General features: G+C 38.8%; 1 protein-coding gene and 1 non-coding gene across 2 annotated transcripts; both read left to right on the top strand.

Annotated features, from left to right (window-relative positions):
- Nucleotides 1–33,710: 33,710 nt before the first annotated feature.
- Nucleotides 33,711–96,825, top strand: RpS4 (ribosomal protein S4). The gene is made up of 6 exons (XM_067135202.2): nucleotides 33,711–33,818; nucleotides 34,135–34,393; nucleotides 45,622–45,719; nucleotides 59,006–59,177; nucleotides 78,645–78,774; nucleotides 96,637–96,825. Exons 1-6 carry the CDS (start codon nucleotides 33,816–33,818, stop codon nucleotides 96,761–96,763), a joined length of 789 nt encoding a protein of 262 aa, XP_066991303.1. The 5' UTR covers nucleotides 33,711–33,815; the 3' UTR covers nucleotides 96,764–96,825.
- Nucleotides 84,079–84,215, top strand: LOC136859344 (small nucleolar RNA SNORA16B/SNORA16A family). Its single transcript, XR_010858980.1, has one exon. It is a non-coding gene; the product is annotated as a small nucleolar RNA SNORA16B/SNORA16A family (small nucleolar RNA).
- Nucleotides 96,826–144,179: the final 47,354 nt, after the last annotated feature.

Here is a 144,179-nt window from a genome sequence, read left to right on the forward strand (position 1 = left end):
TGATACCTTATTCTTCTTCGCACAGTCTTTAGAGTGATGGCCTCGTCTAAGACAAAGGAAGCATCTGTTCGCTTTCTTCAGTTTTCAGTTCTCTCCTGGTTGTTCGTTATTGTTTGACAATCTTGACTCCAGTGACCTCGATTCTCACAAAAAACGCAATACGGTCCTGTGACTTGTTTGATATTCTTTCTCTTCGGCTTGTTAGGTCTGGTGTTAACATGGAGAGCCGCTGCCGTCGGAGTATAAGTAGTCGAAAATGGCCGGTCGCAACGTATCTTCTGCGTAGTCAAGGCACACTCCACCTCTTCGTTCAAAAACTGCATTAGACGCGAGATACTGCTTTCTGGTATTTCCAACCTCTTGGCGTTAAGTAGCCATCGGCGACAAAGATCGTCAGGAAATGCGCGAAGAATTTTAGGGGCTAACAGTTTTCCATAGACGTCTACATCTTCACCTAGTGCTGTCAGTGCTTGAATCCGTCGGTGGCACTCAATATACGTGGCATTGAGAATCTCAGTACTGTCGGAATGTGCAGGTTGCAGATCCTCCAAAAAATCCAGGTGGGATTGAATAATTCTGTTTTTATCCCCATAACGGGACTCCAGAATCTTCTTCACCTGTTCGTAAGTATCGTCCGTTACTGATATTCCATCCACCAGATGTTTGGGTTCACCGTCAAGATATCCTCGAAGGAATACATGTTTGTTTATCACCGATACTGCTGAGTTCTTGTCCACCGAAGCCTGAAATTGCTCCCAGAACCGTGGCAATGATCTATGTCTCCTGAAAAGGTCTCTATTCTAGAGTAGGAAGCTTACCTCCGGAAGTAGCTATGGATGACGTAGTAGCAGCTGAGCAAGCATGTGCGTCTTGTGAATTCCTTGCCTTTATAAGTTTATTAGCCTTCCGCATTGCACGTTTAGCACTGTCTATATAATTTTCACAGACTTGTATATCCTCGTCATAGTCGTCGTTCTCAATCATATCGTGTATAGCATCATCTAGAACGATTAAGCTCTCAAAAGTGTCTTTAAGGCATTCCAAGCAGTGTTCTACATCGTCCAGCGCCGCAGTATCGCTGAAATCATTTATCTGTTTAGTAAAACGTGTAACGTTGGAGCGCTGAGTAGTGCGTTTCCTTTTTAGCTTGTCAAGCGAGGACTGAGACATTCTTTCTTGTTAGTCGGTTGGTGTAATAATGTTTCGTGAATTTTCTCGTGACGTGTCTAACAATGTGTTTTCCTTTGTAGTTACAGAAATGCTCAGGATATAGCGCTAGTTGTCACCCTGTCGTTGTTAGAGTCTCCTAGAAATGATGACCTCTTTGCAGATTATATGACAACAACATGGCGGCTAAAATCGTTGCCTACGTTATAATACAAGGCCTTGAAATGCACTCGTGGAAACGGGTTACTTCCAAGTTCACCATTCAGCCGCTAGGATCGCGGTGTTGCTCCCTTGTATTCGCATGGCCGTATATGTCAATAAGTAAAGTATATCCTAAATAAAAAGAACTGAATGTTTTTGCGAGTATTGACAGTACTTTATTTATAGAGCGGTGCTGCATTGGCTTGGATATGTCATTGAAGTTTCAAAACTTTCCTTCTGAGGGGCTTCTTGTCAAGTTTCAAAACTTTCTCTCTTCTACTTGAGTGGCTCAAAGCAATGTTGTCTAACAGAGGTCTCAGAAATTTTCATAGTAGAAAAAGAGGTGGTTTGTCGCCTTTACACTTTCCACACTTAATTTCACTGTTGAACATGTCTTTCGAAAAAATAAACGTACACCTTTTAGTAACTCTCTTCGGGACAAGTACTGCGTAGCGGACGATGATTTTCGGTATCTGAGGGCTCCTCGATCTTGAAAACGAATAAGACACAATGTTGGACTTTGAGTAGCTGGAGAACAGATATGTTCTAAACAGCCTTTACAGTCTGTTTTTTTTCTTTTGCCACACGAACCATAATGTCATTGTATTCCGCTTGGCGTCTTAGGTAGCTTAAGAAGAGCTCGATGTCATAGCTCGTTAGGTTCCTCGTCAATGCATAATGCAAATGTATACTTATGAGGTATTTTACGCAGGTCACAGTGGACTGGGTAGTCAAGATCTATGCCTGATACATTTCTCTCATGATTCTTTTTTTACTTTTTCTGAATGCATTTTAAGTTTCTTAATATATGACAGGAAACCATTAATTAACCAACTGAGGAGTTCAACTTCAGTACTAAAAGATACTTTTTTTTTGCTAGTGACTTTACATCGCGCCGACACAGATAGGTATTATGGCGATGATGGGATAGGAAAGGCCTAGGAGTTGGAAGGAAGCGGCCGTGGCCTTAATTAAGGTACAGCCCCAGCATTTGCCTGGTGTCAAAATGGGAAACCACGGAAAACCATATTCAGGGCTGCCGACAGTGGGATTCGAACCCACTATCTCCTGGATGCAAGCTCACAGCCGCGCGCCCCTAACCGTACGACCAACTCGCCCGGTTAAAGGATGCTCGTTTGTTCTCGTTCCTGAATATGTCCCATGTGAGGTGTTGCAGACGTTATGCGCACTGAACAATTTAATAAAATGCTCCATAAAACAAATGGCTTATTTTAAACTGTACTTTATGCTCTCGGGACAAAACCACCTCCATACTTTACAAAACAGAGATTGTTTCAGGGAAAATACAATATTTTTAGCTCTTGCTACATTCATTTTCGTGAAATTTGTTTGGCAAATTATTTTCCTCATTGGTTTCCTAATTTAAGATTTCTGAGTTTGAAGATGCCTCTCAAATGATTGCCGGTCACGGTAGCAGAGTTTAAAAACAGTCCAGTGACAAATTTTGGGATCGCCCGATTCTTATGACGTAACTCGGATCAAAACTTAGGAACAGAGGCCTAATTCGATCAACTTGAAGTCGTATCTCATGCGTAATACTTCCTCTGTATAATGTTTCGAACATTGAACTTTCACTGGAAACTTGTGAAGCGAAATTCCACTACTTTTAATTTCTCGTGAATAAACCATGACTGGAACTGCGAATGCTTAACATCAGACAAATATATAATATATTCACAACCAACTCAGTTAATGAACACGTTTAAAGGCGCGAGCTTGGTAGACAGGGGGCAAGACAGCGATCCTAGCGGCCCGGCATTGAACTTCAGTGTAACCACTTCCATAGCGTTTTACGGGCTCTATTTCCAGGCCTTGTATTATAACGTAGGCAACGGCTAAAATATATTGCAAACAAATATAGTATTTTGAGATGATTGAAAATCAAGGAGAACTCAACCGTGTATAAAAGCAAGTTTTTAGTGCTCTACCAACATTCAAAATAGTATTAATGCCGTGTAAGTACTTATCTGTTCCCTTGTCGTGGTGAAACATAGGTTGACGAAGGGGCCGATAGGTACAGTTTCACAAGTTTTTCAATCAACGCCTTATTACGTATTATACAAGATTAAAGCTTGTTGTATATTATTTTCTCCTGTATTACGTGTTCCCGGGTTTCGGCAACATGATATATTTTACGGGTGTTAATTGAAAGCGTGTTTATTACAAAACTAGCTGATCGTGATTTTTTATTACGTCTCGTGAACATACAATATAATAATCTACTGTCAACTTTTTCGTCATTATCTATATCAACTGTCAACATACAAAAGTAAAATTCTCTAATTTGTATATGGTCATAATCTTCAACACCAACGAAGAGAAGGTAGTACAGTAAGAGAATTTGGATTGGGACAAAGGAAAGAAAGAGGAAGTCGGCTGGTTGAATTCTTCACTGATCATAATTTAGTCCTTGCCAATACTTGGTTCAAACACCACAAACGACGGCTGTATACGTGGACGAGACCTGGAGACACTGGAAGGTATCAAATAGACTTCATTATGATTAGGCAGAGATTCAGAAACCAGGTGTTGGATTGCAAAACCTTCCCAGGAGCAGACGTGGACTCTGACCACAACTTGTTGGTCATGAAATGCCATCTGAAGTTGAAGAAATTGAAGAAAGGAAAGAATACAAAAAGATGGGATCTAGACAAGTTGAAAGAAAAGAGTGTGAGGGATTGTTTCAAGGAACATGTTGCACAAGTGCTAAATGAAAAGGCTGAAGGATACGCAATAGAGGAAGAGTGGATAGTCATGAAAAATGAAGTCAGTAGGGCTGCTGAAGAAATGTTAGGAAGGAGTAAAAGATCAACTAAGAATCAGTGGATAACTCAGGAGATACTAGACGTGATTGATGAACGACGAAAATACAAGAATGCTAGAAATGAAGAGGGCAGAAACGAATACAGGCGATTAAAGAATCAAGTGGATAGAAAGTGCAAGGTAGCTAAGGAAGAATGGCTGAAGGAGAAGTGCAAGGATGTCGAAGGTTGTATGGTCCTGGGAAAGGTAGATGCTGCGTACAGGAAAATCAAGGAAACCTTTGGAGAAAGGAAATCTAGGTGTATGAATATTAAGAGCACAGATGGAAAGCCACTTCTAGGGAAAGAAGACAAAGCAGAAAGATAACAGGAGCATATCCAACAGTTGCATCAAGGTAAAGATGTAGATAATTTTGTTCTGGAACATGAGGAGGCTGTTGATGCTGATGAAAAGGGAAACTCAATTTTGAGGTCAGAGTTTGACAGAGCTGTGAGTGACCTCAATAGGAACAAGGCACCTGGAATTGATGACATTCCCTCTGAATTACAGACTGCCTTAGGAAAACCAGCATGGCAAATTTATTTCATTTAATGTGCAAGATGTATGAGACAGGAGAAGTCCCATCCGATATTCGGCAGAATGTTGTTATACCTATTCCCAAGAAAGCCGGTGCTGACAGGTGTGGAAACTACCGCACTATTAGTTTAGTATCTCATGCCTGCAAAATTTTAACACGTATTATTTACAGAAGAATGGAAAAACAAGTTGAAGGTGAGTTGGGAGAAGTTCAATTTGTCTTCAGAAGAAATGTAGGAACACGTGAAGCAATCCTGACTTTACGTATGATCTTAGAGGATCGAATCAAGAAGGACAAGCCCACGTACATGGCATTCGTAGATCTAGAAAAGGCATTCGATAATGTTGATTGGACCAAGCTATTTATGATTCCGAAGATTGATAGGGATCAGATACCGAGAACGAAGAATTATCTACAATCTGTATAAAAACAGTCTGCAGTGATAAGAATCGAGGGCTTTGAAAAAGAAGCAGCAATCCAGAAAGGAGTGAGGCAAGGCTGCAATTTGCCCCTCTCCTTTTCAATGTTTACATAGAACAGGCAGTAAAGGTATTCAAAGAGAAATTTGGAAAGGGAATCACAGTCCAAGGAGAGAAAATCAAAACCTTGAGATTTGCCGATGATATTGTTATTTTATCTGAGACTGCAGAAGATCTCGAGAAGTTGCTGAATGATAGGGATGAAGTCTTGGGTAAGGAGTACAAGATGAAAATAAATAAGTCCAAAACAAAAGTAATTGAGTGCAGTCGAAGGAAGGCGGGTGGTGTAGGAAATATTAGATTAGGAAATTAAGTCTTAAAGGAAGTAGATGAATATTGTTACTTGGGTAGTAAAATAACTAACGATGGCAGAAGTAAGGAGGACATAAAATGCAGACTAGCACAGGCAAGGAAGAGCTTTCTTAAGAAAAGAAATTTGTTCGCTTCAAACATTGATGTCGGAATTAGAAAGATGTTTTTGAAGACGTTCGTGTGGAGCGTTGTATGGACATGAAACATGGACGATAACTAGCTCAGAAAGAAAGAGAATACAAGCTTTTGAAATGTGGTGTTACAGAAGAATGCTGAAGGTGAGATGGATAGATCGAATCATGAGTGAAGAGATACTGAATCGAATTGGTGAGAGGAGATCGATTTGGCTAAATTTGACGGGAAGAAGAGATAGAATGATAGGACACATCTTGAGACACCCAGGACTTGTTGAGTTGGTTTTTGAAGGAAGTGTAGTTGGTAAGAACGGTAGAGGAAGACCAAGGTATGAATATGACAAGCAGATTAGAGGAGATGTAGGATGCAATAGTTACGTAGACATGACAAATTTTAGCACATGATAGGGTGGCATGGAGAGCTGCATCAAACCAGTCTATGGACTGATGACTCAAACGACACACACTTATCAGATTAATGTAATCCACGGAGTTTCCCCAAGGAAATCATATACCGCAAACATACGTCAGCGTACACCGAATTACACAGACTGCCATCAAGACAGCGAAATCAAATACCAAAAAGAAAGGAAAAATAAGATAAGGCAACTCAAACGCTCAGATAACCTGACCAAAATTCCACGAGAACCAGAAGTGTAGCCACAAATAGTACTATTCAAGTCCAATGCAACACGGTCAACAACTGAAAAATAGTGATCATCACCATCAACAACGAAAATCGTCATGGCAACGAACACAAACTAAGACGCAGGCAACGACCAATCCAAAACAAGCAGCAAAAATGGTCGTTGCCAGAGAACGCAAGTCATTAAAAATAAGTTAGAATAATAATAAAAATAAAAAGCAAGGGGTACAAAATTTGAATTCGAAAAGGGAATCGTAACGAATACCTGACCCCTTAGTGAAACTCACGTGGGCCTACGAACCTTCCATAGGAGAGATAACATCAACTTGCATTAAGGAAGATAACATTTTTTATTTTGAAAAATTAATAATCATCATCATATTTCATTTCGCATGAAGTGAAGGGAAATTTAACCAAATACAGTAGAGACAATACGGGACACTCAGCGAGATATCGAGGGACAGCTATTAGAGCTCTCTCTAGCGGATTGACCTGAGAACTACTGATTCTGTCATAAGAGCACGTGTACTTGTGTGTGAAGTTTTTTGTGTTATTTATGCGTTTTCAGTGAGTTGACATAATTACATAGTAGCGTGTGTCATTCCTTGATATCTCCTCTCAAGATGAGGGGAAAGGTACGTGCTGTGTTTGGCTGCAGTAACTATGAAGTAGAGAAGAATGGGTGGTCTTCCTTCCGTTTCCCTCGTGATAAGAAAATGTAAGTAATATTGTGTTTGCTTATACATTCTTCCAGTGATAAAAAGAATTTTATAGTACTTCATGATCTTCTGACCTGCTCGACCCATATTTTAAGTGGCTTAAAATATAATATTCATATTTTATTGTATAGTGCAGTAGTTAATCTTCAGTACCGATGGGTTGTAGGTGTGATCTGTGGGTTTGATTTAATTCAGGAAAATACATATGCATATGAGAGCCCCCGTGGCTCAGACGGCAGCGCGTCGGCCTCTCACCGCTGGGTACCGTGGTTCAAATCCCCGTCACTCCATGTGAGATTTGTGCTGGACAAAGTGGAGGCGGGACAGGTTTTTCTCCGGGTACTCCGGTTTTCCCTGTCATCTTTCATTCCAGCAACACTCTCCATTCTCATTTCATAGCATCTATCAGTCATTAATAAATCACTTTGGGAGTGGATACCCCATCGTACTAATAGCCTATATCTGCTTCATTCATTCCATCCATGACCCGGTCAATGACTGGAGAACAGGTTGTAGGTTTTCATTTTCACATATGCATATGAGTGTGGCTGGTTGTGTTCCAAGTTACCCCATTTGAAATGCCGTAATGCGTTATCAAGCATTGAAGAAAATATGGGTAATTTAGGAAATGTACACATTTTGTTGAAACAATATGATGATGCAAATTTGCTTTGCCCTAATGTAATGACATTATGGCAAGTATTGCTTATAAGCAAAGTTTGAATATTTCTGAGGCTAAATTTATAGATTTTCTTTCTGTTAGTAGGCTTCAAGTTAAAAGGAAAATTGTCCAGCTCTTAAATGTAAATTAATTGAATCATGTGTGTAAGGAATGCGCCGATATTTTTGTTGACAAGTGTTTTAATATGATGATACAATGCTTTTAAATGAGGAAAAAGAGGAATCTAGCCGTGAACGTTCAGGGAGGAAATCTAAAGCTAGAGAAGTAATTAATAAATTAAAGATCAAGCCCTTTCACAGCAGTCCATTTCACATCTTGCTTATATGTCTAATTTCAGTCTTTAAATAATAACATGTTAAACCCGCGAGGACTGGCGCATGGGTGTTTTTGACCCGAGGCTTAAATATTAGCCTATAATTCCGATTTGGTATTCCCTCGTTTCCTGTCGCCTTCAGTACCTTCCTTCATGACCTTGAAGTAAATCCTGAGAAAGTTGACATATCATAGCTTTGTCATCACCCGAGTTATTAGTGTGCTACTCTCCGGCGGGTCAGATTTACCCAAGGCGCCAGTCCTCACGTGACTGTTCTTTGTTGAGCAAGCATTCCTCGTTTCCGCCGCCTCTTGTCCTGTCAAGTCAGTGCTTATCTTAATAGCTGTGGCGACGGAATGGAATAAGGAACAAGAACGTTTAATACTACTAATTGACGAAGTATTTCAAGAAGAATTTGTTGTGAACTGTAAGACGAATTATTATGTTGGTGAATATGTAACAATAGATGAGAAACTTGAACCTTTCCGTGGTAAGTGCAAATTTAAGCAGTTCTTTCCATCAAAACCTGCCAAATACGGAATCAAGCTTTTCTCACTTGTTGATGCAAAAGCTTTTTACACGTCAAATATCGAAATTTATGCCGGAAAGCTACCAGAAGGCCCTTATCAAGTCGATAACTCCGCCATGGCTGTAGTGAAAATGTTAAGGGGGCACATACAGCTCAAACCTGTCTAAAATAGTTATCATTCAATTTCAATTTTTACAGCTTTCACAGGGCCTTCTTAGCTGAACTTTTGCATGCATGACTAAAATGTCCCTGTAAACCTATATATTTATCAATATTTAGAAAATTAAATTTTTTAAAGATTTTTTGGGCATTTCAAATTCTGCAGTTTTTTCACACAAGAGTAGCGTTTCCCTCGTATCATCCACAATTTTGGACTGATTCTAATATATTTTGATTTTATACACTCCCAAATAATTGAGGAACAAACTGAATTATGTTTTCTAAAACATTTTATTTGTAAGTTATATTTTTAAAACAATACTTTCTATCATTCATTTTTAGGTAATTTTATTTCAAAAAATGTTTTTAAAAAAGATCTGACTATGATGTTACTACGAAATTAATTCACTTTTTAGAACACCAGAAAGTGATGTAAAGTACAAATTTTCATGCTCATATCTTGCAAACTGTTCATGTTACAAGGGAAACCGTTTTGAAAAACTCAAGTTGCGGTAAATGAGCTTTAAAGTTACAACTGAAATGAATGAACCCTAGAACATCCCTGGTCCATACATGATTCCCTCTTGTGAGTTTCTCTGGGATGCTTTTTCCATCCTTAGTCTTCTCCTTACTTTCCTTGCCTCCTTTGTCGATTGTTTAGCTCTTTTAAGGCTGTAAGTGACTCGTTGAACATTGATATGGCTGAAAGCCATGAAGCAGTACTCCCCAGGAACAAGTTGTAGCTCTTCAAGAACATTCAATCTACTCATAATACCATCATTGAAAGTCATAGCAGCATCATTTACTGCTATACCTACCACTTTATGTCCTGCAAAGCCATTTTGGACAAATTCTCCAAATTTTGGAGTTTAGGGATTCATTATTGTTCTGGGTGTGGCCTCCTACACACATCTTCAGGAGATCCATTTTAACTAAATGCTTAAACACAGGTTTGACAACCTCCATTATAGGAAGGGATATGCTTTTTTTGTGTTTTAAGGCTGAAATTGCCCTTCCACTACGGCATTTTGGTAAGAGCACCAAGAATTAATTCCTTTGGGCAGAAATAATGGTATGGCTTGCCATCTGAGGATGCTTTGTGGTACCATACAGGCCAAATAGCCTTCCTAATCTCATTTACAGAATTACAGTTTACCCTGATAGCATTCCCATAATAAACAGGAAGATTTCCTCTTTCCCATGTTTCACTTTCAAACACAACTCGCTAGACAACAAATTTACGTGATAAAAACAGAAGTTACATAAGCTGATCTTTTGTAGGCATGGTAACAAACAATAATAAAAGGAAGTAGATGTCGCTACCAGTGCCATGGAAGTGTGAGAAAGTGAGCAAGTCATATGACAATCAGTCCCCGTGGCAAATATGAATTTGCCTGTAGTAATAACTCGGAAACAAGGCATGAACGCGTTCCGATTTATGTGACAGGAGAATGGAGCGTGGTGCCAGTAGGGATTTAATATACGTTTTAGGCCATAACTCAAGAACTATTGCAGATATTAATGTAATTCTTTCATGGAGTTACACAGAAGAGTATAATCTAAAATCATATAACAAAATAGAAAAATAATTTTTTTGACCAGTTAAGCTGTATGTGCTCCCTTAATCGTTCCAGTTAGTAGCATCGGTCGCAATATATCGTGCGACAATTGGTTAACGAGCGTGCCTTTAGCAAAAGATCTTCTGAACAATCATTGGCTTACTTTAGTCGAAACGATACGAAAGAATAAAAAAGAAATTCCGCCTAGTTTTGTACAACGCAAAACAGACCACAGTATTCAAGTAAATATGTAGTTGATAATCAAGTGACTCTGGTTTCACACGTTCCGATAAAAGGAAAGACCGTGCTGCTCCTATCAACAATGCACCATGACGCAGCCATTAATGGAGAAACCGGTGACAAACAGAAGCCGGAGATTAATACATTCTACAACTGCACAAAGTCTGGCGTCGATGTTGTTGACGAGCTTTGTGCAACATACAACGTTGGACGTGTGAGTAACCGCTGGCCACTAACTGTATTTTATGCCATGGTGAATGTAGCTGGCATAAATACTCTCATTTTCTATAAATCAAAGAGACCTGATAAGGTATTTAGACGAGCTTTCGACAAGCAATTGTCTCAGGAAATGGTCCACGAACACATGAAGAGCCGAGCCGTAATGGAGAACCTTCCTCGTTCGCTGAGGTCGAAGATAGCTGTATATGTAAGCATTGAAACTCCGATGACAGGACCTCCAGCTAAGAAAGGCCGAACAAGATGTGGGTATTGCCCTTCCAGTGCTGACAGGAAGAAGAAAACTGAGTGCAGCAATTGTGATATAATGATCTGTGGTCAACACATCGGTCCAATGTGTCTCCAGTGTGCGAGTATCGCTACCAGTCTGCGTGAATAAAAGGACACATTTTGGACAGCCATGAATTCTTGAGAAATACTAGTAACGATTTGTGAGTGATTGGAAACGCTTACTGAGACTTGTGGTATATATTAATGTGAATATCTCTTTAAATTGTTCATCCTAAGTGATTGAAATTTGAGATGAATACTTTCCCTGCCGTTATTAAGGTCTATTTTACCAATCATGAAATAATTGTATTTATTTTGCACGTTATATTGAATACATGTTTTAAAATAAGATTAAACGATTTAGAACAGTCTAGGCACAATTCATTTCATACCTAGTGAACAATGGCTAAAACAAATTAAAATTCCGGGTCAAATACACCCGTACGCCAGTCTTTGTGTTACATTTTTTCGCGCCAGTCCTCAAAGGTAAATAATTCTTCATTCATTTATTCAGAATTGCTTTAGCAACTTTGAAGTGAATATCTTAGTAACACTTTCTTTCTAGCCGTAATTTATTTATCCATTTCCATACATACATTTCTATTTATATTTGAATTTAGCGCGAATTTTCATGTCAAGCCACTAGGAGCGCCACTTGCGACTTGTCTCCCACTTTAACAAGGCTAAATCCGGAAGTGTCGCGTATTGTCTCTACTGTACTTGCTTTAACACCATTCGTACACATGCGTACAGGCTCAGTAAATATATGTATTGTGACCGTTCACAACGTCACCTATGGTATGTCATGATATCCAGGAGATGAAATATGCCGTTTTCCGCGTCATTCTACGATAAAAACTGCCCAAGTTAGAATTTTTCCACCTGCTCCGGGACACGATTTGCAGTCTCCAGAGTCGCGTGACCCAACTCTTAGTTGCTGGTAATTAGCAGCGAGGCAGTGCAAGAGCGCTTGTACGTGAAGTTTTCTCACTCCAACCGCGAGCGAGATGAGAAGAGACGCGTTATCACGTGACACAGAATCTAGGTCACTAGCCGAGCCCAACGTGAGAACAAACATTATACCCTATTTCCCTCATTCTTTCACCACTGCCAACTCATCGAATTCAGCTGTTTTTTTCTGTAAATTTTTATAAATCGCAAGATACTCAAAGGATAATTAAGTACAAACATTCATTTTAATCAGGGAATTTTACGCATAATTATGAGACCGAGATTTGCTCTACTTAACTGACACAGCGGTAACTACGCTGTAAACAAGGGCGCGTTTTAATGACTACCAGATGTCGGACCCTAACCGTGCCAGCGAACACAAGGAATCCCCTAGCGCTCGTCATCATTCACCGACAGAGACAAAAGGACGCTTTTAAGATTGCTTGAGAGTCTACGAAGCTATTTCAAAAACATACACTCAGTGAAAATGGGAATACGAGAGCTACATTTTGATACCCTGTTCGTCACTCTACGTTGCATATTACCGGAGCGAACTCTGAGAAGGGGTTGCATTTTTCCCCCACTCTCAGCATCCGAGCACCTCGCCTATATAGTTAGGAGCTGAGAGGCAGACTCCACCAGTTCATTTGCAGTGCAATGCCAGTTCGGTAGTAGTTCGTCGTGATTTGTGTGTGAGTCCTTTATGAAGAAATCATTTCTTTGTGAACAGTGTAATGCAGTAATTTATTAAAGTCTATGAATATATGTGGAAATAACCACAATCTAAGTAAGCTGTTTGCGAGTACAATGTGCCGCTAAGTAATATAGTAGGAACAGTACGAAACCGTAATGACCGCTGTCCGTGTGTCGAAGAGGTCGTGCGTCGAGCCTCATATATGCCTAAAGTAATGCGGCTTAATTAACATAAATAGGCACGTATTTAGCAAAGTGTGTGGAGTGAGCGTGCTCGATATAAATGTGAATTACCTAGAAAGTGAGTGAACGACTCATTGTCGGCACAATTAAGGGCAGTGTCACGTTAAATCAATTTCTAATGCAGTAGAGAGCTAGACTTACGACTGAGTGCAATAGAATATGCCTAAACTCTCGTCGTGAAATACGAGAATGCTAACGCATTATTGGCCTATCCAGTGACTTGTTCTAAGTGACCCAGTGGAACTTCAGGGCCTAGAGTAGCTGTCCATAAAAAGGATAGGTAGATGAGAAGGGAACAGTGTCCGGCTTCAAAGATATTACCGGCATTGGGTTGGAATGCTCGTGCTATTGAGCAGATCCAACCATGTATTTAAATTGTGATGTGTAATAAATTAACGCATTCACATGAGATAATTTTCCCCTCATTTACATAAGGAGTCTACAAAAGCGTCGGAGTGACGGGATATCCAGCTGTATGCCAGAATCTGCCTGTGTACCAGAGAGAACGAGACATCTAGCTGTTTGCCGAAATTTCGCCTGGTAGCAGAGAACGTCTGGAACGTCGCCATCATGTGCGTGACTTACCAGCTGGTCACCAATGAAGTTCAAGCCGCTGAATACGCCATGAATTCCGAGTAATTTATGGATGTGCCCTCCTGTAATGCTGTGAACGTGGCATGCTAAAGGCTGAGTACATTTCCCAGTATTTATATCTTTGAAGGTCGTTACCCATTGTAAATATGTAAATTTTGAATGTTGACATAACGAAGAGAGCCAGTATGCCATTTCAGAGGGATAATAACAATAATTTCATTTTTATTTTGGGTCTTTTATGGAATGCTTTTATCATGGTTTTGGGACGACCATATTTTACTTCCATTTTTTATATAAAGATTTGGTAATGCATGACGTAATTATAAGGACCTTAGATCAATTAAATGTGAAGTACTATCAAGTAAAGAGGGCTTAATATTCTGTAAAAACGACTCCAGTTATCACCTTTCTATAGCAAATATGAGTCATCAAAGGTATCTCAGTAATTGATTTTTTTGGTACTTCACAAGCTCTTAGGAAATCCTCCTTACTAGAATTTAAGATTGCTGGAACAACGGATGGAGACATGAGGTTGGGGTATATATCTCGTCGTATTATTTGCTCGTGAATGCGTAAGGTAATTTGGACCCGTGTGATAGGAGTTGATCATTATATATGCATCGTGGTCGATGTACCGAAAGGAGAAACGAGATGGTTGAACAGGCTGTAGCCATAATATATAGTGTGAAATGAAAATGTGAAGTTCCCTTGGAATCTGTCATTAAGATACGCGAAGTGCATATCGCGATGTGAATATGTTGATTACGGCCGAATATAGAGCCGAGATTTGTTGTGATGCCATTGTGGCCGGTATGGAAAGAAGTGAGATAGATTATTTGCCATGAAACCATTGTCCGAGAAGGCTTAGTGGACCGCTCTTTGGAAGTGTGTCACGGGCAGCTAACAGCTGGAGTTTTATGAGCCCCTTTAAACGGGGGAGTAGAAGCGTTTTCTTCAGTGAAAGGGAACAAATACAAGTGGCTGGGTTCTCTCCTTTCGGCACAGCGATTACGTGTGTTAATTTGAATAGAACCAACGTCGCAGATATTCCAAATGAGCATTAAAAGAAGGATCTCTCCAATTTCTTTTCTTAATTATTTACAGCGTGCAGGGAGTTCCAGGTTAGATATACCCCGTCTCAGAAGATCGTGGGTTCGTTCCAGGAGACAGTGAAAGTTTATGTTCACTGTTACCAACAGCGGGTGGCTTGTGCCATCTGTGATTCTAGTGAGTGTGTGAAATGTATATGTTCTTGTCCATTTCTTTCAGGTAGTGCTATGATACTATGTTTATGATGTCTGGTATTGAAGTTGCTTATGTTTGTCCCTAGGTAGCAACGTTGTGTAAATAGTGTCCTGTTATGTCTATTGATAAAAATACTAATGAAATGAGCGTGTTTATTACATGGCCCATTAAGCAATGATTCAGTTAGGGAAATGTTGTTGTACGACTTTCAAATGCTTGGGAATATACACTTAGGTTACCTTCGTACATTTCAGTTCATAATTGTTCGTAGGCCTATATCACAACCTGATATAGTTTGAATATTTTAATTCTCGGCAAATAAACAGGATTACAGCAGGGTATGTCTATACTGAATAGATTTGTGTGTAAAGTGATCAGTGTATGTGTAAAGTGTAAATGTGTATGTGTAAATTAGAGAGAAAACGCCTAAGTCTGAGATAGTGTAAATAGTTCAAGAGGGAACGCCTCTTAAGTTTGAATAATTGAACGTATGATGAAGTGTAGAGAGAGACTACCGAACATTAACGTCAAGATAACCTTCAATATCACATGTACAGTGTTGTATGGAATATCCATGTAAATAAGGTGTGTTTCACTAGTATATTAAAAATTGTTATACAAGATATAGTTTCTCTTCTCATTAGTAATGGAATAGTGTTCCTCTCATAATTAATATTCCCCTACTATAGAGAGTACTATTGAAGAAATAGCCTCCCCATCGGACGGTCTACTGACCCGAAATGCGATATCGACTTAGCTAGCGAATCATTCTAGTAGGGGAGGGTGAGGCTTCAACGACCGGACTGAGTTCGAGGCTCACCGATGGTCTCCATTCTAACGTCATATTTATGAACCACGGTAACTTGTTTATGTACTGAAGCCTTGGACAGGTACAGTATAATTAAAGTTTACATCCGAAACCCGAAAGTGGTACAGGATACAACCAATCGAGAGAAAATGCCGAGAGAGGACGACGGGAGAATTTAGATGCCGTAGAACACACGAAAATTCCTGAGAGGCAACTCATTCCAAAATGATAATGCAGTCACTGAAAACCAAGTTCAATTAAAAAGAAAGGAGACATATTTTTTCACTGGAAGCTAGCAGAACAACTTAGTGCAATTTACTCCATACTCACTTAGCAGGTTTTTTGGTATATACAGAATTCACTAAAATATATGACGCTCTCCAAAGGGTAACAACAAGAAGATGTGGGAGTCAGAGGAAACCCCAATAGTAAGATGAATTAGCCGCGGACCATTTTCTGGACAGAAATCAAGCCCCGCAACCCGTACCAAGCCCGTATCCATTCAATCACAGTCAAGAGGCAGATCCAGAAGGAAACAGACGATCAAAATTGCCATGGGATCTGACTGGTCGGAGGCAGAGCCTCGTAGACAGACCACCGGAAGAAGATAACAGCACACGACAGAAATGGAAAGAAAGAGGCGGCCTCGCCTCCTGCCTTAACACATACACTTTCCAAGATGGTGATCAATTGGCCAGGAAACGTGAAAAGCCGCAGTTTATAAACCCTCAGGGAAGGTTCGAGAGCATTCAAAACTAATCAGGACACATCCCCTTCATTTATATTGGCTAACACAAAATGAACAAGAAATGCAGGATTGGTTGAAAATTAATTACAAAATTACATGCTTGCCTAGATTCAAAGTTGGTGGAAAGAAAAGAAAGTATTGACAACCCAAAAATAAATGAACATAAATCAGTTACGGAAAACCTAGGAATACAAAACTTTTTAAGTTATAAGTTCTTTCACCTTGCACCAGGGTGCATGATCATAGTTTTAGTAGTGTCATCTGTAGAAAAATGTCCAAACTTCTTGATGAATGGCAAACAAAACAAGAAGAAATTCAATGTTTAGGAAACTTCACAATGACACAATTACTTAATATTTCCGTGGTGACATCTTCTGATTAAAGTTCCAAATTGTTGTATTATTAGTTTCACTTTTGATCGATAGAGGAGTTTATTAAGGCGCAGATTTTGAATGAGCGGAGTTGAGGTGCTCCTCCCGGTACATTAATAATAATAATAATAATAATAATAATAATAATAATAATAATAATAATAATAATAATAATAATTCCTGGTTTCTTCGTAGTTACATGTAATATTACATGTAATAAATATCATTTTTGGTCCGTATTGATGATATTTGATTGAAATAATAACATTAAGTTATTTATTAAACCACCTAATCAATACAAAATCGTCTTGGATGATTTACATAAATTTGTTAGCTAATAGTGGTACATGTTTCGCCTTCCCTGAAGGCATCATCAGCCATAGTCTTAACCTAAAATTAAAAATAAGCGTCTAAATAACATGTAGTAATGAAATGAATTTTAAAATCTTGAAGAGATTTGAAGTAAATTAACATTAAAAATAACAATGATGGTTTGAAAATACAATGTGATGAGATATAATAGTGGAAGTATTAACAAAATTAACATTAGAAGGCTGCTAAAATAAGTACAATGGATAAAACAACAGATTGTTATACAACAAGTAGTAAGATTGCATAAAATTAAAGTTGATAGTCTGGCGGTTATAATTAGACGATGGCGAAAAATCGTATATAATCAAAGTAAAGAAGAGAGAATAAAAGTCAAAGTTAGTCGAGAGATCCGAAGTTAATCATGATCTTGAAGATAAAAGACGAAAGTCAGATGCATATGGTGAAGTTGTAGAACACGTTGAGGATATGAAGTTGGTGAATAGAAGTTGAAGAACAGTTTCAAATAGGATCACTATGGACCATCTCAAAATTTGAAGTGATGTTCAAATGTTGTAAAATGTGAGTTTGTAGATATTCATATCGTTAAGATCATCCTACTATCAAAGATTGACATGTATGTTCAACCACATATGTCAACAGAGTACACAATCGAAAGAATAACAGAGGCCTTGTCACAAACGCAAACAGATGATAGAGTAATCTTCGCAGGTGACCTAATGCGAGAATAGACAAACCAACCATCTGAACAGAATTGATTAAAGAGGCACTAGAAGAAGCCGCCTATTTCCTTGTTAATAGCCCCAACATGAAGACGTACATAGCCTCGAATGGAACCAACGCCATAGACTTAGTCTTCTACAGAGGTACAGACATTAAAAAATTCAGTCAAAAAGCATTATGGACTTCAGCCATAGCCCCGATTAGGAAATATATACCAATCTCGACAGTCTTTGAAATCACTCATAAAGATCAATTGCCAATACAACCAAGAAAGAAAATATCCAGGAAATTAGATCCAGAGAAACTAAGACATGTCAGTAACGAAATAGATAAGGTTATTAGTTCAACGACATGAACTAATTGAAGCAGTGGAAATGTATACAAGAACCCTTCAGTCATGTCACACTCAAACTCAAAGTAAGGAGATCACAGCCATGGTCCAATAAAAACTGTTACAATGATCGGAAAAAGACCCTGCTGGCACTACATCGAGCGAAGAACACATCGAACCCGAGTCACCTGGCCCAATACGCCGAAAAAAGAAGGAAATATAAATCACTAATCAAGGAAACAAGAACGGGATACATAGAGGAAGTTGTCAGGAGACGTGCTGCAAACGCCCAAAATGACCCATTCCTAGTGCAAAGGAAACCGAAAATTTCAGCAACAAATAATATCTTAATGGAATGTTGGGAAAACCATTTCAAAAGCATTCTCAACCTTCAACACCGATCAACAGCTTTTGAATTAACTTCAGTAACAATGACGGAAAATCACATCCCCATAACGAGGCAGGAAATATATAATACAATAACAGGAGCAAAAATTGGAAAGGCCCCCGGCCCAGACAGCATCTGCACTGAACAGCTGAAAGACTCTCTACCTGCCATGCTAGACTACTGGGTAGAACTATTCAACACATGCATGCACACTGGGGAAATTCCAGAATAATGGAGATTGTTAACAATCAAAATAATGTTTAAGAAAGAAGAAACTGATTATCCTTTTTCATATCGAGGTATAGCCCTCGAAAATACATTCAAAATCTTCATGAAAATCTTAAAAACCAGGCTTGCAAAAGAAGTAGATTCCCAGATGCCAGAAAATCAATTCGGCTTCCGAAAGGGAAGAAGTACACTACATGCTGTAAAATACCTAATAGAACAAGTTCAAGATACATTGAGGCATCCAGAAAAGAAATATTGTGTAGTCTTCGTAGACTCTCGTAAGGCTTTTGCCTTGTTGATAGAGCAACACTCGTCCGGAAACTCAACTACGTAATAGGGGCTACACATCCTATAGTAATCTCGAATATCCTCAAATATAACTTTGTCCAAATATCAGATAACGTAACCCTGTCCAGAAACGTAACCCAAACAAACGGAGTCCTACAAGGTGACCCAATCAGCCCAATTTTATTCAACATCATGACAGCAGACATCACAGAAATAACCATAGATACCTCAACATTGCTTATACTTTACGCAGATGATATGGCAATAGGCTCAGAAAACATAGAAGAGCTCCAAGAGGACCTCAACAGACTCACATCATGGTCAGAAAGAAGCGGTTTGCAAATAAACCACAACAAAACTAAACAAATGACCTTTAGGAAAGGAAGAAAACATGCACCTAAAATACAATAACCATGCATACCAAACCTCTAGATAGTGTGCGGAAATTCAAGTACCTTGGAGTCACCCTCCAATCTACTCTAACATCCTACAATATCCACGTCTAAGAAAGAGCAGCCGCAGCAATAAAAGCCATTTACAACATTCAACAACCTCAACAAATATCATTGGGTACAGCAATGCTACTGTTCAGGACAGCCATATTACCAATAGCAACCTCCGAGATTAGCATCACCTGAAAAAAACTCACACTCAGCGACCTGATGACAATAGAAAAAGTCAAGGCACGATATTTCGAGATAATTCTAGGCATTGGAAAGTCATATAATTTACAAAGTTTATTTCGCCTACTCAATACTCTACAATAATTGCAATGTCTAAAAATACATACATTACAATATGTTATCAAGAGACTAGTTTCGACCCTGTATGGGAAATCATCAGTCAAACTAAGATGCACTTATGGATTTGCCGAAGTCCTAAGACAGAATTACATTGTGGATATAAAATTTAAAATAACGAACTGTGTATGTGATGCGATAATATACATATAAAATGGTGGATTAATGAACTGTTATAGATAAAATAATGTTATACTGATGAGTGACAAGTGACAAATAATTTTTTTAGGATTTACGTCAATTACAATTAGAATAGTTATCATACAATTTTTACAATGATGATTAAAATATGCCCTTGTTAGTAAATACTCTAAAGAAAAAGTGACATGTGACAGAGACGAGCGTAATTCTAGGTGGTACATTCGCAACTATTAAATAGTGTCTGAGGTTTCACATAAAATGTGTATAAACAATCAATCAATACTGATCTGCATTTAGGGCAGTCGCCCAGGTGGGAGATTCCCTATCTGTTGCTTTCCTAGCCTTTTCCTAAATGATTTCAAAGAAATTGGAAATTTATTGAACGTCTCCCTTGGTAAGTTATTCCAATCCCTAACTCCCCTTCCTATAAATGAATATTTGACCCAGTTTGTCCTCTTGAATTCCAACTTTATCTTCATATTGTGATCTTTATTACTTTTATAAACGCCATTCAAACTTATTCGTCTACTAATGTCATTCCACGCCAACTCTCCGCTGACAGCTCGGAACATACCATTTAGTCGAACAGCTCTTCTTCCTTCTCTCAATTCTTCCCAACCCAAACATTGCAACATTTTTATAACGCTACTCTTTTGTCGGAAATCACCCAGAACAAATCGAGCTGCTTTTCTTTGGAGTTTTTCCAGTTCTATAATCAGGTCATCCTGGTGAGGGTCCCATACACTGGAACCATACTCTAGTTGGGGTCTTACCAGAGACTTATATGCCCTCTCCTTTACATCCTTACTACAACCCCTAAACACCCTCATAACCATGTGCAGAGATCTGTACCCTTTATTTACAATCCCATTTATGTGATTACCCCAATGAAGATCTTTCCTTATATTAACACCTAGATACTTACAATGATCCCCAAAACGAACTTTCACACCATCAACGCAGTAATTAAAACTGAGAGGACTTTTCCTATTTGTGAAACTCACAACCTGACTTTTAACCCCGTTTATCATCATACCATTGCCTGCTGTCCATCTCACAACATTTTCGAGGTCACGCTGCAGTTGCTCACAATCTTGTAACTTATTTATCACTCTATAGAGAATAACATCATCCGCAAAAAGCCTTACCTCCGATTCCACTCCTTTACTCATATCATATATATATATATATAAGAAAACATAAAGGTCCGATAATACTGCCTTGAGGAATTACCCTCTTAATTATTACAGGGTCAGATAAAGCTTCACCTACCCTAATTCTCTGAGATCTATTTTCTAGAAATATAGCAATCCATTCAGTCACTCTTTTGTCTAGTCAAATTGCACTCATTTTTGCCAGTAGTCTCCCATGATCCACCCTATCAAATGCTTTAGACAGGTCAATCGCAATACAGTCCATTTGACCTCCAGAATCCAAGATATCTGCTATATCTTGCTGGAATCCTACAAGTTGAGCTTCAGTGGAATAACCTTTCCTAAAACCGAATTGCCTTCTATCGAACCAGTTATTAATTTCGCAAACATGTCTAATAAAATCAGAAAGAATGCCTTCCCAAAGCTTACATACAGTGCATGTCAAACTTACTGGCCTGTAATTTTCAGCTTTATGTCTATCACCCTTTCCTTTATACACAGGGGCTACTATAGCAACTCTCCATTCATCTGGTATAGCTCCTCCGACCAAACAATAATCAAATAAGTACTTCAGATATGATACTATATCCCAACCCATTGTCTTTAGTATATCCCCAGAAATCTGATCAATTCCAGCCGCCTTTCTAGTTTTCAACTTTTGTATCTTATTGTAAATGTCATTGTTATCATATGTAAATTTTATTACTTCTTTGGCCTTAGTCTCCTCCTTTATCTCGACATTTTCCTTGTAACCAGCAATCTTTACATACTGCTGACTGAATACTTCTGCCTTTTGAAGATCCTCACATACACACTCGCCTTGTTCATTAATTATTCCTGGAATGTCCTTCTTGGAACCTGTTTCTGCCTTAAAATACCTATACATACCCTTCCGTTTTTCACTAAAATTCGTATGACTGCCAATTATGCTTGCCATCATGTTATCCTTAGCTGCCTTCTTTGCTAGATTCAATTTTCTAGTAAGTTCCTTCAATTTCTCCTTACTTCCACAGCCATTTCTAACTCTATTTCTTTCCAGTCTGCACCTCCTTCTTAGTCTCTTTATTTCTCTATTATAATAAGGTGGGTCTTTACCATTCCTTACCACCCTTAATGGTACAAACCTGTTTTCGCATTCCTCAACAATTTCTTTAAACCCATCCCAGAGTCTGTTTACATTTTTATTTACCGTTTTCCACCGATCATAATTACTTTTTAGAAACTCCCTCATGCCTGCTTTATCAGCGATATGGTACTGCCTAACAGTCCTACTTTTAAGACCTTCCTTTATATCACATTTATTTTTAACTACCACAAAAACAGCTTCATGATCACTAATACCATCGATTACTTCAGTTTCCCTATAGAGCTCATCTGGTTTTATCAGCACGACATCCAGGACATTTTTCCCTCTGGTTGGTTCCATCACTTTCTGAATCAGCTGTCCTTCCCATATTAACTTATTTGCCATTTGTTGGTCATGCTTCCTGTCGTTCGCGTTTCCTTCCTAATTGACATCTGGCAAATTCAGATCTCCCGCTACAATCACATTTCTTTCCATGTCGTTTCCCACATAGCTGACTATCCTATCAAATAATTCCGAATCCGCGTCAGTGCTACCCTTTCCCGATCTGTACACTCCAAATATATCAAGTTGCCTATTATCTTTAGAAATGAGCCTTACACCTAGAATTTCATGTGTCTCATCTTTAACTTTTCGTAGCTTACAAATTCTTCTTTCACCAGAATGAACACTCCCCTTCCCACCCTTCCTATCCTATCTCTACGATACATACTCCAGTGCCGTGAGAAAATTTCTGCATCCATTATATCATTTCTCAACCATGATTCAACTCCTATTACAATATCTGGTAAATATATATCTATTAAATTACTTAATTCTATTCCTTCCCTTACACTACTTCTACAGTTCAACACTAACAATTTTATGTCATCCGTACTTGATTTTCAGTTCCCTGTTCCCTTATCACCGCTCCCTAGGCCATCCCGTTTCCCTGAATGTACCTCCCTATTACCCTTCCAAACAAATTTCCTAACTTATACGTACCACTGCGGTTTAAATGAAGGCCATCTGAGCGCAGATCCCTATCTCCTCCCCACCCATTAGGATCTAGAAATTTCACTCCCAGTTTCCCACATACCCACTCCATAGTCTCATTTAAATCCCCAATCACCCTCCAGTCAGTATCCCTTCTACACAGTATTCCACTAATAACAATCTCCGCTTTCTTAAACTTCACCCGTGCTGCATTTACCAGATCCCACACATCTCCAACTATGTTGGTACTTATATCAGCTTGCCTTACGTTGTTGGTACCAACGTGAAACACTACCACCTTCTCCTTCCCCTCCTCCCTCTCTTCTACTTTCCTCAACATCTGCCTCAACGTAATTCCTGGATAACACTCTACCCTGGTACCATTTCCTCCACACACTTTCCCCACGTGTCTAACGATGGAATCCCCCATGACCAGAGCCTCAACCCTATCCAACTCATTTGATCCCCTCCCCTCCTGGTCAGGCCTATCTTTCCTGATAGCTGCAGAAGCTACTTGCTCCTCCCTTTTCTCCTTCCCATGACCCTGTTCCACCTGTCTTTTCCTATCCTCTACTCTACGTTTTCCTTTCCTACCTTTTCCCTTCCTCCTACTTCCACACATCTCACCAACAGTTCCCTGTCCCTCATCTTCCCTCTGTTGTTCTACCTGGAGTGACTCGTACCGATTTCGCACAGACACCTGTCCTGAATTCTGATCCTGAATAGAGCCCTTAGCCTGCAATCTCCTTCCCCTTAGATCATTAGACCACCTGTCTTCTACAACTCCTCCCTTTCCTTCCCCTCCGTCTTGTACACCTACTGTAACCTGTACATTGTTTGAGGGAGTCCTATCTTCCTTCCTGTCTTCTGTGAGAATCCTAATTATCTCCCTCAAACTTTCCAACTCCTTCCTCATACCCCTCATTCCATACAGAGAATGATATAGATCTAAAAAGTGTCCCTTCTCACCAGATTGTGTTATCCATAGTGTATAGCAAGAAAGGAGTGAATTGTGAAGGAAATTTAATCATTACTTGCTCCTCTGGGATATGCTATTTTGGTCAGGGAAATTTTTTACTAGCGAATAAATGCTCAATTTTCTTCGAATGAATACTTATCTCATTGGCTCCTGCTGACGTATAGAAATTAAACAATACAGAATAACAGCTTAACTGGAATATACACATCGACTGATTCGGGTAGGATTGTGCATCTAACAGCCTAATAAAGAATAGTTCATTCATCTTTCTTATCTTTAAATTCCAAGCGTCATGCCAGCCAATTCGGACCTCGAACCAATCTCAACAACAACAACAACAACAACAACAACAACAACAACAAAAAAACGAATCAAATTTTGTTGCATGTAATAAGGTATTTGAATCTCAATGTAATGCTATTCAGTGTGAAGGCTCTTGTAACAAATGGTATCACAAAGATTGTGCGAAACTAACGAACGAAGAATTTGAAATTATGAAAAGAGCAAAGTGCAAACTCACTTGGCTTTGTGACATCTGGAAACCAGAACTTTTAGATTTTAAAGAGAAAAAATAATCCGATCAGTGAAATGAATGAGAAAATATATTGTCCTTTCTTTCTACAGACATCACTACAATAATTGAAAAGACTGTTGAAAAACTTCTAAATTAAAAACAAAAATCAACGGTTATAAGTGAAGGTCCTAAAAGGCCAGCACCTACAATTTCTACAATTCCTATCCAACAAATAACTAACGCCATACAAAATCATGTCCCTCAGAACTCTAAACAAGATACTACTGCATCTGCTCATCAAGATTTAAACAGAAAAACGGGAGAAGGAAGAAACAGAAGCATTGAGAAGAAATGTGATCCCGCGATACCCCAAGGCAACAATAGGCACAATGCAATCAACCGAAGGAGAACTTCAGGCTAGAGCTAAACATGCTTGGCTATATGTTGGCAAGGTACATCATGATACAACCAAAGAGAAAATAGAACGACATTTACGCAAACAAGGAATTGCCACTGTAGTTGAATGTGAAGAATTGCAAACTAAAGGTTACCATAAGGCATTCCACCAACTCCTCCTAGATATAAGGCCTCACAACCGTTCTGGGAATGTACTGTGACGTCAGAATCGGCAGACAAGCTTGAATCTTTTCAGTAATAACACAGCAATGAGTTTGGCCATGTAACGCTGAAATGAGAAGAGTTTTAATTCGTTTAATGGTGGCAATTGCTAATACCGTTGTACGTAATGTTACTGATGTGTTGGGTACTCAACTGTAAGGAGAAATGCGACAGTGATAACGAAGTGCATGCATTAAGTTTCCGAAAGGCGAGGTTATGCGGCAGATATGTTTACGTGCAATTCCAAGACAAAACTACAGATTTTCTAATAACTCAGTGGTGAGTAACTATTATTATTACATTCTCACACAATCATAATGAGCATAGGCCTATGACGTATTTAACTACACGCAACAGCTGGTGATATTTAGGCATATTTACTCTTCAATGATATAAGGTTATGTTAGCTCACAATCATGGAATACATTATTTCAACGGTATTATTATTATTATACGCATTAAAACATATCACCTACAAGAGCTGCTGGTGTAGGCCGATTCACTCTGTAAATGCATGAATTTCGCTCACGTTGATACATTATTTTACAGGTATGCCACAGACATATCAAAGTCGGTGATATTTTATGGGAAATAACTGGCACTGATCCTCAGGAAAAAACTTTTAACTACTTCTCTTCCAAGACCATGATTGTCAGAGAATGCAGTGCCTTATGTCTTTCCGAACTGCCCATCATATTTATCGTCACATTCTGGCAGGTGAAGAGAAGAACCAGGCAAAAAAGTAGAATAGAAAGAGGAGCAATAAACAGAGCCATTGAAGATAGTACATATCTCATACCGTACACAGAATTTCAATCCATACTCTTACACAGCTGAATAGTACAATAAACATGTTACCGTACCTGATGGTTGTTGTACTGTGATGAAGGGAACGTAAGTAATTTTTCTGTACGTCGATACATCAAGGCAACCATACTACACAGCATACCGGTATCTAATAAGACAGGGCCTTTATTCTCAAACGGGTTTTATTAAAGTATAAAATATTTCTAATGTATATGTGAACAAAATTACTAATACAAATGCGGTATATTCTTTAGTTACAAAACGTCATAGCTGCATTACAAGGAATGACTGTAACAATGTGTAGAAAGATTCAAGAAATAAGTTAATTCTAGTCCTAGTTGGTGAATTGAACACCGAGGATGATGTCCCCACAGTTAATTTAATAGTCGCAGTCAGAATATTTCTTAGTTCATAAAGTAGTATGTGCATGATTTTCTTGTTATTTGTTCAATCTTCTGCCTGATATCTCCTCATGTATACAAATTTACGGCCGACCCCGTGGGGAAGGGATATAATGCCTGCCTCTTACTCGGAAGCCCCGAGTTCTATTACCGGCCAAGTTAGGGATTTTATCTAGATCTGAGGGCTGGTTCGAGGTCCACTCAGCCTACGTGATTACATTTGCAAGTTATCGTACGGTGAGATAGGGGCCCTGGTCTAGAAAGCCAAGAATAACGGCCGAGAGAATTCGTCCTGCCGAACACAAGACACCTCGTAATCTGCAGGCCTTCGGGCTGAGCAGGGACAAGGCCAAGCACTTCAGGGCTGTTGCGTCGTACAATTTTTACAAATTTATGAGACATAGTATAATTTAATGGTGCCACATGTCAATACTTTTAAAAGGGTAGGCTCCAGTCTGAATGGCAGTCCAATATTAGGACACAAACTTACGTACTTTCTGGAATACTAAAACATAAAGTTCAAGGTTTCGAACAGAATGACAAATTGGTAACATCGATGGCAGTTGAAATTCTCATTAAACCATACATGAACTTCAAGGGAGGAAACACTGTAGGCTCGTGTGCAAATACTGCCAGTGATGCTACATCAGCTTAGATGTTAGCCCTATGCTAATATTATACGTGCTAGTTTTCTTTTAAGATCATGTAATGCCTATTTAAATTGAAATGTATTTGTAACATCCTGTTGAGCTGTTAACAATTCGGCCCAAGCAAGTTAACATTGCAAGATGCTGTCGTGTTTTACAACTGTTTGCTCTTTATATTTAATGACAGAGTCACTAACATACGGTAATAACGACAGTATAATTCAGTACGCTTTAAAATTGAAATGCTATTTGTTAGTAAATTAATTATTCCATTGGCAAAAAATATTAAAATCATGTCTGTGTTTAACCATGTTCCGCGTTTCTCTGCATTGTCATCGCCTCCGTAGCGTGACGTCACCACGCTGTTGTTAGGCCAACACCTCCTAGATATATAAGGCCTCACAACTGTTCTGGGAACATACTGTGACGTCAAAATCGGGAGGCAAGCTTGAACCTTTTCAGTAATAACACAGCAATGAGTTTGGCCATGTAACGCTGAAATTAGAAGAGTTTTAATTCGTTTAATGGTGCCAATTGTTAATACCGTTGTACGTAATGGTACTGATGTGTCGCGTACTCAACTTGAAGGAGAATTCCGGCAGTGATAACGAAGTGCATGCATTAAGTTTACGAAAGACGAGGTTATGCGGCAGATATGTTTACGTGCAATTCCAAGACAAGACCACAGATTTACTAATAACTCAATGGTGGGTAACTATTATTATTACATTCTCACACAATCATAATGAGTATAGGCCTTTGACGTATTTAACTACACGCAACAGCTGGTGATATGTAGGCATATTTACTCTTTAATGATATAAGGTTATGTTAGATCACAATCATGGGATGCATTATTTCAACGGTATTATTATTATTATTATTATTATTATTATTATTATTATTATTATTATTATTATTATTATTATTATTATTATTATTATTATTATTATTATTATTATTATACGCATTAAAACATACCACCTACAGGAGCTGCTGGTGTAGGCCGATTCACTCTGTAAATGCACGAATTTCGCTCACGGTGATACATTATTTTACAGGTATGCCACAGACATTTCAGTCTGTGATATTTTATGGGAAGTAACTGGTACTGATCCTGCCAGAATGTGACTATAAATATGATGGGCAGTTGGAAAAGATATAAGCCACTGCTGTCTCTGACAATCATGGTCTTGGAAGAGGAGTAGTTAAAAGAACCAGGCAAAAATGTAGAATAGAAAGGAGCAATAAACAGAGCCATTGAAGATAGTACATATCTCATACACAAAATTTCAACACAGCTGAAAAGTACAATAAACACGTTGTTACCTGATGGTTGTTGTACTGTGATGAAGGGAACGTAAGTAATTTTTCTGTACGTCGATACATCAAGGCAACCATACTGCATGGCATATGTAATCATCTTATAAGACATGGCCTTTATTCTAAACGGGTTTTATTAAAGTAAAAATATTTCTAATGTATATGTGGACAAAATTACTAATATAAATGCGGTATATTCTTTAGTTACAAAACATCATAGCTGCATCACAAGGAATGAGTGTAACAATGTGTAGAAAGATTCAATAAATAAGTTAATTCTAGTCCTAGTTGGTGAATTGGACACCGAGGATGATGTCCCCACAGTTAATTTAATAGCCATAGTTAAAACATTTCTTAGTTCATAAAGGAGTATGTGCATGGTTTTCTTGTTATTTGTTCAACCTTCTGTCTGATATCTCCTCATGTTTACAAATTTATGGCCGACCCCGTGGTGAGGGGATATAATACCTGCCTCTTACCCGGAGGCCCCGGTTCGATTCCAGGCCAAGTCAGGGATTTTTACCTAGATCTGAGGGCTGGTTTGAGGTCCACTCAGCCTGCGTGTTTACATTTGCGAGCTATCTGACGGTGAGATAGCGGCCCAGGTCTAGAAAGCCAAGAATAACGGCTGAAAGGATTCGTCATGCGGAACCCAAGACACCTCGTAATCTGCAGGCCTTCGGGCTGAGCAGGATCAAGGCCAAGCCCTTCAGGGCTGTTGCGCCGTGCGATTTTTACAAATTTATGAGACAGTAGCAATTTAATGTTGCCACAATATGTCAATACTTTTAAAAGGGTAGGCTCCAGTCCGAATGGTAGTCCAATATTAGGTTAGAAACTTACATACTTTCTGGAATACATAAAGGTTTCGAACAGAATTACAAATTAGTAACATCGATGGCAGGTGAAATTCTCATTAAACCATACATGAACTTCAAGAGAGGAAACATTGTAGGCTCATGTGCAAATACTGCCAGTGATGCTACATCAGCTTAGATGTTAGGCCTATGCTAATATTATACGTGCTAGTTTTCTTTTAAGATCACGTAATACCTATTTAAATTGAAATATGTTTGTAACATTCTGTTGTAATGTTAACAATTCGGCCTAAGTGAGTTAACATTGCAAAATGCTGTCGTGTTTTACAACTGTCTGCTGTTTACCTTTAATGGCAGAGTCACTAAAATACGGTAATAACGACAGTATAATTCAATATCCTTCAAATTTGAAACGCTATTTGTTAGTAAATAAATTATTCCATTGGCAAAAAATATTAAATTCATGTCTGTGTTTAACTATGTTCCGCGTTTCTCTGCATTGCCATCGCCTCCGTAGCGTGACGTCACTACGCTGTTGTTAGGCCTTATTATCTAGGAGGTGTTGGTTAGGCCTTATTATCTAGGCGGCGTTGATTCCACGTAGGAATATTATTTACAGATCTTGCAAAAGTGGAAAAGGCGGAATTCTGGCCCAGGGGTGTCCTTGTAAGGCAGTATCGTTTTCGACGCTCAACGGGGGCACGCTTTGATTTTTAATCTACTTTTGTGGAATGTCGAAGGTCTAAAAATCTCCTCAAATTGAGACCTGACGACTCATTAACAAGACAATATATACTAATTTTTACGTAAGCCTTTTTAACAGACGACATGGGTCTTCAAGGATTCTATGCATCTCATGCACTTGCAAAACAAAGAGAATTTGGCAGACCGTCAGGTTGTGTCTCCTGCTATTACAAACCACTTCTCAAAAATTCAAGATGTATTGAATGATGAAAATATTATAATAATACGTTCGGTTCTGATTACAATAGCAGGCCTATACCTGCCACCCGATACTCCCTTAGAAGACGTTATTGAAATTATAATGGAAATAACAACAAAAATGATACATCAATAAATATAATAATAGCTGGTGATTTCAACTGGAGAATAGATATTCATAATTAGAGAAAAGAGATTCTTTTGCAGACAATGGATGAAGAAGGTTTCAAGCTAATCAATAAGCCAGAAGATAACACCTATTTCGCATCAAACGGATGGAGTACAATAGACCTTATATTTTACAGAGGTCAACGGATGAAAATCTTAGATTACAACTTAAGCAACCTGAAATCAATTATCCCGTTCAGAAAACATTATCCAGTATCAATAAAAGTGGAAATCTTATCTTCTGCGAAAGAAACTACCCAGCCATATCACTCTGGCAGATGAAAAGTTGATGAAACGAAGCTCGCTGCAGCTTTGTATCAAGTAAGTACTATCGAACATCACTTGAGAAATATTGAACTAGACGCAGCGACTAAGACACTGGAAAATATAATTCTAGACGCAGTTATTCTATATAAAGGGAGGAAATCCAAAATATGGTTTGATTCAATATGCTTTCAAGAAAGACAACGAACGTTACATTTCTTAACGATCGCAAGATAAACTAATCGACAAGAAGATCTCTTAAACTACTCTTTGGCTAGGAGGAAATATAAAGACCTCACACAAAAGAAAATGTTAAACCATTTAGAAACTAAAAGTAGAGAACTTACAGAGGAAGCAAAAAGAGATCCATTTATAGCACTGAGAAAAAGAAAATCACAACATGTTAGTAAAATAGACATGCAGACTTGGGAATCCCACTTCTCCAAAATTCTAAACATTTCTGTTGTCCATCTGGCCTTCAATTTAGATTCTAATAATAGTGAAAACATTATTTCACAATTTTTTACCAGTGCTGAAGCGGAACAAGTTATTAAATCAGCCAAAAGCAAAAAATCTGCAGGTCCTGACCACGAGTTTAACGAACATATAAAACGGTAGATCTATTCTTGGACAATTGGACAAGATTATTAATAAATGCGTTGAACTTGGAAACATCCCCAATAGTTGGAGGTAATCGACAGTCAAAGTATTATATAAGGGCAAAGGTGATTCAGAAGATCCGAATTCAAACAGGGGTGTTGCACTGGAAAATAATATATTAAAAATACCAAGTTACTGACAAATAATTTAACTGAAGAACTAGACAACAATTTGCCAGAGGAGCAATTTGGTTTCCGTAAAGACAGAAGCACACTACACGCAATAAAAAACTTGATTGATGATATAGAAGAATCTTTTAGACATCTAAAACGGAAGCTCTACTGTTTATTTATTAATTATACAATAGCTTTTGATCTACTAGACAGACAACTACTAATTCAGAAACTCGAAAAAATTCTTGGGAAAGTTCACCCACTTGTTAAATTATTAAGAAATATTCTAGCATTCAACTATGTAATTATTAATGACTCCACATCAAGTTCGTCTGAGATTATTGAAACAAATGGAGTCTTACAGGGAGATCCCATCAGCCCACTGATGTTTAACATTGCAACCTCTGACCATGTCAAATCAATTAAGTACATATCAAATTTATCACTGTATATGTATGTAGATGACATGGTCCTGGCCTCAAACAACAAGGAAGATCTTCAAAAAGTATTGGACAGCATAGTTGCCTGGGAAGATGATAATAAATTCAAAATCAACGATATGAAAACAGTACAAATGATAAAAGGGGGAAATTTAGCAGCAAACGATAAAATACTTCATAAGAATAATCCATTAGAAATAGTCAACACATTTAAATACTTAGGCATTACTCTTCAATCAACAATCATATCTTTCAGAATCCATATAAAAGATAGATCAACAACAGCAATAAAAGGTATTCGTGATATACAAAACTTACAACAGCTCTCACTAGAAACTGCCATGAAGCTTTTTTATGTCAAAATTGTACCCAGTGTCTCATATGGCATCGAAATCATATGGCCCAAATTATCCTTCCATGATCTTGCTACAGTGGAAAAAGTGAAATCTCGGTTTTTGAAAGCTGTTTTAGGCCTATCAAAATATACAATTTCAAGACTCTCATACTAACTTACCAGAGAAACATTCTTCATAGAAGATTTAAGAATAAGTCACGGTTTGCCTTCTACCGTGAACTACGAAAAAATAATAATTAATAATAATTAATAAAGGTCTGAATTATGGAGTGAGTTTTATTCCACTGATGCTATGACAACCGATGATTGGAAGCAAGCTAACTTTAACCTCAGACATATTATAACAAAGTTTGCTACTCATTGTTTCCACTACAAGATATGTGCAAACAAACGATTTCTCGAACCCGGACAATCATATGTGTGTGAAAGATGTAACCTCCAATGCGACAGGTATCATGTTATGTACTTTGTTCTTAGAACGGAATCTTTGAAAAAATTACTTTCTTCCATGTACATTTTAGCACATTGTGCGCATTTCCTATCAATAATAAAACGTAATATGCCGGTTGAATGCAAAGTCCAGATGCTTCTGTTGAGTTCTAAAATTCCGAATGCATCTTCAGGTACAGAACTGAAAATTGAACATTGGCGCAGAGGGTGTCTGTCTTGCTTGAGGTACAATGTTTCTGATACAGAAATTAAATGTAGATATAACCATACGACATTCTTATAATATAATGGATTCTTGCTGTAATGTGAGGAAAATTTCCAATCCTAGTTGGAACCATCCAATTTTGTAAATTATATGTAATCTAATTCAATACGGAACCAATAATGAAATTTATAACCTTGAACTGGGAAGTCAGCCCCTTCAAGGTTAACATATGTTTTAACCAAAGAGGACTACTTCATTGACGTTATAAAAGCACAGTTTTTTCTACCAAACACCTAGCCCTACGGGAATGCACGCCGAACCGTAAATGAAAGACGAAATGCTATTTGGTCCGACTTCTGCTCCACGGACGTTATAATGACGGAAGAGTGAAAGCAAGCAAATTAAGAGCTACAGCACGTAATCACACGTAGCCACTCATATATTTCACCACAGATTCTGCCAAACCAAAAACTTCCAGCAGTCGAACGAAGACTGTAAATGTAACCTGTGCAACGATCATTGTGAAAGATACCATGCACAAAACTGCTAAATGAGGACAACCTCAATATTAAGAATAACATTAGCATAATTGACCATCTGTATAAAGATTGTTTTGCACACTGTGTGCTTTTCATTTAATAATAATATCCTTTGTGTTTTCTCTACAATTTATGCAATACGATGCCGCGCACATTTATTTGATATGATCTATTAAAAGTAGCGGACTCTAAGCAGAACAAACTAAATGTTTTGTGCTTAAAGTATGGTGTCGCTATTTCCCCTTGGTACCACCCATAGCGCTGTAGTTTTAATATGTGCCATTCTAATTTCTTCTCTCTACTTCGTTGCATATCATCCATGGAATAAAGAGTACTTTGCAATGGCATCGATCGATGCGATATATCTCGATATACATATTCCTTCCGATATTATATCGATAACCACAACATGCATTGTATTCGTAACTTCCTTTGATAGTCGCCATCTCTTTCCGCTGAACGATTCAACATGGTTAGTAGTTTAGGTTTAGTTATTTTGCTATCGGTTTCCATCCTGTGTGATAGTTAACTAACTGGTATGGTTTTTGCAGTCTTTCTGCGTGACTTTTGATAATTGTATTAATTTATTTTGTTGATGTTCTGTAATAGTGGTATATTGTTTATTTGACATGTTGGATGTGTATTGTACTGTTCTGTTTTATATTCTACGTTATATTTTTTGAAATAATTTCGTTTGTTTGGTTTATGGGGGATAATCATGATTGAATTCGGAAAGAGCGTTATATGTTTTTTATTCGTTTTAATTATATGTGTATGTCTCGTTTCAGGCTCGAGGGCCGAAAAAGCATTTGAAACGTTTAAACGCTCCGAAGGCATGGATGTTGGACAAGCTTGGAGGTGTCTTCGCTCCTCGCCCAAGCACAGGGCCTCACAAGCTACGAGAGTCTTTACCTCTTGTCATTTTCCTACGTAACAGGTTGAAATATGCTTTGACTAAGAGTGAAGTTACGAAGATTGTCATGCAGCGGCTTATTAAAGTAGATGGCAAAGTTCGCACCGACCCAAACTATCCTGCCGGATTTATGGGTACGTATCTTCATTATCATAGTATTTTTCTCCCATGATGTTCCTATTTACAGTTCGGAATATTCCGACTCCTGGGATTCCATTGTCATAAGTTATAACACTAATTCAGTTAACCATGCCTGTGGAATTGTCATGAATTTAAATTTAAATTAACCAATATTTGTAACTTTTTTTTTTTTTTTTTTTGAGTTAGTCAACTACATTTTTGGATTCAGTTCTTTGACATATTCCTTAACCTAACACCCCTCCCAAGCGTATATCTCCTAATTTGTGAATGGGCATCATATAAACATTAGCTTAGTTCGACTTCTACAATGTGATCATTACCATAGCTAGGGATTCTCAAACTCGCCTACAGAAATATATTTACCATATTTACTTTATAGATCGTGACATATTCCGTGTCTTTGGCACCTTTAGTTGCAGGAAATTGCCACCACCTTAGGATAGCATGAGTTTACTTTATCTTGGCGTAAGAACATGACGTGGATGGAGGCAAGAGATCTTCCTTATAAGGATTCGTTTAACTCAGACGGTTAAGGCGCTTCTAACCCTAACTTGGCAGGTTCGATCCTGGCTCAGTCCGGTGTTATTTGAAGGTGCTCAAATACAACACCCCCGTGTCGGTAGATTTACTAGCACGTAAAAGAACTCCTGCGGGACTAAATTCCGGCACCTCGGCGTCTCCGAAGACCTTAAAAAGTAGTTAGTGGGACGTAAAGCAAATAACATTATCAGAGATGCCAACTATTACGATTCAATCGTAATAATTACGAATTACCCATCACAATTACGCCTTTACGAATCACACACCTCAAATTACGATATTTCTTGATTTTCAAATCTAAGTGTATGAAGTGTTCAAAAGTATAGACAAGGAATGCCATTACAGCTTTAATTCTCTGAATATTATTTTCGGATTTCTCAGTAATCATTTATACCCCTTACCTGTCCGTCATTTGAGGATATTTAGATTTTTCTCGCGCCAAACTCAGTGTGTGCTTCCATTGCCAGAGAAATCGGCACCTGTGAAGTGGTATATTTTGCGGAGCTGTTGTCTTCGTCACATGACCAGACTTCCATTCAAATATGCGAGTTGTTTTGCCTTTTGTTTTGGCGGCGAAGTGGTGAGAAACTCCGTTTTATTGTGGATACTGCGTGCGTGACTGTTGAAGTATTTATTGCGATTTTAGTTGCCAAATTTACATATATTGCTCTTGTAGGATATATGCTAATCAAGTGTTACAAAATGCAAAAGGTTTGAAATAATGAAGCAACTTATTGTGCAGGACGTTACAGTGATTAATGACGCTAGTAATAAACCAAAAGTAGTTCAAAAATTTAGGGAGCAATACTCGAAAGAATGGCCCTGTTCATTGCGTTCCTCAAAATCTCATTCACGCGTTTTTTGTAGTGTGTGTAGCCGCGAATTTTCAGTTGCGTATGGTGACGAAGAACAAGACTGAGTTCTGTGCTAATATGAACACCGGGTTACGTAGCGCATACCTATCTACGAAATGTCACTGTAATATTTGTCCCAAATGGAACATAATTGCTTTTACATAAATACACTCGAAAATATGTGGTAAATTAAGAAATAGTACGAAATGTTTTACTTGAAGAGAATGATATGGATACATACTTTACAACCTTAAAACTATTTTTTTCTGCTACGTCGCAGCGCTTCCGTATGTGTTTTGTTTGTCTAACACTTTCGTGTGTGATGTCTTTGCTCACTGAAGTTGTTTACATTAATTAGGTGTCTTTTTCTTCATGTTGCTCATTCGTTTTGTGCCCTAACTCATTCATAAATGGTATATTTATTGGTCATGGGATCATGCTATTTTCCTTTCAACAAAAAAGTTATATATTTATTTTGCTGTTTGAACTGCCCGCGCTAGTCCCATGGACAAAGATAATGAGAATTCAGACATAGCACTCCCATTCGTCAGTGCTAGCCCTGGACCTCAAGAAAGAAACAAAAGACGGCACGGGAAGCGGAACACAACACAAGTCACGGGTGGCCCAGATTGGTTGCGCAGTAGATGTTAGTTTTCCCTCGTCCTGCGCATGACGTCATCACAGGAGCACCGTGACTGTAGCATACAACCGCACGTGTATCTCATTTCGTTGTTTATATAGGCCTATGTCTGTCTTATCAAGAAAGGATCTCCACGTAATAACTATACGTAATTTCTTTCCGCATATTGCTGTTGGTTTATATAGCGGCCTACTGTATTTTGCGTAGTGTGTGTGTCGTAGTTCGTTTCTGTGAGATCTCTTAAGTTGCTGTGTTTCGTGCAGTGAGATGCACTATTTTCTTTTCGTTAGTTGCGTGAACAGTGTAATAGTAGCTGGAGTGAAATTTGTGTTCATTGTACAGTATCATTGCGATAGAAAACTGTGCCGTTAATGATTCACCGACCAAGCTCGATAGCTGCAGTCACTTAAGTGCGGCCAGTATCCAGTATTCGGGAAATAGTGGGTTCGAACCCGACTGTCGGCAGCCCTGAAGATGGTTTTCCGTGGTTTCCCATTTTCACACCAGGCAAATGCTGGGGCTGTACCTTTATTAAGGCCACGGACGCTTCCTTCCCATTCCTAGCCCTTTCCTGTCCCATCGTCGCCATAAGACCTATCTGTGTCGGTGCGACGTAAAGCAAAAAAAAAAAGATTCACCGCAATCTACGGCGACACCTGATTGTTCAGCAAAGGGATTTCGGTACCTCGCCGGTACATCGCCGACCGTGAAAGAAAATGACAGGTCAATGCGAAGTCCCACTGGGGAAATGCCTTCCATTTCTTCTGGTACAGCCCCTGTGGGAAGGATAGGAATGTTATCTCGGGGAGGTCTACTTGTTCCATCGTTAGAATGGTAAACCAAATAAAGGAAATCGAGTTAATTTTCAGGGACACTCGCGGACGTGCTGAACTGTGACGCATACCTAATATTATAGGCCTACGCAAAGTGTGTCAAATAATTAGCAGTAAATTCCCTGCTGTACCACCAGAAATATTAAAAATGTATGTTAGAACGAGAATATTTATACGCATACGACAAATGAATATTCGGACAAGAACTGAAAAATCCTTGATCTTCAAAGGCAACCACTTCATTACATCTAATCTCACAGGTAAAACTGTGTTCTAATGAAGTGTTTTTCCTGTTCTTTCCTATTTAATTTTTAAAAAGTAGACTATCTATGCGGAGACTCCGTGGCTCAGACGGCAGCGCATCGGCTTCTCACTACTGGATACCGTGGTTCAAATGCCGGTCACTCCATGTGAGATTCGTGCTGGTCAAAGCGAAGGCGGGTCAGGTTTTTCTCCTTGTACTCCGGTTTTCCCTGTCATCTTTCATTCCAGCAACACTCCATTATCATTTCATAGCATTTATCAGTCATTAATAATTCACTTTGGGAGTGGTGACCCCGTTGTAATAATAGCCTATATATGGTTCATTCATTAAATCCCTGACCCGGTCAAAGACTGGAAAACAGGTTGCCTGTTTTCCAGCACTATCTATGCATGGTTTCGAATATGAACTTCTGCTGCTGTTATAATATGTGTTAAGCTTTAAACTCGATACCTGCGGAAGTGAGTCAGTATATCGTATGTTAACATACTGTAGTTCCATCATGGAATTTCTGCTGTAAAGATTTAATATGACAAAGATTTCATATCTCTAAATATTTATGTTTACAGATTTGAAAGCGCGTAACCTTCCTCAAACTAAATAGAGGAACTTGGAAATGTTAATAAATTTCAAGCGTTGGTCAGTGTGCCGTCATGTTACATTTAGGCCTACGCCTTATTCGTAATGGAAATAATGGAACGTTACTATGCTGTACTCTTTTTCAATCTTATAATAGCAGTAATCTTTATGTCTGGTCTGCAATTAGTTCTGAGAAACTAATGTTCGCTGATATTATGAGATTCCTACTGATTTGCGCGCTCTGGGCTCGGCTGCTTTGCTCCTACTGTGACGTCATTTAGTTAACCAATATCAGCTCGGCTCGCGTTGGGCCCAACCTTTAGTAGTGTTTAAGAACCTTGAACACAAGTGAGTCCTACTAAAGCCTGTTAGAACGTATACATATTTCTCTAGTAACGACGTTATTGCATAATTTACTGCAGATTTTTCCCTCCATTTGTGTAAAAGGAATTATTATGTTCCATCTGGGACAAATATTACAGTGGCATTTCGTAGATAGGTATAAGCTACATAACCTGAACACCGAATTGTTAAATGCTCTGTTAGTGCAGAGGAAGCACACGATATCAAACGGAATAGCATGTCACCAGTGTACATTTACCAAACAGCAACTACAGTGCTCAACAAAAGAAATGATCCTTCAACCTACCTCAGATATTTACTGCAGATCACCTGTTACTTTAGCGGGTAAGACTCATACACTCTTTATATGCCAGTCTTTGAATATCTGATTGAATTGTATGTTCATTAATTTTTCAATGATATGTACGTTAGTAAGATCTCGAAAAAAAGAAAATTCTACGGCCGCCACGCCCGTCACCCCCCCACCCCTGGTGCCCGAACGGCTACATTACAAATTGCCTTTCTTCAAAGTTGGCATCTCTGCATTATTATAATAATTATTATTAACTATGAACTACTCGGAGTGATATGTTTGCAAGAGATCGGCTTCCTTTTTTACGTATCAATTCCTATTTACAAAGACTTTTAACAATAAAAATCTTCCACCTTTTTGATACTTATATTTGCATTTTAGCAAATTAATTACACACAGTACATAATTTGGGTTACATCGCGTATTCCTATCTACAAAATGTCACTGTAAAATTTGTCACAAATGGAACATAATAATTGCTTTTACTTAAATGAAGTGAAAAATTTGCGGTAAATTAAGAAATACCGTCGTTATTAGAGAAATATGAATACATATTTAAGGCCTGTAACAGGACGCCTTTATGTCGTATTTCGCTGCTGGTGCAGTCTTCTGTTAATTTGAGGTCCAGGGCTAGCACCGAGAAATGGGAGTGCTATGTCTGTTGACTCTCATTATCTTTGTCCATATGACTAGAGCGGCCAGTTGAAACAGCTAAATGGAGGTCAATAGCATTCTCGATAAGAAAAATAGCATGATCCCTGGACCAATAAATCACTAGTCCACAGAATATGTACATTGGCCATAGCTTTTTGTCGCCTATTAAATCTTTCATATCGCGATACAATTCAGGAAATGTCATTGACACCTGAAGCAATAAAACGAAAGCGAAGAACTTCCGTGAACACACATCACACACGAAATTGTTGAAAGTGTAAGACAAACAAGACATACGTGGGTTACTGTGAGCGTAGCACCAAAAGTACTTGTAAAGTATGTATACATAATATGCACCAAAAATGAAATATTTCTTAATTTACTGCAGATTTTAGACTTCAACTGTGTAAAAGCAATTATGTTCCATTTGTGACAAATTTTACAGTGACATTTCATAGATCGGAATGTGTGACGTAACCTTTGTTACTCAGTCATCTTTTTAAGTACATTAGGCATTAGTACAGCCCGTAGACCAGCGTAATTTGTAATGTTACAAGTGAGTGGAATTAGTGAAATCTTACTTGGGGAGCGTCTTAGAGGAGAGATGTGTTCTTTGCAATGTCCAGGAACCCTCCATCCCGCCCCAAGAAGTACATTTACTTTTATAACCTAATAAAGATTATTACACGCCATGTTCATTTCTGAAGTAGGTACTTGTATTCTTATTGGCCAATGTAAAGTGGCACGTGATCACCTTCCCGTCAAGTATGTTGATGATAATCAGTTACCAACCGCAGCACAATAAAAGCGCAAGTCGTATACGAAACTAGCGGCCTAACGCCGCTTCTAACCGTCCAGACCAGTGGTCTTGTCCACGGCAAGAATCCTAACCGTCCAGACCAATGGTCTTGCCTAGATCCTATCCTAACCGTTTACGAAACTAGGGGCCTAACGCCGCTTCGCGGCTTCTAACCGTCCAGACCAATGGTTTTGTCCACGACAAGAATCCTAACCGTCCAGACCAATGGTCTTGTCCACGGCAAGAATCCTAACCGTCAGGACCAATGGTCTTGCCTAGATCCTATCCTAACCGTTTACGAAACTAGGGGCCTAACGCCGCTTCGCGGCTTCTAACCGCCCAGACCAAGGGTCTTGTCCACGGCAAGAATCCTAACCGTCCAGACCAAGGGTCTTGTCCACGGCAAGAATCCTAACCGTCCAGACCAATGGTCTTGCCTAGATCCTATTCTAACCGTATACGAAACTAAGGGCCTAACGCCGCTTCGCGGCTTCTAACCGCCCAGACCAATGGTTTTGTCCACGGCAAGAATCCTAACCGTCAAGACCAATGGTCTTGTCCACGGCAAGAATCCTAACCGTCCAGACCAATGGTCTTGCCTAGATCCGTATACGAAACTAGGGGCCTAAGTCCGCTTCGCGAATGGCAAGAACGGGGAACAATTCGAAGCATAGTTCCTAAGTATAGAGGTTGGCAGCACGAGCACTGCTACAGAACATCCTTTCCAAGAAGGCCGTGAGCGAGGAAACAAACGACAGTCGTTACGCGCCTGTGTGAATAGCGGTCCATGGGCTGGACTAATGATGTACATTATAATCAGGTACCTTGTTCTTAAATACTACGTAAATATAAATTGAATTAAAATGAATTAAAAACATTGTGGTGGTTAAATGGTTAGTGAAATGAGACGGAATGGATATACTTATAGTTAGCCTATTTTAAAAACTATTTCTATTTATTTGAACAGCTGTTGTGAAAAAGTTTCCAGCACTTTTTCACTAAAATATTTTGCTTGCCTCCTAGTAAAAAGTTTTTGAAAAAATGTGTAACTTACCTTTGACACTGTTCTGAATATTGTTAAGTGTTCACTTCATTCACTCCTTCCAAGGTGGCTGCTATTTGTTTTTGAACTTGCATAATATATCTTCAGTTGGGTTAGTTATGGAACCTTGAAGCTGATTGCCGTTTGATAATAAAGGAGTTTCCCCATATTCTTGCTGTTGTCAAAATCCATTCCTACTGTGACCTTGGAGTAGCCACGTTTGAAGCAGCCTTCAGTCTTGTGTAATGATGTGTCACATTACAAGTTTTAAATTACTAATTAACTTTATGTGGCTGTAACCCTGTCATTTTCTACCATTAGAAAAAAAAAATAGGCAACTAGAATAATAACTACTGAGTTAGGACTGTGAAATCAGAATGACATGATTCGAAGCATGAGGATTCCACTAGCAACAGTTTCATCAAAAGGGTTAATAAACACCCTGTACATGTTAGAATTATCAGTCTCGTCGGAAAAAATTGTTTCTAGTCTTTCCGTACCCCTGTATTTGTGTATTAATACTTTTCTCGCTATAACTTTACATCCCGCAGCCCAACGTTTATAACATTATAATTAAGTGAAAATAATGCAAATCTTACTTGGAATTCATTTTAGAGGAGAGATGTGTTCATTGCAAAGTCTAGGAACCCACCATCCCGCTCCAAGAAGTATATTTACTTTTATAACCTAATAAAGAATAGCAGTGGCCATCGTCTATGGCTAAGTAGCTTCTTGCATTCTCATTGGTCAACGGGAACGGAATGTGACGCCATTGCCATCAATGCTGATAAATACATTGCATTACCAACCCCGGCTGAATAAAAGCACAAACAAAAAACCCATGTAAAATAGCTATGCGGCTTTTCACACGAAGCTAGGGGCCTAGGGCCGCTTCGCGGCTACTGACCGTCCAGACCAATGGTCCTGTCCACGGCAAGAATCCTAACCGTCCAGACCAATCGTGTTTCCTCCTGAAACTAGAGGCCTAAGGCCGCTTCGCAGCTTCTAACCGTCCAGACCAGTGGTCTTGTCCACGGCAAGAATCCTAACCGTCCAGACGAATGGTCTTGTCCACGGCAAAAATCCTAACCGTCCAGACCAATCGTCTTCCTTGCAGACTAATCGTGTTTCCTCATGAAACTAAGAGGCCTAGGGCCGCTTCGGGGCTTCTAACCGTCCAGGCCAATGGTCTTGTCCAGATCCTATCCTAACCGTCCAGGCCAATGGTCTTGTCCAGATCCTATCCTAACCGTCCGCACGGCAAGAACCAGTCCAGGCCAATCTTGTAACAATCACCACCACCAGCTATCAAAGCACCCCACTCATTAGTTCCTAAGTACAGAGGTTGGCAGAACTGAGCACCGGTTTTGCGACTGTATAAACAAACGCAATCGCTCCGCGCGCGGCTAAATGTAACAAGTACTGGGCTGCGAGAAGTAAAGCATTGATTTTTTCTCGCTTAACAGGTTTTTTTCCTTGTCCCCTGCAGAAATATTTTTAACCAGTTTTCCCTGTATTCAAACTCGATCATCTACTGGCAAATCGAAATCTAGTTAAATGAAACGGCAAAAATTCAGAACAGGTTACACTTTCCAGCGCACGCATCTAGGGGCGATTGCACTGTCATTTGTTTGTCTCGCAAAGGGTTTGATCGTGCGGTGGACAGAGCTGTGCAGCGACGCCACATCTCGAGACAGTCATTGGTCTGGATCGAGCAAAGGGAGTCTGGGGGCATGAGCCCCCAGGTTAGAAGCCGCACAGCGGCCCTAGGCCTCTAGTATTTGATGGGCTGTCACTTCATGTGCACTAACTGATTCATTAAATGATTTATTGGTCCAGGGATCATGCTATTTTCCTTTCAACAAAATACTCGAAAAACGACGGCGCGAGCAGCGGAATGCAAGACATATGGACAAAGATGACAAGAATTAGACATAGCACTCCCATTCATTGGTGCCAGCCCTGGACCTCAAGAAACAAAAGACAGCGCAAGCAGTGGAATGCAACATAATGGATTCCTGTTTACAGCCAGTAAATACGTATACATATTTCTTGCTAGTTACGACAGTATTTCTTAATCAACCTCCGATTTTAGACTTTTTTCGAGTAAAATCAATGATTATCTTCCATTTGTGACGAATATTACAGTGGTATTCGTGGATCAGCATCATTCACATAACCCATTTACTTCATTGCTACGAGTGACGTCATATCCCATTGTGTCTCACCCAATGGAAATGCTGGAACATAGTTAGGCAATGGACTATGGCACTTGATAAATTGTATTAGGTTATAAAAGCGAAGTTACTTCTGGGGGACGGCTGGTGGGTTCTTAACTGTCGCAGTGAACACATCTCTCGCCTACAAGGTATTCCACTTAAGATTTCTAACATATTACTAGGAGATCCTGATAATTTTACTCCTGCTAACCCTCTAGTTACACCTGTTCATATTCAACCCGAATATTTCCTTTTTGCATACGCAATTTTACGATCTATCCCTAATAAGTTGGGTGGAGTAATTGCATTAGTATTGTATTGAATTATAATGAATTAGTACATGTTCTGCCATCAGTGATGTGTTGTTATACGTCACGATTCGCTGCTAAATTTCTCCTGATTTACTTGTGAAAGTTGGCATTCCTGCATAATATTGTTACGCATTCAAGTTACACATACAGTAGAACCCCTATTTAATGCTTTCATAGGGACCTGATTTATTTTAAACCTTAAATGGGGGTTTACCTTAAGTAGAGGTTTCCAGAGACTTCGCCTGTATTAACATAAATTGTACCATCATATGTTATTTAGTGACAGCAATAAAACAAGGAGATATTTACCCTACACACTGTACTGTAGTAACGGTTTGTGCTTCATTTTGACAAACTGTTGTCTGTGAATATAAAACTGCCTCTGTTGTTCTTATAACGTTACATGATTGTCCATAATTGCCGAGAAAGATATTAATCTCACGCAAAAACCACATTCAGATCAGTATGAAACAGCAGTCGGTTTGATTAAACATTTTTGCGGATGTTTTCCAAGCAGCAGCTTACTCCTTGGCAAATATTTTCTAATTCCAATAGTCTGAACACGTCTATTCAGTTTCATTCTTAAACTATTCTATTGTTTAAACTTGTGATAGCATCGCTCCAGAGGCTTTTGGCAAACATTTCCATTTTCTTACTTCAAACAGCGTCACCTAACCTAGGTTTACTGCTCACGTATTGTGAAAACATATTTCAAGCTCTGTAGAATAATATTTTCACTAAATTTACATGGCATCAGCCTTTCTGAAATTTAACAAGATGCTTCTCTGAAATTAGTTATGCGTACTGCTGTATCTTGAAAAGAAGTACACCATTCTTATTTTATTTCAGTACATAGTATTAAAATTAATTGTTTACTTCAGTCTTTACTTCTAAGGAGTTAACAACTGCTGTCTTGGCACTTATTGCAAAAACGTGTTATCCTGATGTTTGTTTACATCAGTTGGAGTTGAGAAGACGTCAGGCTTGCTCAAGATCGACTCACTCGCCTGTTGCATGGAATCTATATGGAAAATGATCGATTGTGTTCAATATAAACGCTGGAGTAGTGTGTATGAATATTGTTAATGCATAGAAACTAACACCCGAATTTGCCCGTGATAACGGATGAAAAGGGTTCTCGTAACCTAAGGATATTGCACAGATTAATATAGGAATTTTTGAAGGTTATAATAACGCTGTCATGAAAATGGAGGTTCTCTGGGTTCTCTTCTACTTCAGCGGCCACGGCCGGATGTGTATCAGTCAAGACATCTCACTTTAGCCCCAAGTGCCCGCGCTGTAAATTTCTCTTCTGCCTTGAATCATCCTTAGCAAGCTTATGATGTCTTTTTCATAGGTTCTTAAAATCCCATAACCAAAATGAATAGAAATAAATATTTGAGAATTTTAAAATTTCCTTAACTCTAAATACTGGGCTTGCTCTATTATGAATTACATTAAATCAAATATAAAATTGCATTGTTCTTATGGAATAATTTTTGGGACAGGAAATTTCTCCCATTATTGTGGATTCTCACAAAATTGGCGTTACATTGTAGATGGCTGAAAAAGTTGCCATTAATTAAAAACAGAATGACATTTCGATCTTGAAAAATAATTGCAGATTCTATCAAATCACGCCTTTCAAAAAGTAACGAATCTTTGAATGTTATTAGGAAGTGTAAATAACATTTGTTAAAATTTTGTGTACACGCTTCTAATAATTGATTTGTAAGAACTTAGTGAAGTACTCCTCTTTTGCTTCCTCTTTATTCAGTACTAAGTGCTCCCTACTGCTGGTATATTTCTTGAGTATCCTTTTTCTTTTTTCAGATGTCATCACAATTGAAAGAACTGGAGAGTTCTTCCGTTTAATTTACGACGTCAAGGGTCGCTTTACAATCCATAGAATAACTGCTGATGAAGCTAAGGTATGTTCTTGGCAATGTGGTATAGATTTTGTATTTTATAAATATAGGAAAGGAACAGGCATGTGTTGAATAAAGTCTAAGAGTGAGTTGGGGGGGATGTTTAGCTAGTTCTTGTCCATTTGTTTCCATGTTTGTCCTTATACCTCCCCTCTCTGACTAGATGTTTTTATTTTGTAGATGTATCTTAAATGGTATATATCTTGATCATTGATTGGATTCTCACAATATTGCTGTTAAGTTGGTTCTCTTGATTAATTTATTTGACTGTTGGGAGTGCAAATTTAATTCCATTCAAATAAGCAAGGTATAGCTGTTCGTTCAAATATGAAAAACACCTAGTTTACTACTGGGCTAGTTATGAATAAGCCTGTACTGGTATGTAACAAACATATGAATACTAGGAGAGATTGAAGTTAGATTACAGAACTTTTGAGTATTTGCTTGATAGAATTGGTAATAGAATGTCCCACTGCAAGCAATGAAGCATTAACCTCAAAATAGCAGCTTCAGATTGCACTCCACAGGTTGGTAGTTGTTTCAAAAGTGACATTCTGCTATGTTGTGACTGTAGTAGATGTTGCCCTTCTTCAGGATGTATGTTGGTCTGCTGATTATGGTGAAGTACAGGGTCTTCATCAAGGTGGCGCTGGTTGGCCTGCGCAGCGCAGCGGGTAGATGGGTGAGTTGGTCAGACGAGCACATGGCAACTCGCTGAGCTTGGGGCCAGGAGAGCGCCTGTATGAATCGCATGTAACAGCAGACAGGATAATGGAGCCTATAGTTTTAGAAATTGCAATCACTGGGCAGAGATATAGGAATGATATTGTACCATTTTTTAACAGCTGATGGACAATGAAAGCTAATCTGGATATTTCCAGCAAGACTCGGCAACCGTGTATACGGCTAATGGGTCAAGTTTCGTTACCTGCAAGAGTATAAACCTCCTTTTGCAAACTTAATGAATTCAAAGCATTTTCACTACAACTTTGCACTAATGTAACACCTACACACATCGATTGCACTTAACACTTCACTCAGTTCAGCAATAATCTCTTCATCCGGTAGTTCCCACATACATTATTATTTAAGTTTCATATTCCGTATTGATTGGATTCAATGTAATAGACAAGAAAAATGTTCCACTGATCAATACTATTTATTGTGAATGAATTATTGCACTAGTACCAGTTTTGGCCTTTCTTGGCCATCATCAGCTAGCACACAAATTTGCAGTCATTAGACAAAATTACAAAGATGTTACGTTAAAGCATCCGGATGTCTAATGAAAAATGGAAGTAAAATATATTGCAGTATGTTGCGTTAAAACCTATTGAGCATGGACATGAGTACATAAACACATTAAAATATATAGGCCACATCATAAGACACTAAAAAATATAGCACATTAAACACATTAAAACATGGTATATTTTAAATTCTATTAAAATTTGAGTTCATGTTGCGTTGCATTCATTCTTCAATCCTATTGTAGTTCTTGTCCTATTGTAGTTCTTGTGTGTATTAGGTGATCATCGAGAATGTTCTATGGCTGATATACTTTGTATTGGTATATTATAAGAACTCTTGTCATTAAAATTTGAAAATTGAGTACTGTGCAATTCAATTGTTGATGTAGTCCAGTAAGATTTATATATACGAGATAGGGTTTGATTTTAGAGCAGTTGGTGGTGACACCTCTCGTCTATGCACGTTATATGGTTATCTGTAGAGAAAAGCTGATATGGGTATAGCGTGTGTATGAAGGAATGCCTGGATGTATGTGTGAAATGAAAAGAGTACCTACTGTTGTTGCTGTGGAGGTTGTGTACCGATATGTTTCGAGATTTGTTGTGTTCTGCTACGAGGGGCTCATGTTAGCTGTGTGGAGGGATGTTGGTGGAGGGGATAGAGGAGTGGCTATTGTGGAGGTAGGGGTGGGGTTAGGTTTGTGATTCGTCGGTTTATTATGACGTGTGTTTACTAATTTGAGATAGTCATTTTTTATTGCAGGAATGGCTTTGTCAAAGATGATACTGGTTTTCTCTGTAATGTCGTTAATGTTATGATTGGGGTTAGCGTATTGATCCAAAGATGATTTCCGCTTTTGCTGGAACCATGTGAAAAGTGCTTTCTCCAAATCTATGTACCTTCCTTCTAGCTGACGGCTGCACTTTGATTTTCAACCTAGTTTTAAGAACTCTTCCGAAAAACGTTTTTTACTGATGACTGTACATAGTGTGGCATAAGCAATCCTTAAGTCTGAAGATTTTTAAGTTTTGGTTTTTTGTGGATTAGCATCCACTTCTCGTATAACTTTCCCTTTTTCTGTTCTCCATGGCTAATCAAAATCAACTGAATGACAAAACTACTGTTCGACAAACACCAGATAGCAGCACCATGGACATTTTACTTCTCCGTTGTTCCCACGAAAGAAATTCTCATATTCAAACAAATTTACTGTATTTTCTTTTGTTTCCGCACCGAAACCACCCACTTTGCTTGTAATGTATCTTTAACTTTAGCGGCATTGTGAAGGTCAAAAACTATGAATGCAGGGGAGTAGTGAGGTAGAGAGCGAAGGAGACTCGTTCGGTTGGCCTTTGTTAAGCTGCCACTAAGTAACGGTCAGCAATGTCACTCGGCAAAACTCTTTTGTTTTCCGTTTCAGCACCGAAACCCGACCTCTCTACTTCCTCCTACGCTGACAGAGAGAACTTCGTAAATACAGTAGTTTCTTTTAAAAAACTGCACATGCTCATTACAATTACGCAAAACTCAGTTGTATTTCACCGACACTTAATACGTATAACAGCGAATTAGTATAAACGGATTATGTATAAATAAGGTTTAACACGTATTTAAATTACACTTTGTTGGGAACTAAAGGAAATTACATACAAATACGAATTCCTCAGAACAGAGTTACGTATAAAGCAGGTTCAACTGTAATTGTGCAGCTGCAGGAAAATACAGTGTAACTAGAGCCAAAATTCGGCGTTGGCGTGAAGACGATTGTCTAAAAGTGTGTACTGTGCAAGAAAGGCATACGAGTAGCAAAGCACTTTTTAAGCCTGATTAAATTTTTTTGAAGGATAAAGTGGGGGTCGTCTTGGATTCAGAGAAACACTGTCTTTCTTAACTAAACTCGTGTCCTCATCCCAAGGCGGTGCAGCTCTTCTTAGCCAGGCCCCCAATGGAAGTGAGTTGCTTTTACCATTTTACTGTATATCAACCTTCCTGCCATTAAATCTCTGGCAGTACTGGGAATCGAACTCAGGGCACCTGAGAACGCCAGCTAATTGTGCTGTTACATTAGTGGACATTCTCAACTACAAAATACAGACGTACCGCATGTTTTTGATGCACGTTTTCATTGCATTAGGTCAGAGGGATGAAACAATTCACACACTTGTGTGATGTCATCTGAGCTGCAGTACGACCTGTACTCACTTTGAAGCAGAATTCTTTGATGAATTACATTATATGCAAGCTTTATTTACCTTTCCTTTTTTGTCTCATGCCGGGTTGGGGGTCTAATAAGCAAGGAAATGTGATAATTTATGTAACAATGCAGCACTAACGGTAAGAAAAGATCAAGAAATACCATGCCTTTTGTGAATGTGTTGCACTGAAGAAACATGCAAGCAAATTGAGACATCTCTCTGTCAGTTATGGACGACAGCTATGTGTGTTCAGGTAATGGTGGTGGTTACTGTTTCAAGGTGAAGTACAACTGGAAAACCATCCTCTATTAACACTAATCAGAGGGAAAAATTAGAAGGGGTCAGACTCTTAGGAAAATGAAGGTATTGGCCATAGAAAGATTAGGATTACGAAGGGCGTGACAATAAGACTCCCTAGTCCTCGGCACCTAATATCATCTGGTGTCAGAAAAGAAAGGCTGACTAAGGGAGGTCGGATAGGGTGGATGAAAGTAGGGAACCTGGCACAAGTGGAAGCAATGCAAGGACTCGTAAGGGCCCTGTGGTTGCCAACCCATGCTTGTAAGAGGCCTGGTGTCCCTTTTAGTTACCTCTTCCTACAGTCAGGGGATATACCATGGATGTTGTACTGCTGCCACTCAACAGGGGTACCCTCATGTTGGGTCTGCCATATTGTTGCTTTTTGTGTGCTGTACATACCTGCCAGCCCTTCAGATTTACCCGGAACCTTTCCTTTTCTTAACTCTTCTTCCGATGTTCAGATTTATTTTGACTTCTTCCTATTTTTGACCAACATAACATCCATTACGGTCAATACTCTTCCCCTAGGATAAAGGATAAATTCTTGCGTGCTAATGTAATTTACGCAACCTCTTTTTCAAGCGTTTGATATATTTCGAGAGTATATCGTCCGTTGCCTTCGTATATCGTATTTTCCGCTCGCCCCTGCAGTGTGTGTGCTTTACAGCTGGGGATTCGGGACAGCAATTGGGTGGTGTTATGCATCAAATGACAAAGCGCCAAAATGCATTTTTTTAGATTATTGCACCATCTGGTAGCCAAATGTGTAAACTTTACATAGGTTATTGTTAGAACTTTTATTCTCAATATGATTGCGCGGGAAATTAATTTTGACCAAACGCGAACCTCTCAATCATTAAATTGAAGTTTTGCATCAAGTGACCAACCACCATTTCTGAGTCCGAATTATGCATCAAATGACCACACGACAAGCTTGCAGTCGCTTGGTCGTGTGATGCTAAATGTAGATTCCCGCGTAGAAGATCCCCGCACAGATTTTCTTCCCTGCGGCATTCGCCCAGAACCTAAAATCCTCCGATATGGAAAAATCGAAGTTGGATGAAAAACTGGAAACGTTTTGTTTTGACCTTGAAAAAACACTGCCATTTTCCCGTATTCCCACAAATGTGTTTTTTTTACAAGCGCCAGTCGTGGTTATATAACTTAGGGTTTCATAGTGGGGAAAGTAATAGTTCATTGTTATGTCTGGTTGGAAGGAAAAGCAGGACGAGGGGCTCAGGAGGTTGGATCCTGCTTGTACAAGCATCTCATGGAAAACATGCACAACGCCAAAGAAATCGTACTGTGGTCAGATTCTTGCGGAGGCCAGAATCGTAATATAAAGATTGTTCTACTTCTGTAAACAGTTTTGGAACAACACCCTACCATTGAAAAGATTACACAAATGTTCTTATTTCCAGGCCATAGCTTCCTCCCTAACAACAGTGTCTTTGGAGATGTAGAACCTGCTTTCAAATTTCAGCAGCGCCTCTATACCACCGAAGACTACATAAATGTAATGAAGATGTGCCGAAAGAAGAACCTGCTTGTTGTGGACAGAATGACCGGACCATATTTTCATAGTACAGTTCATCTGGAAGAGCACATTGTAAACAGGAAGCAGGCGCAAATAGTGAGGAGGTAAACTGGCTGCATGCGAGAGAAATAGAGTTGAAGAAATATAAAATTTTTAGCATTTTCTTCAAAATGCATTTTGATGCAGAACGCACTGTTGAAGTGAACATTAAGAAATCTTCAGTTGGTCGCAGCTTCAGAACGAAAATGGATCCGCTCTACAGGGTCTGCCCACACTTATAGCCAAATGGAAAACAAGTTTCAGAAGCGAAACTGAACGACCTGCACTCTCTCATGGAGATAATTCCCAATGAAGAGCCTTTCTATACAGGCTTGTTTAGTGATCCTGGAATAGATGATATAAATGGATTTGATTGTGGAAATATGGATTTTGAACTCAAAAATGCTTAAAATCCTGCATTATATTACACTGGGAAGAAACTGTGTGTTTATGATGCCTTAATACTATGACCTAGCAGTGTAATATCTATACTACTGTAATTCTAAAATTCATGTTTTTCTATGTCATGTTGTATGCTGTTATGTATAATTAAATCCTGTACTTAAATAAGCAATAAAATTAGTTAACAAGTACCATATTTTACACTGCACTGAATTTTTAAAAGTTAAATCGATCACTAAATGACAATTTTATACGTTGGTCAAGTGTTGCAAAACAAAAACTAATGTAACCACAATAAAGCATCAAGTGACCAAGCACCATTATCTCAGATTACGACGATATTTTTCAAATATCCCTAAATTGAATACATTAAGAAGAAAATTTAATTTTTTATCTTCATTTTGGTATATAATACCTCACATTTAACAGGAAATATGAATTAATACAAAGGATTTTGCGTTTGTGTCAATATCTCAAAATCTACTTTTGGCGCTTGGTCAAGTGATGCATAACACCATCCAATTGTCCTGCAAACAAGAGAGGCTAGCGTGCGCTTGCGACTCAATCGGGACGAAAGAATGAGTTTGTGTGGTTTGCGTGCTGTTAAACATCGTTTCTGTGCATAGTTTCGTTGGCGTTGTAGGCACGTGTTTTTCCTTGCATTTCTGGGCTCCCCCCCTCCAATTGTCAAAGTTGTATGTTAATGTGTGAGGCATACTGAATTGTTTTGTATGTGGTAGTTTCATAATTTTAATGAGTTGAATGTATTGAATGAGTTGTGTCAGTGACAATTTCTGGTATTTTCTCTTCAGGGCGCAGTGTTTCCGCGTTCAGTAGTAGTTGCGCGCAACGAACACAGCTTTTCGTTTACTTTCAACTTTTAATTTTATTTCCTCTTATAAATTCCACAGTTCCTGCATCCCAACATGCCTACCTTAGACGAATTAGAGACTTAAGAGCACAGGGCTACAAGATCTACTTTACAGACGAGACCTGGTGCGGACAGAACCGTACTATGAAATATGGGTGGCAAGAAAACGTGGTTTAAGCTTTAGAAAACAACTTTGACAGCTATAATCTGTACAGAGGGTACATTCAGCAAATTTGTAGATGGCGTGGAGGGTTCAAAACACCGTTGGGAGCTGGGAAACTCATAATTTTACACATCGGAAGTGAAGTATTTCTTGACGGCGCAGAACTTTGTTTTATTGGCAAGAAAGGAAGTGGTGATTACAATGAGATGAACTAGACTCATTATGAAGAATGGTTTACGAAAGTCCTGAGTTTATTGCCTCAAAGGTCGGCGGTCGATGTAGATCAAGCTCCACATCATTCGATGGTCGATCCTTCATCTAAAAACCTGAGCATGTCCTGGCTGCAACCTGAAATTATATCTTGGATAACATCAAGGAATATTTCACTACCACCTGGAGTTGACTATTATAACAAATTAACTAAATCAGAGCTGATTGTACTTGGCAGGCCTTATTTTCAAACACTGGTAAAGAAGCTGGAACAACTGACAAAGCGACTTCAAGAAGGTGTACAGCTTGTTTGGTTACCAGTGGCCCATTGTGAGCTTAATCCAATCGAGTGCATTTGGGCTTACGTAAAAAGGGAAAATAGCAAAAACAAATATAGCTAAGGTAAGAGGCCTGGCATGAAGCAGTTAACGCTTTATGCCGAGAGAAGCCTTATGTACCGTGACCCCTGAACTCTGGAAATAATGTAGCGTATTAAACATGCTAAGAAAATTGAAGACCAATACTGGGAAAAAGATGGACTATCTGAAAATGTCCCTCGAGCCAGTCATAATCAACATGAATGACACGGAAAACAGTGATTTTTCAGACAAAGAAAATTGATAGAATTAAAAATTATAAATATATGTAGATAATAATGCAAATAACTCTTGTAAAAATTGTCAATGTGATATAGTCAACCATTTTTAAACGTGCCATTGAAGGTCCAAAGCCCTTATGAGAAAAGGAAGTGGAATTTATGAGAGGAAATAAAATTAAAATTAAAACAAAAGGCTGTTTTCGTTGCGCGCGTGATTATAGCACAGAATGCAACAACACTGCGCCAGATTTCACCACCCGGCCTGCTGTTAATCACATGGTCTGGCGTACACAAAACCTCCTTTCAATATTACTCTTCATAAATTCGGTACCATACTGTACGGTTACAGTTGTTGTAGTTTCTGATAACCCTGAGTGAGTGCTTCAAAACAAGACCAGGTTTGCTGCTGTACGTTTATCCTGAGCTGAGAATGTGTTGCTTTAGAAAAATAAGAATTTTTTTCAGGGTAGTTGAAATTTTTTTTAACTTGTGTTATACTACAAATACATGTGGTTATAACATAAAAATTTCATTACCATCAGACAAGTAAGTTTTCCTTGTATATATTCCTAAGTGAGTGCTTCCTAGAAAAGAAGCAAAAAATCCGGGCAATATTTATTACAACCACAGATAAATATTTAATGAACGTCGAAAACAATGTGTCTTATATACGCTAACCTAGAATTATTACATAAAATAAACTTCATTATAAAGCCCGTATTGTCGTGAGTATACGTTGAAGGTTAGGTCAAATGTTCCACCTTTACAATACTAACATTCTTTATTAACTAAATATTTACATGATTTTTAATTATATCGGGACATGTTTCGTCTACCTTGTAGACATCATCAGCCATAAAAACTTTTGAGAAAAAGCTACAAGGACAAGGACAAAGTAACACATTAAAATAATTCGGGTAACCGAATATGTCATTTAAAATGGTGAAGAATTCAGAACTGTTTTGAGCACAGCACTTAAGAATATCGTTGACATTAAAATTAAAATTGTCCACATGGGATGATACAGTAAAAACTTGCGTTAAAATTCTTCTTTTTTGTGTGATGTGTTAATATATAATATTCTGTTATGTCGTGAAGGCTTGATAATGAATTGCACAATGTTCATTCCAATAGGATAATAACGATGTATAAGAAATACAGCGAGCATATGTTAAAGCCGTCTTATTGGTGTAGTATTGGCATTTCCTGTTGAGAAGTTAGGTGGAAAATTTGAACGTGATGACGTAATGTGGAATGTGCAGTAGAGGGCCCTAGAATAAGAAAGATAGCTGTTGTTAGTGTTAAAATAGGCAAGTTTTTGTGTCTTGAGATGTAAAGTAATGAAAATGAGAAGTGCGGCACATCTGATTACTTACGTTCTCGCCTGTCTGACAGCGACTAGTTCAGTGTGGAAGCCTGTGGTTGACTGAGAGCGAACTATGGAGGTCGTGTGCGAAGGGAGCCGCCATGAGGGGAAATTAGGGGAAGGTTAGGATCAGTAGGCGGGAAGCCGTCACATGGAAGCTTGTTATTGGATTTGTTAAAGTAAGAACTATTGAGCAATGCCTCAAAAATTACGTTCGCAGTTTCGGAAATTTCATTTAAATTGTGAAAAGGATTGCATTTATGATCTATATTAATATAGATGTTTTCTAAAACATTGAGTAAAGTGCTTTTATTATGAAAATAAAGAATTTTTAAGTCCTGTTCTATGGAAGTGAAGGAATGATTGGATTCTGTCATGTGAGTATTCATGGCGGAGTACCTTCTATGTTTAGCGGCGTTGATATGTTCCTTATATCTAACTGAAAAGCCTCGTCCGGTTTGCCCAATGTAGCTCGCGGAACATTGGTTACACTTTAACTTATAAACGCCTGACCTATTATATTTATTCGTAGTGTTGTTAATTTTATGTTGGTTGTAAAAAAGATTAGTATTATTGTTGACTGTTTTAAAAGCAATGTTGATCTTATGTTTCTTGAGGGTGTTGGTGATATCATAAATCTTACTATTTGTATAAGTGAAAGTGGCATATTTGTCTGTTTTTCTTTTTGTTTCTCTAAGTAAAGTTGAACTGGATTTGTTAGTAACTTTATTGATTATCCTGTCAATGAAATGCCTGCTAAAACCATTTTTACTCGCTATTAAGCGGATAAATTCAAGTTCTTTTTTACGATTAGCATTTGATAAAGGGACGTGAAAAGCTCTGTGGAATAAACTATAAAATGTTGCTCTTTTTTGAGATTCCGGATGCGTTGAGTCTTGTCGAATAGTATTAATAGTTTGGGTGGGCTTCCTAAATATGGTGTAAGAGAATTTGTTGGAGCTATTGTTAATAGTGACATCTAAGAAGTTTAATGAATTATTGACTTCCGCTTCGGAAGTAAACTTGATCCATGGATCAACTGCATTCAACTGTTCAAGAACGATATCACCGTTGGAGACGTTGTGATCTATTAAAGTAAATGTATCATCAACAAAGCGTGTCCAGAATACGATACCTTTAATTTTGTTAAGAATTTTGGAATTTTCCAAGTGGTCTAAATAAATTTCTGCCATTATTCCTGAAGCCGGGGAGCCCATAGGAAGACTATCCTGCTTATAAATTTTCCCATTAAAAGTGAAATAGTTGTTGGAAGTTACAAATTCTAAAATATTTAAAAATTCTTCTATTTCTTGTATGCTTAATTTTCTGTGTTTTAGAAAATTATCCTTGATGATCTTTAAAGTTTTCTTGACTGGTATATTGGAATACATGTTTTTAATGTCAAATGAGTACATTTTTTGTTGCGGCTGTAATTCTAGGTTTTTTGTCAAATTACAAAATTCTATAGAATTCTTGATGGAGTTGGCATTTTCAAATTTGTAGTATTTCTTCAAGAAATTATGAATAAATTTGGAAGTTTTGTAAGTCGGGCTGTTCCTGTAGTTAACTATGGGTCTTATGGGAATATCTATTTTGTGGACTTTCCCATAAGACCCATAGTTAACTACAGGAACAGCCCGACTTACAAAACTTCCAAATTTATTCATAATTTCTTGAAGAAATACTACAAATTTGAAAATCCCAACTCCATCAAGAATTCTATAGAATTTTGTAATTTGACAAAAAACCTAGAATTACAGCCGCAACAAAAAAAAATACTCATTTGACATTAAAAACATGTATTCCAATATACCAGTCAAGAAAACTTTAAAGATCATCAAGGATAATTTTCTAAAACACAGAAAATTAAGCATACAAGAAATAGAAGAATTTTTAAATATTTTAGAATTTGTAACTTCCAACAACTATTTCACTTTTAATGGGAAAATTTATAAGCAGGATAGTCTTCCTATGGGCTCCCCGGCTTCAGGAATAATGGCAGAAATTTATTTAGACCACTTGGAAAATTCCAAAATTCTTAACAAAATTAAAGGTATCGTATTCTGGACACGCTTTGTTGATGATACATTTACTTTAATAGATCACAACGTCTCCAACGGTGATATCGTTCTTGAACAGTTGAATGCAGTTGATCCATGGATCAAGTTTACTTCCGAAGCGGAAGTCAATAATTCATTAAACTTCTTAGATGTCACTATTAACAATAGCTCCAACAAATTCTCTTATACGATATTTAGGAAGCCCACCCAAACTATTAATACTATTCGACAAGACTCAACGCATCCGGAATCTCAAAAAAGAGCAACATTTTATAGTTTAATCCACAGAGCTTTTCACTTCCCTTTATCAAATGCTAATCGTAAAAAAGAACTTGAATTTATCCGCTTAATAGCGAGTAAAAATGGTTTTAGCAGGCATTTCATTGACAGGATAATCAATAAAGTTACTAACAAATCCAGTTCAACTTTACTTAGAGAAACAAAAAGAAAAACAGACAAATATGCCACTTTCACTTATACAAATAGTAAGATTTATGATATCACCAACACCCTCAAGAAACATAAGATCAACATTGCTTTTAAAACAGTCAACAATAATACTAATCTTTTTTACAACCAACATAAAATTAACAACACTACGAATAAATATAATAGGTCAGGCGTTTATAAGTTAAAGTGTAACCAATGTTCCGCGAGCTACATTGGGCAAACCGGAAGAGGCCTTTCAGTTAGATATAAGGAACATATCAACGCCGCTAAACATAGAAGGTACTCCGCCATGAGTACTCACATGACAGAATCCAATCATTCCTTCACTTCCATAGAACAGGACTTAAAAATTCTTTATTTTCATAATAAAAGCACTTTACTCAATGTTTTAGAAAACATCTATATTAATATAGATCATAAATGCAATCCTTTTCACAATTTAAATGAAATTTCCGAAACTGCGAACGTAATTTTTGAGGCATTGCTCAATAGTTCTTACTTTAACAAATCCAATAACAAGCTTCCATGTGACGGCTTCCCGCCTACTGATCCTAACCTTCCCCTAATTTCCCCTCATGGCGGCTCCCTTCGCACACGACCTCCATAGTTCGCTCTCAGTCAACCACAGGCTTCCACACTGAACTAGTCGCTGTCAGACAGGCGAGAACGTAAGTAATCAGATGTGCCGCACTTCTCATTTTCATTACTTTACATCTCAAGACACAAAAACTTGCCTATTTTAACACTAACAACAGCTATCTTTCTTATTCTAGGGCCCTCTACTGCACATTCCACATTACGTCATCACGTTCAAATTTTCCACCTAACTTCTCAACAGGAAATGCCAATACTACACCAATAAGACGGCTTTAACATATGCTCGCTGTATTTCCTATACATCGTTATTATCCTATTGGAATGAACATTGTGCAATTCATTATCAAGCCTTCACGACATAACAGAATATTATATATTAACACATCACACAAAAAAGAAGAATTTTAACGCAAGTTTTTACTGTATCATCCCATGTGGACAATTTTAATTTTAACGTCAACGATATTCTTAAGTGCTGTGCTCAAAACAGTTCTGAATTCTTCACCATTTTAAATGACATATTCGGTTACCCGAATTTAATGTGTTACTTTGTCCTTGTCCTTGTAGCTTTTTCTCAAAAGTTTTTATGGCTGATGATGTCTACAAGGTAGACGAAACATGTCCCGATATAATTAAAAATCATGTAAATATTTAGTTAATAAAGAATGTTAGTATTGTAAAGGTGGAACATTTGACCTAACCTTCAACGTATAACCTAGAATTAAACAAGGAAAATATTGGTATAACTAGCATTACAATAGGCCTATTGCTTCGTTTGTAATTAAAGCCTAAACTCGAGTGTCCATAATAAAAAATCTGACAGTAGGTACATTTTTTGTAATCATTTTTGTTCTCTTCGTTCCATATTTTAAATTTAATGGTCAGTTCACATTGTAACTAGATATATATGCCTTTTATCCTGTCTGTTTTTCACCTACACTGTGGCACAATAAGTTATATGATGAAATACAAGAATTAAAAAATCTTCCTGATTTTGATTTAAAGTTGGCAGGTATGGCTGTATAACCTCTTTTGTTTCTCGTGTTTGAGACTGAAAGAACTGATCAAGAACTTAACTCTTTCTTGTTCCTTTTTCTTTGGAAGTTTATTCTGCTGATGATTGAGTTTATAGGCATTACTTTGATATCTCGTGATGCTATCCTTACTCATCTGAGGAATAATGTCCTTTTATTTTTGTTCCTCTTCAAGCTAAGGATTCTTAATTTTTTTGTTTGTATTTGTAATTCTAGTACAAGTTGTGCAAGGTGAAGAAAGTGCAGACAGGTCCACGAGGTATCCCATTTTTGGTGACTCATGATGGACGTACTCTTCGCTACCCTGATCCCGTTATCAAGGTTAATGACACTATTCAGTTGGATATCGCCTCTTCAAAGATAATGGACAGTATTCGCTTTGAGTCAGGTATGTGTGATTTTGATAGTTTTGAGTTTATATGATGGTAGTTGAATAACGTTCAAGAAATCTCAGCATTTTTTATTTTTGCATTAACTGTACCATTTTGAAACAATGAGGTCAAGGTTGGTAAAGCTAGGTTTTAAAAAATTACCAAAAGCCGTTTTTTAATTAACTCTTTTGCTTTTCGACTTTTATCGACTTACTTCCCTATAGCATTCGCTGCGGAAATCGACTTTTGTCGATTTGGTACTTTCCTGCTGTATTTTCCACGCGCTTCTTTAATAAAGGCGCATTTAATAATACAAACATCTATAGTCGTGTACTGATTATGTACTAAGCATTGTTTGAAAACGTTGCCGCGAATACTGGACCTATGTTTACTTGTTACCTTTCACCCGCCTGCCCGCCAACATTCCTGTCAGCTGTCTGGCCGAGAGCAGGCTTCACTCAGCAGCTATGAGCGAGCGGAAAAACATTAGTAATTACAGTGACGAAATCTTCAATCTTTTAGTTGCTGATTCTGATTCAGTCTGTTCAGTAAATTTGGACAATGAAACAAGTGATGTGCATGGTGACTGTTCGGAAGAAAGTGCCAACGTGGAAGATTTTCATTTTGATTCGGACTAGTGGGATATTAGTGATGGCATTGAAACTTCACTAATGAGAGGAAGAATATTGTACAGTAAGCTTCAAAAAAGGGCCATTAGTGCTCCTGACTTCAGAAATTCTGTCGTAATCGGACTTCTACGAGAGTATCAGCGCAGTCTGCCGGCGAAACGAGGAAGACCTTTTGATTACATACCTCAAGCGCGCCTGACGGAGACGCATTTTCTTGGGGAGCAGCAGGGCAAGAGTCCCAAACCTAATTGTGTTGTTTGTTCCATATTACCAGCAAAATGTTCAGAGAAAGGAAAGGGACTGTGCAAGAGAAAACAGACAGGTTTTTTTTTTTTTTTTTTTTTTTTTTTTTTTTTTTTTTTTTTTTTTTTTGTAGTAAGAATTACCCAGGGCAGCCTGCAATGTGTCCAGTTCCATGTTCGGAGATGTATCACAGTAATGTGCGTTTCAAGGTCAAATGTCGCTGCCAGTTTGCCAAAGTTGAGTTAAAAATGGTGGAATGGTGTTGAATGTCACTAACCTTTAACAAAAATTAAATTTCAGTTCATTTGGAAAATCAGCTCGTCTCCTTTCTGCTAAGTCTTCCCAGCCCAAACTTTGTAACAATTTTGTAAAGTTACTCTTTTGTCGGAAATCGCCCAGAACAAATCGAGCTGCTTTTCTTTGGCTTTTTTCCAGTTCCTGAATCAAGTAATCCTGGGTAAGGGTCCCATACACTGGAACCATACTCCAGTTGGGGTCTCACCAGAGAGAAATATGCTCTCTCCTTTACATCCTTACTACAACCCCTAAATACTCTTTATTTACAATTCCATTTATTTGGTTACCCCAATGAAGATCTTTCCTTATATTAATACCTAGGTATTTACAATGATCCCCAAAGGGAACTTTCACCCCATCAACGCAGTAATTAAAACTGAAAGGACTTTTCCAATTTGTGAAACTCACAACCTGACTTTTATCCCCGTTTATCATACTATTGCCTACTGTCCATCTCACAACATTATCGAGGTAATTTTGCAGTTGCTCGCAATCTTGTAACTTATTTATTACTCTGTACAGATTAACATCTGCGAAAAGCCTTATCTCTTATTCAACTTCTTTACACATCATTGATACTAGCTGATGTACCTGTGCTTCGCTACGGAATTCTAAATTTTATACATAATTCTAGGTTTCGTGGTGTAAATGTTGTGAGCAAGATTGTATTAAGTTGCATAGCTCTTAACGGTGCCCTAGAAACACAACGGGGAAGTCACCAATGCCTTTTCTCATATGAAGACTGGGTTAGGGAATTTTCATTGTAATGGTAGGCCAGCTTGCCTACTGTCAGTCACAATCAGGTTGGGGAGTTTTCATTATAATGGCAGACACTCACTCTCCGCCTGCCTTTATGGATTCTCAGAAAGACTCTCTTAGTGGTTTTCCCAACTGAAATGAACATGGGTCATTACAATAATGTCAGTAGGAATGGCGTGATTAAAAGCAATGCTTTCATATGAAATACTCGATCAAATGAGAAACAAGACATTTTCTCACTTTTAACGAACAGTACTATGCTGTCAAATGAGAAACAAGACATTTTCTCACTTTTAACGAACAGTACTATGCTGCCGAACTAACAGTCCAAAGCTACAGAGCTGGAATGACCAAGACGCAGACATCCGTGATCCGTGAACAATCTTCATCCTTTTTTCGGCGGGTGGGGGGTAGGGGGTCGAATAGTGGATAGTCCCAGGGCAGCAGGGGAAAGAACTATCTGACGTGTAGGCAATTTTTCCTCCAAACTGGAGAAGAAACTACATCTTCGCTGCTAATTTGGAATAAAATTAATGGAGATTTAATAAAAGTGAAGAGGAAGAAGTATTTCTTAAGAAACGGCTCTTTTCAGGGTTGAATTTTGAGTTATTTAGTGAATTGTGGTACGACAATTTGGAATGGGCCTAAATTGTAATTCTAGACCAGTTCATACTACTACTACTACTACTACTACTACTACTACTACTACTGAGCCTCTGACTTAAGTGCGCACACTGCTCATTCAAAACAGCGCGTCAGAGTAGGTATCGAATAGCTGGCATACTATAATGAACCAGTGTGTTGCGTACCAGCAGTATCAGAAAATGCATGAACCAGAGGAATGGCATGCTAAAGAAGAAAGTTATCTAACTCCTTAGCTATTTCCCGCCAATATTCAGTTAGGCTGTTATACTCGGTATGCAGCAGTAACCCCACCTATCGGAGTTGAATGTCAGCATAAGAGACAAAGAACATTACAACAAACAACGGTCAGTGTAATGTAATTGTTGATCAATGTTACGCGCTTTCGATATTGTAGGCCTTCACATTGTCTTCCGGTTCTGAAATACCTCTCTTATCATAGTCGGTACGGTAAAACTGAATAAAACATTAATGATCGGAAATTGTATTCTCTATAACTTTTGATATGTAGTACTTTTCCATAGGACCAAGAACATAGGTATTTAAAAATTAAATTTTAGGTGCCTTCCCGTAAACTACTATTTCACCCAGGATGAATAACATTGTTTATAGCTTAAACTGTCATTTCTTATTCCCCGACTCTATACCGATTTTCATTAAGTTCTGTTTTCCCATTTTGTCGGGGCTCGGCGTTGATATAGACTTAGCAACAAAAATCCAAATTCATGAATATCTGTGTTATTATAGCCGGTACGGTAAAAATGCATAAGACGTAAATGACCAGAAATTTAATTCTATATAACTTTAGTTATGTAGTATTTATCGATATGACCACTAATAATATAAATATTTGAGAATTGAATTTTAGGCCTTCCCCTAAACTACCATTTCACTCAGCATGAATAAAGTGCTTTATAGCCTAGATTTTAGCGGCTCACCCCCCGACTTCACATACCGATTTTTATTAAATTCTCTTCAGCCGTTTTCTTGTGATGCGTGTACATACATACAGACAGAAATTACGGAAAAGTAAAAACTGCATTATCTTGTACTATTCTTTTCAAATTCTGAGCGATGTACAGACAAAACTCTTATTTTATATATATATAGATATATAAGAAAACATAAAGGTCCAATAATACCGTCGTGAGGAATTCCCCTCTTCCTTTTTACAGGGACGGATAAAGCTTCACCTACTCTAATTCTCAGAGTTAGATTTTCTAGAAACGGTCACCCATTCAGTCACTCTTTTGTCAAGTCCAATTGCACTCATTTTTGCCAGTAGTTTCCCATGATCTACCCTGTCAAATGCCTTAGACAGGTCAATCGTGATACAGTCCAATTGACCTCCTGAATCCAGGATATCTATATCTTGCTGGAATCCTATTAGTTGGGCTTCAGTGGCCTTTCCTAAACCCAAACTGCATTCTATCAAACCAGTTAAAAATTTTGCAAACATCAGGAGAGCGGAGGAGTTCGATACCCAAAACCATGTTTTGTTGCTCTGGGAAGCATCTGCAGGAGTTTGTTAAAGCTGCTGTGCCCTATTGTCGAAGTCCTTCAACCGCACGAGCGTAATACGAGAAATTGCGACGTCTTCCCTTTCAGAATGTACAGTAAAACCTCGTTAATTCGAAGTCCTTGGGACTCAAAAATCAGACTTCGAATTACGTGATTTCGAATTAACCGCCAGTTCGCAATTCAGAAGTACCAACCCTTGCCGTGTTACAAAAGGCCCGTTACTGAATGCAATTAACCTTGATTCACAGTTTATACCTTTCAAATGCCATGAAAAAAGAACTATTTCAAAAATGTATCCAAGAAGGTGCATTTACGGTATTCAAATAATGCACTCGGATATCTCACTTGTAAACATAACCTCGTGCAACGAAAGAAAGAAAAAAAAGCACGATTCAAAGACGAGGAGAAATCTATGCTCGCTCTCATGTTCAAGTGCTTTATTAATTGGATTACTATACTGTATGCATTTTAGATGCCTTGTATTTACACAGAAAGTACCCGATGCCCATAAAATCGAACTTTCCTATGACTATCCTTGTACGATTTTCCCCCCATGGCACTTCTCTCGTACTTCAGAAATGTAAACACTTGCCACGTCATGAAGTATTGTAAGACCCATTAATACATGCAATCACCTCGATTCACAGTTTGAACCTTTCCAATGCCATGGAAAAACTATTTCCGAAATGTATCCAACAAGGTGCATTTACAATGTTCAAATAATGCATTTGGGTAAATCACTGACAAACATAACCTCACGCAACGAAAGAAAAAAATCGCACAATTCAAAGACGAGGATAAATTATGCCGGTTCCCCTGTGCAAATGCATTATTTTTTGGATTTCTGTACTGTTTGCATTTTTATTATAGATGCTTTGTACTGGCATGGAAAGTGCCAGACATTAAAACATCGTGGCTTATCGAAGTTTCCTATGACGAGGGGATAAAGTATCTCGCTTCCATGTGCATTGCAACGCACTACTATGACCCCCATCCCTTACACTGTACAATTTCCCGGCTGGCAGTTCTCCTTTAAAACCATTAGACCGTTTGGGCTCGCATTAAAATAAAGCAATGCAGTTTCACCGGCAATGACAATATTGTTCGGTCCCTACGAATTTATTATATTTGCCACGTTTTTTCGTCAACTGTGGGCATCGCCAGTGTTCGCGGATTCTGTTTTCCCGCACACTGCCTGTTGTATGATATTACAGCGTTCCTTAAAAGGTTGAACACAAAAGAATTCTGATTTCATTCAACTTAGCAATCGTGAAGCGCACTGTAGACCCACCGAAGTGAGTGTAAGAGCGGAAAGCTACCCCTCCACGTTCCGGAACGTGCGTTCTATTATGACGCGGAGCGGATAAATTTCGAGTTGAAATTACTCTAACATACTATTGTTTTAAAATGTAAAGGCAGTTTCGAATTAAAAGTTTGAATTTCGGTAATGGGGCCGACATTGTACTTCGAATTACGAATTATCCGTATTTCGAATTAAACAATTGAAATAACTGTATATCATGTTTCCGGGAACGAGAGCTTCTTCGAATTAGGCGGGATTTTGAATGAACCAATTTCGAATTATCGAGGTTCTGCTGTATTTTGTTACTGTGTGTGGTCAAAGAACATCAACAAACTGTTAGTGATATTATCCTATCCAAGTTCGTAATACTTTAATTTATGACATGAAGAGCCCAACTGCGACTTCATACAGGTAATACTGCCGATATTTAATGTTACTGATGTAGTTTATGAGCTTCGGGAACATACGACCCTACTGCATATTATTTTGTAGGCTGTCTTCATTAGAATAAGTTCAGAACAGTGCGTCTTCGCCTGCCATCTAGCGGAGAAATTTTGTCACAGCCTATTCGCCAAAAGCCTTGCATAGAACAGGCTGTATAGGAGGATCAAGATGGCGTTGCTCTGTTCTTATAAGGATATTTTGTCATGTTTCATTCCAGCAACTAACCCAATCATGTCTCCTTTGTGCAGCTTACATTTTGGCCGAATGGTTTTGCTATTAGAACTTCCGTATTATATCAAATGTTGCCATACTGGATGTTTTCTTCTGACAATTTGCTAAGAGGCTGGGAATTTATTCCTGCGTTTCTGAACATTAATCCATATGTTTCTGTTACGGGCTTGTTAGGAAATTGGCAAGCTCCCTCATGCTAGTTTCAGGAATAAGGTCCCCGATGTACACAGGTGTTAGTTTGAAGTGATTGATGGCTTGCTGTGAGCAATGTAAGGTAGTTCATTTTCTACTCACATTTTCTACACTCGCTCATTTTCTACACTACTCACTTCACAGATTGGGAATTTGTTTTAGCTTGTTTGACTTCTGATAAATTTATTTAAAGTTCTTTATGCCATTGGAAGTGTTCATGCTATATATGTTTCAAGTTGATGATTCCGGAGTATGGTAAACGTACTCGAGTATCACTCCAATGCCATTCCATACTAAATATAATGCGGAGGAAACAGGAATATCCCAGGAAAAATACAGGGAAAACAGACTTAACGTTACTAGTGGGCACTCGGGACAGTGTGATGTGTGGTGTAATGCTTAACCAGGCGGGTGGCCTTCATGGCAGGGTGAAGGACGAATCATAGACCCGGTACATACAAACCAGCTGATGCAGGAGCACAGCATGCACATTTCCTGAAATTTCTTATGCTCGTCTGAAAATTTAAAGTCAGATTTCCGGTGTAGAACGATAAATTTATGGTTGAAATACCTTGACCAGTTTTTCCAAAATAATGTACGTATGTAGTGTATTTGTAAAGCCATACGCTAACTAAATAAATTAGTTGAAGTTCATTGCACTCTCCTTTTGTCAGTTCTGCAAGTAAGCTTGTTAAAACACATCGTCCTTTGAGCATGCTCACCCAGCAAAGACTATATTGACATAACTTAATTGGACTCAACACACATAAGCTGGATATTTATAAAATTGCAATTGATAATTCCGCAGCAGATGTAAAAAACACCATCGATGTCTGCTCCCAGTCAGTCTTCATAAAATTCCATCACAGTGTTCAGTGAAGTTGTATTGAAATTACTTCTTATTTTACCTATGTTTTTATGCAACATTTACTATGCTTAATTTGACAGTGGATGTACCAGTCTCGGCATGTGTTCAGGCAAAAGCGAGTCATCCGCATGGGAATGTATAAATACGTCTCTGATAAGTTGAAATGGCTTGATAACTTTTTCATCATTTTAGTTGTACCTCCTGTTTTGGGACCTTAAAATTGGCAAAAGATGTGACCAAATAAGTTAAACAGTAGAACCTCGATAATTCAAAATCGGTTAAATCAAAATCTTCTAATTTGAAGCAGCTCCTGTTCCCGGAAACATGAGGTATGGTTTTGCATGTTATTTAAATTGTTTTAATTCGAAATACAGATAATTCGTAATTAGAAGTACAATGTCGGTCCCGTTACCGAAATCGACATGTAATTCGAAACTGCCTTTACATTTTTTAAAAATTAGTATTTTACAGAGTAATTTAAAATTGAAATTTCTCCGCGTCGTGAAGGAACACGTCTTTCGGAACGCTTTCCGCACTTTTACTCGCTTTGGCGTGTCTACAGTGCTTCATAACTGCTAAGTTCGAGTGGAATCATAATTATTTTGTATTCGGTGTTTTTAGGAACACCCCAATATCACATAGCCGGCATTGCTTGGAGATGTAGAATCCGCAAACACTGGCCATGCCGACAGTTGGCGAAAAAGCATGGCTTATATAATCAATTCATACGCACCAAACAATATTGGAAATTGCCGATGAAACTGCATTGTTTGTTTTTATTTTTTTAAATGCCGAGGCCAAACGGTCTTTTGGTTTTAAAGGAAAGAGTTGCCAGCCGGGAAATGTACTGTGTTGCTATGCAGTGCACACGTTCTTTGGCAGATGGAAGCGAGCGACTTCCTTCCCCCCCTCATAGGAAAGTTCGAAAAGCCACGATGTTTTAAGGACATCGGGCACTTTCTGTGAAAGTACAAGGCATCTAAAAATGCAAACATTACAGCAATCCAAAAGATTTGCACTGGGGAGCCAGCATGATTTGTCCTCTTCTTTGAATCGTGTTTCCTTTTCCTTTTGTTGCATGAGGTTATGTTTGCCATTGTTTTATCCAGGTGCATTATTTGAATAATGTAAATGCACCTTGTTGGATACATTTCTGAAATAATGTTTTCCATGGCATTTGAAAAGTTTAAACTGTGAATCATGGTGATTGCATGCATTAATGGATCTTAGAAGTACCATGGCGGAAAATTGTACAAGTATAGTCACTGTATATACATTGCTGTTGTAATGCTAACGGAAGTGAGATACTTTCTCGCTTCGTCATAGGAAAGCTTGATAAGTCGCGATCTTTTAAGGGGGTACTTTCCGTGCAAGTACAAGGCATGTAAAATGCATATGGTACAGTAATTCAGTGAATACAGCGCTTGCACAGGGAAGCCAGTATAGATTTCTCCTCGTCTTTGAATCATGTTTTCTTTCTTTTGATTCCATTGTGAGAGGGTATGTTTGCCAGTGAGTTATCAAAGTGCATTATTTGAATACTGTAAATGCACCTTGTTAAATACATTTTGGAAATAGTTTTTTGTATGGCATTTAAGAAGTTTAACCCTATGAGCAGTACTGCCGTACATTTACAGCAGTGCAGCGCGTGGCCCATGGGAGTACTGCTGTCTAATTACGTTCTCAAAGTCTGCGCCTGAACAGTACCGCCGTTTATTCAAGTTTCATGTTGAATGTTTGAAATTGTTTCGTGACGTCGTACTGGCAGGATTTTAGAACAAAGTTGGGGGATGTTTGATATGTTCTGTGATGTTCTGTCGAAACATCCGTAGTTATGTAACCTAAATTCATTCGCGATTGTGCCAAAAATTACAACACCCGGGAACTGTTTTCTATTCTTGTTTCTGTTGAGTGCTTTGCATGACTATTCCTTGACAATACACATTTTTCTTTTCAGCCTTCTCTGGTTTTCTGTAGAAACAATCACACTCTGATCGTACACAAATACACGTTGTAATGGCAGGATTGAATCGAGGATGCGAGCTTGCTCCGCAAGATATAAGTAATACAGCGCCAGTGATAACCGACGAATTTCAGACATAAATAACTCAGCAATGCAACAACCAATTCACAATTTAGTTGCGCAGTTTAAAAGAGCGGTGTATGCCATTTGTGTCACGTACAGTAGATTGGAGCGAACTAAAGTTCGTATTGGCCACAGCTTGCAAACAAGTGTTATTGTCGTCGTGGTCGCGGTCTTGGCGAACACGTGTATCGTCTCGTCTGGGCCAGCCAGCCGCTAGCGTGGCATGGAGTGGTGAACACCCAGGTTTCGTGATTGACTTATTTAAAAAATGCCGACTCTGTTACCACAACACAGCATTTGTTTTGCAGACACTTTGGCTTAGGTCGACATGAGAAAGATTCAAGCAGGAACACCATTCTGTTATGGGTGAACAGTTTCAGAAAAAGTTTGAGTTTGAAAACGAAGCCACCTGGTAGGCTTCGTAGCCATCCGTGAAGAAATCGAGGCAATGCCACAAGACCTGCTGAAGCGAGTCATGCTGAACTTCAGGAAGAGGCTTCAGAGGTGCATCGAACGGGACGGACGGCATTTGGATGACATTTTTAAAAACCTAGTCCGTACGTGTATGTGACACAAATGGCAAACACTACTCTTCCCAACTGTGCAATAAATCCTTAAATGGTTTTTTGCTTTGCCGAGTTATATACGTTTGAAATTCTTCAGGTATTTCTGCCGCACCCTGTATTTTGACTAACGAGGGGTCTGATGATGAGATTGATATTTATGATAGTGGTTGTATTGTGTCCGATGAGAGTGAAATTGGTTATTCCTCTGAAGACTACATAGAACTTGAAGACGAAGTGCGGCGCTCTGCTGTCGTAACGAAGGCTAAGCTGTCAGCTATTCACACCAAAGGAAGAAAGTGGAGTTCTGTAGGCAGATTTTTAACTACGCTTTCTGCTCATTTTGATTCATGAAATTTACGGGTTAGTGATAATCTTCATTTGATGACGATAGTTCAAGACTTGAAGTGTTGATTTTCAAAGAAGTTGTCGATCGTAACATTATGAACTTCATAGTGTCAGAAATGAACAAGTACAGTATAACCTCGTTAATTCGAAGTCGTTGGGACTAAAAAATCGGACTTCGAATTACGCAATTTCGAAATAACCGCCAATTTGCAATTCAGAAGTACCAACCCTCACTGCGTTACAAAATATTCTAAGGCCCGTTACTGCATGCAGTTAACCTTGATTCACAGTTTATACCTTTCCAAATGCCATGAAAAAGGAACCATTTCCATAATGTATCCAAGAAGGTGCATTTACAGTATTCAAATAATGCACTTGGATATCTCACTGACAACATTAACCTCACGCAACGAAAGAAAGAAGAAAAAGCATGATTCAAAGACGAGAAATCTTTGCTGGGTCCCATGTGCGAGTACTTTATTCATTGAAATACTATATTGTAAGCATTTTAGATGCCTTGTATTCACACAAAGTGCCCGATATCCTTAAAATCAAACTTCCCTATGACTATCCTTGTATGATTTCCCGCCATGGCACTTCTATTGTACTTCAGAAATGTAAACACTTGCTGCGTCACAAAGTATTCTAAGACTCGTTAATACATGCAATCACCTCGATTCACGGTTTAAACCTTTCAAATGCCATGGGGAAAAAACTACGGTAGAAGTCCGTTATAGCGAGAATTCATAACAGCGAAAAATTTACTCGCTATAACGGATTGTCGTTATATCCAATTTTTGCATAAAAGTCGGAAACCCCTTCATGCACTTTAAAATCGGTATGAAACGGCAATCAGTTTGTTCAAAACTTACGTTTCCGCAGATGATATCCACACTATGGCTTACTTGTTTGTTATTTTTCGTAATCCGATACTACGTAAAAGTGTACGTTTAATTTCATTCTGAAAAAAATATAGTTCCGTATTTCTCCGAATCCCAAGATGAACCCTACTTTTTCCTTCAAAAAATTTTATAATCAGGCTCAAAAAGAAGTTTGTAAATTCATACAGGCCTACGCATTTTTAGACTATTTTTAGACGCCGATAATTTACTTTTACTTTCGTCACGCCGTATTTAATTTTTTTATGCGGCTGCAAAATTATTCTTTATTTCCGCGGATTAAGGTACCATTAACTTAACATTGGCGTCATAATACCAAAGAGAACTCCTTGAAAATTTGCCGGCAATACCTATTCCATGCGTCTCTACAACGAACCATCAGGAAATTATTCTTGCTGTCTATAAAATTGTTATTTTAACGCAGCGTCAGATATAACCGGCTACCGCTACACGCACGTCTCGCTTGTCGGGTGCGACCAAATTCAACGGCTAGCGATGTATAGGCCTAATCGCGAACGTTGAAAGTCAACGAACGAGTTTATTGCGCCACGGTATGGCCAACCGCCCTTGCGTTTTTCGTGCACATACCTCACAATTTCATCATCGACTTCTTTAAAGCGTCCTTGTTGCGGACCACTGAATGCATTTTTTTTTGTAGAGTACGCATTTTTTTTTAGCTCTTTGTCTTCAAGCTAACGCCAAATATTGGCTTTAGTTAGGCCTATGCCGTATTTTCTTGCGGCCGCACAATTATTCTACATTTCCAAGTGTTTAATAAACATTTACTTAAAATTGGCATCAAAATATCGACTAGAACCCGTTGAAAATTTGCCAGCAATACCTTTTCCACGTATCTTTACAATATGACTATCCATCACGAAAATATTCCTGCTGAAACCTTAATTTTGCTAAGCGTCAAGTACAATAGACGCGTTATGACTCTGCCACTGAGTAGCCATGGCTTTTCTAAGAATTCGAAGGGTCGCATGTTTTGATGCCATTCTGCAGATTTGAGAAACACACAGGTACTGTACACTATACAACCGGTAGCGATGTGTAGTAAAGAGGCGGTCGTTTATTGTCAATGAGTTCTGTGCGCGTGTGAAAAGAAGCAGCGTGGTTACGCGGTAGTTACCAGTGATATCCATTAACTCACTGTTAGGCCGCGAATGCAACAACCCTTAAGTTTTCGCATGAGATTCTGAGGAAAAAATGTCTTGGATTCAGAGAAATACGGCATCACTCCAGAGATTTCTGTGGCAAACACCTCAGCTTTCTTCTTCAAACAGCGTCACCTAACCTAACCGCATATGTAGCTTATCATGAAAACATATTTGAAACGCATGTAGAGAAATGACCTCCTCGCGAAAAATTTACATGTAGATAGCCATAAGTAGACGCGAGAAGAAATGAAATATCCTCTGAAATCAGTGATGCACTCTGCCATATCTTGAGGTGTATCGCATTCTTACTTAATTTCCGTATATAACGTTAAAATTAAGATATCGTTTACTTCAGTCTTTATTTTTACCAACTGATGAGCCCACCCTAGCACACGAGGGCGAAACGCTGGCAACCAAGAATGAGCTAGCTGGAAAATTTATAATGTCCAATAACGGACCATTTATATTGGTATTAACAACTGCTATCGGCCGCGTTATTTACGCATTTATTATGAAAACGTGTTATTCTCTTTCATTTAAAAATTTTCTTTAGAGAACAGCAGTCAGTGGGTATTACTAATAAACTCCAACATCGCCTTTGAATGTCAACGAGAGAGTTCGCAAATGCACAAACTGAGAAAACTATATCATACCGAAGATGATCGATCGCATTTTGTTGCTGTTTCAGTTTTCTTATTCAAACAGCGTCACTTATCCTTACTTAACCGTACCATACGTATGATGAAAACACGCTTCAAGCGCCTGTAGGGAAATTATACCTTTCTCGCTATAAATTTTCATAATAGCCTTTCCGTAATTTAACCAGACGCGATAAAATACAAACTAACCTTTGAAATCAATTAAGCACTCTGCCATATCTCGAGGTGTATACCATTCGTACTTAATTGCAGTATTTAGCCTCAAAATTAAGCGGTCGTTTAGTCAGCCTTAATTTTTAACGAGTTAACAACCGTTATCGGACACGTTATTTACGCATTTATTACGAAAATATGCTGTCTTTCATTTCGAATTTTCTTTACGGAACAGCCGTCGACGGATATTATTAATCGACTCCATCGCCTTCGAATGTCGACGAGAGAAATCGCTAGTGCACATAGCGAGGAAACGATGACGAAGGTAATCGATCGCATGCAATATCATCGCTGGGGTGCATAAATATTGGTAACGGAAAAAATCACGCGCGCTTAATCGCTCGTAATAACGAATGCGCTAGTAATAGGGTTCTCGCTGTAACCGAAGGACGATACACAAGTTTAATGTAGGAATTTTGAAGGGACCGAAAAAAGTCGTCGCTATAATGGAGTTCTTGTTATATGCCGTACTCGCTATAGCGGACTTCTACTGTATTTCCAACATGTATCCAACAAGGTGCATTTACAATGTTCAAATAATGCACTTAAGTAAATCACTTACAAACATAACCTCACGCAACGAAAGAAAAATATCACACAATTCAAAGACGAGGATAAATTATGCTGGTTCCCCTGTGCAAATGAATTATTTTTTGGATTTCTGTACTGTTTGCATTTTTAGATGCTTTGTTCTGGCACGGAAAGTGCCAGACGCCCATAATATTGTGGCTAATCGATCTTTTCTATGACGAGGGGATAAAGTTTCTCCCTTCAATGTGCATTAGAGATGGGGAGATTCTGAACGAGTGATTCATAATGAACGAATCATTGAACTGATCGATTGAATCATGATTCAGTGAACGAAATGAATCGACTCGATTGTGAATCGAAAGGTGAATCAAGAGATGGCAGTCGCAACTCGTTCCTTGGTTCCTTGTTCATTCTGATTCATATCGCCAAATCGGGTATCCACCATTTTTTAATCAATGTTAACTTGTGAAGAACGGCTGTGTTATTTTTTATTTAACCTGAACTAAAAGCCCAGTTCACAAGTCAAATACTCCTAAACTAACATTACAGGAAAAAAATATTTTTTTTAAAATAAGAAATCACGTCGTTTTAAGTCGCACACTTCACGGAACTGTTATACACTAGATTTCCAGCTCGTTGCGAAATGTTAGGTTAAGTTTACTTAAAGGTTCCCGTTCTCGTGAACTACTCTGAACTAACGTTTGGAACATAGCCACAAAAATGTTCATATCTACTATAAATTTCAAATTTGATTGTCGTATAGTTTCGAACGGTAGCTACTTAAGTTTAAAAAGTATTAGTCGGACAGTTGTGTAGCATTTTTTGACTATAACCTCTAAAAAGGAATGGTTCATCTGAGTCTATTGTTTCGTTTTCGGCTCTCCGTCACGTGGTAATCGAATAAACGACTCAAATGTACGAATCATTTTAGTGAATCGTTTCAAATGAATCGGTTCTAAATGAATCAGATTCCCCATCTCTAATGTGCATTGCAACGCACTACAGAGTACAATGACCCCCATCCCTCACACTTCTACGATTCGCCAGCTGGCACTTTCTCCTTCAAAACCATATGATCGTTTGGGCTCGCGTTAAAATAAAGCAATGCAGTTTCACCTGCAATGACAATATTGTTCGGTGCCTATGAATTTATTATGAGCCACGTTTTTTTTTTTCGTCAGTTGCCGGTGTCGCCAGTGTTCGCGGATGCTGTTTTCCCACACACTGCCTGTTGCATGATATTACGGTGTTCCTTAAAAGTTTGAATACAAAAGAATTCAGATTTCATTCAACTTAGTAATCGTGAAGCGCACTGTAGATCCACCGAAGTGAGTGTAAATGCGGAAAGCTACGGTACCTCTGCACGGTCCGGAACACGCGTTCTATTATGACGCAGATAAATTTTGAGTTGAAATTACTCTGTAACATACTGTTTTAAAATGTAAAGGCAGTTTCGAATTAAGTCTAAATTTTGGTAATGGGGCCGACATTGTACTTCGAATTACGAATTATCCGTATTTCGAATTCAACAATTTAAATAACATGCAAAACTGTCTCATGTTTCCGGGAAAGAGACCTTCTTCGAATTAGGCGGGATTTTGAATTAACTGATTTCGAATTATCGAGGTTCTGGTGTACTACTTATTCGTTACGGAAAGAGAGTAATTTTATTTTTGTCAATTTTATTAGTCCTTTCAATATTTTCAGACAAATATTTTCTACGCCAGTGATTTCAATTAAATTGAAGGTATCAGTTATGTACCGTATGTAAATTATGTAAATTTATTAATAGATATAAGTTAGAATTAAAATAACTTAAAATTAAGTGTTCTAAATTTCCAAGAAAAACCTCACTCCTGGTGGCTGTCACACCAAAAACTCTCTGATCAAAAGGTTAAACTATGAATCAGTGTTAATTGCATGCAGTAACGGGTCTCAGAATATATTGTGACGCCGTAAGGGATGGCATTTCCAAATTACGTGTTTGCAGTTAATTCTAACTCACGTAATTCGAAGTCTGATTTTTGCGTCCCAACGACTTCTAATTAATAAGGTTTTACTGTATTAAAGGATTAAAGGATAATTTGGACTTTCATCGGAAGTTCCAGTTGGAGTATTTAAAAAAGGGTATCAGAGCAAGGAACATGTAAGAAATACATTTCACCTGCATAAAAAAAAGTAAGTCTTGTACCTGTCGCTGACAATGAGCAGATCAGTGAGCACTCCAGGTATACTCAATAAGCTGTATTACCAAACAAAAATAAAATGTTCAGTAGGTTTGAACAACTGCATGCAATTATGTGAGACAGTCTTGGAAGATTGGAACGACCTAAGCAGAAAACAGGCCGATGGGAAAGTGTGTCTGGCGGCCCTCATCCCTCCCTCCGCTTCTGAGTGCTCTTAGCCTTGCACTTTTTGTTATTCATTATGTGAAAAAAGTACCGTATTTCACGGCATAATCGTCGCCACCGCGTAATCGTCGCATCCTTTATTTTCAATACAAAAATCGGACTTTAAACCTATAATTACATAATCGTCGCACGTCCAAATTTTGTTCACTAATCTGGTTAAAAGGTAAATGGAACTGCAACGTAAGTTGCACATGAATGCGCAATTTAAATATGTGTGTGGTTTATGGGCAATTTGGCAACACAGTCACGTTTGCGACATGTTGCACAACGTATAAATAAATAATACCGGTATATGTACGACGCATGGCTTACCGGTAGACTATCGGCAGTTTGACAACGTGGTCGCGAGACAGTGTACTATTTATTCACCACCTACATATTATGCTTACCGGTAGGCTATCGGCAGTTTGACAACGTGGTCGCGAGACAGTGTACTATTTATTCACCCCCTACATATTATGAGTTCCCATTTGAAATACGTAAGGCTGTAAGTTATCGCTTATTGGCAACGTCGCCAGGAAATACCAGCTAGGTAGGTTGAATGGACCTCGAACCAGCCCTCAGATACAGGTAAAATTCCCTGACCTGGCCGTGAATTGAACCCGAGGCCTCCGTGTAAGAGGCAAGCACGCTACCCCTACACCATGGGGCCGGCTCCTGTGTTATTGCACACGAAGTGAAATCCAAGACGATAACGCAGATTTCCACGGAATTATTCAGCCGAATTATTTACGATGTCTCAGTTGTCATCGCTAGACTCTTTATCTTACTACTACGTCATAAGTGTCCGGGCATGGGATGAAAACTTTTATCCAAGCAGTCAAGATAATTATTATCCAAGTTTTATTTTATGAACTCGTCAGTAATGTAATGTAAAATCATCAATAACTGGGAAGAAATATTAACCTAATTACCGTATGTTTAAAATAAATTGAAAAAAATGAATGTTTGTTACTGACGTCTCGGAATACAGTCAACTATACAGTAGATCTACACCGCGCTAGCTAGAGCTCCGGTTTGCGAGCTTTGCGCAAGCGCAGTAGTGTGTCACAACCAACGAGCTAAACTGATAAATTGTTGCATGCTTCCTTGCTGCCTAACAGTATTGGCTGCTCTGGAATGGACAGATCACAGATGCATTTATTTGTTTCAGATTTACGTGATTACTGTAGACATGTGTGCGTGAGAATTTAAGTTTTTAATTTGTGTTTTGGGTGTTTGTAGAAATAATTAGTTTTAATAGTGAACAATTACGGAAAGTCATATCGCAAAACATTAACGTGTGAAGCATTTATAAGCGATTATGGGTAAATATAGAAACTATTCTGCGGGCTTCAAGCTAAGCGTAAATGCCTTCGCTGAACAGCACGGGAACAGAGCTGCAGAAAGAAAATTTTCTGTGAGTGAAAAGTTGGTGCGTGACTGGCGGAAAGTAAAAAACAAGTTAAAAAGCACAAACCCTTCTAGACGCGCGTTTAGAGGTCCTAAAACAGGGAAGTTTCCTATAATTGACGAAGTGTTTAGGTACGTCAGTGAAATACGTAACAATGGCTGCAGTGTATCATATGAAACGTTACAAATTAAGGGACAGGAGGTAGCGCGCAAACACAACATACCGGTAACTCAGTTTAAGGCGACTCGTGGGTGGATTAAGGGGTTCATGCGACGACACAATCTGTCAGTGCGAAAGAGAACAACACCAAGCCCAAAGTTGCCTGCTGATTACACGGACAAGATTGTAAATTTTCACCGATTTGTCATACGTTTGCGCAAGGAAACTTCGTACTTGCTTTCTCAAATCGGTAATGCCGATCAGACTCCAATCTTTTTTGATATGCCTCGCAACAGCACTATTGCGCTAAAAGGATCACGGAGTGTATTAATGAAAACCAGCGGTAGTGAGAAGTTGCGATGCACGGCAATGCTAGCCATTACAGCTGACGGGAGAAAGTTGCCGCCTTACATCATTTTCAAGAGGAAAACGATGCCTAAGAATATACAGTTTCCCCGTGGAATTCATGTACGAGTGCAACCAAAGGGTTGGATGGACGTAGAACTCATGCTGGACTGGGTTAAAACTGTGTGGAATAGAAGACCTGGTGCACTGCTAAAACAACCAGCTCTGCTTGTTTTAGATAGTTTCCGAGGTCACCTCGTGAACGAAGTGAAGCAAATTCTCACTACAAATAAGACACGACAGATAGTCATTCCTGGTGGCCTAACATCTGCTTTGCAGCCACTAGACGTATGTGTTAATAAACCCTTTAAAGACCACTTACGTCGATTTTACAATGAGTGGATGATGAGCGGCGATCAGCAATTGACGCCCGCCGGAAATATCAGGCGTCCACCCTTGGACTAGTTATGCTCGTGGGTGAAGAAGAGTTGGGATCTTATACCACCTGAACTAGTCTCCAAGAGCTTCAAAAGGACTGGGATTTCGAATGCACTAGATGGTTCCGAAGATGACGCAGTGTGGCAGGGAGACGAAGAATCTGATACTGGTATTAACAGAGGCGAGGATGGCGCATCTGATAGCGAAACCTGCTATAGCGACACCGAAGATTTGGAATAAATGCGTACCGGTAAGTCCGCATTTCACAACAAAGCGATAATTTTTTGCAAGTGTAATATTTTAACAATACTCAAATTAATGACAAATTAACTTAATACGTTCATTTTTATTTTCAGGTTGGAAAAACGTTCGCCGAATTGTTGCGAAAAATTATGAATTTTGTTTTAGACTGTTTTAATTATTTTGATGTATAAACGCGAGTATTATGTGCATCTTAAATTTGTATCAAATACAATTTAGTTCTAAATACATTTTTTGAGTAATACAAATACTGGTATTAAATATTCATCGTATAATGGTCGCACCCTACAATTTTTTTTCGAAAATTTTGGTATAAAAAGTGCGACGATTATGCCGTGAAATACGGTATGTTGAAGAGGATGGGAAATAATTCACTTTATTTTCATTAGACTAACATTCAGGATGGAAAAAAATTCTGTTTGTGTTTCAAGTTTAAAGTGTTACTTGTAACAAGGTTGTTGAAAATTCTATATTTATGAAGCTTCATCCGCTCAACGTGAAATTTTCCTTTGCAGGAGAGGAAAGGCTCAGGGTGCATTTGGTTGATATTTATGAACCTGTATTTTGTTTATATGATCATCACATAATACGAAATGATTAGCTAGGATTCTAATCACTCGTGCCCTTAATTTGGATACGTTTTATGAAATTCCATCCAGCTGTTTTCCTCTGATCCTGTAAATCAAAAGTAAACTGAACTGAAGATTAGCAATACTTCCCTGAATATTAAAAAAGAACTGTCGGATTGATTTTATATGTATATACATTTGTAATAAAACTTCTATTTACCCTACATGTACTGTATTCAGCATCTTGAGAGGAGGTTCTTAATGCAGTCGCTGTTGGCCATAAAGTATAGTAATTGCTTGTTTGTTTGTTATGGTAGGTAATACATGTATGATAACGGGAGGCCGTAACTTGGGTCGAGTGGGAACTGTTGTTAACCGTGAAAGACATCCAGGTTCCTTCGACATCGTTCACGTTAAGGATTCCCAAGGACACACATTTGCTACGAGGTAAGTTTCATTGGTGGATCTAGCTCCTTAATCTTAATATGGTTTGGCTTGTGTGTTTCATTCAAGTTTAAAATGTTACTTGTAACAAGGTTGTTGAAAATTCTATATTTATGAAGCTTCATCTGCTCAATGTGAAATTTTCTTTTGCAGGAGAGGAAAGGCTTAGGGTGCATTTGGTAGATATTTATGAACCTGTATTTTGTTTATATGATCAAGGTTGGTGCTAGTTTCATATGAACATCTTCCCTCTGTAGATTTATAAAATTGTATTAACATTAAGTAAATGCAAAATTTGTTCAAATGTTCATATATCTCCTCACAGGTTTTGCACCTTCATCACAAGCAGGAAGAGCTTATTTCAGAGCATACAAATTTTCTTGAATTTGGATGTGGAAGTGTTAGGTGACTTCCCACGTAAAATATTTAATGGTATGACATTTTACAATAATGCTCAAGGATGCAGATTCCTCGGTTCTTATAAGCAGTCCTTAATTCAGCTGTTGTTTCTTACCTTGAGCACACTTGCATACTCTTTGTGGTATGGGTCTTGTACTAGCTGTAAGCATGAAATTGGAAACTATTGGTTTTGGACCCCTCTATTGATACCCTGAAGATAGGTCTGTGATTTTCCGTTTTCACACCAAGCATGTACCCGTCCTGTGCCTTAAAGCTCTGAACGCCACCTTCTCAACCCATTCTATAGTAAGCATTTTTTGGAAAAATGGGAAAAGCACAGGGAAATACGAATGAAGAAATTGTATAGGGAAAATGCTGGGAAATAAAATTCAGGAAATATATAGGGAAATTACTTGTCATATCAAAATTAAGCTTTTGATCTAAGACTGGACCCAAACTGATTGATCGAACGACTGGTATGTAGATGCTCCGCAAGTCACACAGCACATAGTACTTTGAGGAAAAAAATAGTGTGCGTGTGTGGTAGCAAAGGAGAATGAATGAAAGATAGACATACCGCTCAAAGGTGGCAGTACATGAGGTGTGCAACATATCGTCGTTGCCGGGACATAACCTCCTATGTGATAATATTTTTGGATATATACTGACCCGCAACACATACACTGTGAAGAGCGAGAATGCCTTGACAATATTGCACCTTAATTGACAGAACCTTACCTACCAAAGTTCTAAGCTAAAATATTTCACATAGGTTTTGTCCCGGCAACAACGATATGTAGTATTGCATTAGTTCTTGAGTGGTGTAGCTTACAAATCACTGTTAATAACATAATTCCAGCTCTTTACTTTCATAGTAAAATCGAATGTTTGTAGGCAGTAACTTTCCCCCATTAATTAGTAATTGCTATGTCCATATTAAACAAAAACTTACATTTTATAATTATTCGCACCTCAAACTTGTTGCACCACCTGGAGTTCCGAGATTCTAGGTTGCTGATGGTCCCTGGAAATGTATGCGATCCAAATACACACTTAATCAAGCATAACACGATTTGTGTAAAGGAATAGCAATGACAGGTGCAACACAAGCACTTTTTCGGCAATGAGCATCTTCCTATCGAACATGGGAATCTGATTCTGCCTCTCAGTATGGTGTTACTCCACCATGTGCAGTGAAGTATGATCGGACCCCTGTTGTGACATGCTGTTCACAAGGCAGTTGAGGCTGTCTTGGTCGATCCTGTTTCACTCTTCAACAGCAGCCCTCTGGCTAGGTGGATTAGTTTGTCGTTGCACTGTTAGTTTCAGCATATCCCTGGCACGTTCAGTGGGATTCATGTCCAGAGACACCGGAGGCCTGTCCAATGTATGTGGGCCTTCCTGAGGAAGAGGTTCTAACAAGATTGGAGCACTGCGAGCGCAAGTTATCTTCCAGAATGAATCTGTCACCAAAATGTTCTCAGTACGGTTCAACAGTGGGCGTGAGGCTTCTGTTTCAGTACTGTGTAATTGTCATTTTGCGGTCTACAATGTGTGATTTGCGACGTGCATACATAATGCCACCCAAAAACATGATTGATTCATCTCCCTGATGGGCATGTTACATGGTATACAGGACTTGTCTGGCGTTATTCCACTCTCCCCAAACCCTTCTACAAAAGTTATCTTGCATTAGACGCATTCCACATTCATTCGTGAAGAGGGCCCGCTGCCATTCTTCCAGTCCAATCCAAGTGCTCCCTTGCTCATCTCTTCCTTTCGCCACAGTGTTGAATTGTAAATGCAGGTGCTCGCCAAGGAACTCTTTTGAGTGTAGGTGGTCCCTATGGAGACTACAGTGGAACCTCGATTCTCTGTTTTTCGAGGGACCACGGGAAAAAAACCGTACAACACGGGAAAACTGAAAATCCGGTGAAGAATGAACTATCAACAATTTGGCTAAACGTCACAAAAATGAAATATGTATACTTATAATTTTACAAGCGCCCTTAAACCAAACCAAATCACAGCCCCAATGGGCCTTCCGTCTACCAAGCGACCGCCCTAGGTCCGAAGGCCTGCAGATATGAGATGACGCATGGTCAGTGTGACGAATCCTCTCGGCCGTTATTCCTGGCCCTCTAGACCGGAGTCGCCATATCACCATTAAGTAGCTCCTCAATTAAAGGTAATCGTAGAATGACTGAACCTGGAACTGGCCCTCATATCCTGGTAAAAATGCCTGACCTAGCCCGTAATCGAACTCGGGCCCTCCGGGTGAGAGGCAGGCAAGTTAGACCGCGGGGCTGGCTTCAAACGTTAATTACCGGTACGCAATTTTAAAATCTCGAAACATAATGTTCAGTTTTACTGGGGAATCTTAGTCGGTGTCCTCTGAAAACTTCGTCATGTTCCTTTGAAAACTTCTTTCAGTTCAGCAACTTTCATCAGCCAAACTCTTCGAAAAATCTAAAACCCATAATGCCGAGCCATACAACAATTGACCGCAAGTAGTTTTTCATTCTCTAAACTAGTAAATTAAAGCACATTCGATACAAAGCGTCCAACATGATGGCAAAAATATATATTTTTTTAAATCTTCCATTGTAATTTGGTCACCGGTATACTGTTCCTAGTCAGTTTATGGAAATCTTGTACCGCGTAAATTAGGCCTAGGCTACATCAACTTTTAAAGGTTATGTTGAACGCGAGAATATGGCTTCGAAAGTATCAATCCTCAAGTTCTCGAATGCATTATATTTAGTTCTGCCCGTCACTAATCACAATCAAATTGTAAAGAGAAAAACATATCATTAATACTTCCAAAATTACGATTATTCGCAACCTTGAGCTCAGCTGGAAAGCGCACTCGCTGTACAAATCAGTTCAAGTGCGAGATACAAAGTTTTTAAATTTAATGTGTGCATATAAAAAGACTGCAGCTTTTATAACATTTTAACACAAAAAACGTGAAATTCCCAGTCTTATATTAGGACCAAAACAGTAATAGGCAATCTCAAAACCTCCCATGGCTTTTTGTACGTACGTAAGGTGCAACATCTCTTCTGTTCTCGATAATATAATCGTATACGATAATACCAAACTTGTATTACCGTATAAGAAGGAGCAGTTTCGATTCCTGCCTGAAAGCCCAGTGACTATACAGTGCCCTTAAGGAAATGCTGAAAGCCTGTTCGGCGGCACACTTGAAAAAAGTAAAAGATAAACATCTAACCCTGGATATAATGTAGACGTTTTAAGAGTACGAACATTTGACAAAACTCGTTCCGTCTTCAAATAGTTGTCGAAATGCGCTCTATCTCCTTCCAATTGTCGAGGGCACTCTCTGCTTTATGATTTCCGAGGATACTCTAAACAATACTACCCGAATGCGATGCTAAGATGATCCCTTATGCAAGTTCACCGCCGATCGCTTTTCCAGTACAGGACCGGCACTTCTTCAAATTACCACAATGACTGAACGTCAACACCAAGATCCGTGCCATAGCCGTCCTTTCGTAAGATACAGTTTTCTGGAAAACGCGTGATCGAGGATTTAGCGTTGATGGGACTGAAATTTCTGGACGTTTGATCCGGGAAATCGTTTCTTCGTGGAACAGATAATGCAGGATTTTTACGTGATATAATTAGGATGCTCGCGGGACCACGTAATTTGAACGAATGTTACGGGAAAACGTAGTTTCCGGGAACGTATAATCGAGGTTCTACTGTATTTCTAATTTTCTGCATAAACTCAGGCCTATCAGTTGCTTGCCGTAAGGCATTACGCAGTTCTGTTGTCTTCCGGGTTCTGCGAATCAGGATTCACACGTAATGGTTGTCAGCTGCTGTTGTTGACCCCGGACAACCAATGTGAGAATAATCTTGAACATTTTGTGGTAGTGGCGGCTGTATGCCCTGACATCACTGTTGTACTAAACTAGGCCGGCAACTGCCCTCACAGACAGGCTTTGCTGGCAGTCACTGTGCGGGTGTGGTCAAAAGCAGTAATGGGTTGCGACATGAGTATGAACCCATGCGTTTGTTATGAGCGTGTTTGGAAACTGGCAAGTTTACTCACGTCAGTTTCAAGAATAAAGTCCTTGATGAACACAAGCGTTAGTTTTGAGTGATAGACTGATGATGGCTTGCTGTGATTTACTTCATTTTCGTTGGTTGTAGTGTTGTATTGGCTGTGTACGATAAATTGGCTTTTTAAGACAAGTTCTAGCTTGTTCGACCTACTCAAGCATCACTCTTATGTAGCATATCCCACTAAATTTAATGCAGGGAAAACTGGTGTATCCCAGAGAAAATACAGGGAAAACAGATTTAAGTTACTAGTGGGAACCTTGCTTTCCTATCCTGTCATTTAGAACTGTGAGAATTAGTGTGGAAATAAAATAAAATGAAAAAAAAAATTTAATTTGTCAAAACTTTGTGAGGTTGATAATTTCCAGTTTTATTTTTTTGGAAAACCAAGATGTTAGCTCCTTAAACAGTTAAAGAAGTGAAGAGCCTAGGTGGTCGTAAAAATGCAAGAATATCGTTGAATTTGGAAGGGTACGGGATATGAAAAACAGATTTCAGTTAGGAGACTTGGCATTAGGACTCAGTTTACCAACCTGCACTGCAAATGGAGAGCCCCTGGGATCACCACATTTAGTTGTCTCTAATAACAGGGGGGGGGTGCCTCACTGACCTGCAGAGGCTCTAAATTTCTTCATACTGCAATTGAAGAGGAACTTGACCTTGTGGCACTTGTTAATTATGAACTTCAGTTAGATCCCTATTTCTGCCCTTGTTTGCTCTACTGCTTTTTCCAGACTTTATGCACATGCCTTTTCTTTTCATGTGGTTTTTTGTTTATCAATATTGTATGTTTGTTCCCCTGTTATACTGTGATAAAGGTGGCCAGATCGAAGCAGTTGCGAGTTCTTAAATGACTCACTACTGTCAAAACATGGCCTAGAATAAATTCTCCTCATGGTCGCTGATATGGTTAAATAGTCTGTATACAGCATTACCCAAGGATGAAAACAAAAATTTATTTTTATCACTAAGTTTTTGGAGTTCTGTTGTGACCATTTATTGTCATTTTCATAATTTGCAGGTCTCTTTGAAATTACTCATATCCTTACATGAAAACACAATGCATTGCAGGCTTGTTGCAGTGATTCCCTTGTGTAAATAAAGGTAAATCTACTAATGGCTGTGTGTGGTGTGAACTGCTATATTACTGTGCAATCTGGGTAACATCTTCCCCCTTGTTGTATTTTTCTTAATACTAGTAAGTTCTTGATCTATTATGTACATGTTTTTAATAACTGGTTATTGAAATGATTTCACTCTTCATGTTCATTGATCATTTGTAGAATTGGGCACGATTTGAGCAGTACATTGAAAGTTTGAGATCTTGCCTTTAACACGTTCAATGCTGACGGACCGGATCCGGCCCCTAGCGCGCTTCCCGCCAGTGCGCATGACCCGGATCTGGCCCGCGTTGCCATGCCTTTTCTAAGCAGTTGATGTGAGATTAACTTTTGACGACGTGTCGTACGCACCTTGAGTAGTAGTTGCGTGATATATTTTCGCTCATCGTTCTTCGCTCGCATCTTTTGGTGATTTTTTTACAATTGTGGCAGTAGTGGGCCTACATGTTACAAGTTTGAACAGGGTGTCCACCCGTATGGAAAACCTGGGAAACAGGGAAATGTCAGGGAATTCGATAAATGACTGGAAAACCTGGAAATGTCAGGGAATTCAGGAAAAATTCTGGAAATTCATTCTTCTGCCAGATCTATGTAATATAAACACATTTTTCAGTTTTTATAACATTACTCTAGGGCATATCTTTTATGCCAGGAATAAATCGTAATGAAAAGTTAATAAAGTGTGATCTCGAATGTGAAGTAACCAATAATATCAAATTGATAGATTGATTGAATTTTCAATGTTTTGATCTGCTTACTGTTGAATATTCTGTGTTGTTGAGGAATGGCGAGCTTGATGAATTTGGCCTATATTGCGTTCTCAGTTTTTATAATAGCTTAAATGCATGGTTTCCACAACAATATATGCATATAGACAAAATTCCACAACCCAACGGATGACTCTGTTTACTATGTAATGACTTGTGCCATAGTTACTACCTCGTAAAATGTAAAAACAGACACAAAACACTGACTGAATGCAGAAAAGTGTGAAATTCTCTTAAACTTAATAATAATCATGAGCACTCAAATGAGTATTATTATTATTATTATTATTATTATTATTATTATTATTATTATTATTATTATTATTATTATTAAATGCGCTGACGTAGGTAAGCCTTATGTAAATGTGTAGTGCATCATAACACCATTTGGGCTGCGCCACGTTGAGTTTCCAACCTATCTTTCGCGTGAGGGGTTCGGAAGTTTTGAGGCACGACTAGTAGCTTGTATTATCATGTGTAATTTTGTGAATTCAGAACAAGATTTAAAATAGTGACATCACATTGTGAGATGAAGGTTACCGGGCGAGTTGGCCGTGCGGTTAGGAGCGCGCAGCTGTGAGCTCGCATTCAGGAGATAGTGGGTTCGAATCCCACTGTCGGCAGCCCTGAAGATGGTTTTCCTTGGTTTCTCATTTTCACTCCAGGCAAATGCTGGGGCTGTACCTTAATTAAGACCACAGCCGCTTCCTTCCCATTCCTAGGACTTTTCTGTCCCAGCGTCGGCATAAGACCTATCTGTGTCGGTGCGACGTTAAAAAAAGGATCAAGGTTGTTTGTTGGTTAAGAGGTTTTGAGTTTGTGAAGTATGTTTGGATGTATTCGGTCTTGATCCAGCCAATCTCAAGCTGCCATTCATATCGATTTATATCGGTTGAGTGCAATTTCAAAACCTGGCTGACAATTGTATTGTCTACATCACCATATGGTTAAGCTACCTCACTCCGTGTGTTGGTATAGGTTTAATAGTGTTCAATGTAGATGGAATTGTATTTACATCCGTGTGTTGGTTAGTATATAGTTAGTCCGTGTATCATACCTCAGTATAGTTCATGAAAGACAAGTGGCAAGAATGTGACTCAGCAAAAATTGGCACCGTGGTCTCGATCAGCCATATAACATCCTTCCTATGCCAGTAGTCGCGAATAATTTATTTCTTTTATTCTTATTAATAATGTACCTATTTGTGTTTGTGTCGGATATTGTTAGGAAGTGCATCTTGGAAGGATTTGTGAATTTTTCACTTGTGATTCGCGTGTGATTTTTGTAGTACGGTTTACATTTTATGAGGGCTGTGTGCCGCAGTTATATTGCATCAGCTGTTATTGAAGCAGTAGAGTGCTGGCAGCATAGGTAAGGCAATGCTCACAGGTTTTACGAACTGTCACTTTAGAAGAAAGCTGTGCGGAATTTAGGGCTATTTAAAAGATTTTTACAATATCCTTATCTTTCTTCTTTTTTCAGCTAACAATATCTTCATCAAAGTCAAGGAAAACTTTATTTAATGAAAGGTGGCTACTTGATGGTACTTTCAGAACATGGTTGAAACCCATGCCTCAAGACAAATTTTCAGCATATTGCATAATATTGTAATCTGCATAATATGTAAAACATCAGTTACTGTTAGCAACATGGGGGAGCAGGCATTAAAATGTCACATGGGAGGAAAGATCATGCCAGTAGTGTCAAGTTCAGCCAGTTCTCATCATCCCTTTCAAGTTATTTTAAAAAAGGAACATTCGAATAGTGAAGTAACAAAGAGACTTAAACTCAGTAGATAATACCTGGCCGCGCACAAGTTGCCCTCTGCCTGCCACAGCTACCACAACGAACTATATCACATATGACTCCACTTCTTCTTCCATTAAAGAAGGAATCAAAATAAGAAGTGCATATTTCATTAGTATCACGATTGAAACTATGAACTACAAGATCCATTTGGTCCATCTGAGAAACTTCATGACGAGATGTCTGCAGAATTGTCTTTCAAGAGAGCAAGTAACCAAAGCTGAGATTATATGGTGCATGCATACTGTCATGCAACACCATTCTTTACGTGCCAGTGAAGCTAGTGTACGTTTGTTTCCAGTAATGTTTCCAGACTCTGAAACAACTTTGAAAGTTCAACTGCACAGAACAAAAGTTGCGTATAGAATCATTCATGGTTTAGCTCTCTATTTCCATAAACAAGTTCTTGAGTAAGTGCACACATTTCTCCGTTGGGTTTGACGAATCACTGAATAAAGTTTCTCAGATGGACCAAATGGATCTTGTAGTTCATAGTTTCAATCGTGATACTAATGAAATATGCACTTCTTATTTTGATTCCATGTTTCTTGGTCACTCTACCTCCTCAAATTTGTTAAATGGTTTTTTTGCAAGCACAGCAAGAACTCTTTCTAAAAGAAACTTACAAATTTCAATGGATGGTTCCTTCAGAATTTTGGTAATTAAATGATAATCTAGATGCTCCTATTTTGTTGAATATTGGATCTTGTGGCTTCCATACTGTGCACAATTCATATAAAATGGCAGTAAAAGAAATCCTAAAAGTTTCAGACAGATCTTCCATTTGCCTCACTCCTTTATGAATCTTTTATTAATGATAAATGTCATGACAAGGTTTGTTAAGTCTGAGTTACTGCAGTCTTCAGAAAATGTCCTAAAACGAATTTAGACAGTAAAGAAAATCTTCTGCCCGCATCTAAAATTGACATAGGTTCTGCTGCTAAAGCAGCACTTCATGGCACTCCCAAATGATAGAGATATGTTAGCGTTTCACACAGATTGTCTAAGAGGAATAGTAGCTTTATGCCAGAAGTTACTGGAAAGGTCTCCGCTGGCATATCATAGTCATCGTCTGCAGTTTCCAGCTGTTGGCTGGGTCTGCTCACCGCTAGCATATAAACTGACTAAATGAATTTCTTGTTTCGATCTAAGTGTAGCCAAGTAGCTTGTAAGCAGCAGGCTGCTAAAGATAGCTTTAAATGCCTTTGTTGAAAACAAATGGATCTCGGGTAATGAAGCCGATCATGTACAAAGGGGGTTCACTTCTGTTTGTGAGAATGATACTTGGAAAGAAGTGAATTCTTTGACTTCTAAAGACGAGAGATTAGATCACTTTTGGCTTCGCACTGTTTTTCCAACAGTAAAGTGGGCTTCATTTCTCAAAATGGAAATGCTTCACTTGAACGTGGTTTTCCTTTTAGTAAAGAAATTAGAGTTGAGGACATGCTACAAGTATCCCTTGTAGCACAAAGAATAATATATGATGCTATCTCAAACCCTGGTGGAATTGAAAAGGTCTCCATTAATAAGAACATGCTCCATGCTGCAAGGAGTGCTCATGCTTTGTATGTTCAAAATCTACAGGAGAAACGTGAAGCATTGGAAGTAGAAGATTCTTTGCAAAAAAAGAAAAAAATATTAATAAGAGAAAGGCCGCTTTGTTGCTCAAAGAATTAGAAGAAAAGAAGCGGAGGGTGATGGGAGAAACTCGACAGTCGTTGGTGGCTAAGAAGAAATTTCTTCGCTGAAGCAGTAATGGTAGTATATTTTAAAAAAAACTTATTAACTAGACTAAATTAAACTAAATTAAACAAGTTTTGAAATTTAATATGCACATTAATTGCTTTTTTAAAAATGTATTTTAATATTATTGATACTTCCTTTATAATTTTCTTTTTTGTCATTTTGTGTCAGGGAAAAAACTGGTTTTTATGTCTGGAAAACAGGGAAATGTCAGGGAATTTTAAAATCTGGATTTGGTGGACACCCTGTTGAATTATATTTAATTTGTTTTTTATCATGAGTGTGTGATGGCTCAATGTCGTGTTAATTTGTCTGGCAGTGGTGAGTTCACGAGTGAAGGAAGTGCTGATTCTGTAACTGTAACTGATGAACCGGAAGTCAACCCAACCTGGTCAAATCGAACATTTGGCTTGAAGAATATACCCTTTAGCAAAGAAAACTGTTGGTGCTGATAGCAGGAGAAAACGAGCCAATCCACTGGTTTCTATTGTTGCTTGATAATTGTTTGGAATTTATCTGTCGTGAGACAAACAATTATGTGAAGTTGTTTTGTGGGCCAAGCACAAAGGAGAAATCGTGCATCACGAGATGGATGGATGTTGATGTCAATAAACTAAAGACATTTTTGGCTTTGCTGATTCATACAGGAACATTGCAAACGAGCAGACTCCAAGATTATTGGAAAAATCGCTGGCTTTTCAACGTTTCTGCATTTCGACAGTATATGAGCCAGGATCGTTTTCTACTGATATTATGGTTTTTACACTTTTCCCCGATTAGACCTATCAATGATCCCAAACCCGTCATTAGACAGGCTGGAAGGGTGAGGCAAATTATTGATTTCTTTCAGCAATAAGATGTCTTAGCATTTATCATCTCTCACAGAACTATGGTATTTTGGCGGGGTCGCTTGATTTTCAAGCAGTATATAAAGGGGAAACGGCATAAGTATAGCATAAAACTTTATGCTCTAAATGAACCTGAGGGCCTCACTTTCAGATTGTGTTTGGTGGAGCCAACGACCAGTTGTCTGGGTAAGGACACTCTACAAAAGTGGTCATGCATGTTTTGGAGCAACTTTTGAATAATGGCCACGCCATGTTCATGGACAGTTATTATAATAGTTTTGTTGCTCTAGTGTCTAAGCTGCTGTCAGAAAACACATACATTACAGGAACACTCCGAGCTGACCGGCAGCACAACCCTCCAACTGTGAAGACTGCAATACTGCTTAAAGGTGGAACCATCGCTCAGTACGCTGAGGGAATTATGGTGGGCAAATGGAGGGACAAGCTAGTGGTACATTTCTTCGCAGTTTGAGAACAATGGTCACTGTCACAAAGCGGGGCCAAGAAAAAGAAAACCTTTGCCAATAGTGCAATATAATGCACAAATGAAGGGGAATGATCACTGTGACCAACTCTAGATGTACTATCCTTTTGAAAGAAAAGCCCTTCGCTGGTACAAAAAATTTGTCCACATCATTCAATTGATCATCAATGCTTTCCACTTGCACAACATGCACAATACCAGGTTTCGAAATCCACAAATGGTTTTATATGAACTAATAAAAGTACAATTCATAACAATGACATGAGAAAAAATATATAGATCTTTACAACCTAATCAATACGAAATTTAATCTAAAAAGATTGTAACGTGGACATGTTTCGGCTCTTGGAGCCATCATCAGCACGCACACTTACAAAACATTAAAAGCACATGAACACATGTGAAAAGAAATCCTGAGTGAAGTAATGACATGTATCCTGATGATTCTCCTTCATAGATATATTTGATAAAGCAGACTGTCGAGTATCAAGATTTTTAACTCATTTAATTAATGTTTGAAACCAGCCCTGCAATCACCTGCCTCTCAACCGGAGAGGCCCCGCATTAGATTCTCAACCAGGTCGGGCAGTTTTACCTGGTTATGAGGGATGGTTCTAGGTTCATTCAGCCTTGTGGATAGCGGCCCTGGTCTTGAGACCAAGAATAACGGTCGAGGGGATTTGTCACGCTGACCATGTGTTGCCTTGTAATCTGCACTTCCCGGGCTGACCAGTGGTCGCTAGGTAGGCCAAGGCTCATTAGGGCTGTAGTTTGGTTTGGTTTAGCAGTGTTTGTAAGATTATATACATATTTCATTACTGTGATGTTCAACCAAATTGATTTTAATTCACTTCTTTTTTCCCATATAAGTTTTTCCTTGATCCCTCCAAAAACTGAGGATTGAGGTTCCACTGTATTACGAAAGTGTGTTCTGCTTTTGTTTCAAACTTGGTTTGTTTACACTAGTAGACTGTTACTACTAATAGACTTCTGCAGCGCCTTTGAATATTGACGATAGAACTCACTAGTGCACATAGTGAAAAGTTGATTTGGATGGTCGATTGTGTACATTATAATAGGTGGAGTGCAGGATATAAATGACGGAAATATTTACACATGCTAAATCACTGATTATAATGCATGAATCAGTGGAAGGATTTTCATAACTGAAGGATATTACAGTTGGCCATGCGGTTAGAGGCTGTGAGGTTGCATCCGGGAGAAAGTGGGTTCGAATCCCACTGTCAGCAGCCCAGAAGATAATTTTCTCATCCAAGTTCGATGACAAAATTTTAAATTAGATTAGTTCGTGTGTGTAATGCGGTAGATGCAGAGCCTGTGTGGTTTGTCAATGAATCTGCACAAAAAGAACAGTGTGTACCATGCTTTCCTTAAACTGCGCATTTGTAATACCTCGGGTTTTTTCGCTTCGTCCTTCGCTTTCATCTGCATAATTTCATATTCACAGCAATGCAGTCATTTCTCAGCTCCACTAAATAGTCAAGTACTTATTTCTCACACGAACCTCCTACGCTGGCGTAGCAAGGGGAGAGGTGATGCTCCAACAAATTAGGACCATGAGACTACTTGTAATTAGTACAATCACGTGGAGAACACCATGGGTCGCCTTTACTTGAGAGTTGTATCACTGTGTTATGTAAACAATAGCTTTGTAATTGAAGACATGGATGGAAGAAGGGCGTAACTCAAAAAACACACTTTTGAGGTAAATGAGTTTAAAGAATTATAACATCAAACACTTTCCTCAGAAATACAGAATTTTGGAATATTATACTTAACTACATTCTTGATTATTTCGTAATATGTACATCAAAAATATTTATAAATTTTGTGGTTTATTGTCAATTTTTATTTTGGAGTTACGCCCTTATTCCATCTTCAAGAAACATTTTCATTGAAAAGTAATATGATTTACATTGTTGGAAGCATGTAGACAAGTTTTACGGGTTAGAACATTTGACAGGTCACAACATGTCACTAGGGGAGTCACTGTATCGAGAATTTCCTACTCCCACAGATTCAACTTCCCGGAAAATATTTTCAAACCATCTACGTGCATCTGTGCATAGAAATCTTACTAGTCTTTAATATCTTTTAATTTCCCTGGTTTAATAACTACACGAGGGACTGGGATACTACCCAAAGTAACTACAGACCTTATATCCTTCAATAACTGAAACTTGTCATGAAACGTAATATAATAACTCTGGCTCCCTGACACAGTTCCTTCAGGAGAGTAACATAATATGGCATAGGTACTCTTGAATTGAAAACTTAAGTCCTTTTGTTTGTGGTGTTGTAAATGACACCGGGCTGAGAACGGCAGACCATTCGGATAGTAAGGATTTGGTATCCGAATCATATGAGGTTTCACTTGGTATATATTCATTGTCATCTGCTGAAATATCAGATATTTCTCCTCGCAAGACTACTCCTGTGTTAGCCATTTCGCTTCTGATGAGTGATGAGTGCTGGCTTGCCGCAAGTCAGCATTGAAGTGTATTTTAAGTCAGGCACGAGCAATATTTGGAAGAACGGCGCAACTCAATGTAGCACATCACACGCCATCTATCGACACTACCGAGAAGCCATTTAGGTAGTATCTAGAAGAGCCTCCAAGGAACGTATATATGCAATTTACCAAATAACGATACAACCTGACTTAAGCCTTTCTTCCATCCATGTCTTCAATTAGTAGCAACAGTGTGTGAATCAGGATGGGTTTTACAGTACCCATGATTACTACCTCTACGTACGGAATACCACATGGCTTACATTACCTGTAATTAGTACCAGTAGGAGAGGAACCCCACGGGTCTGGGTGTTGCCTATGATTAGTACCCATTATGTGAGGAACACTGCGAGACAGCATATGTCCCTGTGATTAGTACACCTATGTGAGCAATACCCTAGGTTTCTATTGACTGTAAGTGGCGCCGCAATGTGAGAAACTCCGTAGGTGTGTTACGTGTGCATATTACATTACCCTCGAGTAGTACCATAATGTGTGGAATACCACTATTCCACGCTACTTTTGATTAGTACTGCAACCTGACAAATACCATGGGTCTACTTGACTAGCGAAAATTGCCATTATGACGGGCCAATGTCCCGTTTTTTGAATCCCTTTAGACAGCAACCATCATCGATTCAGGATTGTACTTTAGAAGCAGTCCCTTGGTCAGTAATACTATAGTTTTATGCTCGTTTTTGGGAATGCGGGGCATTGCGGGTCAGATCCACTGATTACTTACATGAGACTACTTGTAATTAGTACAATCACGCGGGGAACACCATGGGTCGCCATTCATTCTTAATCACGTTTTGAGTTATGGTCAGTGGATGACTTTGGACTTTTAAATTGTAATTACATTTAGTCTCGTTTCGTACCATCGGGGGCTCATGACCTAGATGTTAGGCTCCTTTGAACAAGCATAATCAACTTATTTCTCATCCTTGTGAAACTTTCCACATTTTGGGCCATGAAGCTACCGTAGATTTAGCTCCTTTTCTTTGAGCTTGCCAATAGCAGGTCAGTTTTTTTTTCTATACATAACTCTTCCCGCACATCCTATTCCGTTATTTTCTGCAAAATAAACGACCGTAAGTTCTATTTTGCACGTCGCTTCACAACTGTCATCTTGCTGCTATGAGAGATCGAATGCAGCTGTTTGTGTCCTTATATCTAGTCCTGCCCAGAGGCAGGCCAGTGTAGCAGGTAACTGGAAGTGACAGTTAATGTCCTTGGACTTTCCAGTTGCAGAGGTATTTATAGATTCATGTAATCCAGGAAACAGGGTTGTTAGGTGCAAGAGGTGTCCAGTTTCTTACCAAAGATGCTAGTGAAAATTATGCTGCATGTGAAAAATCTATTAAGGAAACTAGTTAAAATCGTTTATGTTGGGTCTGCTTTGTCAATACACGTTTAATGATTGAAAATAAATAATTATCGGCTACTTTTCTTCATCGATCGGAACGGTCGAAAGATGTATGCATCATATTTTGTGTATTTCTGACGATTTTGCCAGAATATGTTTTTGCTGGTAAAATAGCATATTTTTGCAGAATTTGCACAAACATCACATATTCATATTATTTTTGCATGTTGGGTCACAATTTGCATTTTGTTGCACTTCTGTTTATGCGTAAAAATGACTTTATTCCACGTTAGGATTACCGTAGGCTTGGATTCAGTGCAATATTAAAAAATTTGCTAGTATCGCAAGCGATTTTTTTTTTTCTTTTCTTTTTTTTCTTCTCAGTTCCCTACTAATATGATTGCCTATACGAATAAAGCCTTACTCAGTTCATTTATGACCATTAGTGAACATTTGGCAACCAAAACCTAAAAATTTTAATTAAAAATAAAACAAGAAACAAAAGTTCAGCAATAAAATGTAGGTAGAAACATTTTTTTACACACAATATCAATGAAAACCAGAAAGCAAAATTGAACTCTCCTGAGGCTAACTGCTTTCCCGAAGATGTAATTTACCCTGTAAAGTTCAGGAATGATATTGCTGAGTAACACAGTGAGCCCGTTTGTACTTGTATTTTGCGTTCCATTCAGAAGTTAGAAATGTATTGTGTTGAGCGATACAGTGAAGGGTAGCAGATATTTGTTGCACGATAGCATACGTACAGATTAGGAACATAATTGTGTGAAGTTGACTAGCGTGGTGCTTCTTTGTCTTGTGATATGGATACTGAAAGTCCTGAAATTGCCGGACTAACAAAGACAAAATTAAAATCCGGTACAAGGATAGGCATATGTATCTTTCAATGGTTGCACATATGTTGAAACTAGCTCTTTTGAGTTTCGACTCAAGTCCATCGAAGTGGTGTCACATTCAAGTTGGCTATCAGTCATTCTCTGGCACGTGGCAGAGTTAACCTCCAAATAATACATGGCCAGAAAAAATGTTTTAATAAACAATCTGCAATATATATATACCATTACTCCATCACAGATGAAGATCATAAGCATAAGAAATGCCCCCAAGGACCTGAATCATGGTGCTTCTACAACAAAGAGTATTGCAACTGGACAAACTCCTCAGACCCACAAAAAAATGTCAGTTCAGTTCACAACTGCAATGCTGCTGAAAATTGTGCCTGTATACCAAGGGCTGGCGTCAACAGAACTTCTGTCTAGATGTAGAGGTGCCACTCAAAATGCCAATAAAAGTCTTCATGCATGTATATGGAAAAAGTGCCTGAAAGAGACCTTTGTGTCCTCAAAAAGACTTGGAATAGCTGTTTCTGTTTCTAATGCAGTTGCAAAATACAACATGGGATGTAGTGCAACACAAGAAATGAATGTAAGGAATTATAACCTTTCACCAGTATCCACCAAACTTGCCACACAAATAGATGAAAGAAGAAAATTTGACAGTCAGCGGTCAGTCAGCCAAGAAAAGAAAACGGCCAGGAAAAATACATTTTTGTTCTACAATCCCTTCAGAGACCTGAACGATGGACTGACTAAAGTGATCCTATGCGGTCATAAAAGAAGTGTTCTATTGCCAATACTGTTTTACAAAAGAAATGGATGCCTTCATGAGAACAGCAAAAGCAACATATGGAGGAAGAGAAATGAACATGTTATTTGCAGATGATATTGTGATTTGGGGAGAAGAGGACATGAAGGTTCAAGAACAGTTGGATGTGGTGAATGGGAAGATCAAAGAATGTGGACTGAAAAAAATAAGTGTAGAAAAGAATAAAACTTGTTATGACTGGAGGGGAGAAAGATGGGAAAGGGCAGATTAGACTTGCAGGCAAGCCCCTGGAAGTAGTCGTGACGTTCAAATACCTGGGGTGTGAATTAATGGAGAATGCTTGACTGGATGTTAAGATTAGCGAGAGGATTCAGGCTGGAAGCTGTTTCTATCATATATAAGAAACATGTTATGGGACAAAGATATGCTAATGGAAGCAAAGGAAACTATGTACAAGATGTTTCAAGAGTGTCATAAACACAAAGTACATCATATCTCATAAACTAATAAGGATGTTAAGCTGAAATTAAGATGTTCTTTCCATAATAATCCTACATATTCATTAAAAATTTCATTGTGATTACTCAAAAATTGTGGAAAATAAAAAAGAATGTGTCCCAGGTTCTCTTATGACAATATACTTCGAAGTTTTAACGATTTAAAATACATTTTATGAATTTAGCTTGCTGTAGTCCCAGAGATTTTCCAGTTCTTCAATTTTGTAATTTGTATGTTTCTAGAAAAGCCTTTTTTTGCTTTAATATGATTGTCACATCATGCACTTGAATGCTATCTGTACAGTAGCTGTCTAGCTTTTTTCACCTTAATGACTCTTACCTGATTGATAACGTGTCATGTTTTCATCCACTGATAATTTATTGGTTCCCATTTTGTAGCTGGTATGTTATTGATAATAGAATGTTTGTGTACTCCTGTTTTCCTAGATTGTTTTAGATGACATCCTAGAAGTATCTGGGCTGTCTAGGTGATGGTCATAATTTTAAAAAAATTTTTACTGATCTGTATCAAAATATGATAGCTGGCTGTGAATTTATACCTTGTGCTTTTTTTTTGTCTTTACAGAATGAACAATGTGTTCATCATTGGGAAGGCTACCAAACCTTACGTGTCATTGCCAAGGGGGAAAGGTGTCAAACTCAGCATTGCAGAAGAGAGGGATAAGAGGCTTGCTGCTAAAGCTGCAGCATAGTTATTTTGTATAAAAATGTGAATTGGGAATAAAGTTTGCGTGTGGCAGAAAACTGGACCTTATACGTGCTTGTTTTTCTTTGCTGACATTTCTATTAAATATAACTAGAGCCCAGATTTCCATGCACCTTCATATGGCAAAATATGCACTATCAAAATTCAGTTCCTTTTGAAACTTTATACAACAATTACCGTAATTTCTCCAAATTGTCTTAATTTAAGCTCATTTGTTTATCTGTCAGCACATTCTCAAGCGCAGAAAGTGATCTTTTTAAGTCACTAGGAGTGACAGGTGCATACTTAAATGAAGACATTTTTGACAAACTGAGATTAAATTATATGTCTCTTGCATTTTCACCACAATGAGTCTTAAGCTTGACGAATTTGAAATGAGGATTTCAATGGATTGCTTTATTCAACCTATCTCTAGCTCCTGCAGCTACTTCTCCGTGCGTGATTGCAGACACATTTCATTGTCCTTGCCTGCTGCAATAACAATGACCTATGACGAGTGTGAGACCTGGGTAGGAAATTCCAGGACAACGGAAGAGGGTTCAGTGCAAAACAAAGGTTTGTAATTCGCTATCTCATTAACTCGTCCCAGGAGTGTGATGCAGGTTTTGTTTGTAGGCGAAGAAATGAACCGTTGATGAGTATTGCACTATTTACGGTTCAGTTTATAGCAGTGTATAACTGGGACACCTTATTCCTCGGAATTAGATCAATGTGGGGCCTTCTGGCTTACATCAATGTTTACTCAAGCAACAGGTAAGAAGGTGCTTGGTTAATTGGATTATAGAACCTCTACCGTATGTACTAACTTCGGTTGTCTCATAGGATGCCAGGAATACATTCTGTCCATCTCTCAGTAATAGACATACTGTATAGCGTGGAAAATGGTCCCAAATTTTGAAAACCAACATACATAAAAGGCACTATCATTCAAGTCACAAGAAAAGTCGTATTATGCAACATAAACATCAAAATATTCGCTATTAATTCTAAAATCTTCAAAATTGCATTGTGCATGAATTTTCTCCTAAAGAGGCCAAAACACGCAGGGAAAAAAAAACCGGTTATTTGGAATAGTTAAGCAGGGTGTCCACCTGTATGGGAAACTGGGAAATGTCAGGGAATTCAGAAAAAATAAGGAAATTCATTCTTCTGCTAGATAAAATGGTCATACCGTATTTATCGGTGTGATAGTTCAGTTTTTATAACATTAATCTAGGGCTTGTCTGTTATGCCAGGAGTAAATTGTAAGGAAAACGTAACATACATTAAAGAAAACAAATGTGATCTCGAATGTGAAGTAACCGATAGCATCAATAGCTATATTGATAGCGTATAGCAAGCAATAGTGACTATGATCGATAGAATTAGTTTCAATCCTACTATTGAATACAGTAGAACCTCGATTCTCCGTTTTTGGAGGGACCACGGAAAATAATTGTACAACACAGGAAAACGGAAAATCCGGGAACGAACGAACCAACAATTTGGCTAAACATCACAAAAATGAAATACGTATACTTATAATCTTACAAACGCCCGTAAACCAAACTAAACTACAGCCCCAATGGGCCTACCGCCTTCGATCCAAAGGCCTGCAGATTACGAGGTGTCGCATGGTCCGTGTGACGAATCCTCCAGCCGTTATTCCTGGCTCTAGACTGGGGTCCCCATATCACCATTAAAGAGCTCCTCAGTTAAAGGTAATCTTAGAATGACTGAACCTGGAACCTGCCCTCATATCCAGGTAAAAATGCCTGACCTGGCCAGTAATCGAACCCGGACCCTCCGGGTGAGAGGCAGGCAAGTTAGACTGCGGCGCTGGCTTCAAACGTTAATTACCGGCATGCGGCTTAAAAGTCTTGAAACTTTACATTCAGTTTTACTGGGGAAACTTCGTCAGTTTCCTCTGAAAACTTCGTCAGAAAAACTTTAAGTACAGCAACTTCGATCTCTTCGAAAAATCTAATACCCGTAACGCTAAGCCAAACAACAATCGACCACGAGTAGTTTTTCATTCTCTGATCTAATAAAATGAAGCACATTAGATACAAAAGCGTCCAACGAACACGTTGGCAATTTTTAAAAAAATCTTCCATTGTGATTTGGTCACCGGTATACTGTATAGAGTATGGAAATCTTGTACCGCGTAAATTAGGCCTACGTCTACTTTTAAAGGTTATGTTGAACTCGAGAATATGGTTTCGAAAGTATCAATTGTCAAGTTCTCGAATGCATTTTTTTTAGTTCTGCCCGTCAATAATCACAATCAAAAAGAGAAAAATTATTATTAACACTTCCGAAACTACGATTATTTGCGACCTTGAGCTCGGCTGGAAAGCGCGCTTGCTGTACAAGTCGGTACGAATGCGAAATGATAAAAAGTTTTTAAATGTAACGTGTGCAAATAAAAAGACCGCGGCTTTTATAACATTTTAACACAAAAACGTGAAATTTCTAGTCTTATATTAGGATGTAAACAGTAATAGGGAATCCCAAAACCTCCCATGGCTTTATGTACCGGTATGCAACATTATCGTATAGGATTATATTAAAGTACTAAATTTGTGTTACTTAAGAAGGAGCAGTTTCGATTCCTGCCTGAAAGCCCAGTGACTATACAGTGCCCTGAGGGAATTGCCGAAAACCTCTTCAGCGGTACACTCGAAAAAAGTAAAAAAAATACACATCTAACTGTGGACATAATGTAGACATTTTGCAAGTACGAACTCCTTCAGTCTTCAAATAGAGGTGTCGAAATGCGCTCTGTCTCCTTCCAATTGTCGTGGGCACACACTGCTTTACGATTTCTGAGGATTCTCTTAAACCAGGGCCTCTCAAACGCCCAAACTCTCGCGCGTGCAGAGCGAGGTGCATAGGCTCTGTGCACTGTGCATCGGTACGCTTCGCCTCAACTCGGCTTGACTCGGATGGTGTAGTGTGCTAAGAGCGGCGAAGCGTTTGGTGGTAGACGACGTGTTTATCAGTGAAATAGATAAGCGCACGACAACAACATAATAATGGAGCAACCTGTTTCGAAGAAAGCAAAGACTTCCGAAAGTCCATTTCAATCGAACTGGGAACTTTCTTTTTTTTTTTTTGTGGGGCGATAATTACGTGCGTAAGAAAATCGTCTATTGAAAGACACTACAACAGACTACATTCGGAAAATGATTGTGAAATCATAGGAGACGTCAGAGAGAAAGAATTAAGGAAGTTGAAACATCTTGAAGAAGAGCATTCTATATCCACAAATGAGGTTTGTTCCAGTACTGTAGCATTTTCATTTTGGTTACGGGTTCTGCATTTTTTAAAAATTATATTTACATTCCTCTCAAACATGTATGTGTATTTCTAATTCACTTTTTAAATCTTTTTAGTAACACTGGTAACCTTGTCCCATACAACTGAGCGTCTCCGCTCACCACACATAAACATTTCGCAGTGGGGGTGAAACAGCAGTGAAGGTGAGGAACGCGGAGACAGGTGTAGGGAGAGAGGAGTGGGGGGTCTGCACTCTGGTCAACCAAGCGAAGTCGTCTTTTGCACCGTGCACAGTGCATGCACCACGCGCATGCACCCTGAGAGGCCCTGCTCTAAACAATACTACCCGAATGCGATCCTAAGATGATCCCTTATGCAAGTTCACCGCCGATCGCATTTCCAGTGCAGTACTTATTCAAGTGACAGGATGTCAACACTAAAATCCGTAAGTACCGTATGCCGTACCCGTCCTTTCGTAAGACAGTTTCTTGAAAAATGCGCGACGGTTGATCCGAGAAATCGTTTCTTCGAGGAACGGATAATGCGGGATTTGTACCTGATTCGATTAGGATGATCGCGGGACCACGTACTTTGATCAAATAATACGGGAAAACGTAGTTTCCGGGAATGTATAATCGAGGTTCTACTGTATTGTGTTGGGGAATAGCGAGCTTGATGAATTACGCCTATATTGGGTTCTCAGTTTTTCTAACCGCTTAAATACATGGCTTCCACAACAAAATATTGATACCGGTGTAGACAAAATTCCACAACCCAACGGATGACTGTTTACTATCTAATGACTTGTGTGATAGTTACTACCTCGTAAAATGTAAAAATGAACACCGAGTGCAGGAAAGTGTGAAATTCACTTAAACTTAATACTCATTCGAGTGCTCATTATCATTATTATTATAACAATTATTATTAAATGCTCTTGACGTAGGTAAGCCTTGTGTAGAAGTGTAATGCATCGTAACGCCGTTTAGGCCGCGCAGTGTTCTGTTTCTAACCTATCTTTCGTGTGAGGGGTTCTGAAATCTTGAGGCATGGCTAGCAGCTTGTAATTATAACGTGTAATTTTGTGAATCAGAATAAGACATCACATGGTTATATGAAAGTTGTTTGTTGGTTTCAAGATTTTGCGTGTGTAAAATGGGTTTGTATTCGGTTTTGATCCAGCCAATCCCAGGCTGCTATATTTATATCGGTTGAGCTGCCAACTGTATTGTCAACATCACTACGTGGTTAAGCTGCGGCGCTCGGCGTGTGTGGTATGGGTTTAATAGTGTTCAGTGTAGATGTAATTTTACTTACATCCGTGTGTTGGTTAGTATATAGTTCGTCTGTGTACTACCATACCCCAGTATAGTTCCTGAAAGACAAGGAGCAAGAATGTGACTCGGCAAAAATTGGGCACCAGGGTCTCGATCAGCCATAGCCATGCCAGTCATTAGCTGAGAGTAATTTCTTTTATTAATTATAATGTACATATTCTTGTTTTAGTGTTGAATATTGTTAGGAAGTGCATACACTATCTTTAAAGGTTTAGTGCATTTTTCACTTGTGATTTGCGTGGGATTTTCTTAGTACGGTATTGCATTTTGCGAGGGCTGTGTGCCACAGTTATATTGCATCAACTGTTATCGAAGCAGTAGATTGCTGGCAGCATAGGTAAGGCAATGCTTGCATGTTTTGCGTACTGTCAGTTAAGAAGAAAGCCCTGCAGAGTATGACTGTTTAAAGATTTTTACAATAACCTTATGTTACTTTTTTCAGCTAACAATGTCTTCTTCAAAGCCAAGGAAAACTTTGTTTAATGAAAGGTGGCTGGTTGATGATACATGGTTGAAACCCATGTCTCAGGACGGATTTTCAGCATATTGCATAATATGTAAAACATCACTTTTTCTTAGCAGCATGGGGAAGCAGGCATTAAAAAGTTACATGGGAGGAAAGAAGCATGCCACTACTGTAAAGTTCAGCTCAGTAGCTGCAGTCACTTAAGTGTGGCCAGTATCCAGTAATCTGGAGATAGTGGGTTCGAACCCCACTGTCGGCAGCCCTGAAGATGGTTTTCTATGGTTTCCCATTTTCACACCAGGCAAATGCTGGGGCTGTACCATAATTAAGGCCACGGCTGCTTCCTTCCCGTTCCTAGGCCTTTCCTATCCTATTGTCACTACAAGACCTATCTGTGTCAGTGCGATGTAAAGCAAATAGAAAAAAAAAAAAAAAAAATAAAACCTAGTAAGTTCTAGTCACCCCTTTCAAGTTGTTTTTAAACAAGAATATTTGAATAGTGAAGTAACAAAAGACCTAAACTCGGTAGATGATAACCTGGCTTTAAACACTAATTGTCCTCTGCCTGCCACAGTTACCGAAACGAAATCACATATGCCTCCAATGCTGCTTCCATTAAAGAAGGTTCACCAGAGATATCTACAGAATTATCTTTCAAGAGAGCAAGTAACGAAAGCTGAAATTATATGGTGAATGTATACTGTTGTGCAACCATTCTTTACGTGCCAGTGAAGCTAGTGTATGTTTGTTCCCAGTAATGTTTCCAGACTGAAATAGCTTTGAATGTTCAACTGCACAGAACGAAAGTTGCACATACAATCACTCGTGGTTTGGCTCCTTATTTTCATAAAAAAGTTCTCGAGATGTGTAGTTAGTGCACATTTCACAGTTTGTTTCGACAAGTCACTGAATAAAGTTTCTCAGATGGGCTGAATGGATCTTGTAGTTCGTTGTTTCAATCCAGATACTAAGGTATGCAGTTCTAATTTTGATTCCATGTTTCTTGGTCACTGCCTCTCCAGATTTGTTAAATGGTTTTTTTGCAAGCACTGCAAGGACTCAATCTAAAAACCTCTTACAAATTTCAATGGATGGTCCAAATGTTAAAATAAAAAGTTCCTTCAAGATATGTGTAATTTATTAAATGACGATCCAGATGCTCCTATTTTGATGAACATTGTATCTTGTGGCTTGCACAATGGTACTGTGCGCAATTCATGTAAAATTGTAGTAAAGGAAACCGAGTGGAATTTTACAGAGTTTCTTCGTGCTCTTCCACTTCTTGTTTTACTACGTTCCTGCAAGATGTGCTGATTACACACATTCAGGTTCAGACTTATTTCGTTTGAAATATTGTTCTGTAGGATGGGTTGAAAATTCAAGTGTCATTGAACGTGCTATAGATATTCTACCTAATGTTATATGTGGAAGGAAGAGAGAGAATAAAATCCCAAACTCTTAACAGCTTCAAAATAGTATCAACTTCACTTAAAAGATAAAACTTCTTAAGGGCAAGTAGTCATTTTTATCATCACTTTTTTGGAGATTTGGAACCATTCCTAAAACAGTTTGAGAGATCTTCTATTTACACCACTCCTGTATGAATCTCTCATTGCAACAACGAAAAATGTCATCGCAAGGTTTGTTAAGTTTGAGTCGCCGCAGTCTTCAGAATATGTCCTCAAAATTAATTTAGTAAAGAAAATCTGCCTGCATCTACCATGGGCAGTACTTCCTGGCATTCCTGGATTGAATGATACAGGTATGTTAGTGCTGTGTTATGCACAGATTGTCTAAGATGAATGATAGCTTTGTGCAAGAAGATAGCTGGAACAGTCACCGCTGCCATATAAATAGACTAAAGGACTTTTCTTGTTTCGATCCAAGTGAAGCCAAGCAACCTCTAAGCAGCAAACCGCTAAGGGTAGCTTTAAATGCCTTTGTTGAATAATGGATCTCTGGCAATGAAGCTGATAATATACAGAGGGAGTTTACTTCTGTTTCTGATAATTATACTTTCAAAGAAGTAGTGAAATCTTTGTCTTAAAAGACGAGAGCTTAGATCACTTGGCTCTGCACTGTTTTGCCAACAGTAAATTTGAAAACAGAAAAGTTGGCTTCATTTCTGAAAATGAAGTAATCTAATCTTGTTTCATGGGAATGCTTCACTCGAACGTGGTTTTTCTGTTAATAAAGAAATTGTAGACATGCTACTAGAATCCCTTGTAGCACAAAGAAGAATATATGATGCTATCTCAAACCTTGGTGGAATTGAAAAGGTCTCCATTAATAAGAAAATGCTCCATACTACGAGGAATGCTCATGCTTTGTATGTTCAAAATCTAAAGGAGAAATGTGAAGCATTGGAAGTAGAAGATTCTTTGCAAAAAAAAAAGAGAGAGAGGGAAATGCCACTTTGTTGCTGAATGAATTAGAAGAAAAGAAGCGGAGGGTGATGGCAGAAGCTTGTCGGTGGCTATAGGTGAAGAAATTTCTTTGGTGAAGCAGTAATGATCAATTTTTTAAAATCATAAAATGAATTTAATTAAACTATATTAAACTTACAAGTTTTGAAATTTAATATGCACATTAATTGTTCATTTTTTTCAAAATGTATTTTAATATTTTTGTCATAGCTGGAAACTTCCTTTATTATTTTTGTCATTGTGTCAGGGGACAAAATTTCTATGTCTGGAAAGTTGGCAAATGTCAGGGAATTTTAGAATCTGGATTTGGTGGACACGCTGTTAAGCCATAAAACGAATATTTGCCAAGTTTGAGAATTCTAACTAGCTTATTTAGAAATGTGCGTTTGCATAGAAATCCGGGCTCTAATTATAACATTAATGCTAATCAGATAAAATTAGATAACATGAATCGTCGAAAAGCTGGAGGTAACAAACGTTCTTTTGCAGTTAATGTGGTGGGCAAGCCCAGCCAGGTAATGCTCTGTTGCTTGTCTACAAACATAGATTATACTGGTCGTGCACAAAGTTATAGAAATTAAGAGATTGGATTACGTTCACCCCAGCGTGTAGCAGTCTCATTCGCTGGTGCAGGCGGGGGGCATTACTCACCACGTGTTACGAATGTAGCGCGCGATGGTTTAACTGCTGTAACTTTATATTTTCAGGGCATAAGCACACTCAGTTTTTATACAAAACTCTCCCTCTACACAAGTAATCCACAAATGTTTTACGTTTTCCCAACTGGTGCATAAAATTTGTTGTATCCACTTCTTTGCACGAAAAAAAATTCTTTGTAACGATCTTAAGTTAGTGCCTATGTGTATAATTGAGAGGCACGATAGTACCGTACCAGTGATGCGGTGGAGATTTTCAAGTTACAAATAACGCTGCCTTTAGAAGAACACTGGACTGTAAATTCTGGTAAAGTACGAATTTAGTAAAGATCTCAAACGTACCTGAGAAGAGAGGGTAACATACATATTTATTTGCGATCATTAGGGCCTGGAATTTCATGTGTTTGCATATCTCCCCTCCTGTTATGATTATAGTGCTGTTTAGTGTTGAATTTCATTTTTAGGTTCCGTATTGAATCGAGATTTACATTCAAAATAGTTAGGTATGGGGATCCACCTAGGTATTCAATACAAGAAGTAGTGATAATTATAAAGTCATCACATATTCATTTATTTGGGATCGGTTTTGGCAATAGGGTAATGCCATCGTCAGCCTAGCAAAGTAAGACGAAGACATTGGAAATAGAGTACCGTACATTACATTTCTTAAAATTAATACCAATAATTTTTAAAATGTACGTGCTTGAAGTGAATTAATTACCTTACATATATGCAAAAGGGTTTTTATCATTAAAATTGAATATAGAGAGGTGTACACCAGGGGCGATTTCTCCGAGCATGCTACGCTTGCTGCGCAAGCGCAATATTTTTCTAAAGCAGGCGAGTTGAAGAAAATACAATATGTACCGTATCTGTAATAGATCTGCGTTATACAAATCGCATGTTGCATATATCTTGGCCAGTCCTGCGAGGCTTGCTCGTGTCTTAGGAGCTTCAGCGGAGCTGTCGACATAGCGAGAAATGTATGCGCGCGCAGGTTTCTTCTCTCCAAGGCCGGTTGCAAGCTGTCACGGTTATAATGTGTAGTGGAAGCTCTGGTCTGAGAGCTACAGATCTAGTGTGCTGTGTCAGTGAGTAGTGTACTGTAAGTTCCTGACCATCTATTCTGAATGATTTGACGTGCTGCAATGGGTTCCGAACCGTGCATTATTGACAGCTTGTTATCAAATCCATTTTCTCGGAGGACTATCCAAGAGAAAACAGACATTATTAAGAATGGCAGGCGCTGCCAGATTTAAAGACATAGCACAGGGAGAAAAATAGAGAATATGTACGTTCGTTCCCCGTATCTCAATATAATAATTCGCACTGGTTGACAGGGTTCAAGAAACTGAATAGACTATTTTGCTGGCCGTGTTTACTATTTTCTGCTGATAACGGTGTATGGTGTAAAAGTGGCTTTGACAATTTGAACACAGGGCATGAGAAATCTGCAAACCATATGAAGTGTTGCTTTGGGCGTACAAGGATCGACCACTAGCTGGATGAACAGAAACGCAACAGTGACCAACTTCATAATGAAAAGGTAAAGAAAAATCGTGACATACTTAAACGAGTGATCGATGCAGTGTTTTTTTTAGCAAAACAGGAACTACCATTTCGCGGACATGACGAGTCTGCAACTTCCGTAAACAGAGGGAATTACATCGAACTTCTACAAATTATAAGTGAATATGATCCTCTTCTGGCAGCTCATCTGAAAGACTCCACCATTTTTAGAGGGACGTCGTCTGCAATCCAAAATGATTTAATAGCAGAAATAAGTTCAGTAATTGTGAGAAGAATAAAGGAGGAGCTTAAACAAGCAACTTTTGTGGTAAAAATGTTGGACGAAACGTCCGATATTATTAATAAGTCACAACTCTCTACTTTACTCTGTTATGTAGATGAAAGTGGTGAAATTCAAGAGAGGTTTCTTGGTTTTGCTGACGTTAGTAAAGATCGCACTACTGGAGCCCTCTTAAATCATGTTCGTGCTATTTTAAGAGTTCAGTTGTGAGGAAAAGATTGTGGCTCAAACATATGACGGTGCTGCTGTCTTAGCCGGTCATGTGAATGGGCTTAATAAACTACTTCAATACCAGTATCCATATGCGACATTTGTGCATTGTTATAGCCACCTATTGAATTTTCACACTACAGCAGTCTGCTTCAAAAATCAAAGAATGTACAATTTTCTTCCAAACAATGTCAGGACTTGCTGCTTTTTCTTTCAAAGTCTACAAAGAGAACAGCTGCTCTTCGAGATTTTGTTCAGAAGAAGTTGCCAACAGTAGCACCAACGACATGGAATTTTGCTTCACGTCTTATTAATACTGTGAAGGAATATTATGATACGCTGGTGAAATTCTTTCAACATGTACAGGATACTTCAGACGACTGGGATGAAGACACTACATTGAAAGCACAAGGATTTTTGTTCTTCTTACTTAAGTTCAACACTAGATTTCTGCTGGCAGTGTTCTCCAAGATTTTTTCATTCTCCGATACTGTATTCAGTATTTTACAAACAAAAAGTCTGAATATTCAGTACTGTGGCAAGAAGGTTGAGGAGCTCTTTTTAAATATCCAGTCTATGAGAGATGAAGATTTTGATAGTTTGTATGGACATGTTGATACTGAAATTGATGTTTATGGAGGACAGCTGTGTTCTAAAAATCGAAGAATTAGTGATGAACCAGAAAAATCAAAATACAAACGTCTATTCAATGAAATTATTGACAATGCGCTTGTCCAAATAGGCGTTTTAAATGCATAAAGAAATTTGTGTTCTTCTTGCTTTGGATTGTGATTTGTTTGAGAAGCACAGAAATAGGTTTCCAGACAGTGATGTTACTGCCCTAGAAAAGACCTATGGGTCATTTTTCGACATTGTCCGTTTAAAAACAGAATTAAGTGTGATGTATTCATCTTCTGATTTTAATGAGAAAAGTGTTTCAGACTTAATGCAGTTTATGCATACTAATAAATTGTACATGGGTATGCCAGAAATTTTCAAGCTCATCAAACTTGTAGCAACAATTCCTGCTACTACATCCTCTGCAGAACGTTCTTTTTCAACACTGAGACGCATTAATACATATTGCAGATGGACTCAATGCCAGGAGAGGATATCATCATTAGCTATGTTGTAGATTGAAAGAGGATTGTTTGCAAAAATTAGATTACAGTCCTCTTTCTATGATGAAGTTATTGATGGTTTTGTAAAGAGAAGCCGCAGAGTAGAGTTTGTTTTCAAGTAGGAAGATTTAATAAATAGTAGCAATTTTTCTGTGTACATAGTTTGACGTTCACAGGCTTGTCATCATTTCTTAATAATTATAAAATGTGTCTGATTGTTATTCTTTTGGCCATTCTTGTAGGTGTGACATAACCAGTTTGAATGCATGTTCATGTAACCGATGATATATATATATTGAGAAAAACGGCAATAAAGATGATTGTCCGCGGGACATGGCTACGCGAGAGAATGTAATATATAGACTTTTGTTCCGTAAACCAACAGGTTAGAAGTGCATGCGCTCACTCATTCGCAAATAATGGATGCAGACAGGGGAGAAGTGTGTTATTTTAAAGTTTTAGCCTAATTATAATGATTTGATGCGTGCAAATACTATTCCATTAAATATAAAACGTAATTGAAGTAGTTTCTTTACAGTGGTTAATATTTTCTTAGAAAGTAACTACTGCGCCCTTCATTCTGGTACTTCACAATCATTTGCATATCTTTATAATAATAATTATTACATCATCTGGTTACACATTAACGGCAAAATTTGAAAATGTATAACAAATATATTCAAATTGATATAACTTACACAGAAAATAACAACGCACTGTTATATTTTTCAACTCAGTTGTAGTTTATATTCTGATGTTATTCAGTTTTTAGGTTTACATAGAATATGATACTCCTCCTTCAAGTATTTTACCATATCCTGAAGATCCTTCTTTTTTTCCTTCGTAATCGGCAGGTCATCTGGATACAAAGGAACAAGGTCAAAAATTGAAAATGTCTCACCAATGATGACATTTGTTGGTGTCACAACTGAATAATATTGGAATGGTATTATTATATTGTACGATTTTCTAACGTATACACCACTAGGCTCATCTTTAATAAATTTTATCCACATAGCCTCCGTGATCTTTTGTTCCTTATTCTTTATGATACCCCTGGTCAATGGTTCAAAACTTTTGAAGTCATTTCTGTCCATCTCTGAAATAAAGATTCCTCTATTACATACTTCCATTCAAAAGGAACGTGGACTGTAAAAACCTTTTCTGTTTTTCAATTAATGCAAAGTCTGTCGCATGGTGGGAAGCTGTGTCCCGAACAGAGAAATATTTGGTGAACTTCATCAAAAAATCCTGAGGTAACAAATTTCCTGAATAGTACAAGATGTAGCCAGTTATCATTTTTTCCTATGCATCGATCGGAACCTGGAATTTTGTCCCCTCATTGTGTGGCGAGCAGCGTGTCGTAGGCCTACAGGTAGCCTAAGCTTAATGTTGTTTGTGCCGACTATGCGAATAGCCAACCATTGGCCTTCTCCATGCCGTCAATACGTGTCAAAAAGCGGCTAGGGTGTTCATTTGTTTCATTTCTACCGAGGACTATTTCGACGCAGTATAACATAATTCTGACATTGTATGCAGCAGTGAGTACACGAATGAGGAGGCTAAGTACAGAAACTGACGGCTACTGTAGGTACCCCAACCTAGATACTAGAGATGTGCATTATTCGAACCCGAGACGAGACAAGATGCTCCTTTCTGCATATGCAATCACCATTACGCATGAGTGGAACGTGAGTTATATCCCTCACCGGGAATAGAACCCTCACCCATTAATACTAGTGTATTCGGCTTCTAAAAGCTACTTTTATTATTATTATTACTGCTGCTGGCATACTGTATGAGTGTCAAGCAGTTTCAACAGACCGTAGGCAAACTAGTGACCAATACTGGTGAGTCAAGATGTGAGTAAGTTTCAATAACAACTCAGAGTCCAGGATGACACATATCCTGACACATATCCTCAGGCTTGGCAGAATCAGCCCAAACCTTTCCGTGACGTATGTGCCCCACTCCCTGGTGCCATCAGAAACCCCTTCCTAAACTCCTAACTCTTTGCTACACATATCTCCTCTTCCCTGGTAATCAACCAGTACGAAGACAATGTATCCCACCCAGAGGGATTGACACGTGACTGCCCTAATTCATATAAAACCCTGGACTCCAAATGGAAAAGGTCTCTTGGAATGTAGTCAGTTAAGAACTACCAACTAATTGAGTTGGCTGTTAGGCGTCAAGCCTCAGAACGTGTAAATAGACTTTAAATCTTCAAATGTAATAAGTGTTAGTAAATTAATAAATACAATATTGGACATCTTCGTTTCATTTGGAATAAGATATACTCAGACTCGTGGAGAACCTGTGAGGACCTAGCTTAACAACCCAACAAGCTAACCACGAACTTGTTAAGCGACAAACTTAACTGGGGGCCTGTGGCCGGGATTTGATACACGATCGCCACAAGATCTACGTGCTAGTTGGACAAAGTATTCAGACAACGATCCAGAATCGCCTTTCGCTACTTGTCCGTCAAGCCAGTATCTTCCCGCAAACTACTGAAGTCATCTATTCCATTTGAACCAGCCAGCTAGAAGGAAGTGGAACCGACAACCTCACTGGAGGCCTTTCGACCACAACCGACTACGCCAGCTTGAAGGAAGGAAGCTAGCCGACAACGCTCCAGAAGCGCCTTTGGACAGCAACCAATCGCCATCGCTGTACGTGCGTACCGACAACTCCGCAGAGGGGCCTTTCGATAGCACGACAACGCAGAAGGAAGTCCATTCGACTACACAGCTCAAGGAGAATGCAGTCCATGCTGATCATCATTTCCTGCCTGTGAGTTACATTTAAAGTACATATTTGTAATGCCTGAATATTGCCAGTAATAACATCGTTCATCTCTTTTAGTTGAGCAAGAGCAATAATAATAATAATAATAATAATAATAATAATAATAATTTTCAATTATTTCAACTAATCAGTCAAATAAAGTCATTACAATGACTGAGACAGAAATGCTTTCAAAATTTGAATATGCCCAAATTCAGTTGCTACCTGAATTTAACGGAAGCGCATCTTGTAGTTTAGACTATTTCATAGCGAGATGCGATAGTTTTATAAATACTCACAAGAGAGCCCTTACAGTTCCCAACGCAAATGTTGTTAACGAATTTTTATTTAATGTCGTTAAATCCAAATTAAAAGGAGAAGCTAGTAGTATTTTGGATCTCGATGCGAACTCTAGTTATGAGAAGTTTAAGGAGAAATTAATTAGAAAATTTGGTGATGTCAAAGATGAGAGATTATTAGTACAGGAAATTTCCAACTGTTTCCAAAAGAGAAACGAGAGTTACACAGATTATCATGACAGGTTGGACACTTTAGTCCTCCAATGTAAAAGTTTATGCAAATTGAACTACAGAGACCAGATCTTGGAGCTCAAGTTGAGAGAGCTAGATGATCTGAGTCTGAACACTTTCAAAGCCGGTATTTTAGAACCGTACCGAGCGTACCTACGGTATGCTCAAGTTACAGACTTAAGTCAAGCATTAAGACACTGTAGAACCTATGACAATGATAGAGCGCATGAAAGTTACATGGATCAATTGAGAGGGACACCGAAATATCCTCTCAATAACAGTGCCAGTCACAAGCCATTCATGCAGACACAACCTAACAGAAACAATCAAACGACACAACCACTAAACCATGCCACTCACAATCCATTTATGTATCCAAGACCACAGAACGATTACTTTCCTCAAATGCGACCTTTCGCTACCCAATCAAACCAACAATTCAGAAATTCTAACCAACAACCAAACTTCAGACCCTTCCAAGGTCCGAACCCACCTACTGCCAGACCACAGAACCAACAACCTTTTAAGCCAATGAACCGACCTTATCCTACGCCAAATAACCTTGCCCGACGCTTCACGACCAATACTCAAAGGTACCCAACACCTATGTCAGGGGTATCTACCATCAGAGGGAATGTAAATACACACGCAGAGGAGACTAACGAATGTGACTATGTACCACCAGAATATTTTCAGGAGGCACAGTCATCAGACTACACTCAGGAAACTCAACCCCACGAATACGAGTTCGAATACGACACAGTCGATTCATCACTACCTCAGAATAATTATGAAAACCAAGAACAGAGTCAGGATTTTCACTTGGTCCCGCCATCTCAAGCGAAGACCTAAATAACATAAGAAACGCTCCCAAACTGCCGTTCATCACTATATTTGGATTCAAAATCTTAATAGACAATGGTGCTTGTCATTCAATAATGAACCCATCAATAGCACATGAATATTTTTCAGAATATTTGTTCCGAGAACCATTCTGCATACAATCTGTTCATTCGGAAACAATGGGTGAAGAAAACATACAATTCCCCATTTTTTTCAGAATATGAAATTGACACGCCCGTAGATTTTCGAGTCATGAAATGGCACGAATATTTCGACGCGCTAATCGGAACAGCTGATTTTGTTAAACTAGGTGCAAAAATAGATTATAAATCAAACCTAGTTACATTAGACAACAAAGACATACCATTCTATTTCCACTCAAACAACAAGCAACTAAATTTTCAGCCTTCACCAGACATGCAGAAAATTGCTATCCCTGTCAATATCGAACAAGGGGATGTATATATTCCAAAGTTTGAACATGAAGGAATATATTTTGCAGATGCAATTTTGCATGCAGAAAACTACCAGGTCATGTACCCTATTGAAACACAGTTAAAACAAGAATTTAACAAACCAGTGTTAGTTGAACCTTTGGAGAACATTACAATACAGCCACTGGAAATAAATTCTATTTCAGACCACGATATTCAAGAATATCTCCGCACACAACATATGAACGATCTAGAGTTTAGAGTCATATCAGAAATATGTTCTGAATTCTCGGATGTATTCTACTATCCCGGGCGCGATTTAACATTCACTAACGCCGTAAAGCATTTTATTCGAACTACTGATGAGGACCCGGTATATCAGAGAAATTACCGATATCCTCCCGCACTAAAGAAGGTATTAAGTGAAGAAGTTGAAAAACTTATTAGCCAGGGAATAGTCACCAACAGCGAATCTCCATATTGTAATCCCGTGTGGGCCGTGCCCAAGAAGCCAGATGCTTCTGGACAGAAGAAATGGAGATTAGTCATAGATTTCAGACAGCTGAATAAGAAGACCATTGAAGACAAATGCCCTCTCCCTAGAATAGAAGAAATTCTAGACAACCTAGGTCACTGCCAGTATTTCTCGACTTTAGATTGTGCCCAAGGATTCCATCAAATTGAAATGGATCCTAGATCTATAGAAAAAACTGCTTTTACTATAGACAATCGGCATCTAATGTACCGCAGAATGCCATTCGGGCTCAGAAACGCTCCGGCCACCTTTCAGCGCGTAATGGACAATGTCCTACGCCCCTTTCTTTTCAAATTCTGTCTGGTATATATGGATGACATCATCATATATAGCAAATCCCTAGAGGAACATAAACAACACCTGACCCTTGTAATGCAGAAATTACGAGAAGTAAATATGAAAATACAGCTCGATAAAACCGAATTTCTCCACAAGGAAGTAGCCTTCCTAGGTCATGTTGTTTCACAGAACGGAGTAAAACCTAATCCCGAAAAAATCAAGGCGGTCAAAAGTTACCCTATTCCCAAGACCACCAAAGAAATCAAACAATTCTTAGGACTAGCGGGTTTCTATAGGAAATTTATAAAGGACTTTGCTAAAGTAGCATATCCAATGACCCGTTGCCTAAAGAAGGGATCAAAAATCGATGCAGAAAACCCTGAGTACAAATCTGCATTTGAAACACTAAAGACCCTTCTAATAAATGCTCCAGTCTTAGCTTACCCAGATTTCGAAGAACCATTCGTGTTAACCACAGACAGTTCAGACTTTGCCATAGGGAGTGTTCTCACACAGAAGGGACACCCTATTGCCTATTATTCCAAAACCCTAAACCCCGCTGAAAGAAACTACTCCACCATAGAGAGAGAATTGCTTGCCATCGTAGAAAGTAGTAAGCATTTTAAACCTTACTTATGGGGACGACACTTTCATGTGGAAAGTGACCACCGTCCACTGCAATGGCTTTTCACCCTAAAGGATCCCAGTTCAAGACTCTACCGCTGGAAAATGAAATTAGGAGAGTTTGACTTTGACATAAAATATGTTAAAGGGAAAACTAACTATGTCGCAGATGCTCTTTCCAGAATACAAGTAAATGTAAATGATGAAACAGTTTCTAATGTACCCATCCCCGGAGATGATACATACCAGAATGAAATGGACAATGAAACTGTACATTCAAATCAAGAAGATCCCATTTTCACTCTAAAAGCATCAGAGAGAAATTTGAATCAAAACCGTAACCAACTTATCATAAAATATGGTAACTTTCCCAAAATCCTTGAACAAAAACTATTCAAGAAATATACCCGCCATATCATGATAGTAACAGAGAAAAACCTCCAACAAGATTTGAATAGTCACCTACTCAAAATTATTAACACGTCAAACAGATATGCCGCCTACTTTGACGACGTAACACTCGAAATCCCATTCATCAGGGTATGTCAGAAATTATTTACGTCAGAATTAATAATCATTAGGACATCTAAATTTCTAGAAGATATTGAAAGCTCAGAGACTCAGAAACAGTTGATATTACAATACCATTCAATAAACCACAATGGTATCATTGAAACATTTGAACATTTTCGAACCAAGTACTATTGGCCACATTTGAAAGAACAAATTAGAAATCTAATTAACCAATGTAACTTATGTCAGAGAAATAAATATGAAAGACACCCTAACGAAGTACCAAACCAAGGCCCTATTACAGCCAACCACCCGTTCGCTCTGATTCATATTGATACTTTTCATTTTGAACAGAACCGCATTTTAACTATACTAGACGTATTCTCTAAATACGGACAAGCGTATTTACTATTCAATGGCACAGCCATGGCAGTTCTGAATCAACTGCAAGTGTATTTCTCACACCATGGATATCCCAAGAGAATTACCCATGATCAGGGAGGAGAATTTGAGAATAGCTTAATTACAGAATACTGTAAAGCTACTAACATTGAATATCATGCCACTACACCTCTGAATTCATCGTCTAACTCCCCGGTAGAAAGACTGAATTCGACCCTCCTCGAAAAACTGAGAATCTCGAGAGATCATGATAAATTCACTCCACTCCCACAGCTAATAACCACTGCGATCACAAATTATAATTATTCAATTCACTCCACAACCAAACAGCCACCATTCAATGTTCTATACGGCCCGTATTACAAAGCACTAAATCATATCTTCTCCTCGTCTCCAAAAATTAATGAATATATTGAGAGACAAGGAAACCAGATGAAAATCTTAAATAAGAATAAATCTGACCCAGCAAAGCCCATTTTCAAACACTCCTATCAAATAGGTGAACAGGTATATGTCCTAGACCCTCTAACCAGAAATAGGAAGTCCAAAAACCTATATAATGAAGGCACAATAACCAAAATCGAAAAGAACCGAGTATATTGTAAAATGAAAAATGGCAAGACCCATGTCAGAAATTTCCGTGACATTAAACCTAAAAGGAAATCTCTTCCCGTTCCAGATTCCTACCAGGATATGCCACCATCTACACTAAACCCATAACAACATCAGGATTTTATGTGGACCCCATGGGATCTGTATTGGTAATCGATAAGTACCATAAATTCATGGTTCATTTCAATCTTACTACCTTAAAAGAATCATATAAAATTATTGATGATACTGTCTCTAGTCTTGTATTGAAAAGCAATAATACTTTTCCTCACTTAATATACGAGTTAACTGAAATAACCAAAGATACCAAAAAAGAATTAAATAAGCTAATACCCAATACTTCTCACAGAACTAAACGAGGTTTAATAAACGGACTAGGAAAAGTAATTAAGTTCATCTCTGGCAATCTAGACCAGGACGATTTAGATAATTTACAAAATCAATTAAACACTTTAAAACAAAGTCATTCTAATGAAATCAAGCATATAAATAAACTAGTATCATTTACAAATTCAATTGCTCAAAAATTTTATGATGAAATGAATCATGTTAATGACAATATGAAGGTAATTCAAGGTATACTTCGAACAGAAGACTTCAAGATAAATCTACTAGAAAACATCCAATACGTGTTACTGTGTATTAACAAAATCCGAAATATCATACGAGTGCCTCAAGAAACCATTAGTCTTTCATTTCACGAGATGACAAATGTAAAAATGCTATCAAGAAAAGACTTAACTAACATTGTCAAACATTTGTTATCAATCTATCCTACACAGAGTATGATCCATACCGATCAATATAATCAGTATGAAAACCTAAAAATGTCAAAAACTCAAGTCCTTGTGCTGGACGAAGAAATGATAATAATCCTTTCCATGCCAATCACGGATGGAAATCAATATAAATTATATGATGTAACCCCTGTACCCACCATTAATAATGTTATACTTGTCCCATCTGAAAAATACTACCTACAAGGTCCAATTATGAAATGGTCTACCGTACCATGTGTTAAGAACACCCTATCATACGTATGCTTATATTATAACACCAGAATCACAAACTGCAACTTAACAAATACTGCAGGATGTGAATTTGCTTCTGTAAAGAATGATGTAAAATTATTTAGACCGCTAAACAAAGAACATATTCTGTCCTTTACAAGAAACCCAGAGGTAATCTTACAAACATGTCCAGAATCCCAGAAATCCATCCAGATTTCTGGACCACAGGTAATTTATTCCAATGAATCTTGCCCTATCTCCAGTATGGGAATAACTTTACAACAAAAACCTACTAATTACATCCATACTTATCCTTTCCTAGGTATCCAGAAGGAACCTTTAATTAAGAATGAAATTACGTTTCCTATTTCTCATTTAGATGTAAAGAAAATGAAACTAGACTTAAAACCCATCCGTACAACCTCTATTGACATAAAAACATTTGTGTCTACTAATGTCATCCTTGTTTTACTAATAATAGGAAGTATTACAATCATGTTCAGAAAGAAAATGTATAAATTATGTAAAACTGTAAAAATTAGGAATAAGAAAAATGTAAATGTTACTGAGGACAGTAACATGAAAATAAGGGGGGAGGAGTTATATCCCTCACCGGGAATAGAACCCTCACCCATTAATACTAGTGTATTCGGCTTCTAAAAGCTACTTTTATTATTATTATTACTGCTGCTGGCATACTGTATGAGTGTCAAGCAGTTTCAACAGACCTTAGGCAAACTAGTGACCAATACTGGTGAGTCAAGATGTGAGTAAGTTTCAATAACAACTCAGAGTCCAGGATGACACATATCCTGACACATATCCTCAGGCTTGGCAGAATCAGCCCAAACCTTTCCGTGACGTATGTGCCCCACTCCCTGGTGCCATCAGAAACCCCTTCCTAAACTCCTAACTCTTTGCTACACATATCTCCTCTTCCCTGGTAATCAACCAGTACGAAGACAATGTATCCCACCCAGAGGGATTGACACGTGACTGCCCTAATTCATATAAAACCCTGGACTCCAAATGGAAAAGGTATCTTGGAATGTAGTCAGTTAAGAACTACCAACTAATTGAGTTGGCTGTTAGGCGTCAGGCCTCAGAACGTGTAAATAGACTTTAAATCTTCAAATGTAATAAGTGTTAGTAAATTAATAAATACAATATTGGACATCTTCGTTTCATTTGGAATAAGATATACTCAGACTCGTGGAGAACCTGTGAGGACCTAGCTTAACAACCCAACAAGCTAACCACGAACTTGTTAAGCGACAAACTTAACTCGTGTACTCTAAAATGCCTGAGTTTCCTCCAGTTCTTTTGACAGGTAGGAGTACATCGTTATCAGACGCCTCACTCAATATCATATGACTACTGTTTGTGTTTACCGATATTTTGGTGACGAAAGAAATAATTCCTTTCAATTCGCGTCATAATACGGTACTTCGGTATATGACGGCGTAATGCGTAATTTTATCTAATCGTACGCAAAAACTTTAAGACGACGTTCGAAAGGCAACGTAAGTCATGGATGTACGTTATTTCGAAGATACACACTCACGTGTCCACACTTTTTTCGGCTGGGTGGCCCTCTTCTCTGCGCATACTGAGTCGGCCCAAGAATAATTAAACGGGCAGACGCCTAGTTGGCTGTCGCCTTCCCCACTCCACGATGCTTTACACCAGTCTTATTCAGGATGTGGACACCACTCTCCCCGACCTCTTTATTCGCCGTGAAATCGGCCAGGCTGGTTACCCCATCTACGATGTCCAGCGGCTCCGGGATGACTTCACTGCTCAACTTTCGACGGAGGTTCTGGCCTTCTTCCTCCATTCAGACGCCCCAGCAGCCCTGATCTCCAACGGCGCAACCATCAACGGCAGGCTCCATGAAGTGGTCTCTACTCCGGAGGAACTCATCGAGGCGCGGCGCCACCATCCTCATCCCATTTCCACTGTTCATGTCCGTCAGTCTCACACATCCCCACCGTCTCCAGCGCCCCCTTCCGTAATAACGACCACTCTCATCACTACTACTACCCCTACCACTACCATCACCACTTCTGCCCATACTACCCCGTCTAATTCTCTTCTTCATACAACAACTAGCCACCTCACTCCTATCATGTCCACTCCCATCACCTCCCTCTCTACCACACTATCCAGTCCACCCCCGCCTCCTGTCACATACACGGATGCCACCCTTACAGCTCAGCAAATCTCCCGCGCCGAAGCAACCACAGCAACGCCAAGTCACCAGCAGTCTCCATCTCCGAGCTGTGTCATCCGTGGCATTGACCCCGCCATCGCCGACCGGGACTTCCTGGTGGAACTACAACTGGCAGGCGTTTCCGCCCGTCGGGCGTTTCGCATCTTCAACGCCAACGGCCCGACCTTCATGGTGAGCGTCCAACTCTCCTCTGCAGCCGACGTAGACCATCTACTCACCACCGGTGTCCGTTTTCGCGGGCGGACTTATCGAGTGGAGCCCTCTCGCTCCCCACCCCGCCCCGACCGCTCCCCTCCTCTTACCCCTTCTCGTAGCCTGCCGCCCGCCCCGCCTCCCACCCCACCCCCGCGCGCTGTCCCCCTACCCGCTCCACAACCGAACTTCCTCATATCGCCCTTCCCGACTCTAGACCTCCTTCGCCCACTAGCCACTTCCAATACCAACATAACCACGACCCTTTACTACCTTCTCTCACAATCCTACCCTCCTCCTTACTCCAACTTTCTCCCAGCACACTTTATGTAATTTATGTAATTCTCTGTAAATGCTGTCACTTTCTGTAACGCGCGCCCGAGATACATCGGTATTAAATAAATCAATTGTCCCCTCTTCCCCCGGTGTTTGCGGGGGTTTGCCTACGCGGGGTGCTTTGTGGGTCTTCCCTGGGTCCCGGCTTCTTGTGGCGGTGCCTTTACGCCAGATTCAATAACTATTTTCCCCCTCTGGTGTGTACAACACACACCCCCTACATTTTCTCTTTTTCACTAATTCTTTCCTTTACACGACCGAAGAGCTCCTTAGTTGAGCTGATGGCCCGCCCCTCCTCGTCTGAGGAGAGGGAGTGAAATAACTTGTTTTCGCTTCGAAGAGGTGCCACAAAGCACAGCCAGCTGTGTTGTGTATTCAAAAGGAGTAAAATACGTCAGCAGAAATACTTCTGGGATGATCCGGCACTTAAAAACAGTAGCGGTGATACTGGGGAGAAAACATTGCATTTGCATTCCATTTTAGCCGGCTGAAACTGGCAATTATTTGTTTAAAGCAATTTATTCAGGCTCTGTTGTCTGTTTAGCTCTTAGTCTATTTTCTTAAATAATTGCAAACATTTTGGCGGAAATATGCACAAAATGTCGTTTGTCGCGGCTAACCGATTTGTATAGCGCCACAGCAAGTAGTGAAGAATTTGCATGTGCTGTGAAGAAGGGTAGCGTCTTTTCTTCTTCTTAGGATTTTCTTGGGCGCTGCTAAAAAGTCATTACCCAGTCACAACACTTATTGTCGCTAATCTTCTAGAGAAACAGACTGAATTTTTCGTATGATAAATAGAGTTGTTCAACACTTGTAGAAACACTAGGGTTACAGTTCGAGAACGTGACGTCGTCATAGGTTACAGCAAAGAGAATGGGTTACAGTTATGTAGAGGAGGATGCGAATTAAGCTCATAATACTCACTAGTCAAACGAAGTTAGAGTTTAATGTTACATTTATCCAAACATTCTTGAATAGCAAGAACAAGTGAAGGTGTAGGCTGTTGAACTAGGCGAGCGACTGTTGTGGGTACTTGGATTTTTTGCGAGCGTAAAGTGTGGAAAAAACGTTTTCTATGTGGGGTGAAATGGGAACATTGAAAGAAAATGTGATTAACGTCGGCCATACTATTATTACATGAACACAGGGGTGAATTCGCTATCTTTAATTTGAATTTATAAGCCGGAGTCAAAGCGTAATCTGATCATTGTAGTAATATATCTGCGTGAATATGTTGTTGTTGAAAACCATGGTTGACTAGCAATACTTGGTTGCAGCTGATAGTAATATTTTCCTTTGAGTTTAGCCGATTGTGTCCAGTTGTGCTGCCATTTTTGTTGAATAGCAAGTTTAATAATCGGCGTGAAATCTGTTTAGGGAAGGGCTATGCACCATTTTCATCGAGTTCAAATAAAAGGCGTTAAATATATATTTTTTGTTTGCTAGTTTGTTTACGTCGCACCGACACAGATAGGTCTTATGACGACGATGGGACGGGAAAGGGCTAGGAGTGGGAAGGAAGCGGCCGTGGTCGTAATTAAGGTACAGCCCCAGCATTTGCCTGGTGTGAAAATGGGAAACCACGGAAAACCATTTTCAGGGCTGCCGACAGTGGGGTTCGAACCTACTATCTCTCGAATACTGGATGCTGGCCGCACTTAAGCGACTGCAGCTATCGAGCTCGGTGCGTCGAATATTGCAGATGCACCAATTTATATAGGACTTATGTGGCATTAAGCTTTGAAGCACACTTAAGGAATCTGTAAGAATGATCGCTTTGGAGTCCGGCTCCATGGCTAAATGGTTAGCGTGCTGGCCTTTGGTCACAGGGGTCGCGGGTTCGATTCCAGGCAGGGTCGGGAATTTTAACCATCATTGGTTAATTTCCCTGGCACGGGGGTTGGATGTATATGTTGTCTTCATTATCATTTCATCCTCATCACGACGCGCAGGTCGCCTAAGGGAGTCAAATCAAAAGATCTGCACCTGGCGAGCCGAACCCGTCCTGGGATCTCCCGGCACTAAAAGCCATACGCCATTTCATTTCATCGCTTTGGAGACGTGGTTACGTTTTAGGTACAGCAAAGCTTGTGTAGCGAACGACTCAGCAGTAAATATTGAGGCATAGTTTGGAAGTGTGTATTGCTCACTGACGTGTAACTGCGGAATGTAATATGCGGCCCCTGTGCCTACGTTTTGTTTGGATCCATCTGTATATATTATGAGAGTAGAGTTGAGATCATTTATTGCCATTTTAGGGGTTAGTTTAGGTATTTCGGAAAGTTGCATTGTGCTGTTATTAAAGGAAATGTGATGAGTAGAGACGAGAATTATAGGCACTAAAAACAGTTAAAATAGGCAGGCATATAGGCTCTTAAATTAGCCAAAATAGGCATGTAAATAGGCACTAATGTGTAAAATAGGCAACAAAATAGGCATGAAAAATACTTATAATTCAATAACACGCTCAATTACTATAAAATGAGTTTACAAGTAACGTTTCAATGTTTTCGGGTAACAATCTTGTTCTCCTGTCGGGCAGAATGTTTTGTACTGAGAGAAATCTCTTAACATCACAGGAAGTGATTGGACAAAACTTCAATGAAGCCACTTCATCTGGTTTTAGTTCAACTGCTTCATCTACCCCACCTCGTAGCACCCTGGCTACAATTACCGTCGTTTTCCATCATGGATTCTGCTGCAGGACTCTTATGGAACTTTTTACTGACAGCGGCTATCTTCTCAGAGGTTCGGTCAACATTTCTCCTGACTTCTTCCACAACCATAAATGACTCCACCGGGGGAAAGCCACTCGTCTCCTACTCGCTGATTGCTCCCGGCAGCTTGTTGACGTCTGAAGATGCTCCAGTTTATGCAAGGGGGATATTAGCTCCGATCATTGCAGTGCACAGGTCTATAGAAAATTGTTGTTGGTCGAATTTCCCAGTGGACTGGTAGAAAAGTTGCGATGACAACGCTTTCTGTACTTGTGTCAAATGCATCGCAATATTTCTATGTTGATCTATATGGTATTTTTTCACATTTGATCTGAAAAATAATAAAATTGACTTAAATAACAATGTTCTTATATTCCTAAAGCTGGGCTAATTGGCTTAGTATAAACATAATAATGGCCTCCGGAGAGGCCTGGTGCGGGTCTTTTTCTCGTAGACGGACCTTCCTAGGATGATTTCTAATGTTGAATACGCCACACACACCTAGCCCCGGAGCCATTGGAATTAAACAATTAAGGTTAAAATCCCCGATCCGACCGGGAATCGAACCCATTCAGCCAACGAGTCGGACAGCATACACATGCATTTGTTTCATTAAAAAATAGAAAGACTATTCGAGGTGATGTTTCTAGAAGTACAAAACTTTAAAGTAGGAACAAGAGAATTCGTAATTTACATGGAAATATGTCCTCAAAATCAGTTATAATCTGGCAGTTTCCTGTAGAGTTCACCGGGTGAAAAAAAAAAACCGATGAAAATGACGCGAAACGATACCTGAGTAGCGTAGAGGAAGAGATCCTTCCTACATGCTTGCCAGAAACTCACCAAGCTGCCTCTAGCAGTATTCTTACTTATATAGAAAAATTAAAACGGAGGCACTATAAATCTCAGATTTATGAACATTTTATATGTTGCTATTCGCCTGCTTTGGTCACCCGGGTCAGCTGTCATGAAGACTATTTTCTGTTGCCTGCAATAGATCCTGCATCATGTGTGCCCACAAGGCTGCCACCCTCGTAGAAAATTAGAAAACCGCGTGATTTGAAATTGTCGTGGCATGCACCCATAAACTTACTTTTTGTCACAATTTAGCAAAACTCTAGATGGGATGCTAGAGCTTACGCACCCCAGACTCTCTTTGCTTGTCTCTCCCCCTCAGCACAACGGGACCTCACCAATCCAGACCAACGGTCTTTCTGGCCAGGTCTTGTAAAGATGTAAAGATAGTCTTTGTAGCCTTGTTAAACACGCTGTGACATCGTCCAAGCCATGCCATCTTGTACGTCTAGCCTCAGTGATATCGTCTTAGCTGCAGCACATTCGATCTTCACCCTGTGTTTCGCAAAGGTATAGCGGAAGCGTAATAGAGTTCACTAGAGCCTACACATAACGCTGGTGAAAGTTACTCACGATTTTTAAAAATTACAATTCAGTTGTAGTCCGCTTCTGTGGTGTAGTAGTTAGTGTGATTAGCCGCCACCAACGTAGGCTCGGGTTCGATTCCCGGTTCTGCCACGAATTTTGAAACGTGGCACGATGGCTGGAACGGGGTCCACTAAGCCTTGGGAGGTCAACTGAGTAGAGGTGGGTTCGAGTCCCACATCACGGTTGAGTTGGCCGTGCGGTTAGGGGCGCGCAGCTGTGAGCTTCATCCGTAATATAGGGGGTTGGAATCCCACTGTTGGCAGCCATGAAGATGGTTCTCCGTGGTTTCTCATTTTCACACCAGGCAAATGCTGGGGCTGTACCTTAAGGCCACGACCGCTTCCTTCCAACTCCTAGACTTATCCAATCGTCACCATAAGACCTATCTGTGTCGGTGTGACGTTAAGCCGCTAGCAAAAAATAGAATTCCCACCTCAGCCATCCTCGAAGTGCTTTTCTGTGGTTTCCCACTTCTCCTTGGGAAAATGCCGAGATGGTACCTAACTTAAAGACGTGGCCACTTCCGTCCCTCTTATTTGCCTGTCCCTTCCAAACTTCCCATGCCTTCACAAGGCCCCTGTTCAGCATAGAAGGTGAGGCTGTCTGGGGAAGGTACTAGTCCACCTCCCCGGTTGTATTCCCCGACCCAAAGTCTCACGCTCCAGGACACTGCCCTTGACACGGTAGAGGTGGGATCCTTCGCTGAGTCCGAGGAAAAAACCTACCCTGGAGGGTAAACAGATAAATAAATAAATAAATAAATAAATAAAATATTTCAGTTGTAAATCTCTATTTTCGCGGGAATTGAATCAGAGTTCAAATTACCGATTTTTTTATTTTCATCCACTCTGTGGCAAGTGATATTCGGCGTTCTAACTCCTCGTTCAGTAATAACATGATTATCTACATTTTAGTAATATAAAATTGAAAGTTCACGACTAATATAGCATCGCGACAAAATAACTTTCCACAATACGTAAATTAATAGGCCTATAAATGCTACAATGAAATGCGAACGTACTTCAGTTACATAAAAAAAAAAAAAAAGAAGATAAAAGGAACAAACGAACTTACGAAGCTTTGCAGAAGACTACCTTTCTATCCGTAGTGAAATTGGGATTCCCTGTGATCCACCGCTTCAGCCAGGAGGAGTTCGAGGATTTTTCTTTGCAATTACATTTTTTACGTCACGCGGACACAGATAGGTCTTATGGGGACGATGGGATGGGAAAGGCCTAGGAGTGGGAAGGAACCGACCGTGGCCTTAATTAAGGTACAGCCCCAGCATTTGCCTGGTGTGAAAATGGGAAACTACAGAAAACCGTCTTCAGGGCGGCCGACAGTGGGGCTCGAACCCACTATCTCCCGGATGCAAGCTCACAACTACGCGCCCCTAAGCGCACATCCAACTCGCCCGATGATCTTTCTTCGGGTATTGCCACTGACACCCTTCTTCTTCACAATAAATCGCAACACGATCTGAAGATAAAGCGTACGCGTACAACAGTTCACATCGAGAAGGAGGTATAAGGGTTCGACATTGATTGGTTCTCGCATATGTCTTAGAATGTTGAAGGGGTTAAAGGCTTCGAGGTCAAATTGTTCCTTGTTTCTCCTGACGGAAATTTCCCAACAACTATTTCTGGTGACTTCCAAGAATTCCCATTTTTGTTCGTGGGGTAAACAGATCTCGAGAAATAAAAAGATAATACTGTCGAGCACATCAGTTACAATATAATGCACTGGAAGAAAACCGGCTTCTTTAAAATGGGTTAAAAAGGCATCAAATAGGAATCGAATAGGCAATTATACTCCAAATAGGCACAAACCCCTGAAATAGGCATTTATAGGCATAATAAAACCGACTAAATCTAGCTTAAAGGAAGCTGAAACGGATGTATATCTCAAAAGCCTACGTTTCTGAGCACAGGAATAAAATAGGCAAATTCCCGTCTTTAGTGATGAGACACTACAATATTAGGTTTGTCGTGCATAATATTGTAGGGCATTGTATTGTATGGAAGCGAAATATTTTGTTGAATGCTAGTATGATATTATCGCGTCAAGTGGAATGCGTCTAACAAAGCAGGAGTTCTTGATTGCTGTTGAGAACGTTGCCGATATTCCTCCAGTAATTTTAGTTTGGGTAGGATAGGATGTCTAGCTAACGCCATTCGTGGCAATAAAAATTTAGAAGCTAAATACAAACGGCGATAGTGGAGAGGCATATCACATATTTCAACAAGTAACGCATTAGTCGGGGTAGAGTTAACCTCTATACATAATCGGAGTGCTCGATGTTGAATTACATTGAGCTTGTGAATAAGAGTGGAGGAAGCAATATCAAAATAAATGGATCCATAATCTAAAAGCGAGCGTATTGTATGCCGATAAAGTATTAAAGCCGTTACGGGATCAGCACCCCAGTTCCGTCGAACTGTTAATTTCAATATATTGGTAAATTTTTGAGTCCTTTTCGAAAGGTATTCAAAATAGGGTTTCCAGGACAGTTTATTATCTAAATATATACCTAGGTACTTGTGCACCCGTACTATCGGAATTGTAATATTTGTGATTCTGAAAGAGTCTATTATAATTGCGTTTATGCGTAAAAATCATGGCCACATTTTTTAGCAGAGGGTAGTTCCAAACCATGCTCGTTTAACCATGCTTTACCAGTAGTTAATGCTCGAGTGATATTAGTTCTGCAGACTTCCAAACTTTCATTAGAAAAATAAATGATTATATCATCTGCATAAAGTAATATTCTTGCATCGCGTATTACGATACTTTCTAAATCCTTTGAGTATAGAGCGAATAATAGGCCACTTTAAATGTCACCCTGAGGCAACCCATTAGACGCGTATCTGACATTAGACGAAGAGGTTTGGCATGTGATTTCCATTCGCCGAAAATATAAAAGATGTTGGAGCATCTTGATAAAATTAGCAGGGAGGTGTATGTTATGAAGTTGCGACAGTAACATGTGTATGGGCACGTTGTCATAGGCAGCTTTGATGTCAAGAAAGTCAGCAATTGTTCCGTGTTTGCGTTGTTTTGCTAGCAGTAAATCCGTTAATAATATATTAATGGGATCCGCTGTGCTTCTCCCTTTTATAAAGGCATATTGATAGGCGGGTAGCAAATTGTGATAAGCGAGACACCATAGAAGCCTTTCCAACATAATACTGAGGAAGACCTTTCGTAAACATGACCCTAAGCAGATTCCTCTATATTCGATAAGATTTGTGGTCGAGAGTTTTGGTTTCGGTGTGGGCACGAGCGTAAAAGTATTCCATTCAGAAGGAGGGACAGCTGAGTTTAGTATTTGATTATAATACGCTATGATTATTGCACGTGCATGGTAAGAAAGATGGGAGAGCATTTTATAGGTAATATAGTCCGGTCTAGGAGCAGAAGTAGGTTTCTTTTGGAGTATGTTAATAAATTCTAGGTAAGATATAGGTTGGGAGAGTGTGAGAAATTTATCAGGAAGAGGGACTGTAGTATACTGCTGAAATTCTTGAACAACAAAATCCGGAGTTAAGGTGTCATAAAATTAGGAGATGCTTTGGAAGTGTGGTTGGTCGAGTTTATTACATCCCGTATGAGCTATTTTTTATAGCAGCCCAAATATCCTTAATACAGGTGTTTCTATTGAAGGAGTTAATACAACATTTCCAAGATTCTCCGTCTTTCGTTGAAAACTTTTCTCAAGTGGGCAGTGTACTTTTTATATTGCAAATAATTGGCAGGTGTGTAATTTTGATTTAAACTTTTGAGTAGGCTGCGTCTTCGTTTCACCATGGCGGCGCATTGCTTATTCCACCAGTGATTGTTAAGACGTCTAGTAGTATTACCATATTTGCGATAATGGAAAGGGTGATATATATCCAGGTAGTTTTGAATATGCTGATGTAAGGAACTATAGGCAGAAGATGTTTGTGATGCGAATTTAATGTGATTTAAAATATAATCATGAAAGAGGCCAAAATCAAAATCTTGCGGATTCCGTGATCTACGCTGAGGTTTTAAAACTATGCTCTGCTGATGAAGTTGTGTAATAGTGTCAATAATGACTGGAAAATGATCACTTAGATGAGTGTCTTTGTGCGTGTACCACATTGATTTATGGGCGATATTTTCGGAACAAATTGATAGATCTACTGCACTATTAGGGTGCCCGGGTGGAGATAGCCACGTAGGGGAGCCATCATTTAAAATAAACAGGTGGTTATTTAAGACTGCATTAAAAATATGACGACCTTTTGTTGTGGTATCGACACATCCCCAGTCAGTGTGATGACCGTTGAGATCACCTGCTATTATTAAACTGTCTTGGGGTGAAAACTGTGACAAATAGTGATTCCATTGAAGGGCGTTGCCTTGTATGGAAGGTGGGCAGTAGAGGTTCACGATAAGGAAATATTGTATTCTTACAGCCTAGGAGTATGTGTTAGGAATCATATAAGGTAGCAAGACGTTAGTATATGGTATTTGCGATGCAATTAAAGTAAGTGCCCCTCCATATCCACAATCATCGAGTCGTTCAACATTATAACCCTGGACTGAAAAAGCGGAGTCAGGTTTCAACCATGACTCTTGTAATATAATAATATGGGGATGATATTCTTGAATGAGAAGTATTAATTCATGCTTTTTTGGAGTAATACTCCTACTGTTCCATTGCAGTATTCGCATCCTCCTCTACGAAAAACTGACTAACCTTGTTAAAGAGGATTTTTAATAAATTAGCCCATTGAGGTTGTTCACCCAGAACTTCTGCTAAGCGCTTGAAATCGTGCAGTATTTCTGCTTGAACATTCTTTGTTAATCGCGGGAGTGTAGGGCGATCAGATGACGTCTGATGACATTCTGAAGGGTAAGCTGTGCTAGTTGACTGTTCCACTTGTACCTTTGGTTGTTGAGTCTGTGAAATAGATACCCGTGGAGCATGCTCCAAGATAGGATTGCGTAATATCGCGTGATAGCCTGCTCTATCAAAGCCTGGAAGGGGAGCTGGTCGAATTGGTTTGTGAATCACTTCAGTGAATTTGCGTTTGCGAGGAGTCGCACGTGGAGATGTTGAGTCCCATTTGCGACCAGTCCCATTTGCGATCACAGCAAAAGTTGTCCCATTTGCGATCACTCCCATTACAGTGGAGAACAAGAATGTGAAGAAAGACCAGTTCGTGTCCCATTTGCGACCACTGTAAAATTATCAGCAGCCTATCAGGGTTTTCCAATGTCCATGCAGCAGGGGGACTGCTAATTAGGCCATACTCCACACAACCTCTCTATGGAAGGTTTTTCGAGGTAACATTAGTCTATAGTTTTTAACATACTGTAATTATTCCAGCTGTAGACATCCATCATTGATGTAGCTTTTGTTGTTATGTTATTACCTGTGTGCTTACTTACGGCATGCAGGTCATTGAGACGAAGAAAGGCAAGCCTCGTGCTGAGTGGCCGCGCGTTTTAACGTGCTACGGCTATGGAGCCAAGCTTTGCATTCGGGAAACGCGTGGGTTCGAATTCCACCGTCGGCTGTTCTCAGAATGGTTTTCTGTGGTTTAATATTTTCACTTCCAGGCAAATGCCGGTACAGTTCCTATCCATAGGCCAGAGCTGAGTCCTCCCACCCCCTTACCCAATTTCATTCACCATAACACGTTTCATCTTCATTAGCTCCTCAACTGAGGTTGGTGCCAGGAAGGGCATCTGGCCGTAGAAACATCCCGTACAAATTAATCGCATCTCATCCCGACCCAATATCAAGAAACGAGACTAAGGGGTAGACATACATACAGATAGATGAAAGTAGGCTAATTATATTTTGAGCAGCTGTTTACTTAACGTGACAGTATGAATGTTTGAACAGTTTGAGCATTATTTAAGCAGTAATTTAATATTGTCCCCTATTGTATAAGAGAGTGTAAGTTAACTGTTAAGTGTGAGATGAGCTACAATTGTTTCAAAAGGAGTAGCACTATCGAAGAAGCAAAGTGTTACAGCAAAATCCTTTGTTTTGAAATTGGAAGGTGTAAAATTCAACGGTTTTAACACGGCGATTTTTGCCCTAATTCTTAACTCATTCGACCGCCTTTACACCCACAACCATCTAGTGACTCTATATAAAAGGCTCATTTGAGTCCTGTTTATTGTCTGTCAATCCCGATATTAACGCATCAGTCTCAAACGGTACATATAAGTTAATGAGTTTCAACATACGTTTCGTAAGAATCCTAGTATGTAGTTTCGCCAGTTGCGGGGTGTCTTCCTGTATCAGTTCTTCAGTAGGGAATTCCCTCACAGCAACCTGATTGTATGTCACTGTTAGGAGTGATCGCAAATGGGACTGATCGCAAATGAGACTGATGGCAAATGGGACGACACCCGTGGAGACGACGAATTGCTTGTAATAAGCTGTGGAAAGAGATGTGGGACGCTAAGGGGGGAAAACCCTGCCGGGTGGAGTTTTTCTTGGGCTTCCTGGAAGGAAATATTGTCCACACACATCATGCGCTTGATTGCGATTTGTTGCTGATGAACTTCACATCTATCGGATCCTACACTGTGATTCAGCCTACAATGTAGGCATTTACGCATTAAATCAGAACAAGTCTGAGTTTCATGAGTCTTAGAGCAGTTACCGCATCTCGGGTATTTTGTTCTGCAGTCTTTGGCTGTATGCCCATAGCGTTGACACTTCCCACAAATAATAGGGTGAAAAATGAATGCCTGAACCTCTAGTATTACGTGGAAAATAGTTACAAATTCTGGTAAAGTTTGACATTTGCAGGTTAATTTTATCGTTCCCGTAGGAACAAAGTTAGCTTGCCCATCAACTGACACACGTCTGCTGAGCCGTTGGGCTTTAACTATAGGAACGGGGGAATCAATGTACTGTATTTGATAATGTCCTCCTCAGTTAACTTATCGACTCCCCGAATTAATCCAATGCGAAACAAGCTGGACTCCGGAATGAAAGCGTTAAGTTGATGAGAAGTCAAAATGGGGTGTGTTAGAAAAATGTTGGCGTTGGCAGCTGAGTCAAATAAAATTTGAATGCGCTTTGCACCTTTCGGTTTGATAGATATTATACCTACAATTTTATTATCGTAGAAGAGCCTACCAAGTGCCATGGGATGAATATTTCCAGTGTTTTTCTCATCAGCTGACTCCACATAGATTGCATACGGACCGCGATGTCCTGAATAGTAGTAAATCGGATTGGGTTTAACGGTCTTGTCAGATTGTATATTGGAGTAAGATTGTTCACCACCGGGAGCTGGTGTGATGTCACTATTATTGGTTGACCGCACTGTTTCTTCATGATCAATATTATTGGAAACGTCCATGTCCGGTGAACGGTTAGTAACGCCACCCCCACTATCAAAAAGTGCCATACGTATACCGTAAGGCTTGCTCTATAGGCTACTGCACTGGTCGCACACGGCACAATTAGGAAAGTAGAACCGAACACTACCACTGTTCGAAACGAACTGTAGCGTCTTTTATTTGCCGAAGTTATGGACACTGAGATATGATTCACCCGCTTGCCGTGAGCATTCGTCAGTCTGACAGTCTCCTCAGTGACTGTTAGTTCCAAAAATCTATCACTGATCTGCATTTAGGGCAGTCGCCCAGGTGGCAGATTTCCTACTGTTGTTTTTCTAGCCTTTTTTTGAATGATTGTAAAGAAATTTGGAAATTTATTGAACATCTCCCTTGGTAAGGTATTCTAATCCCTAACTCCCCTTCCTATAAACGAATATTTGCCCCAATTTGTCCTCTTGAATTCCAACTTTATCTTCATATTGTGATCTTTCCTACTTTTAAAGACACCATCCAAACTTATTCGTCTACTGAAGTCCTCCCACGCCATCTCTCCACTGACAGCTCGGAACATACCACATAGTCGAGCAGCTCGTCTCCTTTCTCCCAAGTCTTCCCAGCCCAAACTTTGCAACAGTTTTGTAACGCTACTCTTTTGTCGGAAATCACCCAGAACAAATCGAGCTGCTTTTCTTTGGATTTTTTCCAGTTCCTGAATCAAGTAGTCCTGGTAAGGGTCCCATACACTGGAACCATACTCTAGTTGGGGTCCCACCAGAGACAAATAAGCTCTCTCCTTTACATCCTTACTACAACCCCTAAATACAACCCCTAAATACTCTCATAACCATGTCCAGAGATCTGTACCCTTTATTTACAATCATATTTATGTGATTACCCCAATGAAGATCTTTCCTTATATTAATACCTAGGTATTTAGAATGATCCCCAAAGGGAACTTTCACCCCATCAACACAGTAATTAAAACTGAGAGGACTTTTCCTATTTGTGAAACTCACTACTACCGTCCATCTCACAACATTATAGAGGTCATTTTCCAGTTGCTCACAATCTTGTAACTTATTTATTACTCTGAGAATAACATCATCTGCGAAAAGCCTTATCTCTGATTCCACTTCTTTACACATATCATTGATATATATATAAGGAAACATAAAGGTCCAATAATACTGCCTTGAGGAATTCCCCTCTTAAATTTTACAGGGACAGATAAAGCTTCACCTACTCTAATTCTCTGAGTTCTGTTTTCTAGAAACAGAGCCACCCATTCAGTCACTCTTTTTTCTAGTCTAATTGCACTCATTTTTGCCAGTAGTCTCCCATGATCTACCCTATCAAATGCCTTAGAAAGATCAATCGCGATACGGTCCAATATTGACCTCCTGAATCCAGGATATCTGCTATATCTTGCCGGAATCCTACAAGTTGAGCTTCAGTACCTTTCCTAAACCCAAACTGCCTTCTATCAAACCAGTTATTCATTTTGCAAACATGTCTTATATAATCAGAAAGAATGCTTTCCCAAAGCTTACATTCAATGCATGTCAAACTGATTGGCCTGTAATTTTCAGCTTTATGTCTATCACCCTTTCCTTTATAAACAGGGACTACTATAGCAACTCTCCATTCATTTGGTAAAGTTCCTTCATGCAAACAATAATCAAACAAGTACTTCAGATATGGTACTATATCCCAACCCATTGTCTTTAGTATATCTCCCGAAACCTTATCAATTCCAGCTGCTTTTCTAGTTTTCAAGTTTTGTATCTTACTGTAAATGTCATTGCTGTCATAGGTAAATTTTAATACTTCTTTAGTATTAGTAACCCCCTCTGTCTGGACATTATCCTTGTAACCAACAATCTTTACATACTGCTGACTGAATACTTCTGCCTTTTGAAGATCCTCGCATACACACCCCCCTTGTTCATTAATGATTCCTGGAATGTCCTTCTTGGAACCTGTTCCTGCCTTAAAGTACCTATACATACTCTTCCATTTTCCACAAAAATTAGTATGGCCACCAATTATGCTTGCCATCATTTTATCCTTAGCTGACTTCTTTGCTAGATTCAATTTTCTAGTAAGTTCCTTCAATTTCTCCTTACTTCAACAGCCATTTCTAACTCGATTTCTTTCCAACCTGCACCTCCTTCTTAGTCTCTTTACTTCCCTGTTATACTATAGTGCGTCTTTACCATTCCTTAACACCTTTAAAGGTACAAACCTATTTTCACATTCCTCAACAATTGCTTTAAACCCATCCCAGAGTCTGTTTACATTTTTATTTACCGTTTTCCACATATCATAGTTATTAAAAACTCCCTCATGCCTGTTTTATCAGCCATATGGTACTGCCTAACAGTCCTAATTTTAATCTCTTCCTTTCACATTTATTTTTAACTACGACAAAAACCGCTTCGTGATCACTAATACCATCTATTACTTCGGTTTCTCTATGGAGCTCATCTGGTTTTATCAGCACCACATCCAAAATATTCTTCTCTCTAGTTGGTTCCATCACTTTCTGAATCAGGTGCCCTTCCCGTATTAACTTATTTGCCATTTGTTGGTCATGATTCCTGTCGTATGCATTACCTTCGCAATTGACATTTGGTAAATTGAGATCACCCGCTACAACCACGTTCCTTTCCTTATCGTTTCCCACATAGCTGATTACACTGGGCAACAAAATTTAAATTTTTGTTTGTTAAATGGAAGTGAAAGGGTGTTTCTGGTACACTTTTTTCTGCTGATTTCAAATCTGTTTTTAGAATTTTTCTATCACGCACAGTTTTTGAGTAATTTTCAAAAATTAAAAAGTGTTAAAATTGTTATTCCTACTAAAATTTATTAACTTAAATTGAATTTACATGCATTTTAATTTACATACACTTTTTCTGCTGATTTCAAATCCGTTTTTAGAATTTTTCCATCACTCACAGTTTTTGAGTAATTTTCAAAAAATTAAAAAATGTTGTTCCTACTAAAGTTTATTGTCTAAACTTAAATTTCATTTACATACCTAAAAAGTATGAGAGTTAGATTTTCGGCTGAACTTAGCTTGAGGAACATCCCTTTTGAGTGACCAGCAGTAGTCAGCCAGCATATTTGGACCCCATTTTCCCTGGTAACGGCTTTCAAATTCGACGATGTCTTGATGGAAACGGTCCCCGTGTTCGTCTGAGACAGCGCCGAGATTTTCAGGGAAAAAGTCCAGATGCGAGTCCAAGAAGTGTATTTTAAGAGACATATTACATACCATGTGTTTATAGTTTGTAGAAGTTCACTAATATGTTCCCTGTAATTCTCTGACCTGTAGTTTCCTAGAAAGTTTGTGACCACCTTCTTAAATGATGACCATGCAGCTAGTTCGTATGTTTTAACTTGGTTTCAAACACTGTATCTTTCATCAGTTCTTTGATCTGAGGACCAACAAATATGCCTTACTTTAGTTTAGCTACAGATATTTTTGGAAATTTGGTTTGGAGAAATTGAAATGCATCCGTACTTTGATCAAGTGCTTTTACAAAATTCTTAATCAAACCTAGTATTATGTGTAATGGGGACAGTATGATTTTGTCAAATGCAACAAGAGGCTGATGAACGACATTTTCCTGTCCTGGAGTAAATGACTGTCTTTTTGGCCAGTTCTTTTTTATATAGTGATTATTTCTATCTCGACTATCCCACTTGCATAAAAAACAGCAAAATTTCGTATATCCTAACTGCAAACCAAGTAAGAGAGCTACAAGTTTCAAATCTGAACATATCTGCCAGGAATACTTTTTATACTGGGCAGCGGATAGTACCATTTTCATGTTTTCATATGATTCCTGTAAGTTAGCTGCATGGGCTACAGGAACTGATGGAAATATATTTCCATTGTTAAGCAGTACCGCTTTCAAACTTCTTTTTGAAGAATCAATGAATATACGCCATTCTTCTGGATTATGCTGCTGCCCTAGTAACTCGAAGAGACCTGTAACATCATTGCAGAAAACTAGTTCTTCCTTTTTAGAAAAAAGATGCTCAAATTCCTTTTGACGTTGGCGGAAGAAGCAGACTTTGGTATCTTTCTCTATAAGGTTCCAGCCTTTTAGTCTTGAAGCGAGTAATTCTGATTTGGCTTTAGACAAATTAAGATCACGAACCAAATCATTTAGATCTGATTGTGTAAGTAAATGAGGCTCAGAAGAAGCAGCAGAACTTTCTACAAAGGGTTGGTCATCATCCATTTTATCATCACATAACTCTTCACCAACATCAACTTCTTCATCTCCGTGCATCAATGATCTATCTGGTGGAGAAGGTATAGGAAGCCCTGGACCATGTAGAACCGGTCTGGTTGCTCATTTCAGAGACGGATATACAACTGTATGTTTTGACTTTGAAGATATACCAGAGGTATTAGTCACACAAAAATAGCAATCGGTCAAATGATCCGTAGGTTCCCTCCACTGCATCGGAATTCCAAAAGGCATATGGCGAGTGGCGTGTCCCCTTCATCCATCCAGTCAGTAGAGTTACACATGAAGCACAACATATGTTAGGGGCCCAGTTCTGATTCAGATCCATCTTGCAATCAAAATACAACTCATAAGCTTCCTTAATGAAAGTAGTAACACTTCGCCTCTGCGCTTTAAGGGTTAACTCGCCACATATATTACAGAAACTATCTGGTTTATTTGTACAGTTGCGAGGCATTTTTCACACAATAAAATAAAACACTACTGTATATTGAACACAAACTATCTCCTTTCAATAGACTTTGGAAGCACAACTCTATGCAGACAGTGGCATGAAAGAAATCTCTAATTCAACTGACAACTGCAATGTTTTAAAGTTTCTAATTGTTGTGGCAACAATGAATAATATGGAATTCTGTACATTCTTAAGAGAATAAAAAGTAAAAAAATATAGTAAGAGTATGATAAACCAACAATTATAATAGTTTATTAATCTTTGTTAATGGTAGCATGCCAACCCGAAAATATGAAAACAAAGATTTGAAATTACAAAAGAACTGTAGGTGATGGGAAGTTTCTGGTTTCATATTCGTAATCAGCACACAAAAGTACACAAGAATCACCATAAATTATACATTTAACAAAATCATTGTTGACCAGTGTTATCTTATCAAATAATTCTGAATCAGCATCTGCGCTACCCTTTCCTGGTATGTACACTCCAAAGATATCTAGAAATGAGCCTTACCCCTAGAATTTCGTGCTTGTCATCTTTAACTTTTTCGCAGCTTACAAATTCTTCTTTCGCGAGAATGAATACTCCCCCTCCTACCATTCCTATCCTATCTCTACGATTCACCCTCCACTTCCGTGAGAAAATTTCTGCATCCATTATATCATTTCTCAGCCATGATTCAACTCCTATTACAATATCTGGTAAGTATATATCTATTAAATTACTTAATTCTATTCCTTTCTATACAATACTTCTACAGTTGAGCACTAACAGTTTTATGTCATCCCTACTTGATTTCCAGTTCTCTGTTCCTTTAACACCGCTCCCTAGGCCACTCTGTTTCCCCGAATGTACCTCTCTATAACCCTTCTAAACAAATTTTCTAACTTATATGTACCACTGCGGTTTAAGTGAAGGCCATCTAAGCGCAGATCCCTATCTCTTACCCACCCATTAGGATCTAGAAATTTCACTCCCAGTTTCCCACATACACACTCCATAGTCTCATTTAAATCCCCAATCACCCTCCAGTCAGTATCCCTCCTACACAGAATTCCACTGATAACAATCTCCGCTTTCATCCGTGCTGCATTTACCAGATCCCACACATCCCCAACTATGTTGGTACTTATACCTACTTGTCTTACGTTGTTAGTACCAACGTGAAACACTACCACTTTCTCCTTTCCCTCCTCCTTCTCTTTTACTTTCTTCAACATCTGTCTTAACCTAATTCCTGGATAACACTCTACCCTGGTACCCTTTCCTCCACACACTTTCTCGACATGTCTAACGATAGAATCCCCCATGACCAGAGCCTCAACCCTACCCACCTCATTTGATCCCCTCCCCTCCTGGTCAGTCCTATCTTTCCTGACAGCTGCAAAAGCTACTTCCTCCTCCCTTTTCTCCATCCCATGACCCTGTTCCACCTGTCTTTTCCTATCCACTACTCCACATTTCCCTTTCCTACCTATTCCCTTTCTCCTACTTCCAAAGTTCTCGGCAACAGTTCCCTGTTACTCATCTTCCCTCGGTTGTTCTACCTACAGTGACTCGTACCGATTTCTCACCGACACCTGTCCTGAATTTTGATCCTGAATGGAGCCCTTAGCCTGCAATCTCCTTCCCCTTAAAACATTAGACCATCTGTCTTCCACAATTTCCCCCTTTCCTTCCAATCCCTCTATTACACCTACTGTACCCTGTACATTGTTTGGAGGCCTACTTCCTTCCTGTCCTCTGAGAGAATCCTAATTATCTCCCTCAAGCTCTCCAACTCCTCCCTCATACTCCTTAATGCCTAGCCACACCCACAGTCCCTACACTCGCACTGCTTAGCCATTTTTTACTAAATAATGGAAAGAAAAGGAAAAATAAGATAACTTATTCAGTGCAAAATAAAAATGAAAGGAAATAACTATTGTCTAGGTTAGTTCACAAAGATCACACGATAGGCTACTACTACACTACTATACTACTTAATTGTACTATTTTTATTCCTACAACACGCTAACGCGATGAAAATTGCTGTTAATTACTGGAAACGGAATAATACACAAGAATTACACAATCCTTAACTGCAGTTAAGTCTACCCTAATTACAACTGAATTTTAGTAAGAAGTTACTACAGATACCACAGAAACGGTACTATACTATACAAATATTTCACAGTAATAGAATAAACACATTACTTTCTAATAAGATGCTATAATACACTACAATAATTTTAAACTGCGTTCAGACTAAGTACAGATATCGTTTCTACAATACGCTACAATCATTTTAAACTACGTATTCTAATTACTATTCTAATTAATTAACTACGTATTCTAATTACAACAGGTTATTACCAAGCAAAAACAGAAAAGAAAATTACCATTAAAGTTCGAAATTCGCAAAAGTAATCAAAATTATAGAATCGGCACTCTAATTTCTAATAAGTTACTATACTACACTACAATAATGTTAAAACTACGTTCAGACGTATCCTAGCTTCTTACTAAGCACAAATAGAAATAAAAATTCCAATTAGGCCTAAATTTAGATATTCGCAAGAACTACCGGTAGGTACTCAAAGATTACCAACAAAGTTAAACACTATACAGATTAATAATAGTACTACTTTATCCTACTATGCTGTAATAGAAATGAAACATGCCATTTGCACACGAATATAACAGGCAGGATATTATCTAATATACTATGTTTCTTAGTATTGTAACGGTTCAAATCCCGTTACAAGATGATATCTGTATTTTTATTATTTTATCTGTATTATTATTATTATTATTATTATTATTATTATTATTATTATTATTATTATTATTTATTATTATGTCCGTATTATTATGTTATCTGTGATATTGTTACTATTGTTGTAATTATCCGTTTTATTCAATTCGATTTTGCAATTGCCTGTTGCTTGCAAGATTGTACTTAGATGTATGCATATATACGTATGTGTAGATTATCATTAAACACCTGTACAGTGAGAATTGTTGTATATATCAGAGATTGGGTTTGACGTTGGGGCATTGTGCAGGATTAGTGGAGATTCTGCCAAGTCATCGCCGCGCCATGGCTACGGCATTGTATTTATTTAGATATGCGCTCACGGAGTTAGCCGCCTGCGGGCTATTTCACCACTGTATGTAATATTTGCCGCGTTGTGGGAGTATGTCATGGTTATTTCTGGAGATTACGTAGCGGTGTCAACCAACGTCTATATAAGGTGGGTGCATATTGTAGCGTCAGTCATTAGTTATACGGATGCAGTACAGTGAAGTAGTCTACTAGATCAAGAGGCCTTAGTTGGTTAGTCAACCAGTGTGAACGAGAGATGGTGAAGACTCAGTGAGCCATTATTGGTCATTGAGAGAGTGAGACCAAATGGTTGGTCCGTCACTTAGTTGAAGACACGGACGCAAGGGCTTACCATGGAGTCAGAGAGGGCAACCCTGGACCTGCCAAGAGGTAATACCATATTGACTTACAAAGAAGTCAGATGATATGGAGAAGAAGCAGTCACAAGGATGTATCACCAAGTTAGGCGTGACACATCTACAGTAAACACCAGATCAAAGGAATACGTCGTAATTACACTAAAAGTGTTGAAGGTACAGTCAAGTGAATCAGTGAGGGAAATATTTCGTATAAATTGTTAAATGTCCGGTCAAGAAGAATTCAAATTCATGCCTAGTTTCTTTCAGTTGCAATGTCATAATTTCATATTCTCATCTGTTTTATCGCAACAAGACTCACTATTTTTTGATATATTATTTAAAGAATATATATTGTTCTATCAAACGAATTCATAGTTTCATTTCATTGACAGTAAAATATCTTAACCTCAAAATTAATGGGGAAACCGAACGCCAATCTCCTTTTCCTAGAACTTATATGGTATGTTGTCAAAAGTAAGCTTATTACCCCACACCCTAGAGATAGTCAAGAGTCTCATTCTATTATTGCTGCACTGAGTGGCAGCTGGCGCCCTTCAAATAACGTATGTGTAAGTAAGCAGGTAACAGGTAAGTGTGAGTACAAGGTTCGACGAGTGTGTATTTTATATAATGAATATTAATTTTCAGATTTTCCATTTTAAATGCAGATATTCAGATTTTCAATATAAATGCAGTTTGATAATATGTTTCAAAAGTTAGTCAGACAGTTAGGAACATCTTACAAAGTGTCGACGCAACGTGGGACTCGAATAAATTCAGAATCTGTTCTGAATGACAGCATATCATAGGTTCATTTGGGAAGAGTATGCACATTTAAGCCAACGGAATTATTACGGGTAAATTTCAGGACTATAATTTTGTGATATATATTTGTATTTTGAGGATATGTCAAGGGATTTGAAGAGGGAAATTAATTTGAGATCGCGTACTATCACTAGTGAACCAAAGATGGACAAGGAAGACAATAACAAGTCATGTGAGGACGAGGTCATTGCTTCTGCGGACATCCAAGGTGAAATTCAGAGTAGGGAACAGGTGAATACGATGGAAGCTTCTGAGATAATTCAGGAAAGTGCAGAAATTGAGAAGCACACAGAAACTCAGAAGGAAATCGCGGGGGGAATGAACCAAGATTTTTTTAATTTGTTCAAGGCCGAAATGAACAAGTTGAAGGAAACGATTGATACTTATTGTGAAGATAGGAGTAAACAGATGGAAGAATTAATTGGCAGTTATAAAGAAAATTTTAATGTGACCATTAGTAAAATAGATACTAAGATATTAGAGATAAATAATCAAACATCTAAGTTAGAAAGTAAGTCAAATGAAGAGTGTGTTGAAATTGAAGGTGAAATGAAGTTGAGTCGGAGCGATCTTCATACTCAAATTGAGCATGTCAAAGGAACTTGTACAGAGAATATCAAAGAATTAAGTGATAAAAGTTCTAGTAATCGGGAAGGAATTCATGAGGTAGTCGAGAAGAGATTGGACAGGATTTGCAGTGCAGTTGGGGAAGAGATGGGGGAACAGATTAGTAGAAATGAGCAAGTTGAAAGCAAACTTGTGGAGGTCACTGAACTACGGAACGAACAGGAAACGCTATCACAGCAGGTAAGAGAAAGAGAGGTAGAATTGAAGGAAGAAGTGAGAAGAGTGGAAGAGAATTCTGAGAGAGCAGCGGAAGAAGAAGAAGAAGAAGAAGAAGAAGAAGAAGAAGAAGAAGAAGAAGAAGTTGTGAACTGCCAGGCTGGGATACGGCAGAAAGGTACAGGTGAGTCGGCGTGTGAGGTGATAATAGCGAGTGGTTTGTTCAGTAGGGATCGTGATTTAACCAAGTTTTCTGGAAAACAGTTTAATCCTATAGAGTTTGTGAAAATAGTTGAGAAAAGATTTGCAAGTAAGTTGAGGAATAATGCTATTGAATGGGAATATGTGTTGGAGATTTTGTCTAATGTTTTCATTGGTGAAAGTAAAATATGTTTTCGAGTATACTGGAATAATATGTCTAATTTAGGAGAGATTAAAGAGTTCATTGACAGGCTTTGGAAGGAATGTGTGTAAGGGCGCGCGCGTGAGAGAGAACGCATGATGTCTGGGGAAAGAAGTATAGTAGAGAGAAGGGGGAAAATGTTAGCCGTGTATCAGAGGAGAGGGGGTGATCATGATCCGCAGAGGATTAATAGTTGTGTTGATAGTGATAGGGGTCAGAAGAGTAACGAGAGAGGATCGGAAGATGGGAGGCGTATGTACTTGAGTTATGAGAGAGAAGGTCAGAAGAGTAATCAGAGAGAATCGGAAGATGGGAGGCGTACGGGTTTGAGTTATCAGAGAGACTATGATAGTCTTAATATGAATGTTATCAAGGTGTCGTTATCGAACCAGAGTATTTCAGATTCACAGGGAATCGGGTAAGTTAAGTGGACAGGCCGAAGGTAGAAGATGAATAGGTATGTAGTATAAGTAGTTACGTAGTGAAAGTAGATTTAAGAGTAGTGTGATTGTGACCTAAGTAATGTTAAGTGAGATATTTAAGTAATGACGTAGTCGTAGATAATGAAGTACTTAATGGTAGTAGTAAGTTAGACGTAAGACGTGTTCTATAAAGTGATGTAAGTACTTGTAATACTGGGAATATACAGTAGTGAAGTAGTAACTCCGATGATAGAAATTGTGAGAGAAGAAGGTAAATGAAGGTTCTATTAGATATTATAACAGCCGTTTGGTAAGTCAAAGTGAGTAAATAAAATGATAGCGGTACCAATCATAATTGAAGATATATGTAAGTTTCAACTATGCCTTGTTGTACCAGATCTTGTGTATTCAGTTATTTTAGGGCTGACTTGGTTGCAAATCATGGAAGTAGAGTAGACTTTAATTTAGGTAGTGTGTGTTTGTTCTGGGAGGAAAACTAGCAAAGAAGTACGTGTTAATTATGATGGTCTGAGGTAAGTGTGTTGGTGACGTGTGTTCTTTGAAATATATGAGAGGTAAGTGAAGTTGTTCCTAGTGAGAGGAAATGTTTTGTTGGGTATGTTACGTGCCTGTACGACCAGTATCCGAGGGATAGTCGGTATGAGGCAGTGACGTGAGGTAATTTGAGTGAATTACAGGAGGAGTAATTGTGTTCGATGTTAGGTAGGCATCGAGATGTATTTAGTGGTAAGTGAGGAAGAACACGTATATGAACATAAATTTGTAGTAAATGACCATTGATCGTTTGTGGGAGGTAAGTACCCCAGTCAACTTAAATGTGCTAGTGAAGTCTAAGAACAAATAAACATTATGCTGGATTACGGAATAATTGAACCATCTTGTAGTCATAGTATTGAACCTTTAATTATTGTTGCCAAGAAGGATGTGATTTATCTTGATATGTAAGTTAATAAGGGCAAAATTGATTCAGTTTGAGTGACAGAGTGCTACTCAGAGTTCCATTTCATCAGCTGCAGAGGCGGGAAATATGTTGAAGTTATTTTTTGTATCAGGGGTATTTCACTATTGTGAACCGTATCGGGAAGTGTGCATATTCTTATAAATTCAGGAAGGGGATATTGTCGCTATTTATAGTATTATACGTATATGTAAAGAAGTACTTCACGTGAGATTTGTTGAGGTAATAATATGATTAATTTTGTGAGAAACTGGCAAAATAAAACTAACATCTGCGATATGCGTGTGAACCAAGTGTCGTATTGGTGTATTGGAAGAATAAGTGCTACATTGTCATGTACTGTGTGACAAAAAAAAACGGAGAACAGGACATTGGACAGTTAACTGCGATAACAATATGCGAGAACAGTTCTCATATAAGTGATATTTCACAAAAAGTTTTGATATGTTAAAAAAAAGAAGAATGTAGTGCAATCATTTAAAATTATTTGTATGTGTTAAATTGAGTGCTGTACTCTTGTGATTTGTATGAGAGAAAAAGAGAATGGGACACTGAACAGTTATCTACGATGGCAATGTGCGAGAAAAATTCTCATATGTGATGTATTATAAAATGTATGGATGCTGAAAAAGAAAATTATTGTTGTATACTTATTTAAAGTGTTTATATGTGTCAGTGTTATATATATATAATTTTGTTCATAAATCAATCGATTCTTTGTTCTTCGATTTATTTATGAGGGAGGCGAATTGTAACGGTTCAAATCCCGTTACAAGATGATATCTGTATTTTTATTATTTTATCTGTATTATTATTATTATTATTATTATTATTATTATTTATTATTATGTCCGTATTATTATGTTATCTGTGATATTGTTACTATTATTGTAATTATCCGTTTTATTCAATTCGATTTTGCAATTGCCTGTTGCTTGCAAGATTGTACTTAGATGTATGCATATATACGTATGTGTAGATTATCATTAAACACCTGTACAGTGAGAATTGTTGTATATATCAGAGATTGGGTGTGACGTTGGGGCATTGTGCAGGATTAGTGGAGATTCTGCCAAGTCATCGCCGCGCCATGGCTACGGCATTGTATTTATTTAGATATGCGCTCACGGAGTTAGCCGCCTGCGGGCTATTTCACCACTGTATGTAATATTTGCCGCGTTGTGGGAGTATGTCATGGTTATTTCTGGAGATTACGTAGCGGTGTCAACCAACGTCTATATAAGGTGGGTGCATATTGTAGCGTCAGTCATTAGTTATACGGATGCAGTACAGTGAAGTAGTCTACTAGATCAAGAGGCCTTAGTTGGTTAGTCAACCAGTGTGAACGAGAGATGGTGAAGACTCAGTGAGCCATTATTGGTCATTGAGAGAGTGAGACCAAATGGTTGGTCCGTCACTTAGTTGAAGACACGGACGCAAGGGCTTACCATGGAGTCAGAGAGGGCAACCCTGGACCTGCCAAGAGGTAATACCATATTGACTTACAAAGAAGTCAGATGATATGGAGAAGAAGCAGTCACAAGGATGTATCACCAAGTTAGGCGTGACACATCTACAGTAAACACCAGATCAAAGGAATACGTCGTAATTACACTAAAAGTGTTGAAGGTACAGTCAAGTGAATCAGTGAGGGAAATATTTCGTATAAATTGTTAAATGTCTGGTCAAGAAGAATTCAA

Source organism: Anabrus simplex, chromosome 1 (genome assembly GCF_040414725.1).
Source record: "Anabrus simplex isolate iqAnaSimp1 chromosome 1, ASM4041472v1, whole genome shotgun sequence".
In the NCBI taxonomy this organism is placed as follows: domain Eukaryota; kingdom Metazoa; phylum Arthropoda; class Insecta; order Orthoptera; family Tettigoniidae; genus Anabrus; species Anabrus simplex.

Bases quoted from the DNA above. Each gene is read 5' to 3' on its own strand.
- RpS4 (XM_067135202.2), top strand. The intron at 45,720-59,005 runs GTATGTTCTTGG...TTGTAATTCTAG, and splicing joins TAACTGCTGATGAAGCTAAG to TACAAGTTGTGCAAGGTGAA. The intron at 59,178-78,644 runs GTATGTGTGATT...TTGTTATGGTAG, and splicing joins CAGTATTCGCTTTGAGTCAG to GTAATACATGTATGATAACG.